We start from the raw sequence: 143383 nt of genomic DNA on the forward strand, positions 1-143383 counted from the left end.
GATTCCATCAGCGCTGCCTCCGGAAAATCCTGCAAATGTCTTGGGAAGACAAGCAGACAAATGTCAGCGTACTGGAAGAAGCAAAGACCACCAGCACTGAAGCGATGGTCCTTTGCCATCAACTCCGCTGGGCCAGCCACGTTGTCCGGATGCCTGACCACCGTCTCCCAAAGCAGTTGCTCTACTCTGAAGTTAAAAACGGAAAACGGGATATTGGTGGACAGGAAAAGAAATTTAAAGATGGCCTCAAAGCCAACCTTAAAATCTCTGGCATAGACACTGAGAACTGGGAAGCCCTGGCCCTTGAGCGCTCCAGCTGGAGGTCAGCTGTGACCAGCAGTGCTAAAGAATTCAAGGAGGCACGAGTGGAGGGCGAAAGAGAGAAATGTGCCAGGAGGAAGGTGCGTCAAGCCAACCCCGACCGGGACCGCCTTCCACCTGGAAACCAATGCCCTCACTGTGGGAGAAGATGCGGGTCAAGAATAGGGCTCCACAGCCACCTACGAACCCACAAGGAAACGCATAATGGAAGACCATCTTACTCGTCCAACGAGGAATTGCCTAAGTAAGTAAGGCAAAAATCCATTTTTCTTCTTTTTAATAATCAGGTTGTTCTGTTCTTTTTAAGTCCTTTCAAGTCCTTGTTCTTCCCAAAGTTCAGGACATTCACATTCCAGGCCTCATGACTTATGGGGTACCTCCTGCACACTCCTTACTTGCTTGACCGCACACCTTATTGTTCATTGTCACTCAGTTATGCCTTGCTGCCTCCTCGCTTCGACTGCCAAGGCCCTCCCATAGCATGCCTTGCGAGAACTCCATGTTAGTTTTCTTCAGGCCTGTTTCTTCTGTTCCTCTGCATGCATTCAAACATTCATTCTTTACACTCTGCTATGTCTTCAACTGACTGAATGGCATGCATTTTTAAAAAAAGAAGTTATGCTGCCTCACCCTTTAGAATCTGTAACTTGGAGTTATTTAAAAAGTAGGTTGCAAGGTCTTTGGGGACTTTGGTTTTTGGACTGCACTTCCCATAATCCCTGTCCTCTAGGCCATTCCTCAGTGTGCATCTCCACTTTCTCAGTAGCAATATGGCAAATGATTTTCCCTTTGGAGAAATTATATGTAGACACAGGTCGCCTAACAAGATCCAAAGCAACATTTGTTCAGGAACCTTTGGAGAACCTCTTTTCCCATCTATGTAATTGGCACGTTTGACTGTCATGGATTTCTTTATGCACAGGTTTGGCTACAATGCTTCCCCTAGGAATCTTTTGATCCCCCAGTGCAACTTTACATCATCTTACATTGGAACAGTGTTTCTCAACCTGGGGGCTGGGGTCATGAAGGGGTGTCAGAGGGGTTGCCAAAGATCAGAAAACTGTTTTCTGTTGGTCATGGGAATTTTGTGTGGGAAGTTTGGCCCAATTCTATTGTTGGTGGGATTCAGAATGCTCTTCAGAATGTTGGTGAACTATACATCCCAGCAACTACAACCTCAGAATGATTCTATTTTCCCCCAAATTCCACCAGTGTTCACATTTGGGCATAGTGAGTATTCGTGCCAAGTTTGATCCAGATCCTTCATTGTTTTGAGTCCAAGGTGCTCTCTGGATGTAGGTGAACTATAACTCCAAAACTCAAGGTCAATGCCCACCAAACCCTTCCAGCATTTTCCGTTGGTCATGGGAGTTCTGTGTGCCAAGTTTGGTTCAGTTCCATCATAGGTGGAGTTCAGAATGCTCTTTATTTGTAGGTTAACTATAAATCCCAGCAACTACAACTCCCAAATTACAAAATCAATTCCCCCAACCTCACTAGTATTTAAATTGGGGCATATTGGGTTTCTGTGCCAAATTTGGTCCAGTGAATGAAAATCCATCCTGCATATCAGATAGAATCATAGAGTTGGAAGAGACCTCATGGGCCATCCAACCCCCTGCCAAGAAGCAGGAATATTGCAGGAATATTACATTACAATTCTTAACAGTAACAAAATTACTGTTATGAAGTAGAAATGAAAATAATTTCATGGTTGGGAGTCACCACAACATGAGGAACTGTATTATGGGGCTGCGGCATTAAGGAAGGTTGAGAAACATTGCATTAGAACTTCATCAAAGAGTCATGCTGGAGGACTTAGGCCTCATCCACACTGCCATATAATACATCTTGAACTGGATTATATGGTCAGTGTAGACTGAACTGCTTCTGAATCATCGATCTACACTGCCATATGATCCAGTTCAATGCAGTTAATCTGCATTCTGAAACCGGATGATATGGCAGTGTAGATGGGGACTTTCCATTGAATGTAGAGGACTGACTAGATCCATTCCCCAAATAAAAACACAGTTAGGCTATATTTGCTACCAAAACATTAGTTTATTTCAATCTTAAAAATTAGCTATTAATTACAAAAAAATAATCAAAGGTTGACATTTGTTGAAGTTAGACCGACGCCTTTAGAAAAAGTTTTATTATGATCATAACCAACACGGCATAAAAAGTATGTTTTTCAGAGTAGAACACAATTAGGGAGGATTTTGCAGTCACTGAGGTGCTGCATGACTAAGAACTTGAGAAATGGTGTCAGCCATAGGAGGAAGTGGGACTGAAACCAGACAGGCCTGACAACATAAATAGGAAATTTTAACAAACAGTAGAATGACAGAAACATTTAAAGAGTTATGTTACACATTACAATTACACTGCAACCCTACTATGTACATATCAAAGGAAGCAAAAGTTACAGAGCTGTAGGGGTTCATAATAAGAGTTTGGAGTAGATTTAAAAACAAAAGGCGAATCATTTGGTACCTTAAATCCAAACACAAAATGGTTTCTGAGTGCCCTAAGATCATCTGGGCAGGATGCCCAGATAAGTGTGGCTTATGTATGTGGTCACAGGGGGATCTTTTTTCATTCTTTGCACTGGCTAAGTATCAAGCCTTTGAGATTTAGGCTGATGCTGTTTACTAGTGGAGATGGGACAAAGCGGGGTAGATGGAGATGCAACTACTCTTTGGTTTGAGGGGAAGCCAATGAGTGCATCCTTGTTTCTTTCCCCCTCTGAGCCAAGGCCAGCTGGTGCACCCTCATCTAAATTGCCTTGGAAGGTGATGGAACTATGGAAGTAATGTTACATGGCTTCGATTTTTGATAACAAGAGTTTATTAGTAGTATTTATTATCGTGTCATGTGTTTGGAAAGGGAAAACTATAAAAAAATAAAACTTGAGAGTCCATTAGTGGGAGAAAGCAGAAAGGTGGCAGTTTTGTTAAAGTGCCTGACAACAGTATCCAGTGTATTGGTAAAGTGTTTGCCAGAGACAGTGACAATTTGGTTCAAATAACTGAAGGCATAAGTAAAGCCAGGTGGTATTCCGTAGCCCCTTGGCAACGAGTATGCCGAAAGGTGTAACAGAAATGCCTCAGAGCAACATTGGCCAAGACTCAAGCTCCAAAAGATCTTGAGCAGGATTTCCTGCCCAAATGTACAATTTCCTGCCATCTCTTTACGTACAGTACTTGGGGGAAAAAGTTATTTTAAGGAATGCTGTGCAAGGGCCAAGGGAAACCTTGCTTCTGTAATGTTTACAGGAAAATAAGCACAAAGTCACATTCGATCATTCAGTTTTTCAGAAAGGAACTAGTTCTGCATCTCAATACATATTTTAAGGCCGTTTCTAGGAAAATTTCCTCTCATTCTTTCCATAAAACTCAGCCTATTGGAATGTATGTTCGTGAAGAACAACCAAAAAGGTAAACACTAGTGCATTTCATATGCTTTAAATTCTATTTATTCAAGAAAAAAAATGTACACACTATAAAATGAACAAAAGACGGGGCCTGCCTTGACTATGGGATGGAGCCAACTCTAGGATGAAGGGTCCTCTCTCTTCCTTCGGCTCAGAAGCCCTCCTTGATCGGGGTGCAGCCGGAGAACCACCGGCTGGTGTTGCTCAGAGCCCGCGTTCGCCTCTTCTTTACCAACGGCACTGGGTTCCCACCAGCATTTAAGTCACTTGGGTAGCGGAAGACGGAGCTGTCATTCGTCTCGGGCTCTATGGGTTCTCCCTCAGGGGCTTTCTCCAAAGCCTGGGTTGCAGAAAGGAGGAGGGATTCGTCAGATACCGTATTTATTTATTTGGAACATTTATATCCTGTCCTTCTTACCTCCGAAGAGGGACTCAGGATGGCTACCAGCAGGCACCATTCAATGCCGACACCATATAAAACATAACATACAATTAGCAAAATGAAAACAGTTATAAAAATACATTAAAAACAGTTCACCAGATCAAATCATCATCCTAATCAGTTCATTGCAGTGCACTAAAACATTATCTTCCCCAGCCAATCAGTCTATTCTGCAAACACTTGATCCCACAGCCAAGATTTGAGTTTCTTCCAGGAGGGAGGGGGCAGATCTGATCTCATTAGGGAGGGAGTTCCACAGCGAGGCCACCACGGAGAAGGCCCTGTCTCTCGTCCCCACCAAATGCAATGGCGGTGGGTTAAAGAGCAAGGCCTCCCCGGAAGATCTTAAAGTTCTTGATGGTTCACAAAGGGAGATACATTCGTACAGGTAAACTGAGCCGGAACCATTTAGGGCTTTATAGGCTAAAGCCAGCACTCTGAATTGTACTTGGAAACTAGCATTTCACCACATACCATATTTACTAGTCTTGTGCCTTTCTTTAGAATCACTATCCGTTTCTGTTTCTTTCATTCGTAAGCCCTGTTTCCGTTTTCAAGTGCCTCTCCTGAAAACGGGCGCCTTTCCGAATGAGCTTTTTTCATCCCAGGTTAAAAAAAACAAAACAAGTATTTTTGTCCCATTGGCGGCAATAGGTGGGTTTCCCACGCTCCACTTCCCCTCAGTTTTAGGCCCTGATAGGCGTGGGTGCTTTCTGGGCCTGCATGCCACACCTCTTTCTCGGTACTCGACTGCAGGCTCTGGCACTTTGAGTCTGCAAGCCACACACACACTCTCCTTTGAAAGAGTATGTGTGTGTGGCTTGCAAGCCCAAAGTGCCCACACCTGCCAGGGCCTGCAGCTGAGCGCCGAAAATCAGGCAACCAAATGGTTACTATTCCCACTTTCCTTTCGTTTCACTAATATTTTCGTACCAGAGGAGGGTATACTGTTTCGTGCCACCTGAATGAAACAAACTGTACAAAACACAAATTAAACAGCCGAAACAGTTACTAGGCCCATGGCTAGTATTTACTCAAGTCTAAGGCACCATTGAAACTCATGTGCAACTCAATTTTCAAAATCTTGAAACCAAAAAAAAAAAAATTGCTGCTGAATGTAATGCGCATTAATTGGGCATTAAAGGTTGTGCTTTATTTACACTTGCTATGTGTTTAGAATTCCTTCTTTTAAAAGAAAAGTATTAGAACACTAAAGCTTCCAAAGCAACGAAAAAGAAGACCTTGGGATGCATCTATGCTATAGAATGAATTCATTTTAATTGTCCTGGCTGAATGCTATGGAAGTTTTACAAGGTCACACATAGAATAGGATGCCTTGCTAAACTACACATCTCCAAAACATTGAGCCACTCTATTTCCTTGATGGCAAGCCATCATATGCTTGGCATTACAGCATATTTCGAATTAAGAAATATTTACAAATTTCCTAGAATAAAACTAAGGCTTCTATAGTTTTCAACTCAATGCCACAGGTCTGCTTCACACAATTTACATTTTAGGAATGCCAAAATTTAGGAATGGTCTGCTTCACACAATTTACATTTTAGGAATGAACCAGTTCTTATTGCCAAAGCATACCCTGGACTACAGCTCCCACAAGTAGTGCCTGAGGATAATGGAAGGTGGTTCAAAAGAAACTTCAAATGGATAGAAAATTTAATTTGGATGCACTTGTTAATCACAATGACTGAGACCTGAAAAGTTTTGGATTTCAGATTTTTTCAGATTTTGGAATTCTAATGTACATATGTACAGAATGAGGTATCTTGGAGATGGAACTGAAATTAATGTATGTTTAATGTGTACCTTATACATACAACCGGAAGATTATTTTAAACAATAGTTTTAATAATGTTGCATCTAAAAGTTTCTGTACCGTGAACTATCAGAAAATAAAGTTGCCACTATCTCAGCTATCAATGGAGATGATTTTGGAGTATTTCCGTTTTTGGATAAGGGATGCTCAACCTGTATATTTCTCCCCAAATTCCCCCACCAAAACCAAAAAGAAACCACCAGACATGTCTTCCTGCTGCATGGCTTCAACATGATCGGAATCCTTCCACTTCTCTCCCCAATGAGACCTCAAAGAATAATCAGAATCTTCTTGTTGATGTCATTTATGGCTCTGGATCTGCCTACCTTTGTGATGGGAGTGATTGCTGGGGGTGCAAAGAAAGTGTCCCCTGCTGCCACCAGTGTGGGGTCTTCCACATTGAAGTCCAGGTCCTTGGTGTCTCCCATTGGCCCCTCCATAAGTGTCCCTTCCTGAATAGGAAAAGAGAAAGACGTATGGGAATCTGGAGTGTGCTCTTTCCACTCATTACCTCTTCAAATGAAGAAGTCTATCCTTTTTCTTTGAAAAAAAGCCCATGCAGAAATGTAAAGCATCAGTAACAACAGTAGCAACAGTTTAGCAGCTTATAGTGTCAGTAGTAAAGCAAATGAATTTAAGCAATTCAGGAGCACAGTCAAGCTTAAAAAGTTATGAAAGGGTTGTTGTGAGTTTTCCGGGTTTTATGGACATGTTTCCAGAAGCATTCTCTCTTGACCTCACAACCTCTGAGGATGCCTGCCATAGATGCAGGCAAAACGTCAGGAGAGAACGCTCCTGAAACATGGCCACACCATTTGGAAAACTCATAACAACCCAGGATTCCAGCCATGTAGGCCTTTGACAATACATAGTTATGAAAGGCTTTATTTAAAAAACAACATATCCAGATAAGGAAGTTAGCAGGGCATAGTTAGGTAATGAACAGCAGACATCTTGTCTCTCCATGCTCACAGAAGAACCAAATGGAGGACTCAGGGCTTGCTACATGCTCAGAAAAAGAACTATCCGTCTAACCGCAAGGTGATAACAGGAGAGAATAGAGTGACAGGCAGACAGGCAAATGGGGGAAGGGCTTATCCCTGCCAACCAACTCAACTGCCAATCTAATTACATGATGAGGACTACAAGCTTGTGCAAGATGTGGTTGAGTTCCAACCCTCTGAAGAAAAATTAATACTTATCTAGAGAATAACTAGGAACACTCTGATATCTTTGGAGTCGCTCTGTGGTTTCCATGGCTGAGCAAGGATTAAAAGCAAGCACTCAAATCATTATACCATGCTGGCTCTAACCCTTTCTTTGCCACATTTAATGATAATTCTGATAAGGACTGAGAAATGTCTGCCCATTGGCTGAGGCTAAATTTGCAACATTCTAAACAAGGCAGAAACCTCACCCTGAGCTGCAGAGCTTCCAGGTAGAGCACCTGGTTGGAAGCTTTTTTAAAAAAATCGTGTCAGAAGTGACTTGAAAATATACTGCAAGTTGCTCCTGGCATGAGAGAATTGGCTGTATGAAAGGACGTTGCCCAGGGGACACTTGGATGTGTTACCATCCTGTGGGAGGCTTCTCTCATGTCCCCACATGGGAAACTGGGGCTGACAAGACGGGAGCTCACCCCGTCTCGCGGATTTGAACCACCGACCTTCAGGTCAGCAGTTCAGCTGGCATAAGGGTTTAACCCATTGCGCCACTGTGGCTCCTTGTTGGAAGTGAAGAAACATCAATACTTATCTAGAGAATAATTAGGGACAGAAGGAACCCTGTAGTGCAGGCCTGCTCTCTAAGAAGAGGTCTGTATGGTCACTTCCCCCTTCTTTTCAAAAGCCTTTAGTGTGCTTTATGACCCATTTGTTTGAGAAGGGAGCCTCGTGAGGTGTCTCTCTTACAAATATGAGAGTATTAGAGACTCCTAGCAAAGTTAGCGAACTATCTTTGCAATAATAAAAGTAAATTTTTACTCTCCTTTTGAAACTTACAAGAGCATCCCATCCTATTTTCTCTATTGTTTCCTTCAATAAAATCACATACACTGTTTCCCTGAAAATAAGGCATCCCCTGAAAATAAGACCTAGTAGGGATTTTGCTGAATTGCCAAATATAAGGCCTCCCCCGAAAGTAAGACCTAGCAAAGTTTTGTGATGAGCTCCCCCTGTGGTCGGAAGCTGCAATACAGTCCGTGCTGTACAAGTGGTCCAGGAACTCCTGTGGCAAATTGTTATTACAGTCTCCAGACAGTGTGTGGGAGCCAGGTACTTTACAGCCCTTATTTTTTGTGGCCCTGTGTGTGAGTCAGGCAACCAGTTTAATAAATATTCTTCTTTTTTTGTTCAACAGCAAATGTGAATTCTTCTTCATGGAAAAATAAGATATCCCCTGAAAATAAGACCTAGCACATCTCTGGGGGAAAAAAATAAGACACTGCCTTATTTTCAGCGGAAAAGGGTAGAGAATTGGCTATACTGCACTCCAGTCCATTTCTTCTTAAAAGTCTGGATCCTGACCTCCAATGGGTCCCCTTTAGCTCAATGCAGAGATCCCAAAACATTTTTCTGAACGCCACTTTGTTCTGTTTTAGATATTTACATGAATTTGTTGTGCAGTGTTTAGAGTGGGCTCTGCAGAAGATGCTTAAGTTGGACTTCGTGAAAAGGAAACCCAGCCTCTTTAGCAAACCTCGCAAATGTTGATAAGATATCTCCTGAAAAGAAGCCCTGATACGGCTTTTGGGGCAAAAATAAGACTCAGTTTTATTTTCTGGGAAATGCAATCTATATCTGGGGTCACATAAAAATGTCTCAGGCCGAAAGGGGTCCAGAGTAGAAAAGTTTAAGTCTGCGATAGATCTCAAATATTCCTGCAAGCAGGACAGGTGAAGCAATCAGGAAATATGTGGAGGAAAATTGGGAGGGTAGGTTGGAGAATAAAGATAAAGAACTACTGGAACAACCTATTAAGAAGACAGAAGTAGAGGAAGTTATTAAGAATTTAAGTTGGGAAAGCTCCAGGCTTGGATGGAATAGGAACAGAATATTATAAAAGCTTTAGAGAAGTTTTGACGCCAAAATTATTAGAATTGTATAATGGAATAATGAAGGAAGATAAAATGCCACAATCATGGAGGAAGTCACTAATAATATTAATACCAAACAGACCAAAAGGGTAGGCTACAATAGCGGGCGACTCACCAAGACACAGCTGTCTCGGTTCCGGCATTCCTCGGCCTCACAGCGACAGTCCTCAGAGCAGGTCACTTTTTGCTTCCGGCAGCCACACTTCTTGTTTCTGCAACGGCCTTTGCAGTTGCACTAAGAGAGGAGAGTGGCATTAGAGGCCTTTTCTCCACTTACACAACAGAACACGCATCCTCTCCTTCCCTGGCCTGAACACTCAACAGATCAGTTATGAAGTGGTCTCTTGGCGCCTTCCAGCTGCCACTGGACATCCGGGGGGAAAGAAGCAGCCTTTGCACTTCTGGACCACAGTGTAAATAAATACACAGTGGACTATTGTCTACGTTTCCCATCTCAATCGGCAAAAGAATGGATTGTGCCACAGAATGATGTAAATCCAGCTAATTGGCACAGAATGCCGTGAGACACAGAAACCCAAGAGATGGGCAATGAAATAAAAGCAACAATGCTCACATCTAAATAAGGAATAGTGCTTCTAAAGGGACACATTCTATAGTAAAGGTCCCCTAGTCTGAGTTTTAGGCAAACTGCAGAACCTCCTTGCTCATTCCACCGGGAAATGAACCCAAGTCCCTTCTTCACTCTCTGCAAAAGTTTAGTTACTGTGCCATGTAATCCAGATAATTTGGAATTTTACAACAAGAAAGGGGAGAGGAATAACTAGTGGAAGTGGTTTCGACAAAGGTGGGTGAGTAGCATTCAAGGCACAGACATGTTTGCAAAATTGAACACAGGGCATTCAGGAGGGCTTTAAAGATAACAGAGGATTAGGGAAACTTTCAGAAGACATCAGCTAATTGGAATCCCTGGGCCTTGATGGTCTACCTTTGAGAAGGATTCTTTTTTCCAACTGCAGCTCCCAGAATCCCCAGCTAGCAAAGGGGAATCTGGGAATGGCTTCTGACCTAATTTCAGGTGTGGGGCAAAGCTTACAAAATGCCATCAGAGTCATACCCCCAAAACAGTCTTCTTGGCAAGTTTGGCTGGGACCCACTCAGCATCTTCAGTGTCTCCTCCCAAATCCTCCGAATCGGATGACGACTCTTTCTCAGGCATCCCGAATGCAGACTTTGCGGTAGTTTGTCTGCGGGTCTTGGGCTGATCCAACCAAAACACATGAAAAAAATAAATCTTCATGCAAAATACATAACGCTTTAAAAGTCCAAGAAACTTAGCAAGATGATTGCGTTCCAAGACTATTAGCTTGGTCCAGGAAATGGGGATGTTTAAGGAGAGAACCTAGCCAAAAAATGTTTGCAGTAAGAATCAAGCTGAATTCTCAAAAAGTGCAAAACTTTCCTAAATAGGTCCAGTAATTTGTGATCAGAGATGGCCACATTTTAAAATAGGGATGGGGATGTGTAGTCCTCCTGACGTAGTACTGCAAGTCCCATCAACCCTTAGTGGCGTAATTATTGCTACAGTCATTTATCCGTATCTTGTCCTTTGTATGCCCTATGAGGAGAAGCTTAAAGAGCTGGGTATGTTTAGCTTGCAGAAGGGAAAGTTGAAAAGGGACATGATAGCCATTGATAACATTTCGAAAAGCTTTCATAAGGCAGAGGGAGCAGGCCTTGTTTTCCGCTGCTGTGGAGACTAGGATGAAGAACAATGGGTTCAAATTACAGGAAAGGAAATTCTACATTCGCGAAGTCTGAAGTCCAAGGGAAGGAGAAACTTGCCGTAGTAAAAAAACAAGCCGCTGTCGAAACGAGAGGTTCAATATTTAAGCTAGTGAACTGACGCAAGACTAGAGAGGTTCCTAAACTGCTGAGCGCGGAAAAAGGAACTAAGGCGCAGTCCCTGCCTGGGGTATTTATACTATTGGGGAGAGTGGGCGGGGCCTCTGCCGAAATGTTTCTTTATAGGAGTCTTTCACAGACTCCACAAAGAGGAAATTAGGAAGAATTTCCTGATTGTAAAAGCTGTTGAACAGTGGAACTCTCTGCCTCAAAGTGTAGTGGAGGCTCCTTCTTTGGGGGCTTTTAAACAGAGGCTGGATGGCCATCTGTTGGGGGGTGCTTTGATTATGCCTTTCCTGCATGGCAGAAGGGGGTTGGACTGGATGGCCCATGTGGTCTCTTCCAACTCTATGATGCTTTCTCCAACATTGGAACCAAGTAACACACACAAAAGCCTGTGCGGTTTAATGGTTGGGGTTCTGGACTTGGATTCTGGAGGTCTGAGTTTGAATCCACGCTCAGCCATGAAAGCACAGCAGGTGACTTTGGGCAAGAAGTCACACTCTCACAGCCTCAGAGGAAGGCAAAGGCAAACCTCCTCTGAACAAACCTGGCCAAGGAAACCCTGGGTCAGTTCTTCCTCCTATAAGTCAGAAACGCCTTGAAGGTACACAACAGCAAATACACATACATATGTAACATACATTCTCATATACTTATACGTATATGTATATATATGTGTGTGTGTGTGTGTGTGTGTGTGTATGAACAAGTTAAATGACACACTGAATTAGCAAAGAGGGGCAGCCTCACTATGTGCTTCAGCCCACACTTTACACTCACCTTGGGTGGGATGTAGTCGAAGGGGGAGTCCGGTTCTTCTGTTCGCGAAGGATGCATGTTCCGGATCTTCTGGCCACTGGCCACTTGAAGAAGCAGCAGTTTCTATTGGGAAGGCAGATGCGGGAATGAGCCTCGGCGGCCAGGAAGGACCAACGCTACTTCCCTTGTCCGCAAGAGCACCACCCTCTGACCATACCTGTTTGGCAGTTTCAAGCTCTTCAGAGAGCGCTTGGTTCTTCTCAAAGACTTCTTTCATCTTTGACAGTTCTTCATCCTATACATAGAAATGGGTTCTAACATTTATCAATGCCCCTTTTTTTAGAAGAAAATGCCCAACAATGTCAGATTACACATCACTATGAAAGATTGTGTTGGAAACAGCAACTTTCCAAGCCTTCACTATTTGCAAATAATGTATATTTGCTCATTTGTATTGTATGTATATTGATTAGCCAGTTTGACTGACCTCTTTGGTGTGAGAGGGGCTACAGACATGTGATTTTATTGAGCATGTTCGGACTCAAGACTCCATCTTGTCATCAATATGTTTTTGGACTTCAATGTTAGCGATATGCTTTAGACCTCAGTGGAGGTGGATAGATACAGTATGGTTCTGAACTTCAATTGAAGTTCAATTGACAAGCTGGAATGTGTCCAGAAAAGGGCAACAGAGAAGAACAATGTTGATTACATGGATCTTTTAAGTCATTTTATTTTTAACAGATGTTGTTTTATCCAATTTTTATACCTGGTTTATGTAACGTATTATTGTTTTCATACTGATGTGTTTTATTTTATGAATTGTGCATTTTATGTATGGCATCTTTGTGTGTTATTTGTAAGCTGCCCTGAGTCTCTATGGGAGATGGTGGAGGGGTATAAATAAAGTATTGTTATTATTATGGGTAGTGTAGATTATTATTATTATTATTATTATTATTATTATTATTATTTCATTGTTGTTGGTTTTGCAGTCCCCCGGCTGTTACTTACTGGCCAGAATTTGGGACTTTTCTTCTTCTTCTTCTTCTATTATTATTATTATTATTATTATTATTTGAAACACAAGATGAGTCCACAGAAGACACTCTGCTTGCTGTTGAATTGGCTCACACGTCAGACACTTCCCAAGTGTTTAGGACTGTGTGATGTATCGGCGAATAATGTGTGCAGATCCCAGTAAGGTGGCCTTTTGCAGCTGGCAGATGGTAATTTTGTCAGCGCTGATTGTGTGTAAGTGCAGGCCAAGGTCTTTAGGCACTGCACCCAGTGTGCCGATCACCACTGGGACCACCTTTACTGGTTTGTGCCAGAGTCTTTGAAGTTCGATCTTTAAATCCTCATATCATGTCATCTTTCCCAGTTGTTTCTCTGCAGTCCTGCTGTTACCTGGGATTGCAACATTGACGATCCATACTTTGTTTTTAACACAATTGTGAGGTCAGGAGTATTATGCTCCAAAACTGTCTGTCTGAATACGGAAGTCCCAGAGGAGTTTAGCGTGTTCATTCTCTGTAACTTTTTCCGGCTTGTGATCCCACCAGTTCTATTATTATTATTATTATTATTATTATTATTATTATTATTATTATTCAGTTATTATAATTACTACTACTACGACAGCTTCCCACCATGTAGAACTAGGAATAATGTATTTTTTTATTCTGCTAATTCTGGTTCCCTCTCCCCACTTGTTCTGGAGAGGATCTTTCTGTTTGTTTTGGATGCCCATAAAAAACGAACAAACGGCACAATGTTCCATGTAATTCTGATGTTCTTTACCATTCATTCAGGACTATGCAATTCCCATCGTAACAAAAAAATTAAAATGCTATACAGTACAATCAATTCAATTGGCACAACGAACCTCCACTCCTCAGCATGTGCCCTCCTCAGGTCTAAATGGCAAATAGGGCCACTTCCCACTGGAATATGGCCCCATCGTAGGGAGGGCAGGAGGTGCCATTCTTTGGACACTGAGCTTTTACCTGGAATCGAAGCCGTTCGAGGAGCTGCTGCTCCGGTTCTGAAATGGAAATCTCTAACCGCTTCTCTGTTTCTTCTTTATGGTTGATTTGGCTGAGCAGGTACAGCACCTGGAGAATGGACAGACAAGTGGTGATGGTGGGGGGGGGGGAGAGAAAACAGGGCAGAGTTAGCAAACTTTGAATATAGGAAGTTCTATTTGTCAGCAACACTGTAGACTTTTCACCCACAACACTGCATTTCTCTTCATCCTGGCTGGCTTCTTTTTAGCAACATCAAAAAAGGGAAGGAGAAGGAAGCTATGAATAGGAGTTTCACTGTCAGAGGCTTTGATAAATACTGAACCATGCCATATATTTTCCTACCCCCAAAGCAAATGAATTAATGTGAGAAGTGCCCCTTCCTCCCTCCAGCTGAATTTCCATCAGTAAAGTCCGTTCCAAAAAGGAGAAGCCTTACAAACAGTTCTAGAAGCTACAGTATGTTTCAACGGTTCAATTTATGGAGTTAGATGTTCTGCTTGTCAGAAATATTAAAAATTAACTAGGTATTTGTAATTACAAAAATGTGAGTCAAGCACTGAAAGGGTTAAATGGATGCAACGACTCAGCAAAAACTGCAGTTCAATATAAGCAGGTGTGCCTGTAGCTTAGGTCTCAGTCTGAGAGATTCCTCAGTGTGAGAAGGCCTCAGTGTGAGGTAGGCCTCAGTCTTAGTAAGCCTCTGTGTAAGGGAGGCCTCAGTGTGTTAGTAGGGCTCAAAATTCACAATAGAATATTGGCAATTCCAAAGATCACCTATACTACACCCATACAAACGATTCGGCCTGAAAATAATAGGAATATATTGGCAACTCCAAAAAATACTCCCGACAAGATACAACTGAGATGTCAGGATGGTGGCCCCTCTGGGTTGAGGATGGTGCTGTTCAATGCCAGGTCGGCAAATGGAAAAACCTCCATTATTCGAGATCTAATCCAGGAGGAACAAGCCGACCTGGCGTGTATAACAGAGACCTGGTTGGACGAGGGGGGAGGGGTGAATCTCTCCCAACTATGCCCACCAGGTTACTCTGTCCAGCACCAGCCAAGACCCGGAGGGCGGGGAGGAGGAGTAGCAGTAGTCTATAAGGTTTGTATTCCCCTGATCAGGTGCCCCATCCCACAATCATCATCATTCGAGTGTGCCGGCTTTAGGTTAGGTGACCGGGACAGGATAGGGATTCTGTTAGCGTACCGACCACCCCGCTGCACGACAGTCTCCCTACCTGAGCTAGCAGGAGTGGTCTCGGACATGGCGTTGAGCTCCCAGCGGCTTTTGGTCCTGGGGGATTTCAATGTCCATGCCGAGACCTCTCTTTCAGGAGCGGCTCAGGACTTTATGGCCGCCATGACAACCATGGGCCTGTCCCAATTAGTATCTGGTCCCACCCATACTGCCGGACACACACTAGATTTGGTCTTCACCCAGGGATGGGGTGATAGGGTCGGGGCGGAGGAGCTGACCATCGCTCCATTGTCATGGACCGATCACTACCTGATTAGGTTTAGACTTACTGTACCTCCTAACCTCCGCAGGGGTGGTGGACCCATTAGAATGGTCCGCCCCAAGAGGCTTATGGATCCAAATGGTTTCCTGACGGCTCTTGGGGAATTTCCCACCTCCTTGACTGGCGACTCTGTCGATGCCTTGGTCTCTCACTGGAACATCGAGATGACTAGGGCAATTGACACAATCGCTCCGGAACGCCCCCTTTCGAGTAACCGAGCTAACCCAGCCTCTTGGTTCACTGAGGAGCTGGCAGCAATGAAGCGAAAGAAAAGGTGGCTAGAGCGCGTGTGGCGCAGGAATCCGACTAAATCAGCCCAAACACATCTGAATGCCTTTCTAAGGTCCTACGATGTGGCAATAGCGGCAGCACAAAAAACATCCTTTGCTGCCAACATTGCATCTGCGAAAAATCGTCCAGCCGAGCTCTTTCGAGTTGTCAGGGGTCTGTTAAACCCGCCGAAAAGCGAGATCCCTGACAGCTCTGGAGCTCGCTGTGAAGCGTTTGCTCGATTCTTCGCGGATAAAATTGTGCGGATTCGGTCGGATTTCGACGCCACTTTACCTGCAGTCTCTGAGAATGTGACGAAATCATCTGCTTGTCAGGTTTTGTTGGATTCATTTCAATTGGTTCAGCTTGAGGATGTGGACAGGATCCTTGGAGAGGTGCGACCCACCACATGCATCCTAGACCCCTGTCCATCCTGGCTGATAAAGGAAGCCAGAGGGGGTTTGGCGGAGTGGGTGAAGGTGGTGGTTAACGCCTCCTTACAGGAGGGCATAATTCCAGCGAGCTTAAAGCAAGCTATTATCAAACCGCTGTTGAAGAAACCATCACTGGACCCCACTCAATTAGACAACTATCGGCCAGTTTCCAATCTCCCCTATTTGGGCAAAGTCCTGGAACGTGTGGTGGCAACTCAACTCCAGGGATTCCTGGTAGACACTGATTATCTTGATCCGGCACAGTCTGGCTTTAGGCCGGGACATGGGACGGAAACAGCCTTGGTCGCCTTGGTAGATGATCTGCGCAGGGAACTGGACAGGGGGAGTGTGTCCCTGTTAGTTCTGCTGGACCTCTCAGCGGCCTTCGATACCGTCGATCACGGTATCCTTCTGGGACGCCTCATGGACATGGGTCTTGGGGGTACTGCCTTGCAGTGGCTCCAGTCATTTCTTGAGGGACGGTCCCAGAAGGTGTTACTGGGTGACACCTGTTCGGCCCCACAACCGTTGTCGTGTGGAGTCCCACAGGGTTCGATTCTGTCCCCAATGTTGTTTAACATCTACATGAAGCCGCTGGGAGAGATCATTCGGAGTTTCGGACTGAGATGTTATCTCTACGCAGATGATGTCCAGATCTGTCACTCCTTCTCACCTGTCACCAAGGAGGCTGTCCAGACCTTGAACCGGTGTCTAGCTGCTGTGTCGGACTGGATGAGAGCTAACAAATTGAAATTGAATCCAGACAAGACAGAGGTCCTACTGGTCAGTCGGAAGGCCGAACAGGGTATAGGGTTACAGCCTGTGTTGGATGGGGTTACACTCCCCCTGAAGTCACAGGTTCGCAGCTTGGGAGTGATCCTGGACTCACCGCTGAGCCTGGAACCCCAGGTCTCGGCGGTGGCCGGGAGAGCTTTTGCGCAATTAAAACTTGTGCACCAGTTGCGCCCGTACCTTGGGAAGTCTGATCTGGCCACAGTGGTCCACGCTCTTGTCACATCCCGAATAGACTACTGCAACGCGCTCTACGTGGGGTTGCCCTTGAAGACGGTTCGGAAACTTCAACTAGTCCAGCGAGCGGCAGCCAGATTGCTCACCGGAGCGACATACAGGGAGCACACCACCCCCCTGCTGTGCCAGCTCCACTGGCTGCCGGTGCAGTTCCGAGCACAATTCAAGGTGCTGGTTTTGACCTATAAAACCCTGTACGGTTCCGGTCCAGTGTATCTGTCCGAACGTATCTCCCTTTACGTCCCACCCCGGAGTTTGAGATCAGCTGGGGAGGCACTGCTCTCGACCCCACCACTGTCACAAGTGAGGCTGGTGGGGACGAGGAGCAGGGCTTTCTCAGTGGTGGCCCCTCACCTGTGGAACTCACTCCCGGGGGAAATCAGGACATCATCATCCCTCCTCTCCTTCAGGAGGAGGGTGAAGACGTGGCTTTGGGACCAGGCCTTCGGGCAATCTGGCAATTAAATCAGATGAATACGACCAGCAGGATATAAGAAGTGGAATTGAGAATGAGAGCTATGAGTTAGTGAACGCTGACCATGTGGGGGGATGAATTGGGTTTGTATGGGGGTTTTTTATTGATTTTATTGATTTTATTGGTATTATGTATGAACTGTTAACTATGAATTTGTAATAATTTTGTATTGATTGTTTGTGACGCGGACATCAAATGGTGCCTCGCTTTTGTAAGCCGCCCTGAGTCCCCCCCGGGGTGAGAAGGGCGGGGTATAAGAACCTGTAATAAATAATAAATAAATAAATATGAGAAGGCCTCTGTGTTAGTAGCCCTCAGTATGAGGAAGTATTAATAGGAGCATAGTGTCTAGATCTAGGGAAGTCATGCTACCCCACTATTCTGCTCTGGTTAGACCGCACCTGGAATATTGTGTCCAATTCTGGGCACCACAATTCAAGAGAGAGATTGACAAGCTGGAATGTGTCCAGAGGAGGGCGACTAAAATGATCAAGGGTCTGGAGAACAAGCCCTATGAGGAGCGGCTTAAGGAGCTGGGCATGTTTAGCCTGAAGAAGAGAAGGCTGAGAGGAGATATGATAGCCATGTATAAATATTGAAAGGAAGCCACAGGGAGGAGGGAGCAAGCTAGTTTTCTGCTTCCTTGCAGACTAGGACGCAGAACAATGGCTTCAAACTACAAGAGAGGAGATTCCATCTGAACATGAGGAAGAACTTCCTGACTGTGAGAGCCATTCAGCAGTGGAACTCTCTGCCCCGGAGTGTGGTGGAGGCTCCTTCTTTGGAAGCTTTTAAACAGAGGCTGGATGGCCATCTGTCAGGGGTGATTTGAATGCAATATTCCTGCTTCTTGGCAGGAGGTTGGACTGGATGGCCCATGAGGTCTCTTTCAACTCTTTGATTCTATGATTCTAAGACCTGGTGTGCGAAGCTTTGGTGAGAGGAAGCCCCAGTTTGAAGGCCCTGTGTAAACCTCGTGTATAAAGCTTCAGTGTGTGAAGGCTGCTGTGTGTTAAAAGGTGTGTGAAGTGAACACGCGGGTGTTCAGTGTGAGAAAAGGCGAAGCTATTTATTTGGATGAGAAAGAAATCCAAAGGACTTTATCTGTGTTATGGAAACCTCGTTCTTGTAAATAGTGCAACCATATTATTTTACTACAAAGAAAAGCCTCCTATGAAAGAGATAACATTGGTTTGTGTGTTTTTGTTCTTTTTATCAATTTGGGCTACTGGTGCTGGGACATGCTGCTGATAATAAGTTACTCTGCTGCCCTTTTATGAGGAGGGTCTTTTATTAATAAGCCAACTCGCCAAACACTGCTTGCCTTTAATAGGATGGCAACTTTGCCCATATGCTTCACCCACTTTCCTTTCACCTCTTCTTCCTTCCCTGTGTTGAATTATAAAGTTTCTTTTGGGTATAGAACAAATTACTCAGCAAGCACCAGGAACACTCGTGAAGCTATTAAACAATTCCTGGTTAGACCAATTGAAGATATGGGGGATGTAAGGCTCTCCCAAGGCTTGGGAATAATATCCAGCACAAAACAAAGGAAATGATTCTTCGGAAACTTACTACGAAGGTCCATTCTTGCAAGGAAGGAGACACCCAGGAATGGGTTTTGCTACCCAGGCAGGTTTCACTTCAGTGTTTTTATTGGATCCCTAGCTTCTCCTTTCAGTTCCATACAAAATCCAGAAATAGAACAAAAATAATACCGCCAGAACAATAATGATAACATGCCACTAAGACAGTGGGGCTGAATGTTTCCTTCTCGTCGGCAAGAATGGACCTTCATGGCTCAACCTCCAGAAAACAAACTCAGTCTATGTGATTATGTGTCTCCGTGTCACCTATCAATTAGTACAGTTGGTTAATCACTAGAAGCAAGAGATCACAACAATCGAAAGGTTGGCAACTCAAAGCCTGGGTCAAGGTGAGCATCTGACCTTCAGCCCAACTCACTGTCCACCTAAGCAGTTCGCAAAAAGGTGTGAGTTGTGAGGAGAGAAATTAGGTACTGCTTAAACAGGGAGGTATTTTACGGCACAGTAAAAAGGAAATACCAGAAAATGCTGCCGATCTAAGGAAGGAGTAAGTCTGTAATCAAGGGCTCTTTGTCATAGAGGATGGAGTGACAGCACCCCCTGTGGTTGGAACCGAGCACAACCTCCAGGATGCCAAAGTTGGGAAAATGCTGACATAAAACCACTATCTGTTGTTTGTCCTGTGTGTTTAATGGCATTGAATGTTTGCTATGTATGTGTTCTGTGATCCGCTCTGAGTCCCCTTTGGGGTGAGAAGGGCGGCATAGAAATGATGTAAATAATAATAAATAATAATATAGTAACCCCATGCATTTCAGAAGCTTTCCATGGTCAGGGAATACTCAGAAGTGGATGAAAGAAAATAAAGTAAAATATTAATTTAAAATAAATAATAATATAAAATTTAACACGTAAAAAGACCACGGCTAGAAAGTAAAAGACTCGAATGAAGAAGAATGAAGAGTACAACAGGAAGCTAAACCCATTCTTAAGAGGAACAAAGAAACAGACCCCCCCCCGCCCCATTTTTTTCTTTCCTCCTCTCCATCCCCTTCTTTCCCTGTAAAATCCCTCCCCGCCCACCACTCTTACATTTTCACCTTTCCCACAACCCCCCCATCCAAGTCCCCCCTCTCCCTCCCCTCTTTATATAAAGCAGGGGTCCTCAAACTAAGGTCCAGGGGCCAGATGCGGCCCTCCAAGGTCATTTACCTGGCCCTCGCTCAGGGTCAACTAAGTCTGAAACAACTTGAAAGCACACAAAACAACAACAATCCTATCTCATCAGCCAAAAGCAGATCCACACTTCCCATTGAAATACTAATAAGTTTATATTTGTTAAAATTGTTCCTTCATTTTAATTATTGTATTGTTTTTAAATTATTTTTTCACTACAAATAAGATATCTGCAGTGTCCATCGGAATTCATTTTTTTTTCTTCAAATTATAACCCGGCCCTCCAACAGTTTGAGAGACTGTGACCTGGCCCTCTGTTTAAAAAGTTTGTGGACCCCTGATGTAAAGCATAAAAATTTTCAATAATTTTTTTTAAAAAAGAAGTGGTTTTGCAAGTTATTTATTCTGAAATAATGCCTACAGGACCTGGGATTCATTGCCTTCTATACAAGTATTAACCAGAGCAGACCCTGTTATCTTTCAAGATCCAGCAAAATCTGTGGTCTTTAAGGCATTTAAATGACTAAGCATGCAATGGGCAGAACTCAGCCAAGGATCTAACTCAATCCCTTGCTCTCTTCAATGATGACATCTTTCCTATATCCCTCCATGACAGGGGTTTCCACCATTAATGATGGGAAAAGCTAAACAGTTTTAAAAACTGCCTCCATTTATGATAGCAGTCGATACCTTCTCTTGGTGCTCCTGCTCCATCTTGACTAGCTGGCTTTCGTACTCTGCTTCCATTTCGGCGGCTGATTTCTGTTTCTCTGCCAGCATTTTGTGCAGGCCGGCGCATGAGACTTTGCTCTGCTGGAGGCGGTTCTCCAGTTTGCTGTACTCTACTTTGGAGGAGGTAAGCTTTGGAAACAGGAGAAAAGGTGGTATATTAAAACAACTTTCACTGAATAATTTGTATCCAGCATAAGGTTTCCAATGAAAGGGATTGGACTGGGGAGTCCAATCTCTTTCATTGGGTTTCCACAACTCTTCTGAATATGCCTGTTCTGTCCTCCCTCCCAATGGACAACTTAACACAATATCTCTATTATACATGCAATACTTTTTTTATCTTTTTCACTATTATAGAAATGTCATAACCTCTGTCCAAGTTCAGATCATCACGTGTTCCTCCTCATCTTCACCCTAACCTTCCTCTCTGTTCCTAAGTTAATCCTACCTCACCAATCAGGTACTTGATCGCGCAATTGGCTTCCGGGAGGGTGTTGATGCTCCCCCAGCGATGCTTGGTGCGGTCTCCTGCATCAGCATCCAGCAGTTTCTGTTGGAGATCAGCAATCTGGGCGCTCCTTTGGAGGAAGTGAGGAATGTGTCAAGTGTCAGAAATATTAAAAAGTAACTGGGTATTTTTGATTACAAAAGTATGAGTCAAGCACTAAAGAGAGTGAGTAGGCCGAAGCCTGTTAAGAGTCAGTGGGCCAAAGCTACTGTCATCCAGAGGAGAGCGAGTAGGCCGAAGCCTGTTAGAGTCAGTGGGCCAAAGCTAGTGTTGTCCTGAGGAGAGTAAGCAGACCGGAAGAGAGCGAGTAGGCCGAAGCCTGTTAGTCAGTGAGCCAAAGCTAGTGTCGTCCTGAAGAGAGTGAGTAGGCCCAAAGCCTGTCTGAGTCAGTGGGCCAAAGCTAGTGTCGTTCTGAGGAGAGTGAATAGACTGAAGCCTGTTAAGAGTCAGTGGGCCAAAGCTAGTGTCATCCAGAGGAGAGCGATTAGGCCAAAGCCTGTTAGAGTCAGTGAGCCAAAGCTAGTGTCGTCCTGAGGAGAGTGAATAGGCCGAAGCCTGTTAGTGGGCCAAAGCAGGTGCTTCCTGAAGAGAGTGAATAGGCCGAAGCCTGTTAGAGTCAGTGGGCCAAAGCGAGTGTCATCCTGAGGAGATTGAGTAGGCCGAAGCCTGTTAGAGTCAGTGGGCCAAAGCTAGTATCGTCCTGAGGAGAGTGAGTAGGCCGAAGCCTGTTAAGAGTCAGTGGGCCATAGCTAGTGTCGTCCTGAGGAGAGTGAGGTAGACCTCTGTGTGAGTAAAGCCTCGCGTGAGAAAGCTCCAGTGTGAAGGCTGCTATGTGTAAAGCTACTATGTATTTGTTTATTTGTGTTATAGAAACCTTATTTTTGTAACTAGTGCAACCATATTATTTTACTACAAAGGAAAGCCTCCTATGGAAGAGATAACATTGGTCTGTGTTGTCCTTTTATCACTTTTGGGATCCTGGTGCTGGGTCACACTGCTGCTGCTAAGTTACTCTGCTATGCATTTATGAGGAGGGTCTTTTGTTAATAAACCCACTCGTGAAACACCAAGAACCCAGGCCATCAGTCCAGCTAAAACCAAACTTGTTTATTGAGCTGCAGCCCAAATGTGCTAGCATTCCTCTTCTTTGGGGAGTTTGGATTCACTAGGAAAGGAAATAAGGACCTCTGCCCCAACCAAGAGAAGCTAAAAGCTTTAATTCCCCAGCCCATTTAAGCTGTCTGCTGCATGGTTTCAACCTGGCATTGGCAAACTTCGATCCTCCAGGTGTTTTGGACTTCAATACTCACAATTCCTAACAGCCGATAGGCTGTTAGGAATTGTGAGTATTGAAGTCCAAAACACCTGGAGAACTGAGGTTTATCCATGCCTGCCTTATGGTATCTCATCCTGTTGTATCTGCACATCTGAAAATTCAAACAACCCTGTACCTGAGCTCCATCTCTGTTTCCAGGCTCTGAATTTGGTTGGTGAGGGAATAGTTCATATCTGCATCATTACACGAAAAGGTGCGTCTCTGGGAAGAAAGGGGTGAGAAAAGATCCCAGGTTAAAAGTGACCTCTTAAATCCAGCAGTAAGGGCAATGTTGGATGAATTGCACATGCACATCAACCCCCTTTTTGTGACACTTTGTGGCACCCCCATTTTAAAAAGAGGAGTAAGGTCATTCTTGGCACTCAAATCATGAAATAGACTATAGTGCACTTGATCTCTCCAAACAGGTAAATTGTATTTTGTTCTTCCCTTATCGACTTGGCACTGACAAAAAAGAAGAAAAAGAAAAAATAAGAATGAAAATGAAAACTTCCAGTTTTGATTCAACCCACTGGGATAGATGGGGTCCAAGCAGCTTTTATTTCTTTTTTTATAGTATTTATACCCCGCCCTTCTCACCCCAAAGGGGATTCAGAGTGGCTTACAGAACACACATACGGCAAACATTCAATGCCGGTTATACAATTAACAAGGACAGACAACACAACAGAAGTAAAGGTAGTTTTCCCCCTCCTATTTCCAGTATCTTGGAGGCTGTGCTCGACTCTGGCTATGGGGAGGTGCTGTCGCTCCATCTTCCATTCCAAGGAGCTTTGTTATTATTAAACTTTATTTGTACCCCGCTAGCATCTCCCGAAGGACTCGATGCGGCTTACAAAGGCCAAGGCCTCAACACAACAACAACAGACAATAACAATACAATGCAAGCAAATTAAAAACATAAGCAATAACAGAAACAAAACATTACACTATTATGCAATAAAACCAGGGCCGGGCCAATGAAGGGTACAGGTTAAAAAGTGCTGGGTGTGAGAGGTGATATGTTGGGATTCTGGGCAAGTGCAATGTGCAGAGAGTCTTAAACTCAATAAAGTGCTTCTGGGACATAGTGCTGGAGGTTATCCTATCCTGGAAAGGCACATCGGAATATCCAGGTCTTCAAGTTCTTCCTAAATACTGCCAACGTGGGTGCTAGTCTAATGTCTTTGGGGAGGGTGTTCCAGAGTCGGGGGGCAACCACAGAGAAGGCCCTGTCCCTCGTCCCCACCAAACAAGCCTGCGACGCAGGTGGAATCGTGAGCAGGGCCTCTCTGGATGAACGGAGGGAGCGCGTGGGTTCATACACGGAGATGCGGTCACGCAGGTAGGCAGGTCCCAAACCGTTTAGGGCTTTGTAGGTAAGCACCTGCACCTTGAATTGGGCTCGGTAGGTAAACGGCAGCCAATGGAGCTCCTTAAACAGGAGGGTTGACCTCTCTCTGTAAGGAGCGCCAGTTAACATCCTGGCCGCTGCCCGTTGAACCAGTTGGAATTTCCGAGCAGTTTTCAAGGGCAGCCCCACGTAGAGCACATTACAGTAATCCAATCCATAGACTGCCAGCATGTCCTTATGGGTGCCTTTTATTACCTCCCTGCTTAAAGCGGTGAGCAGAAGCTGGGCTGATGGCTGGGAGATCACCCTAACCCGGGCTTGAACTGGCACCCCTTCAAACAGCAAGATTTTCTGCAGCTAGCAGTTTATCCCACTGTCCTAAAGCCCGGCCCTTATAGTGTTCATATACATATGCCTGACATATAGTTTTAGCACTCTTCTTATATCAGCTTGTGCCATTATTTCCCAAAGAATGTGTTGCGCAAGAATAAAACAAAGGACGCACTATGGCAGGGGTCCTCAAACTAAGGCCCGGGGCCCAAATACAGCCTTCCAAGGTCATTTACCCGGCCCTCGTGCAGGATCAATCTAAGTCTGAAACGACTTGAAAGCACACAATAACAACAACAATCTTATCTCATCAGCCAAAAGCAGGCGCACACTTCCCATTGAAATACTAATAAGTTTATATTTGTTAAAATTGTTCATTTTAGTTATTATATTGTTTTTAAGTTTTTTTTTGCACTACAAATAAGATATTTACAGTGTGCATAGGAATTCATTCTTTTTTTTCCTTCAAATTATAATCCGGCCCTCCAACAGTTTGAGGGACTCTGATGTGGCCCTTTGTTTACAAAGTTTGAGGGTCCCTGCACTGTGGGATGAATAAAATGAAATGCAGCATCAAATTCACATGATACCGCCTTTTAAATGTAGATTTGCATACCTGAAAATCATAATAAAAACCATTATTAAAAAATCAAAATGAGATATGGGACCAAGCACTGAAACAGGGCTTTGAACACTTTGTGAAAGGCCCAAGACGGCAGTCCTTCTGAGAAATCTAATGTAAGAGTAAGATGAAAGTGAATGTGTGTTGAAAGAGGATAAAATCGTCCCGGCCTGCAACAGGAGTTAACCCATTCCTGGATGGCTCCTTCTCTGCCAGCTGAAAAAGCGACACCAATTTCAGTAAGCCCTGACTTCAGGAAAGAGAAGGAGGAATCACCCATCATAGGATATCCTTCACAAAGCATAGGAAGTCCAGTCCTGGAAAAAAAACAAGACCCTCGTTCTCCTCATGTTTCATTACTGTGTAAACTAGCAACAAATCCTCACCTTGTATTTTGAAGGAAGGTTCTCCCCTGCGTCCCGTTTTTCTTTAAGTGATGCGATTTCCTTGGCCAAATTTTTACGGTCTTCTAGGAGGTCGTTGAGGTGGCGCTGAGCCTCTTCAATACTAATGAGGACCTCAATTTCATTCGCAAGATCATTCTGGATAAGAAAGAAATCAGGTTACAACCAAGGGTTACAGTAAGGTAAGGCCACATACCTCCCTTTGTCTTCTAATGCAGAGTAAAGAAAGCATCTCACAAAGGTCTGCACCCTGGGCTGCCCAATCCTCCAGAGCCACCCACCTGGCCTCATTTTACAGCCCAAAAGCTCTTAAAATGAACTTGGAACCATTTGTGATGTGATGTTCACAGAGGTACAAACTAGGGTATATCATCAAGGTAGGTAAAGGTTTCCCCTTGACATTGTCTAGTTGTGTCCGATTCTGGGAGTCGGTACTCATGTCCATTTCTAAGCCGAAAAGCTGGCGTTGTCCTTAGACACCTGCAAGCTCATGTGGCCAACATGACTGCATGGAGCGCCATTACCTTCCAGCCGAAGCAGTACCTACTGATCCACTCACATTTTCATGTTTTCAAACTGCTAGGTTGGCAGAAGCTGGGGCTAACAGTGGAAGCTCATCCCACTCCCCGGATTTGAACCCCCCTTTCAGTCAGCAAGTTCAGCAGCTCAGCGGTTTGACCCACTGCACCGCCAGAGGGCCCTATCATCAAGATAGGATATATCATTTTAGGCCTGTTTTTTTAATGAACATGCAAGTTCTGTTAAACTGTATTTTGAAAGAACCAGCTAAGCCTCATCTATTTCCTTCTGCTTTTGCTCCCCTGTCAGAACAGGCCAGGTATATAAGAATCTATTTTATCAAAGGGAGAAACTGAGTTGTCCGGCCTAACCTTCACACGGGCAGCAAGTCCCTCGACTCCACGGTTAGAGTTCTCTTTCCGTTTGCTGGCAGCGTCTTGCTGTTTCTGCAGAGCAATCTTCAAGCGTTTGTTAGCAGCGGCCGCCTGAAGAGAGGAACAGGGGCAAGAATCAGAATCAGTCATGGGTTGAAATCCCTCCCTAAGACATGCAGCTCAGTGGATTATGTTGGGACCACTCACTTTGTCTTGCCTCAAAAGGTTTTGAAGACGATTGAAAAGAGGGAAATAAAAGACACAACCCTCAGATCCTTGGGAGGAAGGGTGAGAACAGTTTAAGACAAAATGCTCCAAGAATTGAGATTTTACCCATTCTCAAACACAGGAGAAATGCAGCAAGAAATATTCCAAACCAAGGTTTAAAGCCAGCAGAGAAGGATAAATAATGTTTAAACGGTAACATTTAAAAATGTTAAGAAGCCTCTAGCAACATATCCTGCCTTTATTCCAATATGGAACCGCACACAGCTTTTAAGAGAAATCCATTCCATGTTTTAGGAGATTGAGAGAAATAAGAATAAGTAGCCTTAATATACTTGTTACCTGGGAACCTAAACTTAGCTTATGACAGCTGCTGCTACCACCTTCAGACTCTCAATCTCTCAAGCTGGCATGGGCAAACTTTCTAACTTGGAGGACGCATGGAGGGCTGGAGCAGGGTGGGTGGGTGAGGAGGGGAGGGGGTTCTCCCCAAGCCCCCTTCCTGCCCTTTCCTCCCTTTCCTCTTCTCTTTCAGAGGCAGAAAGTGAAGGAAAGACAGGAAACATTTGGATCCCACATGGGGTGGTCTTCATCAGGATGAGATGGTGTACAGGAGAGAAAAGGTGTATCAATGAGACCCTGTATTAACCTACTCCTGAAATACAATCCTAGCATTGGAAGAGACCCCCAAGGGCCATCCAGTTTGACCCCCGCCATGCAAGATGGCACAAAGTACTCCTGATAGACAGCCTCTGCGGAAAAGCCTCCGGAGAAGGAGACTCCACCACACTCATAGGCAACCTATGCCACTCTCCAACAGCTCTTACTCTCAGGAAGTGCTTTCTAATCTTTTCAGTCAAATCTCTTTCCCTGTCATTTGAAACAATTGCTCCCTTGTGCCATGGTCTCTAGAGCAGCAGAAAGCCAGTTTCCCTCCTCCTCAATGGGACACGCTTTCAAATCTTAAAATATGGCTCTCAGGTTCCCTCTCTACCTTCTCCTCTTCCAGCTAAACATCCTCCAGGAGGAAAGAAGGAAGGGTGGAAGAGAACAGAGGGAGGGAAGGAGCAAGGAAAGAGGGAAGGAAGGAAAGACAAGAAGGAAGGAAGGAAGGGAACGAGAGGGGGAGGAAAGTGGGAAGGCAGGAAGGACGGAAGGGAAGGAAGGAGGGAGGAAAAAAGAAAGATGGAGGGAAGGGAAGGAGGAAGGAAAGAGGGAAGGATAGGATGGTGAGAGAGAGGAGAGCCTGAGAAAAGAGCCCAAGGTGCTGCACCTGGCCCTCAGGCCTGAGTGTGCCCATACCTGCTCTAAAGTGCAGTGATATCCTTTTAGAGACTAGTATTCCAGATGAATGCAGCAGAGATAGGAACTATGTAAATTTCCAGGTCTTGTACCACTGCAACTGTCAGTAGCCCCAACCAGTATATCCAAAGGGAGGATCCAACATGATCGGGAAGGCTATCTTTTGCAACCTTAAGTAGTCCTGATTTTGTAATCTACCTCCCACCTCAGCCTGTGAACACCTTATAGATCATTTTTAGGTAATGAGAGTGTGAGAGGGGAAGAGAAGAGAAAGGTGTTTCTGGCTTCCTTCACCTCTTCCGCCTTTCGCCTGAGGACATTAGCTTGCTTCTGGAAGTCTTGCTCCAATTTGACCAGTTCATACTGCCGCTTGCGATCCTGTAAATAGACAGCCTCTGCGGAAAAGCCTCCAGTGAAGGAGACTTCACCACAATCATAGGCAACCTATGTCACTCTCCAACAGCTCTTACTCTCAGGAAGTGCTTTCTAATCTTTTCAGTCAAATCTCTTTCCCTGTCATTTGAAACCATTGCCCCCATTGTACCCTGGTCTCTAGAGCAGCAGAAAGCCAGTTTCTCTCCTCCTCAATGGGACGCCCTTTCAAATCTTGAAACATAGCTCTCAGGTTCCCTCTCTACCTTCTCCTCTTCCAGATAAACATCCTCCAGGAGGAAAGAAGGAAGGAAAAAGAGAAGGGAGGGTGGAAGAGAATGGAGGGAGGGAAGGAGCAAGGAAAGAAAGAAGAAAGGAAAAACAAATGGGAAGGAAGGAAGGGAACAAGAGGGGGAAGGAGGGAGGAAAGAAAGAGAGAAGGCAGGAAGGACGAAAGGGTGGAAGGGAAGGAAGGAGGTGGGGAAGGAGGAAGGAAACAGGGAAGGAAGGATAGGATGGTGAGAGGAGGGCCTGAGAAAAGAGCCCAAGGGGCTGCACCTGGCCCTCAGGCCTGAGTTTGTCCATACCTGCTCTAAAGTGTAATGATATCCTTTTAGAGACTGGTATTCCAGATGAATGCAGCAGAGATGGAGACTATGCAGATTTCCAGGTCTTGTACCACTGCAACTGTCAGTAGCCCTAACCAGTATATCCAAAGTGAGGATCCAACATGATCAGGAAGGCTCTCTTTTGCATCATTAAGTAGTCCTGATTTTGTAATCTACCTCCCACCTCAGCCTGTGAACACCTTATAGATAATTTTTAGGTAATGAGAGTTTGGGAGGAGAAGAGAAGAGAAGGGTGTTTCTGGCTCCTTCACCTCTTCCGCCTTTCGCCTGAGGACATTAGCTTGCTTCTGGAAGTCTTGTTCCAATTTGACCAGTTCATACTGCCGCTTGCGATCCTGTAAATGAGACAAGTGTGACACATAAGAATTCGTCCCTTCCAACTTTGGCTGTCAACAAGCAAGTCATAACATGGAGCTTCTATATGCAATGCAATTTTATAAATAAATAAATTCATATTAGTACAACTCTGATGAGCAAATAGGGAATTCTTGCAAATCAAAGCCCTCTGAAATCTCACATTCAAGTAGTAACAAAGATGACAATTCATGTTCAAACCAAACTGAAACCCAGTGTTGCTCTACTGTATCATTTCTTATGCATTTAGAGAGAGAGAGAGAGAGAGAGAGAGGAGCAGCGGCAAAACAATGCTCCATTCCCTGTGAGACAGTTTCCCCAAGCTCAACTGAGAACATTTCTTGTGCAAAACATTTCTTTTCAGGTAGTAGGCTATGTGAAGAACAGTCATTGATGAGCATGGATTGGAGTATAGGCCACTTCCCTTCCAAGGACAATGCTTTTAGGAGCGACAACTCACCCGCTCCTTCAGCTGGTTAACTTCCTTATCCTTCTGCTGCTTCCACTGTCTGAATTTTTCACCGTCTTCTTTCATCTGCCGGATGAGCTGAACACGTTGGGTTTTCATTGCCTAGAAGAGGAGTAAAAGCTGGGGGTCATTGCACATAAAATAATGGGAACAAACACTGAAATGCTTCATCTCTTCAAGGGTCTACTGATGCAGAGGCAACCCTTGTGGCAAGGTAACAACACTCCTCTTAACAGCTAACCCAGTCAAAAAAGCCTTCAAAGCTACCTGGACAGCAAAGGATGTCCTACTGCTAGTTTTCCTGCACATCACCTTGCCCTAGAAATAGTTTTCTAAGATCTACAGAGACACTCACTGGAACACCTCAGCAAGCGAGAGTCCAAAAGTGGCAGGCTCAAACCCAGAACCTCAATCAATACCAAATGAGAGACTCCCTCCTGGGCACACAGAGGACTGGCCGACTTGGAAGGCGCTGAACAGACTGCACTCTGGCACCACGAGATGCAGAGCCAACCTTCAGAAATGGGGCTACAAAGTGGAATTCCCAACATGCAAGTGCGGAGAAGAGCAAACTACTGACCACCTGCTGCGATGCAACCTGAGCCTTGCCACATGCACAATGGAGGACCTTCTTGCAGCAACACCAGAAGCACTCAAAGTGGCCAGATACTGGTCAAAGGGCATCTAATCAACTACCAAACTCACAAATTTTGTATTCTGTATTTTGTCTGTTTGTTTGTTTGCTTTGTTCTGTTAGAAATGTAATATAATTGACTGGTTGCTGATGACTCGATAAATAAATAACCTTACCCTGTTTCAAAGAGCAGGACTTCTTAAACTGTGAGTCCTGACACCAAATGGGGTCTCCTTGGCTTAATGTTGTGTCACAAAAAATGGTCACAATAAAATCATTATTATTAGTAGTTAACCCACCTTTTCTCTCTCGGAAGAGACTCAAATGGGCTTACAATAAAACCAATACAATACAATTTAAAACCTAAAAATATACAAACATTAAAATTGTTGGGTTTTATCCCTGGACTGCACAAATCTCTTATGTCATCAGGTTTCCAGACCTCAGTGAGTAGCTAGAGTAGTAATAGGATTAGACTGAGGGATTTGTCTTTACTCTTTACTCTTGCCACTGTCTCCTCCCTTTGATGATGTAGCAATGGAATTCTGTGAGGGAACTTTCTTTTAAAGGTATTTAATTGCCCTGGGCTGGCCATGTGGCCGTTCTCCATTTTCCAGTCTCTTCTACTTTTCTTTCTACCTATGAAGATTTTGCTTTTCTCCAGGCAAAATGTAGCTGCATGGACGTTTTACCTCTTTACCTCCCCTCGATAGCATACATAGCCCGTGGGCGGGCTAACAGCCTCCAGTTCTCTTCTGCCGCATATAGCTGCAGAAGGAGGAGGCATGACAGGTGATTTGAGTATCTTCTTAGCTAGAGCGGGAGTTTTGCCCTCCACACCTTCTAAATTAATATTAGTATGTTTAGTTACTCAGTTTAAGGTATGATTTTGGGGCAGCTCAAGTCTAGTTGTAGACAGAAGATTCTTGAGCTGCTGTTAATGGCGGATGAAGAGAACTGGAGGCAGTTAGCCCATGGGCGGGCTATATATGCTCTCGAGGGGAGACTGAGCAGGGCCAACCGCCAAAGTTTTTAAATGTATCAGAAGATTCTAAAGCTGTTCTGCGCAGGCGCAGAAGTACCATTTGTGCGTATTCACAGATGACCACGCAAGGAAACTGGGCCTAACACTGAGCAGAAAGTGGGTTCCAAGTTTATTTCAGTATTGGCCCTGCTTTCTAGCTGTTAGGTAATTTCAAAGGGAAAAGCATTTAAAAATGGTAAAACAGAAGCAGCTTTAGCAGATCTTGAGCAAGAAGAGTGGATGAGCTTCATACAGGAACAGAGCCAAGCTTTAAAACTTCATTTAAAGAACTACACTTCTATACAGGAAAGTTAGGGCATAGCTATCTAGCTATCTCTCTGTGGAGACATCTTGTCTCTCTCCATGCTCATAGAACAACAAAACCGAAGACTCAGAATGCTTGCCACAGAATGCTCACAGAATCATAGAGTTGGAAGAGACCTCATGGGCCATCCAGTCCAACCCCCTTCCAAGAAGCAGGAATATTGCATTCAAATCACCCTGACAGATGGCCATCCAGCCTCTGTTTAGAAGCTTCCAAAGAAGGAGCCTCCACCACACTCTGGGGCAGAGAGTTCCACTGCTGAACAGCTCTCACAGTCAGGAAATTCTTCCTAATGTGTCCCTGAGAAGCATCAGCCTAACAAAGAGGAGAGAAAGAGAGAGACAAAGAGGGCAAAGGAGAGGATGGGCTTCCCCTGCCAGCTAACTCAGCTGTCTATCTCCTTGTTGGGGATTTGTGCAGAAGTTATGCCCCAGGTTGTTGCTTAAGATGTTTGTATTATTGTTATAATGTTGTTTATGTTATTGTTATATTTTATATGCTATGTTTTAACTCTGTATGACTGGGCTTGGCCCCATGTAAGTTGCCCCAAGGCCCCTTGGGGAGATGGGTATAAAAATAAAGTTGTGGTTGTTATTATTATTGTACTTGACAATCTACACTGGCCCCCATAGCAGACTATCCTCCTTAATTGCAAGGGGAAAAAACCCAAATCTATTTTGTAAAGCTCTGCACAATCCCCTTGATATTTTTCACATTGATACTCTGGATCATTACATACCCGGATCTCTTGGTTTAGTTTGCGCACTGTCTGCTCGCTGGATTCTTTCATCTTCAGGAGCTTTGACTGCTCTTTCAGTTTTTTCTTCAGATCTGTCATTTCGCCTTCCAGGTCCTGAAGCCGCTTTCGACGCCGCTCGCTCAGCCTGGAAGGGCAGCATAGTTTTGTGAGAAGCCTCAGAGGGGTTCCCAGCCAAGCCTCTTTTTCTCTTCCTGCCAATCCCCCCCCCCCACCACCACCACCACCACTCCACAGAACGTATGCCTCTTACTTTGCTTGGTTGGCATCCTTTTTGGACATGTGAAGTGCCAGGATCAGTTCTTCTTTCTCCTTCTGCAGTTTGGAAACCTCTTCTTCCAAATTCTTGATATTGCTCTTGATAAAACAATTTCAAAACATAAATATTGAAATAATTTGAAGAAGTCATACGAATGCAAGCATTTCCAAAGCGTGTGTGTGAATGTATGTATATATACACACGCTCGCACACACGCACTATACTCAGAACTCTACAGCTGGCTTTGGCCATGAATCACAGGTCACCAAAACAATGCCTGTGTTGGCACCAAAAAGGTCTCCAGAAAGAAGTCAACAGACTAGGGCCGCTTCCATGCAGCTGAATAAAATCCTAAATTATCTGCTTTGAACTGGAATATATGGCAGTGTGAACTCGGATAACCCCATTCAAAGCAGATATTGTGGAATTTTCCGCCTTGATATTCTGGGTTATATGGCTGTGTGGAAGGGCCCTAGGAATCACAACAAAGAAAGATTCATTTTCATTATAAAGAGTTGCTCCTGCTGGCAAGACACAGAAAATTGCCTCTCTAGCTATGTATACTTATAAATCCTCTTATGATAAACCCTCTTTGTGATGACAGCTCTTACCTGGTATTGGCATTGTATGGGTTCCAGCTGGCTGTCGTTCTGAGAGATCTTCCTCGCCAGGGCCTCTTTCATAGCCAGGGCTTTATTGAGCTCCAGCAGCTCTTTCGACATCTGAGCCTGGTGAAGAGCATGCTGGGCTGCGTATTCATCAGAGGATCGTTGTGCTTCCAGATCAGCTTCTGAAACCTGGAAAAGGAGAGGAAACGGCTTAGTCCATCCAGGCCAGAAGTGGACAGAGGTATCACACTGGCCCATATAAAAGTTGACCCAATTGGGGGGGGGGTGCGCAATTTTTGGGCATATACTCAAATATAACCTGAACCGAATATAAGCCAAGGCACCTAATGTTACCACAAAAAAAAACTGGGAAAACGTATTGCCTTGAGTATAAGCTGAAGGTGAGAATGCAGAAGCTACTGGTCAATTTCAAAATAAAATAGATAACAATAAAATTACATTAATTGAGGCACCCATTGATTAAATGCTTTTGAATATTTACATAAAACTTTAAGATAAGACTGATTAAACCATTATTATAATCTTAACGTAAATGTGTATACATATCCTTCCAATAATAAAGAGAGTAAAATAATAAATGTAATAATAATAATAATAGAGTAAAATAATTGAAATGTAATAACAACAGTAATATTAGAGGACAATAATAAATATAATAATAAAATAGACTAAAATAATAAACATAATAAAATAATGGAAATGCAGTAATAATAATAGAGTAAAATAATAAATGTAATAATAATAATAATAATAACAATAACAATAACAGAGTAAAATACTGTAATTAATAACTTTGACTCGAGTATAAGCCAAGGGGGGGTTTTCAGCCTAAAAAAGGGTTAAAAATCTAGGCATATACTCAAGTATATCAGTACATTTTTCAACTTTTAAATGAAAATATATATACACATTGGACTTGAAGTCAAATTCTTTGACATCCAGTGGCTTACTTACAGCACTAGAATCCTGGTCAGATGTATCCATGTCGGCATCACCATTCGTGTTTTCATTCTGTGGAAGCAAGCAAGACGTAGCCAGGTATGATACAAAGCTTACAGGCCCCTCTGTTTTGGACCAGCTCTTGCTGGGGTTGGGAGTATCTGAGACCTCGCACATTTCTAACACTGGCAAGATCTAGTCTCAAACAAAACACAGCTATTTTCCCATTTTGAATCTCTCCAGAAGACAAGTTTTGCAATCTTAGGGCTTGCAAAGTTTTGTGATCTTAACACAATGAAACTGCGGTATTTTGTCAAGTCTATAAAATATCCTGACTGAGGACTCTTACCGGGAAGCGAGTAATCAGTTCCTGCAGCTGACAAAATAATTCCACATGCTGTTTTAGTTCTTGGTCCTCCAGAGTCTCAAGTAACTTCTGCAAGTTGAGTTTTACCCTGAAATTCAATTTCACAAAGTGAGAATTAGAACATCCGTATCTTTTTTTTTTCTTTCGTTTTTTTATTGATTTATCACAATTATTACATACTGTTGCATTTTATACATCAACATCTTTAACATGTTGTTTTGTTGTTTTGCTTTGACATTTCCTCCCCTTTTCTCTTTTTTTCCCCTTTTTTCACCTCTGTGCTCCCCTCCACCCGTCTCAAGCCACATTTTTTACATTTCATCTGTCCAAAATTTCATTTCTTCTTGTGACGGTAATTTTCCTTCCTTATTTTTTAATCCATTTACCACAAATTTACCCCATATAGCATCAAAATCACTTTGCTTCCATATACCTTTTTTAACCTTTAATATACATGTCAGTTTATCATTTAATGCCATTTTCCATGCTTCCTTGTACCACTCCTCTATTCGTATATTCATTTCTTTTTTCCAATTCCTTGCTATGAGCAGTCTTGCTATAGTTAGTAAGTTTGTTATCGCTTCTTTATCCTCCTTTTTCAGTTGCTTATTGGTATATAATGATAATAAGGCTATACTAGGACTTTTGTCTATTTTCATATTCATTATGCTTTCTATTTCTCTAAATACTTTCTCCCAAAAATTATTTACATATTTACATTGCCACCACATATGTATATATGTTCCTGGTTCTTTACATCCTCTCCAACAATTTGTTGAATTGTTTTTATTCATATATGCTATTCTTACCGGTGTTAAGTACCACTTCCATATTAACTTGTAATAATTTTCTTTAACACGTATCGATAGGTTTTTTAAATGTCTTTGTCCCCATAACTGTTGCCACTCTATTTCACTTATTTTTATCCCTAAATCCTCTTCCCAAATCTCCTTAAGGGTACTCTTTTTCGTTTTCCCATCCTTCATTTCAATTAGTATCTTATAGATTTTGCTAATTATACCTCTCAAGTTTTCGTGCTCTTCTACTGCCCTTCCCTTCTGTATTATTTGTTCAAATTGATTGAGTTGGTTTCCGTTTCTATTATTTTTTTTCCAGTTTATTAACCATTGTTCTAGTTGTATACAATGAAACCATGATAATTTTATTTCTTTAAACTCTTCCAACATCCTTTCCCTCTTCATTTCCGCCTTCATCCAATCCCCTATTCTATCTAAATTTATTTCCCTTACCTTTTTATCCATTGCTTTTTTTAAATTTTTTGGGAATTTCTTTTCCATCACTATTGGGGTTATAATTGATCCTTCCTTTATTAACCTCCCCTTGTATTTATTCCATACTTTCAGTATGTTGCTCAGCATTGGGTTTCTAATTTCCCTCAGTTCTTTTCTAGTAAGTTGTTTAAAAAATATATTCCAAGTTTCATCTTCCACTTTTCCTGATTCATTACTAAGCCAATCTATTCCCTCTTTTTTAACCATTCCTTCTATAACCAAATTTAATCTACTTGCTTCATAATATTTTTTTATATTAGGTAATGCTAGTCCACCCTCCTTTTGCGATCTATACCATAACTGTTTATTTAGCCTATTTCTTTTACTTCCATTGCAGTACTTATTAATCATTTGTTGCCATCTAATTAGCTCTTTTTCTGTAATTTGAAGTGGTAACATTCTAAATATAAAATTTATCTTTGGAAGTATTTTCATTTTTACTAATGCTATTCTTCCAAACCAGGATAAATGTATACCTTCGTACTCTATTAACTTTTTCTGAACTTCTTTTCTTAAAGTTACTACATTTACTTCCTCTATCTCTTTTAAATCCTTAGTTATTATTACTCCCAGGTATTTTAATTTATTCTTAATTCTTATTCCCATTTTTCTCTGCTCTATAATTTTTTTTCTTCTTCTCTTGTATAGTTGAGTAGCATCATTTCTGACTTATTCCAATTAACTTGTAATCCCGTTGCTTTCCCAAATATCTCCAAATGTTCTTTTATTCTATCTATTTTCTCCGCTATATTTTCTATAAATAACAATGTATCGTCAGCAAATAAGCTCACCTTCTGTTTCTCCTTTTTTCCTAATCCTTCTAAATTTTTATCGTTCCTTATATTATTAGCAAAAAGTTCTATCACCATAGCAAATAATATCGGGGACAAAGGGCACCCTTGTCTAGTTCCTCTAGTCACTTTTATTTCGTTTGTCACTCCATCATTTATAGTTATCACTGCTGAATTCTTTGAATAAAATTGTTTTAGTACTCCTTTTATTTTATTTCCCATTCCAAATTTATTCACTATTTCCCCTAGTGTCTCCCATTCCACACAATCGAACGCTTTAAAAATGTCTAATGATAGTATCCCTGCTTTTCCCTTCCCCTCTTTAACCCAATGAATTTTATTTAGTGCTCTCCCTATCAAATTTGACATTTGTCTTCCTTTTATAAACCCACACTGATCTTCTTTTATGTACTTATACATACATTTATTCATTCTGTTAGCTAATATCGCGGACAATATCTTTGCATCCTGGTTTATTAATGATATGGGCCTGTATGACCCTGGGTCTGTTAAGTCTTTGTCAGGTTTGGGTATTAATATTATTAATGATCTCCTCCATGAATCGGGTATTTTATCTCCCTTCATTATTCCATTATATAATTCCAATAATTTTGGGGTTAAAACTTCTCTAAAGCTTTTATAATATTCTGTCCCTAGACCATCCAGGCCTGGGGCTTTCCCTACTTTTAATTTATTAATGACTTCCTCTATTTCTTTTTTCTTAATAGGTTGGTCCAATAGCTCTTTATCTTTCTCCTCCAGCTTACTCTCCCAATTTTCTTCCACGTATTTCCTGATTGCCTCTATGGGACATGCTTTAGTTTGATATAGATTTTTATAAAATTCCTCAAATATTTTCAATTTTTCTTTCATAGCTCTACATAATTTACCTGTTTTATCTTTTATCGTGTTTATCATTCCTTCCATTTTCTTTTTCTGTGTTGATTTGGCTAGGATCTTTGAATTCCTATCACTAAACTCAAAATATTCCCTCCTTAAATAAATTAAATTTTCTTGTACTTCGTCTATTTCCATTTTATCCAATTCCTCTTTTTTTGCTCTTAACCTAGCATAAATTCGTATATCTCTCTTTATTACATATGCTTTTTCAATCTCTTCTATTTCTCTTTCTAGATTCCTTTTCCTTTCTTCTTGCCTTCTTTTTAAGTTAATTGTCTCTTTTATACATAACCCTCTGGTCACTGCTTTCATAGTATCCCATAGGACTCCTTTTGTCACCCCCTTTTCGTTGAAGCCCCATATTTCTTGCCATTCTGCTTGCACTTTATCTACTATCTCTTTATGATTTAGTATTCTTGTGTTTAACCTCCACCTTTTCATTTTATCATAATCACATTTCAACGCAATCTCAATTGAAACCAAAGCGTGATCCGAAATCTTAATCATACCTATATCAGCATTTAGCACTTTACTTGTCATGTTCTTGGAGACAAAAATATAATCAATTCTTGTATACACCTTGTGTACCGATGAATAATATGTATATCTACTTTCATTCCCTTTTACCAATCTCCACACATCCTTTAATTGCCATTTATTCATTACTCTGCTTAAATCCGTTGTTTCAATATTTCTAGCTTTTGATGCTATCGTAGTTTTATCCTTCTTCAAGTCCATACAGCAATTACAATCTCCTCCAAATATTACATTTTGTTGATGATAATTCTCTATTTGCTCTAACACTTTTTCATAAAATTCTTGCTGTTTCACATTTGGTGCGTATACATTTACTAATACATATTTTTCCTCCCCTATTTCCCCATATATTATTATATATCTTCCCTCTTCATCTTTCAATACCTTGTTTATGACAAAATTGCATTTCTTTGCTATTATTATTGCTACTCCTCTTGACTTTGATGACCCAAAAGATGTTTCATAGTTCCTTATCCAGCTCGACTTTAGCTCACTCGAGCCCCGTTTATTTTGATGTGTTTCCTGTAGGAAGATGGCGTCCGCCGCGTCCTTCTTCAGTAGAGATTCAATCCGCCTTCTCTTAATTACCGTCCCCAGTCCCCTCGTGTTCAGCGTTGAAATTCTTAATTTATGGGACATCATTTCCCTTTCCCTTTAAAAGCTTTTTTGTGGCTTGAAACAACGTGAACCCTTGACCCTTTCCCTCCCCTACCCTTAGTCCCCATTTCCCCCTCCCCCCCAATCCCCCCGCTTCCCTCTTTCCCCCCTTCCTCCCCTTCCGTATCTAATATATGGCATGTAAATAATCAACAGAACACTCTCATCCTGACCTGGCTGGCCCTTAGGTATTTCCCCATCTCTGTTCTGGATCAAAGGTGGACAACATGTGGTGCTCTACCTGGACTGCAATTCCCATTGTCCCTCAATGATTGCTTTGCTGGCTATGCCGAATTTGTCAGCCCTGGTCTCCATGGGGTGAGTCCCATAGCAACTGCTCTATGGATTCAAACACCTAAGCATGTATAGGGGTAACACTTACACAGGATGCTGCTGCAGCTGTTCAAGTTTGGTGTTCAACTTTTCATTCTGCTGCTCCGCCTACCAAAAACAGAAAATGAATTACGAACAATGATATTATTACAGCTGTGCACAGTCATATGAGACAAACCACTCTGAGTGCATCTTGGGCCTTACCGCAATGTAGCTCTCCAACACCTGAGCAATCTGAGTTGCTGCTTCACTCAGGCTCCGGCTCAGTTTTGCATTTTCCTCTGCGAGGAAGTGGTTCTTCTCCATCAGAGACTGCAAGTTTTCTGAGGGCTCTCCACTGACACTAAGAAGGAAAGACGTGTTAGCAAGGATCTTCTGCTAGAAAACCACTTTTTTTCTAACCAAAATCTAAGCAAAGCAGTGCAGGATGTACTGCAATTAATTTTATGGGAGGAAAAGATGGAAGACCTCCCTATGAACCACCAGCCTTTAATTTCATGGGGCAACTGCTTCCTGGGCAAAGAATTACAATTATGGATAGACATTCCTGTCAGAAATGTCAAAAATTAACTGGGTAAATTTGATTACAAAAGTGTGAGTCAAGCACTGAAAGTGTTAGTAGGCCGAAGCCTGTTAAGAGTCAGTGGGCCAAAGCTAGTCCCGTCCTGAGGAGAGTGAGTAGGCCGAAGCCTGTTAGTCAGTGGGCCAAAGCTAGTCCCGTCCTAAGGAGTGAGTAGGCCGAAGCCTGTTAGCATCAGTGGGCCAAAGCTAGTCCCGTCCTAAGGAGAGTGAGTAGGCCGAAGCCTGTTAGTCAGTGGGCCAAAGCTAGTCCCGTCCTAAGGAGAGTGAGTAGGCCGAAGCCTGTTAGAGTCAGTGGGCCAAAGCTAGTCCCATCCTGAGGAGAGTGAGTAAGCCAAAGCCTGTTAGAGTCAGTGGGCCAAAGCTAGGTCATCCTGAAGAGAGTGAGGTAAACCTCTGTATGAGAGAAGCCTCGTGTGATAAAGCTCTAGTGTAATACTACTACTACTAATAATAATATTATTAACTTTATTTTTGTACCCCGCCTCCATTTCCCTGGAAGGACTTGGGGCGGCTTACATGGGGACAAGCCCAATCAACAATTAAAAAAAATATAAGACATTAAAATACAAAATACAGAATATGAAATACATAAACAACAGCATAAAACAAAATAAAACAACATTATCAGAATATGAAAGCAACCATAATTTTTTTTTCATGAGGATCTGTAAGTGATGCTGTCAATGTTATCATCCTCAGTGTGGCTTTGTGATTGTCTGTGTGAATAAGTACTATGTATTTGTTTACTTGTCTTATGAAAACCTAGTTCTTGTAAATTGTGCAACCATATTATTTTGCTACAAAGAAAAGCCTCCTATGAAAGAGATCACATTGACCTGTGTGTTTTTGTTCTTTTCATCACTTTGGATTACTGGTGCTGGGTCACGTTGCTGCTAATAAGTTACTCTGCTGCACTTTTATGAGGAGGGTCCATTGTTATTAAGCCCACTTGCTCAACAATTCCTTACCCAATAGAAACCGGGAGTGTCCCTCCATGGGCCTGTAGCAGTAAGACCTGCAACTCTTGAACCTAGAAGAAAGAATGTGATTATGTTTAACGTTGTGTCCTGACATTTTTACCTAAGAATATATAGTTTGTGATTCTGTGGCAGCAATTCCAAAAAAAACAACAAGAGCAGCAATGAAACCTTATTTCCACAGCAACTCTCCGCTTCCTAATTCTGGAAAATACCTGCTGTCTTAACTGGTTGATCTGTGCAGCCTGTGGGTCAGTATTCACTATTGGCTTGTTCTTTATTTTTCTGGCCCTGTCAGCATAGCGAAGGGTATTCAAAGTTTCCTCCATGTTAGAATCAGCTGGACTCACGCAGGCAATCATCAGAGTGTGGCTATTGCCTCCCAAGGAATCTGGAGAATAAGAAAGCAACAAGACAGCAACTAAATCTATGTTTTGCTTTACTATTTTTCACAGAATCAAAGAGTTAGAAGGGAAACAAAGGTCCATTTCACAACCTCCTGTCAATGCAGCAATTCAAAGTTATAGCATCCTTGGCGAGGGGCCACCCGACCTCTGTTTCAAAAGTTTCTCTAAAGGGCCCACCAACCCTAACCCCAATCCTTTGGCAATGGGAAGAACAGGTTTTCAGAGCCCCAAGATGATTCCTAGTAGGTCTTGTGTTCCAGCCTTACCTTGCAAAAGGCGGGTTAGTTTGGAATCCCTATAAGGGACAAAACTGCCCTTCTTGGTCTCATCCCCAAGAGCGCTGATGACATTCCCCAGGCAGAGAAGCCCTTTATTAATATTGATTCCTATATAGAAAAAAAACCAAGATGGAGAAATCTCAAGTAAATGCTTTTTCATAAAGAAGATAGAGTAAAACATGGAAACGGCAAAACAGAAAAATAATTTAAAAATTACTTCTGTATCTGCAAAATCATCAGTCCTAAACTATGTATTTCAATTGACAAAGAGATGAAAACCAGGAACAAAAACAAATTTTTAAACGTGAGGACATTGATGGTGGAATTCCTAAACACAAACCCACTTTGTTGTCAGAATCCTATCCTACTAACCTTCCCGGAGTCGATCACCTTCTGCTTTGGTCTTTTTCTGCCGTTCAGAACCTGCCAGGTCTACCAGATGCAGTTTGCAGTGAAAACTGGTGTTCCTAAGCCAGAAATAAGGTGGTTCAGTCAAAAGACAATGTATGGGAGATGGATGACAATAGTTACTCAACAGAAAGTATTTATAATAGTTTCTCAATTAGGAGCCCCCAGAGGTACAGCAAGTTAAACCACTGAGCTGCTGAACTTGCTGGCCAAAAGATCAACGGTTCAAGTCCAAAGAGCAGGGTGAGCTCACGCTGTCAGCCCCATCCTCTGCCAACCTAGCAGTTTGAAAGCATGCAAATGTGAGTAGATTAATAGGTACCACTCCAGCGGGAAGATAACAGTGCTCCAGGTAGTCATGCCGGCCACATGACCTTGAAGGCGTCCACAGACAACGGCAGCTCTTTGGCTTAGAAATAGAGATAAGCACCATCCCCCAGAGTCGGGCACAACTAGACTTAATTTTAAAGGGAAACCTGTACCTTTACTAGCGCTGCAAAGGTGCAAAGAGACCTTCTGACAACAGAACATTCATTTTCAAGGTTCTTTGTTGTTTTTTGACCCAGACATCAAGTCCAGATAGCCTTCTCCCAACATTCCTCTTCCCCCAAGAATAAAGGTGTTTTGTATGAGTGCATACACACACGGCACAAGTCCAAATTTACTTGCAACAGGCCAAATTACAAATGAGTAAGTTTCTGGATGCTTTTGCTTACATGTCCGTCTTGCTTTTCTGCTCAATGCACATGGTGAAGATGGCATGAGAGCGCGACGACTGAGTGTTCATAGCTGTGGCAGCCACCGTTCGGGAGTTATTTCCTTGCTCCAGGCAAGAGATTGTCTCTTGGGCATTAGTCACCTCATATGCTGTCAGTCCCACGATCTGGATCAAAACACAAGATGAGGAAGAAGCTATTATTCTGCCTTTGGAGATCCCTTCGTTTATGAGTCTTACATTGTTGCCTTGGTGCGATCTTACTGCAAGATATAGAACTGAAACTGAAAGACTTCAGGTGAAATCAGTTGTTCAGATGAGTTCTGAATGAGAAGGAACATTGATTAGCTATAATTATATTCCTTTCAATTTTTGCAAGACCAGAAAATTGGCTCAGTGCTCAAACTACCGTATCCATTTCCCCAAATTTAGAGGCTTTAGAAGATATAAAGGGAGCAATGTTTATAAAACAGCAGGTGCTTATTTTATTCTCTCATCTTCATTAGAGAATAGAGCTCACATATATCTACCACACTTAGAGAAGTCAGCTTGCCTGCGTGTATTGAAGAACAAGTTGAAATCCATTTTGACAACACCAGCCATATTTATGTGACATTTCACATGCCATTCGCTGAAAGAAAACCCAACAAACAATGGCAGATCAAGTCTACCTTGATGCCTTCCTTGGGGTCTTCGCGGATGCTGATTTGAGATGTCCTGTCTTTGGCTGGAGACAAGAGATCCAAGATGTCTTCATTGTAGATCTGAAAAGTAGAAAGTAGCAGGCAAAAAAATAATCAACACAAAACAGTTGCAACTTCAAGTCCACTTTTTTGTAAGCAAACGCTACAAACAAAGGAATTTATTTTCAAGCTAACAAGTGCAGGATCGATGGATACAGTGTCATGGTGAAATATGATGTGTAGTTTGAATGGAATTGTATGAAAGGTGCATGAATGAGAGCCAATAATTTTGGAGACACCATTTTAAAAGATTGGAGGCTTGGAAAACTACAAGAAAGAGATGAAGAATTCATGGACTGTAATTAAAAGTTGCTGGACTGCTGACATTGATAAGATAAATGTTGGCATCTGTTTATATCTGTCAACATTTGCTGACTTACCACAAAAAAACTGGGAAAATATACTGACTTGAGTTTAAGCTGACAGTGGGAAATGCAGCAGCTACTGGTAAATTTCAAAATAAAAATAGATATCAATAAAATTATATTAATTGAGGCATCCACAGGTTAAATGTTTATAAATATTTACATAAATATTTAATTTATGTAATTTAAGATAAGTCTGTCCAACTCTGATTAAACCCTTATTCTAACCTTCTTCAATGTAAATCTGCTAATGTATACTTCGAATAACAATATGGAGAGTAAAATAATAAATGTAATAAGCATAATAATAGAGTAAAATAATAAATGTAATAATAATGAGAGTAAAAATAAATGTAATAATAACAACAATAAATATTAATAATGATGATAATAATAATAATAATAATAATAGAGTAAAATAATAAATAACCTTGATTCGAGTATAAGCTGAGGAGGGCTTTTTCAGCCTAAAAACAGGGCTGAAAAACCTTATTACAATCCAAAAAGTGTGACAGACAGCGGCACTGTTCACCCTCCATGCTCTATGGAAAGAGACTGTGTACCTTGGAGTGTCAGATCTGCAACGGAAAGCAGGATTCTGGACACTTGGCCTCCTTTTCTCAAGGGAATGTAATTTTGGAAGTATTGTCATGATACATTTCCAAGGAGTCCTTTCTGATCCTAGCCTTGATCTTAGGGAAAGAGAATTCATTTTGGCGTTTTTGGCATTTTAGAAGTTTTGGTGCATTGGCAAATTTGCAAGGAAGCAGTCTGGCCTAAGAAGGTGCTTCTCCAAGGATGGAGAAAAGGATATGGTAATATTTGGATGCATGAGGATGAATGAATGTGTATGTGAATGGTGAATAAAAATGTAACCTCCCTTTGTTTGTTTGTTAGCCAATGTAACTAGGTTGTTTGTGAATCCATTGTAGTTACATAGAATCTGTATGTCTGTACGTCCAATGTCATTATTTGTGCAAAAGTATAAAAGTTCTGATATACCCTCTCACATTGAAAATTGCAATAAAAAGAATCTTTAAAATGTATTCATGACAGCAGAACCTCCAGTGACTGTGGATCCTAGTGTTTCTCCTCTACCACATTTGGAATTTTTGCTGAAAGTCTGAGAGGGAGATTGAGCTCTTCCTCGCCTCAGCATCGTATGAGAAGCATATGCTAAACACTTTTAAGTCCACAACCGACTTTGAACTGCTACCCAGATCAATAGACCAGGCAAACTTAGTTAATAATCTACTTGGCTTGTTGCCTACTTAAAACATTCAGCTTTAAAACTGACAAAAATGCTGTTGCAGTCCTTTGCTTCACATTGTTTTTCTATTTCAAAAACACAAGCTGTCCCTTTTCCATGCTAAAAGTTGCAAAGAATAATCATTCAATGCCTTGTTCTCATAAAGAGATCTCTTACATGATATTCTTAAAAGGTATACTAATTTTTCACATTTAATGATTTCAGAATAGCACTTATTTATTTCACCTGTACACTGCTTTTCTCACCCCAGGAGAGACTCAAAGTGGTTTCTAACATATTTATAGCAAAATTTAATGCCTTTCATACATATTAAACCTAACATTAAAACATGCAGCTAAAAACATATTAATATAAACGTTAAAATCACACAATCCAAAAATAATGGAAATCACTTGCTCTAAGAATAAGCATCAGACCTGTGAATCCTTTAAAAAGTACCTTAAAGACAAAACATTACAAGTTCAAATATGCCTGATGAGCCAATTTGCCAGGTTTTCTTATCGTGAGGCATCTTAACTCAGCCAATAATGATCTCCCCAAGGATTTCAAAACAAACTCACTAATTCATTACAGAATCACAGAGTTGGAAGAGACCCCATAGGCCATTCAGTCCAAACCCCAGCCATGCATGAAAAGCACAATCAAAGCACCCTGACAGATGCCCATCCAGCCTCTGTCTTAAGCTATTAGTTTAGGGAAAGTATAAATGGCTTCTACCTCTAAATAAGAGACTTTCAAGGAAAAATCCCAGTCCGTTTTCGCTTGTATTTCTTGGAATAGAAGTTTTATCACTCGGGGTATGACTCCGACGATGGGATCGTTCTCTTGGCTGGCTATATAGGCTCCTCCCATGGAATATGTTTTCCCAGACCCCGTCTGTCCGTAGGCCAAAACAGTGGCATTGTATCCTTGATAATTGAGACCAGAAAAGAAAGTTAATCATTATATATGAAGATGGCCACCTCCTTTTTTACTGTCTACATCAGGGGTCCTCAAACTATAGACCGGGGGCCGGATACAGTCCTCCAAGGTCATTTACCCAACCCTTACTCAGGGTCAACCTAAGTCTGAAACGAATGGAAAGCACACAACAACAATCCTATCTCATCAGCCAAAAGCAGGCCCCCACTTCCCATTGAAATACTAATAAGTTTATATTTGTTAAAATTGTTCTTCATTTTAATTATTGTATTGTTTTTAAGTGTTTTTGCATTACAAATACAATATGTGCAGTGTGCAAAGGAATTCATTCACGTTTTTCAAATTATAATCTGGTCCTCCAACAGTTTGAGGGACTGTGACCTGGCCCTCTGTTTAAAAAGTTTGAGGTTCTCTGGTCTAAATGATAAAAGAGAAGCACACTGGGAATACCTGCTCTTTCCCCAGATCCACATATTTTCAGTTGGGCAACCTACATGTTGCTCAAGCGTCATAACTTCGTACTGCTAAGGTTATTTAGGATTTTATAATCAGAGGCTACACCTTGTAGGAAAGAAACCAGCTTCTCTATTTGAACAGAATGCTTCTTTTGCTCTTATCTTCAGTCAGTGATCAAAAGTAAGAAACTCTTTTAAAGAAATTCAAATGTTCAGGTATCTAAATAATCTAAGATGTTAAGCTATGGCGATTACTTTGCTTTCAGGACACAATCCTCTTCATGAAGATGCACATCATAATTTTGTCTCTGTTGTTCTCACCTTTAAAAATTCCCTTTATGAGGGGAACGATGCAAGTGTTAAAGACCTCCTCTTGCTCAGTAGAAGGGTCAAAAACATAATCATATGTGAAAGGTTTGTCCTTCCCTAGGATTACCTGTGAGGAAGCAAAAAGTGAGATTATATTTACCCAAAAAATCCCTAACTCAACTCATAGTAATGCTAACCTTTTAAGATTGTACCTGACGTATTTTTATTTTGCTGAGGTATACCTGTAATACCTTCAGTTTCATTCATTTTCTGCACTACTTATCAATTCCATTTCCAGTTGTGAAACATCTGTTTCAGGGTAATGAATCAAATATTCTGATTAACCAAAGTATGGATGTGAATCAGTGATCATAGCAAATTATTATATTTCATTTTGACAATTTAACTTGTCACTGATTTAGAAGGAAGAGGTGTTGTGAAAGAGAAACAAATTTAGCAGTGCATTCTTTTGCTTTGAGCACTAGTGTTGTCAATGCAATAAATTATATATTTATTGCTTCGAATATGACTTGCTATACACCAGTCCAGATAACAATGGATAATCACAAACAGAAAGGTAAAAGTTTCCCCTGACATTAAGTATAATCCAGAAGCTGTTCCAATCATATTGTCATTTACTTTGTAGTTGTATATAATCCTGCGCTACTCTCCAAATGCTTATTTCCATAGCCAGGTTTTAATTTGTTTTCTAAAGGATAGGAGGGGGCTGATCTAATTTCACTGGGAAAGAAGTTCCACAGCTGAGGGGCCACCACTGAAAAGGCCCTGTCCCTCGCTCTCCTTAGCCACACCTGTGAAGAAGGTGATATTGAGAGTACCTCCCCCCAGAATGGTTCATAGTACACATATATATGATGAGAACAAATTTCCGTTGAAGAATATACTGCAGCACTGGAAACTTTCCACCTCATTTCTTTTTCAGTGGGTATGCTGGACCGTGATGATGAGAAATGCAGTTGAACAACCCCACATTAAAGCACACAGAGCAACCCAGATAGAAACTCTCCTCACCTGCTGTTCTCCAGGGACAAAAGATAAGCAAACGTGGCACCCCTCTGAGATCTCTTTAGGAACAAGTGGGCGGCACCTCAGGGCCACCTTCACGGGGATCCCTTTGTCCTCGTCCTTAGACATTTTATCTGGATAGCTTCCTAAGCAAGAGATCTGAAAGTGGCAGAATATTAGTCCCCTAGAAAAATAAGACCAGCTGTGTTTTGTGGATGCCAAGTACAATACAGGCAGATTTTAGTAATTGATACAACCAAGAGAACTTCCTTAGCCCAAAGTATACTAGCATCATGACAACAATCTCCAGCCCAAGCCTACCTGAAGGGATTAAAAGATCTAGTGGGGAAATGAACTTCACCTTCATAAAATTGCAATATAAAAACAACATTATTATTATTATTATTATTATTATTATTATTATTATTATTATCTTTTAAAAAATTTATCATGTCAGAAGAGACTTGAGTACAAATCGCAAGTTGCTTCTGGTGTGAGAGAACTGGCTGTCATGTCCCTGCAAGCTAGAGCTGACAGAGCTCACCCTGTCCAGTGGATTTGAACCAGCAACCTTCAGGTCAGCAACCCAACCTTCAGGTTAGCAGTCCAGCCAGCACATGGGTTTAACCCACTGCAAAACCACATCTCCTACATTATTAACAATAATATCGTTGTTATTATAATGTTTAGTTATTTATCTACCGTATTTATATACCGCTTTTTTCAACCCAGGTGGAACACAAAGCAGTTACAACAAATAATTATAAAATTAAATGCTTCACATACACACAAACTAAATCATAAATCTAGAAAACGCATATAACTAAGCATTAAAATCAATAAGATAAATATAAAACAACAATTAGACATAGACATAAAAATTAAAACCACCTAATAAAACATTAAAATCACACGATCCAAACTCGTATATCGAGGCCATTCCAACTGTCGACTGCACATACTCCATATATATTTATTGTATTACATTACTTTACTAGCCAAAAACTTAGTTCCCTAACCATGTCTTTATCTTCTTTCTGAAGGCCAGGAGGGAGGGCGCTGATCTAATCTCACTTGGGAGAGAGTTCCACAGCCGAGGAGCCACCACTGAGAAGGCCCTGTCTCTCATCCTCACTAATCGCACTTGCGAGGGAGGTGGGACCAAGAGCAGGGCCCTCCCAGAAGATCTTAACCTCAGTGATAGTTCATAGAGGGAGATACGTTCGGACAGGTAAGCTGGGCCGGAACCATTTAGGGCTTTATAGGCTAAAGTAGTGGTTTCCAACCTTTTTTTGGACAGGGACCAATCTGACAAGGGATCATTCTCCAACATTAGTACCAAAAGGGTTACGAATCAGTTTTTGATCAACTTTAGATTCAGTTTGGGGTGCTTATTGCATTGGATAGACCATATTAGCTCTAGTTTCCGATACAGAACCTATGTCATGGTCAGTGACAGGAAAGGAGTGGCAGGTAGCATGAAAGGAGCAGAAATAAAATAAAGAGAAAGGAGGCTCATGGACCAGATTTTCGTCCCCGTGGACCACAGTTTAAGAACCACTGGGCTGCTTGGAAGCAGACTGGCAGCCAGTGGAGCTGATGGAACAGGGGGCTTGTGTGCTCCCTGTATCCTGCTCCGGTGAGAAATCTGGCTCCCATCCACTGGACTATTTGAAGCTTCTGAACAGTCTTCAAGAGAAAACCCACATAGAGCATGTTGCAGTAATCTATTCTCAATGTAACAAGAGCATGGACGACCATGGCAATGTCTGGCTTTTCAAGGTATGGGCGCAACAGGCACACAAGCTTTAATTGTGCAAATGCTGCCCCGGGCAACGCCGAAACCTGGGGTTCTAGGCTCAGCGATGAGTCGAGGAGAACTCCCAAACTGCAAACATGCACCTTTAGAGGAATGTAACCCCATCCAGCACAGGCTGTAACCTTTTACCCTTTTCGGCCTTCTGGCTGACCAGGAGTACCTCTGCCTTGTCTGGATTCAATTTCAATTGCGATTTTATGAAAGTAAAGTCCATTAATTATTAATCTATATAAATAAAAATGTAATGTCCATTTGTGGGATTAACACAAGTCAAAAACCACAGGACGAATTGACCCAAATTTGGACACAATAACACCTATCAGGCCAACGAGTGACCATCACTCATAAAAACACTGGGGGAGGGGGGGGGGAAGCAGAAAAAACGTAAATAGCCAAAAAAACCCCAAAAATTACATTACAACGCATGTACAAAACCACACATATATATGCAAGCACACATATCCAGAAATATATACACACGCAAAAGACATATACACAGACTGGGTCACAGCAACGTGTGGCAGGGGATGGCTAGTCTATAAATAAAAATGTAATGTTTGTTTGTTTGTGGAATTAACATAACTCAAAAACCACTGGGCGAATTGACACAAAATTTGGACGCAATACACCTATCAGGCCAACGAGTGACCACCACTCATAAAAACACTGAAAAACAGAGCGGAAGGGACTTAAAAAGCAAAAAAATAAAACAAATACATTACAACGCATGCACAAAACCACATATATATATACGCAAACACACGTATATATACGAATATATACACACATATATACACACAAAACACATACACACAAACTGGGCCACAGCAAAGCGTGGCAGGGGACGGCTAGTCTATATAAATAAAAATGTAATGTTTGTTGAATTATCATAACTCAAAAACCACTGGGCAAATTGACACCAAATTTGGACACAATACAAGTATCAGGCCAACGAGTGACCATCACTCATTGAAACACTAAAAAACACAGCGGAAGGGACTTAAAAAGCCAAAAAACACATTACAATGCATGCACAAAACCCCATATATACACAAACACAAAATTACATTGCAACGCATGCGCAAAACCACATATGCAAACACACATATACACAAATTTATACACAAATATATACACACAAAACACACATATACACAGACTGCGCCACAGCAACATGTGGAAGGGGGCGGATAGTAATAATAATAATAAAAAATATACCTGGCTTTTTTGATGTGCCTTTGGAGAGTGACCATTTATCCCATTCCTGTTTGCTCCACCTTTAGTGTCGTCTTTAAGATGCACTCCCCCCCCCCCCCCCCCCGGTCCTAAATTGAAAGCCTTGTCCCAGTTTTTATCATTCTTGGGCTCCCCTCACCTAGGTAGGAATATTTTTATTCCTACCTCACCCATTATTTTATCATTTTATCTGCCCCCAGTGGGTTAAACCCCTGTGCCGGCAGGACTGAAGACCGACAGGTCGCAGGTTCGAATCAGGGGAAAGTGCGGATGAGCTCCCTCTATCAGATTCAGCTCCTCATGCGGGGACATGAGTGAAGCCTCCCACAAGGATGGTAAAACATCAAAACATCTGGGCGTCCCCTGGGCAACGTCCTTGCAGATGGCCAATTCTCTCACACCAGAAGCGACTTGCAGTTTCTGACACGACAAAAAAAATTATCTTGTCCATTTGGCCTGCCCATCCTGTTTGATTTTATTTTGTGTGAATTTGCTTTATTATTTTATTTTGCCATTGTGATTATTTTCTGATGTAACTTTTGTTTTTTCTGTATTCTGTACTTTATTGTGTTGTATTGTATTTTAGGGCTTGGCCTCATGTTAGCTGCCTCGAGTCCCCATTGGGTGGTGGGGTATAAATAAAGTTAATAATAATAATAATAGTAATTTGCTCAAGGCTTGATAGAACTTGGTTAAAATTAAAATACAATATTAAAATGAATATATTAAAACACACAGAACAAAGGCAGGAGTATATTAAGAAACGTTATTATTATTATTATTACCTGTCTCATTGAGAAAAAAGACAACACAGCACAGAATAATGAATACTTCAACTACTGCTACTTATTTCTAATATTAACTTTGTCCCATGTATCAATGGCTTAATAATAATAATAACAATACTAATAATAATAATATATTATGATTATTATCACCTGTCCCATTGAGAAAAAAAGACAATACAGCACAGAATAATGAATACTTCAACTACTGCTACTTATTACTAATATTAACTTTGTCCCATGTATCAATAGCTTAATAATAATAATATATTATTATTATTATTACCTGTCTCATTGAGAAAAAAAGACAACACAGCACAGAATAATGAATACTTCAACTACTGCTACTTATTACTAATATTAACTTTGTCCCATGTATCAATAGCTTAATAATAATAATATATTATTATTATTATTACCTGTCTCATTGAGAAAAAAGACAACACAGCACAGAATAATGAATACTTCAACTACTGCTACTTATTACTAATATTAACTTTGTCCCATGTATCAATAGCTTAATAATAATATATTATTATTATTATTACCTGTCTCATTGAGAAAAAAAGACAATACAGCACAGGATAATGAATACTTCAACTACTGCTACTTATTACTAATATTAACTTTGTCCCATGTATCAATAGCTTAATAATAATATATTATTATTATTATTACCTGTCTCATTGAGAAAAAAAGACAACACAGCACAGAATAATGAATACTTCAACTACTGCTACTTATTACTAATATTAACTTTGTCCCATGTATCAATAGCTTAATAATAATAATATATTATTATTATTATTACCTGTCTCATTGAGAAAAAAAGACAATACAGCACAGAATAATGAATACTTCAACTACTGCTACTTATTACTAATATTAACTTTGTCCCATGTATCAATAGCTTAATAATAATAATAATATATTATTATTATTATTACCTGTCTCATTGAGAAAAAAAGACAACACAGCACAGAATAATGAATACTTCAACTACTGCTACTTATTACTAATATTAACTTTGTCCCATGTATCAATGGCTTAATAATAATAATAATAATATATTATTATTATTATTATTACCTGTCCCATTGAGAAAAAAAGACAACACAGCACAGAATAATGAATACTTCAACTACTGCTACTTATTACTAATATTAACTTTGTCCCATGTATCAATGGCTTAATAATAATAATAATATATTATTATTATTATTATTACCTGTCCCATTGAGAAAAAAAGACAACACAGGACAGAATAATGAATACTTCAACTACTGCTACTTATTACTAATATTAACTTTGTCCCATGTATCAATGGCTTAATAATAATAATAATATATTATTATTATTATTATTACCTGTCCCATTGAGAAAAAAAGACAACACAGGACAGAATAATGAATACTTCAACTACTGCTACTTATTACTAATATTAACTTTGTCCCATGTATCAATGGCTTAATAATAATAATAATAATATATTATTATTATTATTATTACCTGTCCCATTGAGAAAAAAAGACAACACAGGACAGAATAATGAATACTTCAACTACTGCTACTTATTACTAATATTAACTTTGTCCCATGTATCAATGGCTTAATAATAATAATAATAATATATTATTATTATTATTACCTGTCCCATTGAGAAAAAAAGACAACACAGGACAGAATAATGAATACTTCAACTACTGCTACTTATTACTAATATTAACTTTGTCCCATGTATCAATGGCTTAATAATAATAATAATATATTATTATTATTATTATTATTACCTGTCCCATTGAGAAAAAAAGACAACACAGGACAGAATAATGAATACTTCAACTACTGCTACTTATTACTAATATTAACTTTGTCCCATGTATCAATGGCTTAATAATAATAATAATATATTATTATTATTATTATTACCTGTCCCATTGAGAAAAAAAGACAACACAGGACAGAATAATGAATACTTCAACTACTGCTACTTATTACTAATATTAACTTTGTCCCATGTATCAATAGCTTAATAATAATAATAATATATTATTATTATTACCTGTCTCATTGAGAAAAAAAGACAATACAGCACAGAATAATGAATACTTCAACTACTGCTACTTATTACTAATATTAACTTTGTCCCATGTATCAATAGCTTAATAATAATAATAATATATTATTATTATTATTACCTGTCTCATTGAGAAAAAAAGACAACACAGCACAGAATAATGAATACTTCAACTACTGCTACTTATTACTAATATTAACTTTGTCCCATGTATCAATGGCTTAATAATAATAATAATAATATATTATTATTATTATTACCTGTCCCATTGAGAAAAAAAGACAACACAGGACAGAATAATGAATACTTCAACTACTGCTACTTATTACTAATATTACCTTTGTCCCATGTATCAATGACTATGTCTACCATTGCCTTTGTGGGCACCTATCCCTTCCACCAAAGAAAAACAGCCTTTATTTAGAATTAAATGTTGAGGCCTCACCTCCCAGAAGAGTGAGCAATACAATTCACAATGGCAGGATGGGGAAGGAAGGGCCTACAAACGTTATTCGCCCATCAATGGCGCGCGGCCTTCTCCTCTCTTCCTCCTCCTCCAGGCACCTCGCGCTGTGTCAACTCCCAACATTCAAATGCAACGCGCCCATCCGGGCATTTGCGGAACAGAGTGGGAGGAGCCAAGAGGGAGAGTGACGCAAGACGGAGAGAAGGGGAAAAGTGGATGGGCCGCGTGACGTCACGACGCTCTCCGTCGCCATGGAGGCACGCCGACGGGAGACAGGGAAGCGCGTCTCCAGCCCTTTACTGTGCCCCACCCAGTAAGGACAGCATTTCCTTCTCCTATTCCCCGCCTTCTTCCCCTCTTACCAACCAATCGAGACGCTTTCTGTATCTAACTGACGCAACGTTAGACCAATAGAAGGAGAAGTCGATGTTCTCGCTTTCGATTGGGCATCTCTCTGGGGAAGCGCCTTTCCGGATTGGTTGGAGCATCGAAAGTGGGCGGGGCTTGGTCCAGCTGAGCCTCAGCGCCCATCCCAGCTGTTCGGTCGAAGGCGAAAGGTCGGTTTTCTGGCCATGTAAGTAAAAGAGTTCCAATGGTTAGATCCGGGAGATCCAGGGCGTTTTCAAATGTGGTTTGATGACACTTTAATCGACATGGCTCTTTGCTAAGGAATCCTGGGAGTTGTAGTTTTGGTGAGGCCCCAACACACTCTGGCAGGGAAGTCTATAGATCAATGGTTCTCAACCTGTGGGTCCCCAGATGTTTTGGCCTTCCCAGAAATCCTAATAGCTCGTAAACTGGCTGGGATTTCTGGAAGTTGTAGGCCAAAAAATCTGGGGACCCCAGGTTGAGAACCACTGCTATAGATCTTGCAGAACTACAGCTTCCAGGATCCCATCAAAGTGACATCAAACTGCATTTACGCTACCGTGTAGATGCTAAATTATACAGCATATATTAAATGTAATATTACTAATAATAAATATATTATATTAAATATATTAAATGTAATATTATTACTGCTGTTGTTGTTCATTCGTGCAGTCGTCTCCGACTCTTCGTGACCTCATGGACCAGCCCACACCAGAGCTCCCTGTCGGCCGTCACCACCCCCAGCTCCTTCAAGGTCAGTCCAGTCACTTCAAGGATGCCATCCACCCATCTTGCCCTTGGTCGGCCCCTCTTCCTTTTGCCTTCCACTTTCCCCAGCATCATTGTCTTCTCTAGGCTTTGCTGTCTCCTCATGATGTGGCCAAAGGACTTCAACTTTGTCTCTAGTATCCTTCCCTCCAATGAGCAGTTGGGCTTTAATTCCAGAAGTATGGACTGGTTGGATCTTCTCGCAGTCCAAGGCACTCGCAGCACTTTCCTCCAACACCACAGCTCAAAAGCATCGATCTTCCTTCGCTCAGCCTTCCCTAAGATCCAGCTCTCACATCCGTAGGTGACTACAGGGAATACCATGGCTTTGACTAGGCAATGGATCTTTGTTGCCAGTCTGATGTCTCTACTCTTGACTATTTTATCGAGACTGGACATTGCTCTCCTTCCAAGAAGGAAGCGTCTTCTGATTTCCTGGCCACAGTCTGCATCCGCAGTCATCTATGCACCTAGAAATACAAAGTCTGTCATGGCCTCCACATTTTCTCCCTCTATTTTCCAGTTGGCAATTACTACTGCTACTAATAATAATAATAATATTGCAGTATAGTGGTATAGTACAATATCATAATATATAATGCTAATATAATATATAATATATGCATATAATAATATAATTTATCAGATATGCATATAATATTATTAATAATATAATGTAATACAATATAATGCTCATAAAATACCATATAATAATATATAATTACAATATTCTAATATAATAATGCTAATATGTTAAATATATATATTTAACAATATGCAATGATATATAAGAGCCCCCGGTGGCGCAGTGGGTTAAAGCACTGAGCTGCTGAGCTTGTTGGTCGAAAGGTCGCAGGTTCGATTCCGGGGAGCGGCGTGAGCTTCCGCTGTCAGCCCTAGCTTCTGCCAACCTAGCAGTTCGAAAACATGCAAATGTGAGTAGATCAATAGGTACCGCTCCGGCGGGAAGGTAACGGCGCTCCATGCAGTCATGCCGGCCACATGACCTTGGAGGTGTCTACGGACAATGCTGGCTCTTCGGCTTAGAAATGGAGATGAGCACCACACCCCAGAGTCAGACATGACTGGACTTAATGTCAGGGGACTACCTTTACCTTAATGATATATAATATACTAGCCGTCCCCTGCCACGCATTGCTGTGGCCCAGTCTGGTGATCTGGAAAAGTAATATGAAAGTGTTGGTTTCTAATATATGTATTTCTTTATGCTTGTGGGTAAACAGTATTTGTTGTTGTTTCTTTGTCAGTGTTGATGTGGAGATTGTTTTGGTTTGCCTACTCTGGAACATGGAACATATAATTGTCCCTTTTTATGGGTCCCTTTCAAATCTAGGATACTATATCTCTCTGTGTGAATCATATATCACCTGTTTTATTTCTCCAGATTTCTCTTCCACTGCCTCCAAAATGGACATGGGCGGTGGAGGCCGCATCCCGTATGATGACTATCCCGTTGTGTTCTTGCCTCCCTATGAGAGTCCTCCTGCCTGGATCCCTCCCCATGAGGCAAGTAACCACAAATCCTCCTCTGGTCATGGAGACAACCTGATGGCTTAAGTATTTTAGGATTGGCATTTTTGGTTCAGAACAGAACAGACACTTGGGGTGCATCCACACTGTTGAATTAATGCAGTTTAACACTTCTTTAACTGCCATGGCTCAATGCTATGGAATCCCGGGAGGTGCAGTTTGGTTGGGCACTGGCACTATATGGCAGAGAAGGCTAAAGACCTTATAAAACTACATTATCCATGAGCCATGACACTTAATGTGATGTCAAACTGCATTAATTCTACAGTGTAGATGCTCCCCAGGTCATAAAGTTTGGGGGAAAGTGACCCTACATCCTATTTATTATTATTAGTAGTAGTAGTAATATTTTGTTGTCCGATTCACCTCGTGTCTAGAGGTGGAGCACAACACATATAAAACACCCAGATAAAACACAAATGTCATTACAATATATATATGAACATGCATAGTACAAAGATTCAGACAGGACACTCATAAAATGTAAATTCAAATTTCAGAATTTAAAATTGACTGGGTAGGTCTGCCATTGTGTCTTGAATACATTTATTATTATTATTATTATTGTTTATGTTTATGTTTATTTATATCCTGCTTTTTCTCTCTATAAGGAGATTCAAAGTGGCTAACACAGTGGTTCTCAACTTTGGGTCCCCAGATGTTTTTGGCCTACAACTCCCAGAAATCCTGACAGCTGGTAAACTGGCTGGGATTTCTGGGAGTTGTAGACCAAAAACATCTGGGGACCCAGAGGTTGAGAACCACGCTAACACCAAAAGCATTCCAATACAATTTCAAAGATACAAATATTAAAATAGTATTAAATATCATCAATATTTTAAAAAATCATTCAGATTAGATCCATAAAAACATTATTTCAGCAATTCCTTTTGTGCTTTTTCTCCATTTAGTGGAGTTGAAGTAGAGGAGGCACTGTTCAGTGAATCTGAGAAAAGGTTTAAAATCTCCTATAATGACATTCACTCCATGTCATTTCTCTCTGTGTGTATTTCATTTTAGAGAATTTACCATTCTGATTACAACAATGAGCTCACGCAGTTCCTGCCTCGGACGATTGTGCTGAAAAAGCCTCCGGGGGCTCAGGTGAGATTTTGAATTTTGCCATTTTATATAAGGTGAGCCATTTTACCCAGCCATGGTATAGAACAGGAATTGGGTATCCACAGATTTTGGTATCGACACCTGTCCTGGAACCAAATCCCAGCAGATACTGAAGGCGTATGCATATCCATTATTAGAAAAACAGAAAGCTTATAATTTCTGTGGCTGGAAGATGTCTCTTTTTATCAAGAATGCCTTTTACTTAAGGGTCAGAAATCTTTTATTTTATTTGGATGGACCTCGTTGCCAAAGAATCCAGTATTCTGCAACTGGTTTGGGGGTATTTCTGTTTCTAATGCCAGATTTGTGTCCTTTTATCCTCTTCCGGTAGTGGAATAAAAGGTTTCAGGGAAAATATTATGTTCAATAACAAATTCTGTGTTGAATAATCACACTTCTTTCCCTCCCCTCATTAATGTTTTCTCTTTTCTAGCTGGGATTTAACATCCGAGGGGGAAAGGCATCCCAGCTGGGAATCTTCATTTCTAAGGTACAGTTATCTCTTACTTCCAACTTGTGTTTTATTGCTTTCATTTTGGCAAGCAAGTTATGTTTTTTGAGATCACATTCATTTGAATCCAGGAGGGTTGCCTTACCTTGTTGTTTTTATATGTTGACTCTGATTTTTTTTGTTTTTGTTATTGTTTCCTCTTCTAAAGCTAAACTGTCAGTATTTAAAACAGAATTAAAGACTCTCTCTTCCAGCAGGTCTGCCCAGTCAATTCTGAATCATGAGTTTTGAAATTACATTTTGTTCTTGCTAAATGTTGATGGGTACTCTGTGCTTGGTGTATGTTTTTATAGTTATGTTTTTTTTATCTTTGTATTTTTGTACACATTTCATGTTTATATATTTTGACTCTGTTGTACCCCGCCTTGCACTAGGAGAGGCAGGTAGCAAACAACAACAACAACGATGATGATGATGATGATGATGATTGGGTTGCTGTGAGTTTTCTGGGCTGTATGGTTATGTTCCTTAAGCTTTTTCTCCTAATTATGATTATGATGTTTCTAGGTAATCCCAGACTCAGATGCTCATCGAGCGGGGCTGCAAGAGGGAGACCAGGTTCTAGCAGTCAATGATGTGGATTTCCAGGATATTGAACATGGCAAGGTGAGGCACCTTCCCCATTCCTTGCTTTGTTGTTCTTATATGCCTTCAAGTTGAACCTGACTTATAACAATCTTTTACTGTTGTTGTTGTTGTTGTTGTTGTTGTATGCCTACGATCAATTCAGAGTTATGGCAGCCTTCCATGCCATATCATTATTTATTTATTTACTGCATTTATATACCACCTTTCTCAGCCCTTAGGCGACTCAAAGCGGTTAACAACAGCAAAAATCCAATGCTAAACATCATAAAAACAATTAAGGGACAGTTAAAACAGTAGTATAATAAACAATTAAGCATCAGTATAACAAATCATTAGCGTCTCATCAGTAGAATCAGAATCCAATCTCATCATCTGTTATTCCATGTTCCTATATTCATTACACTGCTTATCATGGGATTTTCTTTGCAAGATTTGTTCAGAGGAGGGATTGCCTTCCTCTGAGGCTGAGAGAGTGTGACTTTCCAATGTTCACCCAGAGCATTTTCATGGCTGAGTCAGGATTCGAACCCCAGTCTCCAGAATTGTAATCCAATGTTCAAACTGATATGCCTTGACCTTATCCCGGATTTATGTAGAGGAGTTTTGCCATTGCCTTCTTTGGCTTGCCCAAGGCTGGAGATGCTGGCTGGGGAATTCTGGAAGTCACAACCCATCATGGTAGTCCAAAAGAGCTATGTGGGGCCATGGTTAAAATTTTGGGCTTTGGAGACTGGGATTTGGATCCTCAATCAGCCATCGAAACCTTTTGGGTGACTTTGAGCAAGTCACTCTCTCTCAGTGTCAGAGAAAATTAATAGCAAATCTCCTTTGAGCAATTCTTTCTGAGAAAAAATGTAATAAAGTCTCCTTAATGTTGTGATAAGTTGAAAATAACATGAAGATATATAACAAGAGGTCCAAAATGCTTGCTGCTTTCATGAAATAGAGACAGCTCTCCATATTGGTGGGTTTACCTTTAGCCCAGGCATAGGCAAACTTCACCTCTCAAGGAGTTTGGGACTTCAATTCCCACCATTCCTAACGACCTACCAACTGTTAGGAATGGTGGGAGTTGAAGCCCAAAACACCTGGAGGCCCGAAGTTTGCCCATGCCTACCTAGGCTAGGTCCAAAAAGGATCAGAGACTTGGATGAGGCCCATGTCTGCTTTAGCCCATTTGATTAATATGTTCTCTCTAATACTCTCTAGCTCTTCTGCCAGAATTTGATAGTAAAGTCATGCTGGAGGACCTAGAGATTCCTAGAGAGATGTTCTCTCAGTTTAAGTGGGACTCACTGCCCAACAGCAAGATCTAGAAGGCTACATGATTGTCACCCTTGTCTTATGGGATAAAAACACATAACATAGGATAAGGAACTGAGAACTTAATGTGGGCCCTACTGAATGTACTCTTGTGATTGTTGCTTGCTCCCTGCAGGCTGTGGAGATCTTGAAAACTGCTCGGGAGATCATTATGAGAGTCCGTTTCTTCCCATACAGTAAGTGGTTGCTGTTGCACTGTGCTCCTTTTGAAAGCCAAATGCAGTTCTCCTTCTTCTCATACCAAAATGCCAGTTGTACCAGTTGATTTGATTCATAGTTTTTAGACATAAGGATAACTCAGCCTTCAAGAGACCGTGCCATAAAACAGAATGTGGGCAACTGGGGAAGGCTAGGAGGAGGCCAAATAAGCCTCCCAGAAGATCTTGGAGGACCACATCCCACACTTTGTCCATGTCTGTCATAAAATTATGAATTATTTATTTATCATGTCAGAGGCAGACCAAACAGTTGCATTGCATTTTTTAAACAAACAAAACAAAACACAAAGTTTGCAAGCTTGGTAGTTGATTAGATGTCCTTTGACCAGTATCTGACCACTTGGAGTGCCTCTGGTGTTGCTGCAAGAAGGTCCTCCATTGTGCATGTGGCAGGGCTCAGGTTGCATTGCAGCAGGTGGTCTGTAGTTTGCTCTTCTCCACACTCACATGTCGTGGATTCCACTTTGTGGCCCCATTTCTTGAGGTTGGCTCTACATCTTGTGGTTCCATAGCGCAGCCTGTTCAGCGCCTTCCAAGTCACCCAGTCTTCTGTGTGCCCAGGGGGGAGTCTCTCATTTGGTATCAGCCATTGATTGAGGTTCTGGGTTTGAGCCTGCCACTTTTGTACTCTCGCTTACTGAGGTGTTCCAGCGAGTGTCTCTGTAAATCTTAGAAAAATATTTCTTGATTTAAGTCGTTGACGTGCTGGCTGATACCCAAACAAGGGATGAGCTGGAGATGTCACTGCCTTGGTCCTTTACTATTGGCTGCTACTTCCCAGCGGATGTCAGGTGGTGCAATACCGGCTAAACAGTGTAATTTCTCCAGTGGTGTAGGGCGCAGACACCCCGTAATAATGCAGCATGTCTAATTAAGAGCCGCAAAATTATGAATGAGGATGCAGCAAGACAGCACAGTTGGTAAAGCTTCATGTACAGAAACAATTTACAGTATCCCAGTCTTATCTGCTGTGGTACTGGAACAGAAGAAAGCTGAAAGCAATGCCTGTCTTTTGTAATAAGACCATATAGTGCAGGCAGAAAAATACATTCCAGACCATTGCTGAATGGTTTGTTGTGAAGCACATAAATATGTAACCCAATCCATCTTTGGAAATCAAGAATAGTCTGGGCAGTATTTCTTGCTTCTTCCTACCAATTCCCTTAAGGAGATGAAGTTATCTATTAGGCTAAAGCACTGCTCCTTCCTGCTACTAGACATCACCTGCAGCATCCATTTTCCTTCTGTATATTTAACCTTACAGCTGGGGTGGATGGGCCTCAGGTTTTGCTATCGAACAAAGTCTTGGTGCTGGAATTCCAGCCAGTTCCAAGTTTCAGAACAAGATCTACATGTTGACTTTGTTAGGCCATGTAAAAAAATCAGTTGGTGAGTGTGTTAATTGAAAAATGTAAGGCATGAAGCTGATTGGTTGGGTCACACCCAGGAGGCTAGCCGAGCCTGGGAATTTTGGCAACAGTTACATTTTTAGGCTGTGCAGGAGCTTTCACAGAAAGAAAAGTTTTCACTCCTGACACGACAAAAAAAAACAAAAAACAAAAACAAAACCTGTTCTCATGACACCATTGTTTGAGTCAATGGTGGCACAGTGGGTTAAACCCCTGAGCCGGCAGGACTGAAAACCAACAGATCACAGGTTCGAATCCAGGGAGAGGTGGATGAGCTCCCTCTGTCAGCTCCAGCTCCTCATGTGGGGACACGAGAGAAGCCTCCCACAAGGATGATAAAAACATCAAATCATCCAGGCGTCCCCTGGGCAACGTCCTTGCAGACGACCAATTCTCTCACACCAGAAGTGACTTGCAGTTTCTCAAGTTGCTCCTGACACGACCAAAAAACAAAACAAAACCTGTTCTCATGACTGTATATATGTTGCTCTGCATTTTAAAGAGTAAACTTTCTGTTCTTTACTGTTCATCTGCTTAGGCATATCTTTTCTCTTGCAAGACAATTTTTGGACTGGTAAAAAGTATGAACTATCCATGATTTTCATTCCGCCACAGACTTTCCTTCTCATTTTTCCTTCCTTTTGCTTCTAGATTACCAGCGGCAGAAGGAGAGAACCGTCCACTAGAAATCCCTTCTGGTTTACATCCACCTTTTTGCAGAGAGCTCACCAACTGTGGTTTTCAATGCAGAGAAGGACCCTTTGAAAAATCACATTATTTCCTCTGTTTTGTGTTGTCAATTTCGAGACACAAAGGGACTGAACTTGGGGACTTCCCTGATCAGGAAATGGATATAGACTCAATATCCAATGCTTCTCCAGACCCAAGAAAATCTATATAATCCAACATATTTCTTCTTCCTCTGCTGTGGTTTGCTTTTACTTTTTGAGTGTTGGGGTTCGAAGAAGAAAACGGAAGCTTCCTGTTGGCATTGCAGTGGGATTGTTGTTTACTTTTAAAGGGTACGATCTCCTGCAAAGCCTTATGTTAGGCCACATTGAAATGTATGGGATTTGCTTCTGTTTGTTGCTTTGAATGTTTCTGGGCTGGTGAGGAAACAATCTGCCACGCATCATGTGCTTTCTGCTTCATTTTGTAAAGCCTTAAATACTTAGGCCTCTGCTTGGTTATGTGTCATGTAATATGGTGCAGGGAGCAAGATTAGTAGCTCTTGCTGAATCCAGGGAGAAGGTTATCTTTGTTCGGTGGCCCAAGTTACTAGTCCTCATGTTTAGTTTTCATCGCACACAGGGATAGGAATTCTACGTCTTCCAGGAGTGGGTGGACTTCAAATCCCAGCAGTACTAGTCTGATTAGCAGCATTTGAACAATCATTTGTTCAATAGGATCCACTGATAACCACAGTTTTCTGTATCCACATAAAGCCCTGTGTATATAAGGGTGGTAGAGGTAAAGGTGAAGGTTTCCCCTGACATTAAGTCTAGTCATGTCCAACTCTGGGTGATGGTGCTCATCTCCAATTCTAAGTCAAAGAGCCAGCGTTGTCCATAGACACCTCCAAGGTCATATGGCCTGCATGACTACATGGAGCCCCATGATCTTTCCGCCAAGGTGGTACATATTGATTTACTCACATTTGCATGTTTTCGAACTGCTAGGTTGGCAGAAGCTGGGTCTAACAGCAGGAGCTCACCCCACTTCCCAAATCCAAACCGCCAACCTTTCAGTCAGTAAATTCAGCAGCTCAGCGGTTTAACACACCGCACTACCATGGGGCACATAAAGAATGGCTAGATCTTTGGCCCTCCAGGTGTTTTGGATTTCAACTCCCACAATCCCTAACAGCCAGTAGGCCATTGGGGATTGTGGGACTTGAAGTCCAAAACACCTGGAGTGCCAAAGTTTGCCCATGCCTGCATTAGATCCTAAAAGAATCAGAGACTGGGATGAGGCCTGGGAGATTATATACCAAGCCTAGAAGTATTTCCTTCTGTGTTACCTAAAGGGACCTTTCATGCCATGCAGTTATAGCACTAGTTTTTCATTTTTCCATATCTACATACTATGGCATTCTGGGATATGTAGTCTATTTCAGCACTAAAGCTCCCTGGCTAAGAATTCTAAGGCCCCTTCTACACTGCCATATAATCCAGATTGTCAGAGCAGATAATCCAAATTATCTGCTTTGAATTGGATTTTATGAGTCTACACTACCATATAATCCAGTTCAAAGCAGATGATCTGGATTTTATATGGCAGTGTAGAAGGGGACTTAATCTCCCTCAACTCCTATGTCCCAGGATGAAAATAATAGCAGCTAAAACTGAATGAATGTGGTATACAATAAGTATATAGTATAAAACAGATCCTATATAATTTTTTTTGACTAATGTCACCCACAGATAGACGTAAAAGACTGACTCGGCTACTGATTCTGTATGTACCGAAATGTGTGTGGACATACACACCTAGCTCTTCAAGTATAAATTCTATGAACAAATGGACATGGCTCTGTGTATTCTTTGCTCCTTGGTACAGTTGATGATGATGATGATATTATTATTATTATTGTATTGGTTTATAACAAGCATGGGCAAACTTGGACCCTCCAGGAGTTTTGGACTTCAAGTCCCACCATTCCTAACAGCCTCAGGCCCTTTCCTTTTCCCTCTCAGCCGCTAAAGCTGAATTTTAAAAAATTAACTAGATATTTTGAATTACAAAAATGTGAGTCAAGCATTGAAAGGGTTAAATGGGTTCAATGACTCAGCAAAAGCTGCAATTCAATATAAGAAGGTATGCCTATAGCGTAGTAGGCCTCAGTGTGAGGTATGCCTCAGTGTAAGGAGGCTTCAGAGTGCGTAGGCCTCAGAATGAGAAGGCCTGGTGTGAGAAGCTTCAGTGAGAGAAGCCCCAGGTTGAAGGTCTTGTATGTAACGCTACTTTGTGAAGCTCTTGTATAAGTTCAGTGTGAGAGGAGGCTCTGTGAGAGCGAAGAAAGCAGCTGTTTATCTGCATGAGAAAGAAGCCCAGCATGGAAGCAAAGAAGGAAGCATGAAGAACTTTATTTGTGTTATGGAAACCTTGTTCTTATAAATAGTGAAACCATATTATTTCACTACAAAGAAAATCCTCCTAAGAAAGATACGAGGGTTGAATGAAAAGTAATGCCTCCACCTTCGTTACTTGGGTTTGGATGGGGATATTTTAATAAATCAAGCACAGAAATAACACTTAGTATGTGCTCTTTAACTACCACTATTAATTTTCCCACACAATCACCAGACAATTGGATACATTTCTGCCAATGATGAACAAGTTTTCTGAAGCTGTCATGGAAGAAGTCGACACTGTTTCCGCCACCAGCGCCTCACAGTTCTCTCAACGTCTTCATCAAAAACATAATGATGTCCCTGCAGATCTTGTTTCATTATCGGGAACAGATGGAAGTCAGACGGTGGCTAAATCTGCACTGTATGGAGGATTCCGTACGGTGGTGAGATCCAGTCTCTGTAGTTTCAAGTCTGTGCACATCCTGGGTACCCATTGTGCACAGATCTTCCAATAGCAATAATGTGACCCACACATTCTTGTGAAATGCCGATTATGCTTGACATTTCTCTCTGAGTGATACAACAATCATCTTGAATCAATCTGTCAACCTTTTGCTTGTGAAACTTGGTGGTTGCTGTCACAGGACGTCCAACTCTTTGGTTGTCACACAAGTCAAATTTCCCACCTCAACATCTTTAAACTTACTCGTCCAATGACACACCGTACTCACATCAACACAATGACCATAAACAGCTTGCATTCTCTGATGAATCTCCTTCGGGGTGAGACTTTCTGCTGTCAAGAATTCAATGACTGCACGTTGCTTAAGTCGCATTGACTGACCGTCTGCGCAGGGTTCCATCTTCACACTTTAACAACACAACCATTCAATGCTAAGGCTTGCCGCCAAAATGGAACTGTAGAGGAGAGTCTACTGAACAAGCCAGTACCTGCCGCATACCAGTACTGCCATCTGTTGAGTTACAGAGGTGGAGGCATTACTGTTCATTCAACCCTCGTAACAGTGGTCTGTGTGTTTTTATAACTTTTGGCTACTGGTGCTGGGTTACGCAGCTGCTAATAAATTACTCTGCTATATATTTATGGGGAGGGTCTTTTGTTAATAAGCCCACTCACCCAACAATACAATTAAAACCTAAAGCGTGTAAATACTGAAACAGAATTAAATCTAGAGCTATATAAAATAAAACAATTGGAACTTATTTAAAAATATAAAAAAGACCCCGTGACACCCTCATGGGAAGACTATGAGCCGTAGAGAGGGGTAATAAATTCATTATTATTATTTACTAGCTGTCCCCTGCCACGTGTTGCTGTGGCCCAGTCTGTTGATCTGAAAAATAAAGTAATGAGAAAGTGCTGGTTTCCTAATATATGTAATGTCTTTCTGCTTGTGGGTAAACAGTATTTCTTGCTGTTTCTTTGTCAGTGTTGATATGGAGAGTGTCTGGTTTGCCCACCCTGGAACATGCAAAATATCATTGTCCTTCTATAAGGATCCTTTTCAAATCAATGATACTATATCTCTCTGTGTGTGAATCATATCTATCTATCTATCTATCTATCTATCTGTCTGTCTGTCTGTCTGTCTGTCTGTCTGTCTGTCTATATCAGGGGTCCTCAAACTAAGGCCTGGGGGCCAGATATGGCCCTCCAAGGTCATTTACCCAGCCCTTGCTCAGGGTCAAGCTAAGTCTCAAACTACTTGAAAGCACACAACAACAATCCTATCTCATCAACCAAAAGCAGGCCCAAACTTCCCACTGAAATACTAATAAGTTTATATTTGCTAAAATTGTTCTTCATTTTCATTATTATATTGTTTTTAAGTGTTTTTTGCACTACAAATAAGATATGTGCAGTATGCATAGGAATTCATGTTTGTTTGTTTTTTCAAATTATAATCCGGCCCTCCAACAGTTTGAGGGACTGTGACCTGGCCCTCTGTTTAACAAGTGTGAGGACCCCTGATCTATATCTATGGCTGGGTGGCTCTTTGTCAGGAGGACTTTGATTACGTTTTGTTGCCCTGATGAAGGGAGTTGGATAAGTATTTTCTGTTGGTCATGGGGGTTCTGTGTGGGAAGTTTGCCCCCATTCTGTCATTTGTGGGGTTCCGAATACTCTTTGATTGTAGGTGAACTGTGAATCCCAGTGACTACAACTCCCAAATGTCAAGGTCTATTTCTCCCAAACTCCATCTGTGTTCATATTTGGGTATATTGAATATTCGTGCCAAGTTTGGTCCAGATCCATCATTGTTTGAGTCCACAGTGCTCTCTGGATGTAGGTGAACTACAACTCCCAAACTCAAGGTCAATGCCCACCAAACCCTTCTAGTGTTTTCTGTTGTTCATGGGAGTTCTGTGTGCTATGTTTGGTTCATTTCCATCATTGGTGGAGTTCAGAATGCTCTTTAATTGTTGATGAACTATAAATCCCAGCAACTACAACTCCCAAATGACAAAATCAATTTATTTTGAGTGATGGTCACTCCTTGGGTGAGTAGGTGTCTTGCGGCCAAATTTGGTGTCAATTCGTCCAGTGGTTTTTGAGTTCTGTTCATCTCACAAATAACCATTGCATTTTTATTTATATAGATTTGCATGTGCTCCATGATTCAAAGAACAAGGGAGAAACATACAACTAGGATCGTTCTGTCCTGCAGTGTCAAAGGTGAGGCTGAACTGCTAATCCCAGAATAACAAATACTGAGGAATGCTGGGATGTGCAGTCCAAGTACATTGAGAAACCTATGATTTCCACCTTTGGCTTTGATTGAGCTGAAACCTCCTTTTTATTTATTTATTTATTAATTATTTATTTACTGTATTTGTATACCGCCTTTCTCAGCCAATTGGCGACTCAAGGCGGTTTCCAACAAATCAGTATACATAAAAACATTAAACAGTATAAGACGTCAAAAGCAATAAAAGCAACATCATCAGCCTCTCATTATTCTCAAGCATTGTCCAATTCCATTGTCAGGTCATTCAATTTCCTATATTAGCTACTCTGTATTTGTAAACGCTTGCTCGAATAGCCACGTTTTAACTTGCCTCCGAAATGTCAAGAGGGAGGGAGCAGATCTGATTTCCCCAAGGGGAGGCGTTCCATAGCCGAGGGGCCACCACTGAGAAGGCCCTGTCTCTCGTCCCCGCCAAATTTATTTATTTATTTATTTACTTTGCTTCTATACCGCTGTTCTCAGCCCGAAGGCGACTCACAGCGGTTCACAAACACAGAACACAGCAAAATTCAAACACCAGTATAAACAGTTAATAACCTAATCTAATACACAATTAATACACCATTACTATGAAACCATTCATTAGCGTCTCGTCACTAAAAACATGATCCAGGTTCGTTGTCCATTGTTCCATTCCTATGTCATTACCAGTCTTGCACTAATTATTCGAACGCCTGCACAAATGTACTTGTGACGAAGGCGGGACTGAGAGCAGGGCCTCCCCGATTGATCTTAAAGTCCTCAGTGGTTCATAAGGGGAGATGCGTTCGGACAGGTAAGTTGGGCCAGAACCATTTAGGGCTTTATAGGCCAAAGCCAGCACTTTGAATTGGGCCCGGTAGCAAACTGGCAGCCAGTGGAACTAGCGCAACAAAAGGGTTGTATGCTCCCTGAGGGTTGATAACAACCTGGCTGCCGTTTGTTGGACTAGTTGAAGCTTCTGGACCGTCTTCAAAGGCAACCCCACGTAGAGAGCATTGCAGTAGTCTATACGGATGTAACTAGAGAGTGGACTACCGTGGCCAAATCATTCAATTTCCTATATTAGCTACTCTGTATTTGTAAACGCTTGCTCGAATAGCCACGTTTTAACTTGCCTCCAAAATGTCAAGAGGGAGGGAGCAGATCTGATTTCCTCAAGGGAAGGCATTCCATAGCCAAGGGGCCACCACTGAGAAGGCCCTGTCTCTCGTCCCCACCAAATGTGTTTGTGACAAAGGCGGGACCGAGAGCAGGGCCTCTCCAGATGATCTTAAGTCTTAAGTGGTTCGTAAGGGGAGATACGTTTGGACAGGTAAGTTAGGCCAGAACCCTTTAGGGCTTTATAGGCCAAAGCCAGCACTTTGAATTGGGCCTGGTAGCAAACTAGCAGCCAGTGGAGCTAGCGCAACAAGGGTGGTTAAAACCAACTAGAGTTCCTGCTGATGCTAGCAGAATTATTTCCCCAATTCCAGATGTTCTTGTTCTTCCTCAGGGCGAGTGCTCATTTTTTAGGGAGGCGGATTAACTGGAAAGTCAGCTTTTATGTAGGTGGTAGCAAGGCCTTGTTGGCCTGCAGCCCTGCAGCCCATTTTGGAGTGTTGACATATTCACAAATGAAATAGGAATTTTCCCAACACACATGAGTGATATATCAATGGGAAAATAAGTTTGTCAATGGGAAGGAGTGTGGGTTCAAATAAACACAAGAGATTTTTTATTTGTCGTGTCAGGATAACCAGTCAAATTATATTACATTTCTAACAGAACAAAGCAAACAAACAGACAAAATACAAAATTTGTGAGTTTGGTAGTTAATTAAATGTCCTTTGACCAGTATCTGGCCACTTGGAGTGCTTCTGGTGTTGCCGCAAGAAGGTCCTCCATTGTGCATGTGGCAGGGCTCAGGTTGCATTGCAGCAGGTGGTCAGTGGTTTGCTCTTCTCCACACTCGCATGTCGTGGATTCCACTTTGTAGCCCCATTTCTTGAGGTTGGCTCTGCATCTCGTGGTGCCAGAGCGCAGTCTGTTCAGTGCCTTCCAAGTCGCCCAGTCTTCTGTGTGCCCAGGAGGGAGTCTCTCATCTGGTATCACCCACAGATTGAGGTGCTGGGTTTGAGCCTGCCACTTTTGGACTCTTGCTTGCTGGGGTGTTGCAGCGAGTGTCTCTGTAGATCTTAGAAAGCTATTTCTTGATTTAGGTCGTTGACGTGCTGGCTGATACCCAAACAAGGGATGAGCTGGAGATGTCACTGCCTTGGTCCTTTCACTATTAGCTGCTACTTCCCGGTGAATGTCAGGTGGTGCAATACCGGCTAAACAGTGTAATTTTAAATATAGTATTAAATATATGGCACCAACGGCCACTCTGGGGCCAGAATAAAGAAGGGGAGCCGGGAGGACATTGCCATCTTGTCCCCTGTGACATCAGCGCCCCTCCCCTAGCAATAATGTAATATTATGTAGTACTAGTGTTATGAATGATGTAATAGTACTATGCTAGTTATGTATTATGTACTATGTTGTATGTACTTATGACTTGTAAGCCGCTCTGAGTCCCCTTCAGGGCATATAAATGTCGTAAATAAATAAATAATAAATAAATATAGTTGTTATTTTAAATGTGTTATTGTAATTATGAACTATGATATTTTGCTGATTGTATGTTTTTATGGTTGCAAACCGGGCTGAGTCCCTCTAAGAGGTGAGAAGCTCGGTATAGAAAACTTTGAAATAAATAAATAAATAATTTCTCCAGTGGTGTAGGGCGCAGGCACCCCGTGATAATGCGGCATGTCTCATTAAGAGCCACATCCACTATTTTAGTGTGGTGTGATGTGCTCCACACTGGGCATGCATACTCAGCAGCAGAGTAGCAAAGCGCAAGGGCAGATGTCTTCACTGTATCTGGTTGTGATCCCCAGGCTGTGCCAGTCAGCTTTCGTATGATACAGGTCCTTGTTGGCCTGCAGCATCAGCTGCCCTGATTTCATTCATTCTGGAGTGTTGACATATTCACAAATGGAATATAAAGAGTCTGGGAGTCCCTTTGGACCGTCTGCTGACAATGGAGGCCCAGGTCTCCGCCGTGAGCAGAACCGCCTTCTTTCACCTGCGGCAGGCCAGACGGCTGGCCCCCTACCTGTCCAGGGATGACCTAGCTACGGTGATCCAGGCCACGGTCATCTCAAGACTGGACTACTGTAACACCCTCTCCATTGGCCTTCCTCTGTCGGTGATCCGGAAGTTCAAGTTGGTACAAAACGCAAGTGCTCGGCTTCTTGCAAGAGCTCCAATGAGATGCCACATAACCCCAATCTTACTACAGCTGCATTGGTTACCAATTGAGCACCGGATCACTTGCAAAGTGATGGTACTCACCTTTAAGGCCTTGCATGGTCTGGGGCCAATGTATCTGAGGGATCGTCTCACCCCCTACCAACCCCAGAGATCCCTCCGTTCTGAGGACCAAGATCTGTTGGAAGTCCCCAGTGTCAAGACCTTGCGTCTAACGGCAACCAGACGCAGAGCCTTCACAGCAGTGGCGCCATCACTCTGGAATGCTCTGCCACCTGAAGTCTGTGCCTTGCGGGACTTACCAGCTTTCCGCAGGGCATGTAAGACATACCTGTTCCGACAGGCTTTTAATGTTTGATACTGTTGTTTTTAAATTGTTTTAAATTGCTTTTAAACTTTGTTAGATTTTAGCTATTCTTGTAAGCCGCTCCGAGCCCCAGGGGAGTGGCAGCATATAAGTTCAAATAATAAATAAATAAATAAATAAATAAATATGAATTTTCCCAACACACAAGAGCGGATATATCAATGGGAAAATAAGTTTGTCAATGGGAAGGTGTGTGTGTTCAAATAAACATAATAGATTAGGTATGGGCAAACTTGGGGTCTCTTTAGATGTTTTGGACTCCAAGTCCCAGCATTCCTAACAGCCTCAGGCCCTTTCCTTTTCCCCCTCAGCCGCTTAAGCGGCTGAGGGGGAAAAGGAAAGGGCCTGAGGCTGTTAGGAATGCTGGGACTTGAAGTCCAAAACATCTAAAGAGCCCCCAAGTTTGCTCAAACTTGGCCTAAACCTCCTGATGGTAAGAGCTATAAGTATACAGCAATTGCTTTAGAACAAAGGGAAGCGAGGAGGAGCGGCCCACGTGGCCGGTTCCATGGTGTAATGGTTAGCACTCTGGACTTTGAATCCAGCGATCCGAGTTCAAATCTCGGTGGAACCTCACTTTTTCTAAAAAAAATAATATTTTAAAAATCTATTTTTTTATTTCCTCTTAATATAAGCTAGGAACTACATTTCCAAAGCTGAGTTTCCACCAGGGAAAAGCTACCCAGTTTGCCTTTCTCTCTTATTTCCAAATTCTATTATTATTATTTACCTTTCTCTCTTATTTCCAATTATATACCAAACAGAGCTAGAAAGCAAACCCAGCACCTTTAGGCATGTGTAGAGTGCCATGAGAATGGGTCCTAACCCAGCAGAGGTATCTCTCCTTTTTTTTTTCAAATTAAAAGTGAGAAATCTTATAGATTATTACTATATTAAAAAGTTTTAAATAGTTTGGTAAAAGTCAGCAATATTATAGAGTATTACTATACAAAAAGTTACCCAAAAAATAGTTTGACTTTTGGAAATCTTATAGATTATTACTATATGAAAAGTTTTAAATAGTTTGGTAAAAGTCAGCAATTTTATATATTATTACTATATAAAAAGTTGCAAAAAATTAGTTTGGCCTTTGATTCCATAAAGCCAGTCAATGAAATGCAAAGAAAAACCCCAAAACTCTTAGCATAAGAATTAATAAACAATTCAAGGAAATGTTTACAACTTGCCAAGCTGTTCATCTATATAGAATCCAAGGATGAGAGTCTCCCAGTCAAGGCATTGGTGGTTCAGTGGTAGAATTCTCGCCTGCCACGCGGGAGGCCCGGGTTCGATTCCCGGCCAATGCAAAGACAATTTTTTTTTTGTGAATTTCAATTATATCTAGCGTAATTTATTCGTTTTAAACATATGATTCGAATAAATTTGGTCAAAGTATTACAGTTTTGCATTATTTTTTAAAAAATGCAGGAAACTACCATAGAAAATAATAGACTACCAGAGAAAATAATCAGGGCATTGGTTACTTTTTTTAGACACTGCATCAAAGCCTTGGCCACCAGCAGCCGAAATAGCTCAGTTGGGAGAGCGTTAGACTGAAGATCTAAAGGTCCCTGGTTCGATCCCGGGTTTCGGCAGGGGCTAGTCGCTTTTTTGGCTTACTCTAGTATTTAATATATGCAAAAGCTATACAGAAACCAAAGCTGTGTTTTGCATTATCCACTATATAAGTAAGTAAAATGGACAGGATCATTTTTCTCTGTTGCATACTGTCTTTGGAATTTTTTTGCTCAAGGTTGACAGTCTATGTAAATAAAAATGTAATGTTAGTTTGTGGGATTAACATAACTCAAAAACCACTGGATGAACTGACACCAAATTCAGACACAACACACCTATCAGGCCAACAAGTGACTATCACTCATAAAAACACTGACTTAAGGGACTTAAAAAGCAAAAAAAAATAAAATATATATATTACAACGCATGCACAAAACCATATATATATACACATATACACAAATATATGTACACATATAGAATCATAGAATCAAAGAGTTGGAAGAGACCTCATGGGCCATCCAGTCCAACCCCATTCTGCCAAGAAGCAGGAATATTGCATTCAAATCACCCCTGACAGATGGCCATCCAGCCTCTGTTTAAAAGCTTCCAAAGAAGGAGCCTCCATCCACCACACTCCAGGGCAGAGAGTTCCACTGCTGAACGGCTCTCACAGTCAGGAAGTTCTTCCTCATGTTCAGATGGAATCTCCTCTCTTGTAGTTTGAAGCCATTGTTCCATTGCGTCCTAGTCTCCAAGGAAGCAGAAAACAAGCTTGCTCCCTCCTCCCTGTGGCTTCCTCTCACATATTTACACATGGCTATCATATCTCCTCTCAGCCTTCTCTAAAACGCACATACACAAATCAGGCCACAGTAATGCGTGGCGGGGGACAGCTAGTCTATATAAATAAAAATGTAATGTTCATTTGTGGGTTTAACATAACTCAAAAACCACTGGATGAATTAACACTAAATTTGGACACCATACACCTATCAGGCCAACAAGTGACCATCACTCATAAAAACACTGAAAGACACAGTGGAAGGGATGTAAAAAGCCAAAAAACAAAAAATAAATAACAATGCATGTACAAAACCATATATATATACACACATACACAAATATATATACACATAAAACACATATATACAGACTGGGCCACAGCAATGCGTGGCAGGGGACGGCTAGTCTATATAAATAAAAATGTAATGTTAGTTTGTGGGATTAACATAACTCAAAAACCACTGGACAAATTGACACCAAATTTGGACACAAGACACCTATCAGGCCAATGAGTGACCATCACTCATAAAAACACTGAAAAACACATCAGAAGGGATTTTAAAAGCCCCAAAATTATATATATGTGTGTATATATATATATATATAGACTGTGTATTTCTAGGTGCAAAGATTACTGCAGATGCAGACTGTGGCCAGGAAATCAGAAGACGCTTCCTTCTTGGGAGGAGAGCAATGTCCAGTCTCGATAAAATCGTAAAGAGTAGAGACATCAGACTGGCAACAAAGATCCATTGCCTAGTCAAAGCCATGGTCTTCCCTGTAGTAACCTACAGATGTGAGAGCTGGACCTTAGGGAAGGCTGAGCGAAGGAAGATCGATGCTTTTGAACTGTGGTGTTGGAGGAAAGTGATGAGAGTGCCTTGGACTGCGAGAAGATCCAACCAGTCCATCCTCCAGGAAATAAAGCCCGACTGCTCACTGGAGGGAAGGTGACTAGAGACAAAGTTGAAGTCCTTTGGCCACATCATGAGGAGACAGCAAAGCCTAGAGAAGACAATGATGCTGGGGAAAGTGGAAGGCAAAAGGAAGAGGGGCCGACCAAGGGCAAGATGGATGGACGGCATCCTTGAAGTGACTGGACTGACCTTGAAGGAGCTGGGGGTGGTGACGGCCGACAGGGAGCTCTGGCATGGGCTGGTCCATGAGGTCACGAAGAGTCGGAGACGAGTGAACGAATGAACAACAACATATATATACACACACACACACACACACACACACACAAATACACAAATATATACACACATATATACACACAAAACACATATACAGAAATCGGGCCGCAGCAATGCGTGGCAGGGGACGGCTAGTCTATATAAATAAAAATGTAATGTTTGTTTGTGGGATTAACATAACTCAAAAACCAGTTGATGAATTGACACCAAATTTGGACACAAGACACCTATCAGGCCAACGAGTGACCATCACTCATAAAAACACTGAAAAACACAGTGGAAGGGACTTTAAAAGCCAAAAAATAAAACAAATACATTACAACGCATGCGCAAAACCACATATATATACGCAAACACACGTATATATACATACTAGCTGTCCCCTGCCACACATTGCTGTGGCCCAGTCTGTTGATCTAGGAAATAAAGTAATGAGAAAGTGTTGGTTTCTAATATATATAATTATGCTTGTGAGTAAACAGTATTTCTTGCTGTGTCTTTGTCAGTGTCAATGTGGAGAGTGTCTGCTTTGCCTACTCTGCAACATGCAACATATTGTTGTCCTTCTTTAGAGGTCCCTTTGAAATCTATGATACTGCATCTGTCATATCCATATCTATATGTGTGTGTGAATCATATATATCAATCTATCTCTATGGCTGGATGGTTCTTTGTCAGGAGGGCTTTGATTATGTTTTCTTGCCTCCGTGAAGGGAGTTGGGAGTGGATGGCCTTAACTATTTTCTGTTGGTCATGGGGGTTCTGTGTGAGAAGTTTGCCCCAGTTCTGTCGTTGGTGGGTTTCAGCATGCTCTTTGAGTGTAGGTGAACTATAAATCCCAGTAACTACAACTCCCAAAGGTCAAGGTCTATTTCCACCAAACTTCATCTGTGTTCATATTTGGGCATGTGGAATATTCATGCCAAGTTTGGTCCAGATCCATCATTGTTTGAGTCCACAGTGCTCTCTGAATGTAGGTGAACTACAACTCCCAAACTCAAGGTCAATGCCCACCCAACCCTTCTAGTGTTTTCTGTTGGTCATGGGAGTCCTGTGTGCCACGTTTGGTTCAATTCCATCATTGGTGGAGTTGAGAATGCTCTTTGTTTGTAAGCAAACTATAAATCCTAGCAACTACAACTCCCAAATGACAAAATCATTTTTTTGAGCAATAGTCACTCCTTGGGTTAGTAGGTGTCTTGTGGCCAAATTTGGTGGCAATTTGCCCAGTGGTTTTTGAGTTACGTTAATCCCACAAATGAACATTACATTTTTATTTATATAGACTAGCTGTACCCGTCACACGTTGTTGTGGCCAACCTTCTCCTCTTGTTTCTCTCCTTCTTTCCCTCCTTCCTTTGCTCCTCCTTTCCTTTATTCGTTCTGTTTTCTTTTTTCCTTCTCTCCTTCCTTCCTTCTCTACTTCTTTCCTTCCTTCCTTCGCTTTTTGCTTCCACCCTTCCTTCTCTCTTTCCTTCTTCCCTTCCCTCCCTCTTTCTCTCCCTCTTTCCCTCCTTCCTTCACTCCATCTCTCTTTCCTTCCCCTTTTCTTTCTTTCTCTCCTTCCTTTTCTACCTCATTTCTTCCTTCCCCCCTTTTTTCCTACTACTTTCTCTCCTTCCTTCCCTACCTCTTTCTTTCCTTCCTTTGCTTTGTTTCCATGCTTCTTTCTTTCTTTCCTTCCTTTTCTACCTCATTCCTTCCTCCCCCCCCCTTTCTTTTCCTACTACTTTCTCTCCTTCCTTCCTTCCTTCTCTACCTCTTTCCTTCCTTCCTTTGCTCTTTATTTCCATGCTTCTTTCTTTCTTTCTCTCCTTCCCTCTCTACCTCATTCCTTCCTTCCTTCCTTCCTTCCTTTGCTCTGTTTCCATGCTTCTTTCTTTCTTTCTTTCTTTCTCTCCTTCCCTCTCTCTCATTCCTTCCTTCCTTCCTTCGCTGTTTCCATGCTTCTTTCTTTCCTTCCTTCCTTTTCTATCTCATTCCTTCCTTTCCCCACCCTTTCTTTTCCTACTAATTTCTCTCCTTCCTTCCTTCTCTGCCTCTTTCCTTCCTTCCTTTGCTCTTTGTTTCCATGCTTCTTTCTTTCTCTCCTTCCTTTTCTACCTCATTCCTTCCTTTCCCCACCCTTTCTTTTCCTACTAATTTCTCTCCTTCCTTCCTTCTCTGCCTCTTTCCTTCCTTCCTTTGCTCTTTGTTTCCATGCTTCTTTCTTTCTCTCCTTCCTTTTCTACCTCATTCCTTCCTTTCCCCACCTTTTCTTTTCCTACTAATTTCTCTCCTTCCTTCCCTCTCTACCTCATTCCTTCCTTCCTTTGCTCTTTGTTTCCATGCTTCTTTCTTTCTTTCTCTCCTTTCTTTTCTACCTCATTCCTTCCTTTCCCTCTTTGTTTCCATGCTTCTTTCTTTCTTTCTCTCTCTCTCTTTCTCCCCTTCCTTCCCTCCCTCTTCTTTCCATTTTTTCTGTATGTCATTTAGCTTTTTGGGTTTTTAAGTCCTTTCTGCTGTTTTGAGGTTTTTTTTTTTAATGAGTGATGGTCACTTGTTGGTCTGTTAGGGGTCTTGTGTCCAAATTTGGTGTCAATTCGTCCAGTGGTTTTGGAGTTCTGTTAACCCCACAAACGAACATTACATTTTTATTTATATAGATAGATGTTTATTAGGTCTTCCTCTTTTGTGTGATTATTTCTTTCCTCCAATATTGATCCTATGCTTCTAACTGCCGCATTAAGAGAATGGGGCAGAATATTATTGTTTTACTTGATGCATTAGTAGAAATGAGAAATGGTGCTTTGCAAAAGAGAGAGAAGCTGCAGCATCACATTCATGCTTGCTTTGCACTTTTTCACACTCTAAGAGTAAATGGTCCAAAGTTACTGATACCAGTGTGGGTATCCATGTCTTAGCTCATCTCTATTCAGAACATATTGTCTTCTGCTGCTGTAAAAGGAACTAGGAAAAAAAGGTGAGATTGGACCGGAACACCTGACGAGGTGGCCGAGTGGTTAAGGCGATGGACTGCTAATCCATTGTGCTCTGCACGCGTGGGTTCGAATCCCATCCTCGTCGGTCCACATTATTTTTAAGTGCTCAGAATGGAAGGGGAAGGGAAGGGACCCAATCAATGTCACATGAATGAATGTGGAACCTTTTAAAACAGCATCTCCTCCCGCCCCATATCATATATTTCAATATATTTACCTTTCCCAGAAATGACTTCCCACATTTTGCTCCCATAGTGGGATTTTAACTGTAGGAATGGGGTATTTTATTAATATAGTTACAAAAAATTCAATTTCTGCAAATCCTGAGAATCCCAATTTGTTGGGACTCAGGAAGGTAATTTCTAGATACCATGAAGCATCCCAGCTTTTAAAAGTGTAGTCTAAGAGCATTGGGTTGCTGTGACTTTTCCAGGCTGTATGGCCATGTTCCAGAAGCATTCTCTCCTGACGTTCCACCCAGATCTATGGCAGGCATCCTCAGAGGCTGAGGTCTGTTGGAAACTAGGCAAGTGGGGTTTATATCCCTGTGGAATAATGTCCAGGGTGGGAGAAAGAACCCGTCTGCTTGAGGAAAGTGTGAATGTTGCAATTGGCAACCTTGATTAGCATTGAATACATAGCCTTGCAGAAGACTAAACTCAGAAAACAGGAGAATCAGAAAGAAAACAATCAGGGCCAGTCAGTTCTTGTGGGTTTTTTCGGGCTATATGGCCATGTTCTAGAGGCATTTCTCCTGATGTTTCGGCTGCATCTATGGCAAGCATCCTCTGAGGATGCTTGCCATAGATTCAGGCGAAACATCAGGAGAAATGCCTCTAGAACATGGCCATATAGCCCGAAAAAACCCACGAGAACTGAGCGATTCCAGACATGAAAGCCTTCGACAATCAGGGCCAGCTTTGTGTGTGTCAGGAGCGACTTGAGAAACTGCAAGTCGCTTCTGGTGTGAGAGAATTGGCCGTCTGCAAGGACGTTGCCCAGAGGACATTACCCTGATGCTTCAACATCCTTGTGGGAGGCTTCTCTCGTGTCCCAGCATGGGGAGCTGGAGCTGACAGAGGGAGCTCATCCACGCTCTCCCTGGATTCGAACCTCTAACCTGTCGGTCTTCAGCCCTGCCGGCACAAGGGTTTAACCCAGTGTCACCGGGGGCTCCTAAATCCTCCCAACAAAGGATTCACCTAGCTAACACCTCCCAACAAAGGATTCCCCCCAGGCAGGAAGCAGCTATTCCTTGAATCTACAAGGCCATTCAGTGCTAATCAAGGTGGCCCATTGCTTCATTCCCACTTGCCTCAAACAGGCAAGTTTTCCCCTACCTTGGACATTCAAATATTTAAACCCCACTTGCCTAGTTTTCAAGACCTCTCAGCCCGAGGCTGAAACGTCAGGAGAGAATGCTTCTGGAACATGTCCAGACAGCCCGAAAACTCACAACCTTGTGCATATCCAGACAGCCTGGAAAACTCAACCTTGTGATTCCGGCCATGAAAGCCCTCAGCACTTTGGCCTCAGTAGAAATGGGCAAGAAAACCGACATCAACCCAGTGATCCCTGCCAACATAATCTAGCAGCTAGTCCCCAGTAAGGAACATCAAAGTGATTTCATCCCTTTCAGGGAATATTTAGGTGGCTCTTAAAAGAGCCGTTGTGGTAAAAAGGTGAACCCTTATGCAAAGAGTATGGAGTTCACTTCTTTTTGGGAGCGACTTTAGGTTTGGTGGTCTTGGGCTTGGCCTTCGCCTTGGGCTTCAGAGCCTTGGCGGGACTCTTGATGGTCTTCTTAGGCTTGGTCACCTTGGACTTTTTGGGACTCTTGGCAGCTGCTTTCTTGGCAGCAGAGGCGGGCTTCTTGGCGACTTTCTTGGCAGCGGGCTTCTTAGCTGCGACGGCCTTCTTCACCACTTTCTTGGCCGCCGGCTTCTTGGCTTTGGCAGCGGCGGAAGCGGGCTTCTTCTTGGGGGCAGCCTTCTTCTCTTTGCCCTCAGAGCCCTGCTTCTTGTTGAGCTTGAAAGAGCCTGAAGCGCCGGTGCCTTTGGTCTGGAGCAGAGTGCCCTTCGTCACCAGGCTCTTGAGACCCAGCTTGATGCGGCTGTTGTTCTTCTCCACATCGTAACCGGCAGCCGCTAAAGATTTCTTCAGAGCGGCCAGGGAAATCCCACCGCGCTCCTTGGAAGCCGTCACCGCTTGGGTCAGCAGCTCAGTCACGCTGGGACCCGATGGCTTCTTCGCCTTAGCGGCTCCTCCTGCCTTCTTCGCCGCCGTTTTGGGAGCGGGAGCCGCCGAAGTCTCCGCCGCTGCTGGTGCTACTTCTGCCATCCTGATACCTGTCTGTTCTCTTCGAAGGAAACGTCGAACTGAAAACAAAAGCAGAGCGGGGGCCTGGTATTTATAGGCGAGATGCTGCGCTCCGATTGGTTCTTTTCCAGCCGCGCTCTGATTGGTTCTCCATTTCCATCCGCGCTCTGATTGGTCCGTTTCTGTCAAGGCTTGCAGACCGGCTCCAGAACCAAGCTCCTTGGGTCCAGGCAACTTTTTTTGTGTTTCTTCATCAGCACAAAAATGCTAATTATTAAAAATTCTTTTTACGGATTCTCCCAAATCTTGGAGGGATCAATAAGGGGAAAGTGAGCTTGGCTGGGATCCAGTTTGCAAGCCGAAGGGTGATAAAATGAGCCAGGGAAAGAAGAAGAAACACAGCCTCTCATTATTCTTTCCAGCTAAAAATGTGCAAACTTTTGGCTTTCGGTGCAAATAGCAAATTCGGCTTTAAACCCAGGGCTATGGCAGGTAGTGAGGAATGTACCCAGGAGGGTTGACTTCTAGTCAGTGAAGAAAGGGAGGGTTTTCACCTGATCGTTTTGCAGCAATCCCTTGCTGAATTGAGTCAAGTAGCACACCTGTTTATGAGATTCTTTTTTCCCTTGGAGACAATCAATAAAGATACTTTGCTTCCTTTCCTGTATCAAATGTTGGATTTCCCTCAAAGGAAACAGTTACTGGGATAGGAGAAGGATCTGACAGAAGGATCTGGAATTCAACTCTTGTTTCGGGGATGCATCCACACTGTAGAGTTACTGCAGTTCGACTCCACATTCCTTTCAATGGCTCAATGTTATGGAATCCTGTGAGTTGTAGTTTGGTGAAGCCCTAGCACTCTTTGGCAGAAAGGTCTAATGGTCTCCTGGGATTCAGTAGCATTGAGCCATTGAAATGAAAGTGGGATCGAACTGCAGTAATTCTACAGTACGGATACACCAGGAATGGGCAAACTTGGGCCCTGCAGATGTTTTGGACTGCAACTCCCACCATTCCTAACAGCCTCAGGCCCCTTCCTTTTCCCCCTCAGCCGCTTAAGCGGCTGAGGGGGAAAAGGAAAGGGCCTGAGGCTGTTAGGAATGGTGGGAGTTGCAGTCCAAAGCACCTGCAGGGCCCAAGTTTGCCCATTCCTTGTCTAATGCATTGGTCATCATTTTTCCCATATTCATTCTATTGCAATATACTAAGATGCAGGGTAGGTACCAGGTGAATTTTTTGAAGGTGACCTTTACAAAGGAGAGCTTTCCATAGATAAGGTGCATCCACTGTAAAGACCCCACCTCTCAAATAGTCCTTTGTCTCCCTTCATTCAGTAGTGATGGTTCTTGCTGTTATGGGCCTATGACCTATGCAGACCCTAGGGTGGATTTACCACACAGGTTTCGTGGCATGGTTTAATTCAGAAAAAGTTTCCCATTCTGTTGTCGAAGGCTTTTATGACTGGAATCACTGGTTTGCTGTGAGTTTTCTGGGCTGTATGTCCATGTACCAGAAGCATTCTCTCCTGGCGTTTCACCCACATCTATGGGAGGCATTCTCAGAGATTGTGAGTTCTGTTGGAAACTAGGCAAGTGGAGTTTATATATCTGTGGAACAATGTCCAGGTTGGGAGAGAGAACTCTCGTCTGTTTGAAGCAAGTGTGACTGTTGCCATTGGCCAGCTTGATTATTTACTTATTTATTTACAATATTTATATACTGTTTTTTCTCACCCCTGGGGAGATTCAAAGTGTTTTATACAAAAATAACAGCAAAATTCAATGCCTTACATACCTAAACAAAAACACAAACCAATAACATATAACTAGGCATAAAAGGCATTGAATGGCCTTGCAGCTTCAAAGCCTGGCCTGCTTCTTGTCAGGGGAAATCCTTTGTGGGGAGGTGTTGGCTGGCCCTGATTGTTTCTTGTCTGGAATTCCCTTCTCTTCCGATTGTTGCTCTTTATTTACTATCCTGATTTGAGTTTTTTAAATACTGGTAACCAGATTTTGTGTGTGTGTGTGTGTTTTTTTTTTCATGGTTTCCTCCTTTCTGTTGAAATTGTCCACATGCTTCTTATGTATTTCAATGTCTTCTTTGTGTAGTCTGACCTGGTGATTGTGAAAGTGATCCAGCATTTCTGTGTTCTCAAATAGTATGTTGTGTCCAGGTTGGTCCATCAGGTGCTCTGCTATGGCTGGCTTCTCTGGTTGAAGTAATCAACAGTGCCTTTCATGTTCCTTGATTCATGTTTGGGTGCTGCGCCCCAACAAAGGATTCCCCCAGGCAGCAACCAGCCAGGCTTTGAAGCCACAAGGCTATTCACTGCTAATCTAGGTGGCCATTTGCAACATTCACACTTGCCTCAAACAAACAAAGGTTCTTTCTCTTACCCTGGACATTATTCCACAGATATATAAATACCACTTGTCTAGTTTCCGACAGATCTCACAACCTCTGAGGATGTCTGTCATTGTTGTTGTTCATTCGTTCAGTCGTCTCCGACTCTTCATGACCTCATGGACCAGCCCACGCCAGAGCTCCCTGTCGGCCGTCACCACCCCCAGCTCCTTCAAGGTCAGTCCAGTCACTTCAAGGATGCCATCCATCCGTTTTGCCCTTGGTCGGCCCCTCTTCCTTTTTCCTTCTACTTTCCCCAGCATAATTGTCTTCTCTAGGCTTTCCTGTCTCCTCATGATGTGGCCAAAGTACTTCAACTTTGTCTCTAGTATCCTTCCCTCCAGTGAGCAGTCGGGCTTTATTTCCTGGAGGATGGACTGGTTGGATCTTCTCGCAGTCCAAGGCACTCTCAGCACTTTCCTCCAACACCACAGCTCAAAAGCATCGATCTTCCTTCGCTCAGCCTTCCCTAAGGTCCAGCTCTCACATCCGTAGGTGACTACAGGAACTACCATGGCTTTGACTAGGCAATGGATCTTTGTTGCCAGTCTGATGTCTCTACTCTTTACTATTTTATCTAGACTGGACATTGCTCTCCTCCCAAGAAGTAAGCGTCTGTCTGTCATAGATGTAGGCAAAACATCAGGAGATAATGCTTCTGGAACATGGCCATAGAGCCTGAAACTCACAGCAGCCCAAGTTTCCCATTTTTTTCTTTGAGGCTAAGAGAGTGCGATTTTCCCAGTGAGCTTTCATGTCAAAGCAGGGATTTGATTTTAGCCCTAATCTTCATTGTCCACCATTCTAATCAACATGGCTCAGTATTATTTATTGGCATTTATTAAACTGAATTTAAAACTCTTTTATGCATTGTGATATTGTTGCATGTTTATTAATATATGGCCCCATCTACACTACCATTACATGGCACTGTAGGTGGGACCATACATTCAAAAGCAACATCACAACCATCAGTTTTAAACTGTATTATATGGCAGAGTAGATGGGCCAAAGTAGATAATTGAAAAGGAAGAAAATTGTTTGTATTTATGTTCATCCATGAAGACATATGCTCCAACTGTGTTGGATTTCACAGGTTTCCCGATAAATTATTATCCTGCTTTTTCAGCTACTTTTGAAATGGCACAGGGTGTGTCTACAATGTTGAATTAAGGCAGTTTGATACCAGTTTAATTTTCATGTCTCGGTACTATGGAATCCTGGGAGCTGTAGTCTGTACTCTTTGGCAGAGAAAGCCAAAGACCTTGAAAAACTCCGCCTCACAGCATTCCATTCCATTGAGCCATAAGAATTAAAAGGGTATCAAACTGCATTAATTCCAGTGTCATTTTTCTACCTACGGGAGAGCCTATCATTTGGAAGGTTTGTATACTCTGCCTATAACATGCTTCAGCAAGATCAGGTGAATAAGTGACAATCACTGCGCTGATTGGATGAAAATAAAGCGGGATCAGGAACTGACCAATCAAGTTACAGCGCGGGAAATTCGAAAGGATTCTGGTTTGCCTGCAAGCACTGCAACGGTTAAGGATAAATTAATGTCTTCATAAAGCCACTGAAATGTATCTTATGAGTTTTATCCTGAGGTAAACATCAAAAAGTATATCAGAAATGCCGTGTTGTATTTGTCATGAAATTAAACCTGCAATTTTCAGCACTTTTTGAGAGCATGTGGTGGCTCTTAAAAGAGCCTTTTGGAATGTTTCTTTCAGACGAGGACTGGATTCAAAGGCCTGAAACTTAAGCCCTCTCCCCGCGGATGCGTCGGGCGAGCTGGATGTCCTTGGGCATGATGGTGACGCGCTTGGCGTGGATGGCGCAGAGGTTGGTGTCCTCGAAGAGCCCCACCAGGTAAGCCTCGCTGGCCTCCTGCAGCGCCATGACGGCCGAGCTCTGGAAGCGCAGATCCGTCTTGAAGTCCTGCGCGATCTCCCTGACGAGGCGCTGGAAGGGCAGCTTCCGGATGAGCAACTCCGTGGACTTCTGGTAGCGGCGGATCTCCCTCAGGGCCACCGTGCCCGGGCGGTAGCGGTGAGGCTTCTTCACTCCCCCGGTGGCTGGAGCGCTCTTCCGGGCGGCTTTGGTGGCCAACTGCTTGCGGGGCGCCTTCCCACCGGTGGACTTACGAGCTGTCTGCTTGGTACGAGCCATGACCTTCTAGAGGAGCAGGAGAGACAAAAAGAACTGCTTTCTCGAAGAATCACCAACGATTAACCTCAGCCGCTGCTGCCCGCTGTATTTATACACTATTTCCTCCTGTTTGATTGGTTAGAAAAAACCAGCCAATCACAAGGTTTGAAATTCCCGCCCTGTGCGGTGATTGGTCGCAGTTCACAAAACCGGCTTTTCCATGTTTCCCTCAGAATTCTCTTATGTCTTCACTACGCTAGAAAAAAACAGCCAATCACAATGTTTGAAATTTCCACCCTGTGCGGTGATTGGTCGCAGTTCACAAAACCGGCACCTCCATGTTTCCCTCAGAGCTCTCTTATTGTATTGCCGAAGGCTTTCATGGCTGGAATCACTAGATTCTTGTGGGGTTTTTCGGGCTATATGGCCATGTTCTAGAGGCATTTTTCTCCTGACGTTTCGCCTGCATCTATGGCAAGCATCCTCGGAGGTAGTGAGGTTTGTTGGGGTTTGGAAAATGGGTTTATATATCTGTGGAATGACTGGAGTGGGGCAAAGAGCTCTTCTCTGCTGGAGCTAGGTGTGAATCATAGAATCAAAGAGTTGGAAGAGACCTCATGGGCCATCCAGTCCAACCCCCTGCCAAGAAGCAGGAATATTGCATTCAAATCACCCCTGACAGATGGCCATCCAGCCTCTGTTTAAAAGCTTCCAAAGAAGGAGCCTCCACCACACTCCGGGGCAGAGAGTTCCACTGCTGAACGGCTCTCACAGTCAGGAAGTTCTTCCTCATGTTCAGAATGTTTCAACTGACCACCTTCATTAGTATTTGAAGGCCTGGCTGAGCCTGGGGGAATCTTTTGTTGAGAGGTGTATTAAAAAACTCTAAAATTACAACAGCGAAACAGCAGAGAGGAAACAACCAGGCACACCTTAACACCTCTCAACAAAAGATTACCCCAGGCTCAGCCAGGCCTTCAAATGCTAATGAAGGTGGTCAGTTGAAACATTCACACCTAGCTCCAGCAGAGAAGAGCTCTTTGCCCCACCCCAGTCATTCCACAGATATATTAACCCATTTTCCAAACTCCAACAGACCTCACTGCCTCTAAGGATGCTTGCTATAGATGCAGGCGAAACGTCAGGAGAAAATGCCTCTAGAACATGGCCATATAGCCCCAAAAAACCCACAAGAACCTAGCTCTCTTATTTCTTCACTACACATACGAGAGCATCGAAATATTTCAATCGCATTAGAGTACTTAAATAGTAAATAACTTAGTATTTAAACACTATTATGAATTATTATTAGACTAATCGTACAGAGTTATGTTAAGCGGTAGAAAAACAAAGATTTCTTAAAAATATCTCTCGCTGTACCCCGATTGGCCAATTTCCAATCCCGGTTTTCTTTCATCCAATCAGAACGCAGCAATTGATATAACGCTATCTCAGAGCTCTTTTATTTCTTCATTGCTCATACGAGAAAATTTAAAGCATTTATATAGTAAATAACTTAGTATTTAAACACTATTATGAATTATGAGAATTAATTTATCCTGAATCACAGTTTTGATTCGTGCAGAATTATGTTAACGGTAGAAAAAAATGATAGAATTTTTTAAATGTCCCTCGCTGTACCCTGATTGGCCAGTTTCCCATCCCGCTTTTCTTTCATCCAATCGGAGCGCAGCAATTGATGTCAACGTTATCTATCAACCTAACCCTTCGGAAGCACTGGAAGTTAACGGTCTCCGTTGTGAAAAGGACATTAAAGATCGCAAGTATTAAAAATGTTAAAGGACATTGTCTGAAAAAGAGGTAGAAGGTAAAATGTCGGAGTCAGAAGTCAACGCCTCTGGAGTTGTCGGTTCGAATCCTTCCTCTGCCAAAGTCCATTTTCTTCTAGAGACAGTATGAGTATCAGTAAAACTATCTATTGGCAGATTATAGGAAAGCAACCATACTAAAACATCTTAGTTGGACTGTAAGGGAAAACACTGGCTGACCTTGGGCTCTGATTGCTAATGGGTCAATAGAATTGCATAAATATGCCTGATTTATGTTTAGAAAATATTGCTATCATTTTTGCTGGGAGATCTTGCTGAGTTGTAGGGATAGAGAGAATCAGGGAGTTGGAAGAAGCCCTAAGGGTAATCTAGGCCAACCCCATTCTGTTGTCTTCTGAAAACATGAAGACAACAGGCCTTCCAAACAGATAATAATAATAATAATAATAATAATAATAATAATAATAATCTTTATTTATACCCCGCCACCATCTCCCCAATGGGGACTAGGGGTGGCTAACATGAGGCTGAGCCCAAAAATAATACAACATAATAATAATAATAATAATAATAAGAAGAAGAAGAACTTTATTTATACCCCATCACCATCTCCCCAAACCTGAACATCAAGCAAAAAGTGGGTGCCAGAAACAAAATCATACGAAAGCTGACTGGCACAACCTGGGGATCACAACCAGACACAGTGAAGACATCTGCCCTTGCGCTATGCTACTCTGCTGCTGAGTATGCATGCCCAGTGTGGAACACATCTCACCACACTAAAACAGTAGATGTGGCTCTTAATGAGACATGTCGCATTATCACAGGGTGTCTGCGCCCCACACCACTGGAGAAATTACACTGCTTAGCCAGTATTGCACCACCTGACATCCGCCGGGAAGTAGCAGCCAATAGTGAAAGGACCAAGGCAGAGACATCTCAAGCTCACCCCTTGTTTGGGTATCAGCCAGCACGTCAACGACTTAAATCAAGACATAGTTTTCTTAGATCTACAGAGACACTCGCTGGAACACCTCAGCAAGCGAGAGTCCAAAAGTGGCAGGCTCAAACCCAGAACCTCAATCCGTGGGTGATACCAGATGAGAGACTCCCCGCTGGGCACATAGAAGACTGGGCGACTTGGAAGACGCTGAACAGACTGCGCTCTGGCACCACGAGATGCAGAGCTAACCTTAAGAAATGGGGCTACAGGGTGGAATCCACGACATGCGAATGTGGAGAAGAGCAAACCACTGACCACCTGCTGCAATGCACCCTGAGCCCTGCCACATGCACAATGGAGGACCTCCTTGCGGCAACACCAGAAGCATTCCAAGTGGACAGATACTGTGCCTTGGACCGCGAGAAGATCCAACCAGTCCATCCTCCAGGAAATAAAGCCCGACTGCTCACTGGAGGGAAGGATACTAGAGACAAAGTTGAAGTACTTTGGCCACATCATGAGAAGAAAGGAAAGCTTAGAGAAGACAATGATGATGGGGAAAATGGAAGGAAAAAGGAAGAGGGGCCGACCAAGGGCAAGATGGATGGAGGGCATCCTTGAAGTGACTGGACTGACCTTGAAGGAGCTGGGGGTGGTGACGGCCAACAGGAAGCTCTGGCGTGGGCTGGTCCATGAGGTCACGAAGAGTCGGAGACGACTGAACGAATGAACAACAACATTGTATTGTCGAAGGCTTTCATGGCCGGAATCACTGGGTTGTTGTAGGTTTTTCCGGGCTATATAGCCATGTTCTGTAGGCAATTTTTCTCCTGACGTTTGGCCTGCATCTATGGCAAGCATCCTCAGAGGTAGTGAGGACTGTTGGAAGTAGGAAAATGGGTTTGTATGTCCGTGGAATGACCGGGGTGGGACAAAGGACTCTTGTCTGCTGGAGCTAGGTGTGAATGTTTCAACTGACCACCTTGATTAGCATTTAGTGGCTTGGAAGAGCCTGGGGGGAATCTTTTTTTGAGAGTGATTTGATGTGTCTGTTGTTTTGCAGTTGTAATTTTTGAGTTTTTTAATACTGGTAGCCAGATTTTGTTCATTTTCATGGTTTCTTCCTTTCTGTTGAAATTGTCCACATGTTTGTGGATTTCAATGGCTTCTTTGTGTAGTCTGACATGGTGGTAATATTACATGTAATAGCCTTGCAGCTATAGGTTATTTTCTTTTGTCTGTTGTCACTCCAGTTTCTTTGAGGAGAAGGGGAGTATAAATACAGATAATAAAGATGAGGATGGGTTACTATTACTATTGTTATTGCTAAAAAAAGTGCAATTAAAAATTGCAACTTCTCCCCGTCGGGGAATCGAACCCCGGTCTCCCGCGTGACAGGCGGGGATACTTACCACTATACTAACGAGGAAATTGCTGAATGCGGCCCTTCGTCAGGGCCATTTGTTGCTAGGCGAATGCAAATGACTCAACTCTGACTCGTTCTGATTGGCTGTCCCATTTCCGGTCTCAGACTGAGGTCCTCAACTATCAGAAGACAGCAATCTGAGCCCAGAAAAAAAAAGTATGTCTTTCCAAACCTGAGAATTAAGAGGCTTGGAAAATAACCATTGTAAACCATATTGGGAAATAATTTGAATCGAGTTATGTGTTTTTGAACCAGTCTTGTATGTGGACTTTCAATGGAGTGCAAATGGGTGCCTGGCCACACAAAAGATATGCAGTGGAACTATGGGAGTTGTAGGTTTACAAGATCTTTGTGTATATATTAGAAATATATGACTATATCATATTATTATTAGTATTATATTGCATTACATTATAAATATTATATGTATAAATATTATGTTTACATATGATTATATCATATTATTATTATTAGTATTATATTGCATTACATTACAAATAATATATGTATAAATATTACGTTTACAAGGTCTTTATGCATATAAGTATCTTACCCAACATAAATAATGTTATTCAATTGGGGGGGGGGGGCAAAGTACTACAACTCCCATAATCCCATGGTAATTATGTTTACAAGTATCCTATGCATAGAAGTATCCTAACTGCATGATGTCATTTCCTAATTGATTCTATCACTAAAAAAATAAGGAAAATATTTATTAATTTGCAAGAGTTGTAGTCCTGCAAGGCCTTTTGCTGTCTTTGCCAAGGCATCCCATCTACCCAATATAAATAATGCTATTCAATTTGGGGTGGGGTGGGGGCAAAGTACTACAACTCCCATAATCCTATGGCAATTGTGTTTACAACTTACAAGATCTTTATGCATGCAAGTATCCTAACTGCATGATGTCATTTCCTAATTGATTCTATCATAAAAACAAGGAAAATGTTTATTATTTTGCAAGGATTGTAGTCTGGCAAGGCCTTTTGCTGTCTTTGCCAAGGCCTCATCTACCCCAAAATATAAATAACACTATTCTATTGGGGGGGGGGGGGATACTACAACTCCCACAATCCCATGGCAATTGTTTACAAGTATCCTATGTATATAAGTATCCTAACTGCACGATGTCATTTCCTAATCGATTCTATCATTTAAAAAAAAGGAAAATATTTATTAATTTGCAAGAGTTGTAGTCCTGCAAGTCCTTTTGCTGTCTTTGCCAAGGCCCCATCTACCCCAAAATATAAATAACGCTATTCAATTGGGGGTGGGGTGGGTACTACAACTCCCATCATCCCATGGCAATTGTGTTTACAAGTATCCTATGCATATGAGTATCCTAACTGTATGTTATTTCCTAATTGATTCTATCATTAAAAAAACAAGGAAACTTTATTAATTTGCAAAAGAGTTGTAGTCCTGCAAGGCCTTTGTCTTTGCCAAGGCCACATCTACCCCACAATATAAATAACGCTATTCAATTGGGAGGGAGGGAGGGAGGGGGAAGTACTACAACTCCCATAATCCTATGGCAATTGAAGTGCAGTCCCAATTATTTATTTATGACATTTATATGCCGCTCTTTTCACCCCGAAGGGGACTCAGAGCGGCTTACAAATATGTAAACACAATATATTATATTATTAGCATAGCACAATATTAGAAAAATACATTCCCATATTGTACTACATCAATATACTGTAATATTACTAGTAATATTACATGTAATATGAAATATATGGTATTATTATATTGTATTACATTATATTATCAATAATATGTGTATACAATATATATTACTAGCTTTGCCCTGCCACGTGTTGCTGTGGCCTGTAGTAAGACTTTTCGAAATAGAGGTAGATATCTGGACTATTATGAAAGAGAGGTACCTACTATTCCTTCCCCTTTCTCTCATTTCTTCCTTCTCTACTTCCTTCTTTCATTCCTTCTTTAGCTCTTTGGTTTCATCCTTCCTTCTCTCTTTCCTTCATTCCCTCCCCCTTTCTCTACTTCTTCCTTTGTCTTCTTTCTTCCCTCCCTTTTTCCTTCCTTCTTTCACTTTTTATTTCCTTTTCTCCTTCCTTCCTTGCCTCTTTCCTGCCTTTCCTTCCCTTTTTCTTTCCTTTCTACTTTCTCCTCTTCCTTCGGTACTTTCCTTCCCTCCTTCTCTTTCCTTCCTTTTTCCTCCCTCTTTTCTTCTCTCCTTCCTTCCTGTTTGCTCTCCCCCAATACCATGGTAGAGTCCCTTCTAACTCTATTCTGAGTCTATTTAATATAGTTTTATATATATTCTGAGTGTATATCTATTGAGAGTTTTATATATATATATATATATTAAATAGACTCAGAATAGTCTAACTCTATTCTGAGTCTATTTAATATAGTGTTTATATATATATATAAAACTATATTAAATAGACTCAGAATAGATATAGACTCAGAATATATATATAAAACTATATTAAATAGACTCAGAATAGAGTTAGAAGGGACTCTACCATGGTATTGGGGGAGAGCAAACAGGAAGGAAGGAGAGAAGAAAAGAGGGAGGAAAAAGGAAGGAAGGAAGGAAAGAGAAGGAGGGAAGGAAAGTACCGAAGGAAGAGGAGAAAGTAGAAAGGAAAGAAAAAGGGAAGGAAATATATATGTACTAGCCATCCCCTGCTACACGTTGCTGTAGCCCAGTCTGGTGATATGGAAAATAAAGTAATGAGAAAGTGTTGGTTTCTAATATGTGTAATTTCCTTGCGTTTGTGGGTAAACTATTTGATCACATTTTCTTGCCCTGGTGAAGGGAGTTGGACTGGGTGGCCTTAAGTATTTTCTATTGCTCATAGGGGTTCTGTGTGAGAAGTTTCCTCCAATTCTATTGTTTGTGGGGTTCAGAATGCTTTTTTGATTGTAGGTGAACTATAAATCCCAGTAAGTACAACTCCCAAATGTCAAGGTCTATTTCCCTCGAGTTCCATCTGTGTTCCTAGTTGGGCATGTTGTTGTTCATTCATTCAGTCATCTCCGATCTTCGTGACCTCATGGACCAGCCCACGCCAGAGCTCCCTGTCGGCCGTTACCACCCCCAGCTCCTTCAAGATCATTCCAGTCACTTCAAGGATGCCATCCATCCATCTTGCCCTTGGTCGGCCCCTCTTCCTTTTGCCTTCCACTTTCCTCAGCATCATTGTCTTCTCTAGGCTTTGCTGTCTCCTCATGATGTGGCCAAAGGACTTCAGCTTTGTTAGGCATATGGAATTATTTATACAAGATATATGTGTATACAATATACTATATTATTACCTCAGCACATCATTAATATATTAATACCATATTATGAGTCTTCAAGTGCCAGTTTGGATAACAGTACCCATAGACCCCAATGTACTTTAGGTCCTATTCACCAAAAGGTAATCAGTGTTGTTTACATTGAGAAGCAAGTGTCCAGCTCTTTTCTGGAGGAAGTGGGCGGCTCTTAAAAGAGCCTTTGGGTTGTCTGTTGGGTTTCCAACTCCAGCCAAGGGAGGCTGCTGGGAGTTGTAGTCCTACTTGGAGCTGGTGTACTTGGTGACGGCCTTGGTGCCCTCGGAGACGGCGTGCTTGGCCAGCTCCCCGGGAAGCAGGAGGCGGACGGCGGTCTGGATCTCGCGAGAAGTGATGGTGGAGCGCTTGTTGTAGTGCGCCAGGCGGGAGGCCTCACCGGCGATGCGCTCGAAGATGTCGTTGACGAAGGAGTTCATGATGCTCATGGCCTTGGAGGAGATGCCAGTGTCCGGGTGGACCTGCTTGAGCACCTTGTAGACGTAGATGGAGTAGCTCTCCTTGCGGCTCTTCCTGCGCTTCTTGTCGCCCTTCTTCTGGGTCTTGGTGATCGCCTTCTTCGACCCCTTCTTGGCCGCTGGCGCTGACTTCGCTGGTTCCGGCATGATTCAATGAGTACTTCCTCTCACTACAGTTCGGAAACAACTGTGATGTCGAGCTCCCTGCCGCCCGGCTTATTTATAGGAGTGCTATGCAAATGAGAGGCTCCAAATATCCATTTCCTATTGGTCAGCGAGATGGCTTTTCGAACGTTCAGCGTCTATTGGCTAGGGAAGTAGCTCCTCATTGGTTTACGCATCAGCGCTCCGATTGGTTGTTTGAGAAATTCACCTTGCTTGCTATTGGTCGACGGTTTTAAGTGTTATCCTATCGAAAGCGCACATTTTGAAGCCACAAGCTAATCCGTTCTAGTGGTGTCAAGCTCTATTAATTCTGTAGTGTAGAATGTATTCTCAATAATACCTTTGGATAAAGCATAGGCAATTATATCAGTTATTAATTATCGAGGGAGATAAAACTACCCAGATTTTTTTTAAGAAAGAAAGAAATAGAACATATAGAATTTTTCACTTTCATACAGTGAAGGTTCTTTGTGTTTTCAAAAAGAGGGGAAATGCGGATTAAGGTTATTTTTATTATAATATTATAATATTATATTTTATTATTATATTATATTATTATTTTATTATTATATTATTATATTATATTTTATTATATTTTATTATATTTTTATAATAATAATTTTATTATATAAGGTTATTTTTATTATTATTAATAATAATAATAATAATAATAATAAATAAAAAATTTCCTTCCCTTTTGTTTCTGGTACTGATCTGGCTTAATTTTATATTTCTAATACCTACTTCTTAAGCCTCAGGCGTTACTATTTGCCCAATACTAACTAAATTCGAAGAAATTTAAACCTTAGTGACTGCAAATGAATTTTAAAGGGGAAACATAGGTTTCAAGGATTTTGTTTACTGAATGCAGCCCTTCTTTCAGATTTACAAAGAGTACCCGGATGAGATGGGCGGGGGGGGGGGAAGAGAGAGATAGGAAAGATTTCTTCTAATGCTGCAGATTTTTCACTGCCATAAATCTTTTATTTACATTGGGATTTTTAAAAAATATATTTTATCCCGTGGAGGAGAGAGAGGAGGAAAAAAAAACTTGTGGAGATGCCGGGGATCGAACCCGGGGCCTCATACATGCAAAGCATGCGCTCTACCACTGAGCTACATCCCCGACCTGCTGAAACAGGCGCCATTGTTCAATGAAAAGGAATTGCATTCATATCTCTGGCGGGAAAAGCAAGCTACATATTAATTATTAGCTTGGGTACCTGGCGTTGCCCAGGTTATTTTTTTAAATCTATTTTAATTGCACACAATGCATAAGGTTGTGGATGAACTACAACTCACACCATGCCAGGTTAACCCCCTGAAAAACTCCATCAGTAATTAAAATTGGTTAAGTTGGGCAGGTTTGCTGTAGAAGCATCATTGTTTTGGGGGTGGGGAGGGTCTAGTGTGCTCTCTGGCTGCAGGGTGAACTACAACTCCCACTATAGTGGGCCAGTCCCCCTCAGACCCCTCCAAGTAAGTTAAGTTATTCATGGGGGTTCTGTATGCCAAGGTTGGTTCGGGTCCATCATCGATGGAAGTCGCAGTTTCTCTGGTGTGGGTGAACTACAACTCCCAGAAAAGAAGGTCAGTTCTCCCCAAACCCCTCCAGTAATCATATCAGGTATGTGTACCAAGTTGGGTCCAGCTCCAATAGTGTTTGGGATTGTGGTGCTCTCTGGATGTAGGTGAACTACAACTCCCCCAAATCAAGGTGAATGCCCCCAAAAGACCTCCAGTATTTCTTTGCTGGCAATGAAGGCTCTGTGTCAGGTTCATCATCGATGGAGGTCACAGTTTCTCTGGTTGTGGGTGAACTACAACTCCCAGAAAAGAAGGTCAGTTCTCCTCAAACCCCTCCAGTAATCATATCAGGTATGTGTGCCAAGTTAGGTCCAGCTCCAATAGTGTTTGGGATCGTGGTGCTCTCTGGATGTAGGTGAACTACAACTCCCCCAAATCAAGGTGAATGCCCCCAAAAGACCTCCAGTATTTTTATTTTTATTTTGCTGGCAATGAGGGCTCTGTGTGCCAAGTTTGGTCCAATTCCCTCTTTGTTGGAGTTGAGAGTGCTCCTTGATTGCAGGCGAACTATAAATCCCAGTACTTACAAGTCCAAAATGTCCAGGCCAATTTCCCTCAAAACCCATCAGTATTCAAATTTGGGCATATCTGGTATGCATGCCAAGTTGGGTCCAGATCCTTCATTGTTTGGGTTCATAGTGAGCTCTGGATGTAGGTGAACTACAACTCCTACAAATCCTTCCAAAGACCTCCAGTATTTCTTGTTTGTCATGGGGCTTCTGTGTGCCAAGTTAGTTCCAGGTCCATCATTGGTGGAGTTCAGGGTGCTCTTAGATTGCAGGTGAACTATACATCCTAGTACCTACAACTCCAATAAGTCATGGTAAATGCTCCCCAAACCTCTCTAGTATGTTCAGTTGCTGATCAATTCCTCTGTTTGCTGTGTGCCATAGAAAATAATAGGAAAGGGTTAAGGGAGAGGCAGTGGGCGGATTCACGCAATTTCCACACCAATGGAGATGTCTGTGGTGGAAGAAACACATAAAATCTAGGAGGAAATTGTCCCCATATGAAAGCCTTCACTTGAGTGGTGGGCAGTCTGGTGTTTGTGGAGGGCATTGGCAGGGCTCTTGGACATGTCCATGGCACTATAACCTGCAATGTCACTGTCTAGCTGGTATTGCACCACCTGACATCTGCTGGGAAGTGGCAGCCAATAGTGAAAGGACCAAGGCAGAGATATCTCCAGCTCATCCCTTGTTTGGGTATCAGCCAGCACGTCAACGACTTAAATCAAGAAATAGTTTTCTAAGATCTACAGAGACACTCGCTGGAACACCTCGGCAAGCGAGAGTCCAAAAGTGGCAGGCTCAAACCCAGCACCTCAACCAATGGCTTAGCCTGATACCAAATGAGAGACTCCCCCCTGGGCACACAGAGGACTGGGTGACTTGGAAGGCGCTGAACAGACTGCGTTCTGGCACCACAAGATGCAGAGCCAGCCTTCAGAAATGGGGCCACAAAGTGGAATCCTCGACATGCGAGTGTGGAGAAGAGCAAACCACTGACCACCTGCTGCAATGCACCCTGAGCCCTGCCACGTGCACCATGGAGGACCTTCTTGCAGCAACACCAGAGGCACTCCAAGTGACCAGATACTGGTCAAAGGACATTTAATCAACTACCAAGCTTGCAAACTCTGTGTTTTTTCTGTTTGTTTGTTTGCTTTGTTAAAAATGTAATACAAATTTCTGGTTGCTCCTGACACGATAAATAAATAAATAAATAAAATATTGGAGGGAGGGCCTTTGGTGTCTCCTGAGTAGTGGGAGCTAGAGCAATTTGTGGAGGCAGGAGCTTGTCTGTGCCAGTGGGCACCCCAGCCACACACACATACATATTTTCACTTTTATTATGTGTAGAGAAGATTTATTTATTTTTTGTATTAGGAGCGAACTAAGGGTACAGGTGTAATGTATTTAAAAACAAAGTTTAATAACTTAGCATTCTATTAAATGTCCTTTGACCAGTGTCTGGCCACTTGGAGTGCCTCTGGTGTTGCCGCAAGAAGGTCCTCCATTGTGCATGTGGCAGGGCTCAGGCTGCATTGTAGACAGTGGTCAGTGGTTTGCTCTTCTCCACACTCGCATGTCGAGGATTCCACTTTGTAGCCCCATTTCTTAAGATTGTCTCTGCATCTCGTGGTGCCAGAGCAGTCTGTTCAGCGCCTTCCAAGTCGCCCAGTCCTCTGTGTGCCCAGGAGGGAGTCTCTCATTTGGTATCAGCCATGGAGTGGGTTAATCCCCTGTGCAGGCAGGACTGAAGACCAACAGGTCGCAGGTTCGAATCCAAGGAGAGGCGGATGAGCTCCCTCTATCAGCTCCAGCTTTTCATGCGGGAACATGAGAGAAGCCTCCCACAAGGATGGTAAAACATCAAATCATCTGGGCATCCCCTGGGCAACGTCCTTGCAGACGGCCAATTCTCTCACACCAGAAGCAACTTGCAGTTTCTCAAGTTGCTCCTGACTCACAAAAAAAGCCATGGATTGAGGTTCTGGGTTTTAGCCTGCCATTTTTGGACTCTCGCTTGCTGAGGTGTTCCTTTTGAGTATCTCTGTAGATCTTAGAAAAGTTTTTCTTGATAAATGTGTATTTGCGTTTTCACTGCAATAATAATAATAATAATAATAATAATAATTATTATTATTATTATTGTGGCAAGTTCTTGGTGGGATGGGCATCCCAAGCCACCTTGTCTCTCTCCTGAGGAATCTGTACCAGGACCAAGTAGCAACAGTAAGAACTGACCACAGAACAACAGACTGGTTCAAGATTGGGAAAGGCGTCCGGCAAGGCTGCATCCTCTCACCCAACCTTTTTAACTTGTATGCAGAACACATCATGCGATGTGCGGGGCTGGATGAATGCAAAGCTGGGGTGAAAATTGCTGGAAGAAACATTAACAACCTCAGATATGCAGATGACACCACTCTGATGGCCGAAAGCGAGGAGGAGCTGAGGAGCCTTCTAATCAAGGTGAAAGAAGAAAGCGCAAGAGCCGGGTTGCAGCTAAACGTCAAAAAAACCAAGATTATGGCAACAAGAATGATTGACAACTGGGAAATAGAGGGAGAAAACGTGGAGGCCGTGACAGACTTTGTATTTCTAGGTGCAAAGATGACTGCAGACGCAGACTGTGGCCAGGAAATCAGAAGACGCTTCCTTCTTGGGAGGAGAGCAATGTCCAGTCTCGATAAAATAGTGAAGAGTAGAGACATCAGACTGGCAACAAAGATCCATTGCCTAGTCAAAGCCATGGTATTCCCTGTAGTCACCTACGGATGTGAGAGCTGGACCTGAGGGAAGGCTGAGCGAAGGAAGAGAGATGCTTTTCAACTGTGGTGCTGGAGGAAAGTGCTGAGAGTGCCTTGGACTGCGAGAAGATCCAACCAGTCCATCCTTCAGGAAAGAAAGCCCAACTGCTCATTGGAGGGAAGGAGAGACCAAGTTGAAGTCCTTTGGCCACATCATGAAGAGACAGCAAAGCCTAGAGAAGACAACTATGCTGGGGAAAGTGGAAGGCAAAAGGAAGAGGGGCCGACCAAGGGCAAGATGGATGGATGGCATCCTTGAAGTGACTGGACTGACCTTGAGGGAGCTGGGGGTGGTGACGGCCAACAGGGAGCTCTGGCGTGGACTGGTCCATGAGGTCACAAAGAGTCGGAGACGACTGAACGAATGAACAACAAAGGTTAATTTAAACGAGTCTCATGGACATTTTGAAAATATAATAAAATTTCTATCCATGCTCAGAGGTAAAAAAAACTCCAGAAAGAAAAAAATATGGAGGGGATTTTTCTTAATGTAGTGGTTCTCTATGCTTTGGAAATAAAAGGTTTCCTTTACACCTGAGAATAACAGCAATACAGCCTTTTTTAGAGAAAGTGGGCGGTCCTTAAAAGGACCTTTTTGTTTTGCTTTTAGGAAGTTGTATCAGAAACTTAGCCTCCGAAGCCGTAAAGAGTGCGGCCTTGTCGTTTCAGGGCATAGACCACATCCATGGCGGTGACGGTCTTCCTCTTGGCGTGCTCGGTGTAAGTCACGGCATCGCGGATCACGTTCTCCAGGAAGACCTTCAGGACGCCCCGGGTTTCCTCATAGATGAGCCCCGAAATACGCTTGACTCCCCCGCGGCGAGCGAGGCGGCGAATGGCGGGCTTGGTGATGCCCTGGATGTTATCACGGAGCACCTTCCTGTGCCTCTTGGCGCCTCCTTTGCCCAAGCCTTTGCCTCCCTTTCCACGTCCAGACATCTTCACTCACTGACTGTAGAAACAAACTGTGCCGTAGCGTAGAGCAGCTGCCCTTTTTATAGCGCCATGTCCGACCAGAGGGAAAACTGCGCCCTAGAGATTTTTCGCGCCTTTTCTTTACCCGCTGCTACTTCACTACAGCCACAACTAAGCTCCGCCCCCAACTCGTTTTAACCAATGAGAAGCGGAGAATTGTTCAACCCTTGAATTCAATGCCCCCAAGTAGATAAAACCTTTTTGTTCACTGAAAAAGTTTTTATTTTAATGCAGAAAGTTTTTAAGGACTCGGCAGGCGGTGCTGTATAGTGTTTTTTAAATTATTTAAACAGTTTTTAACTGTTTTATAGGATTCTAATTAATTAATTAACTTTGTTTTTATTCCATCTTTCTCTGAAAATAGGGACTTTGTCAAAATTCTAGGTTTAATTCTATTATATATGCATTAGATTTTAAATTGCTTTCTTTTTCATGTTGTGGGCTGCATTAGGTCTCATTTAAAAGAGGAAAGCAGGGTATAAATAGAATAATATTTCTTGCAGATCTCAAAGTGAACTAAAGTGAATTTTGATTCTATGATTCTATGATTCTATGATTCTAAAACAGAAGAGCTACATTGCAGAAAGACCTTTAACAGGCCAATTAATAGGCCCAAAATACAGTCTGCAGGCTTTTGAATCTCACAAGTGAATGTCAAGCAGGGATGTTAGCAGTTATTTTAGGAGAACATATGTGTCGATGTGGGTGTGTTCCTTTTCCTAAAATATAACTTACAGTTCCTGAGATTCATTGAGCAGCAGGCTCCCACCCAACTACTAACCAAGCCTGACCCAGCTTCACTTCCTTTAGGGAATCACAACATTGGATCTTTGGGATATTGAAAGTTGGGTTTGAGATGGTAGTGAAGGGAAGTTTGATTGCTCCTTGCTGGATATGAGGCATTTTGGAAACAAAGCAAGGCAGTAAACTATATATATATATTCTAGCAGTCCCCTGCCACGCGTTGCTGTGGCTCAGTCTGGTGGCCTGGAAAATAAAGTAATTAGAAAATGTTGGTTTCTAATATAAGTAATTTCTTTATGGTTGTGGGTAAACAGTATTTCTTGTTGTTTCTATGTCAGTGTTAACGTGGAGAGTGTCTGGTTTGCCTACTCTGGAATATGCAACATATCACTGTCCTTCTTTAGGGGTCCCTTTCAAGTCTAGGATACTATATCTGTCATATACATATGTGTGTGTGTGTGTGTGCGCGTGTGTGTGTGTGAATCATATCTACCTGTCTGTATCTATGGCTGGATGGCTCTTTGTCAGGAGGGCTCTGATTACATTTTCTTGCCTGGTGAAGGGAGTTGGACTGGGTGGCCTTAAATATTTTCTGTTGCTCATGGGGTTTTGTGTGGGAAATTTGCCCCAATTCTGTCATTTGTGGGATTCAGCATGCTCTTTGATTGTAGGTGAACTATAATTCCCAGTAACTACAAATCCCAAATGTCAAGGTCTATTTTCCCCAAACTCCACCTGTGTTCTTATTTGGGCATATGGAATATTTGTGCCAAGTTTGGTCCAGATCCATCATTGTTTGAGTCCACAGTGCTCTCTGGATGTAGGTGAACTACAACTCCAAAAGCAAAGGACACTGCCCACCAAACCCTTCCAGTATTTTCTGTTGGTCATGGGAGAACTGTGTGCCAAGTTTGGTTTAATTCCATTTTGGTGGGGTTCAGAATGCTTTGATTGTAGGTGAACAATAAATCCCAGCAACTACAACTCCCAAATGACAAAAGCAAATTTTTTGAGTGAAGGACATACATTGGGTTGTTAGGTGTCTTGTGTCCAAATTTGGTGTCAATTCGTCCAGTGGTTTTTGAGTTGTGTTCATCCCACAAACGAACATTACATTTTTATTTATATAGATTACTATATTGTATTAAAATATTATGGTCAATATATGTACATACAATAATTAGCACAGCACAATATAAGTATTGTGCAATATAAGAGAAGACAATGATGCTGGGGAAAGTGGAAGGCAAAAGGAAGAGGGGCCGACCAAGGGCAAGATGGATGGATGGCATCCCTGAAGTGACTGGACTGACCTTGAAGGAGCTGGGGGTGGTGACGGCCGACAGGGAGCTCTGGCGTGGGCTGGTCCATGAGGTCACAGAGTTGGAGACGACTGAACGAATGAACATTACTATATTGTACTATACTCCAAAATTATTACATGTATTATGAGATTACATTTATTTATATTTATCGTGTCATCAGCAACCATACCATTACATTATTGGTATTATATGGCATATATTATGCATGAGATGGGACCCATAGATCCCAATTACCAAAATATCATCCCAAAGTGTTGTTTACATTCAGGGTCACAAGTGTCCAGCTCTTTTCTAGAGGAAGTGGGCGGCTCTTAAAAGAGCCTTTGGGTTGTCTGTTGGGTTTCCAACTCCAGCCAAGAGAGGCTGCTGGGAGTTGTAGTCCTACTTGGAGCTGGTGTACTTGGTGACGGCCTTGGTGCCCTCGGAGACGGCGTGCTTGGCCAGCTCCCCGGGAAGCAGGAGGCGGACGGCGGTCTGGATCTCGCGAGAAGTGATGGTGGAGCGCTTGTTGTAGTGCGCCAGGCGGGAGGCCTCGCCGGCGATGCGCTCGAAGATGTCGTTGACGAAGGAGTTCATGATGCTCATGGCCTTGGAGGAGATGCCCGTGTCCGGGTGGACCTGCTTCAGCACCTTGTAGACGTAGATGGAGTAGCTCTCCTTGCGGCTCTTTCGGCGCTTCTTGTCGCCCTTCTTCTGGGTCTTGGTGATCGCCTTCTTCGACCCCTTCTTGGCCGCTGGCGCTGACTTCGCTGGCTCCGGCATCTTCAACTGTCTCTTCTCAGCTCTCTGAGAGAATGAGCCGCTGTTCGCCTGCCTCGCCTATTTATAAGAACCGTATGCTAATGAACCACCGAAATCCAACTTCCTATTGGCTCACAAAGCCAGCTCTTATTGGTCAGCAGCGTCAAATCCGCGCGTTCTTATTGGTCAGCGTGGAACCGTTGGTTAATAAGCCTAACCTTCTTGGCGCGCGCTGGGAAGTTTGATTCTATTGGTCAGAACGAGGGTGCGCTCTCATTGGTCGGATTTTTACAGCCGCCCAATCAAAAGAGCGCATTTCAATCGCAGGGTTTTGAATTCAGAAATGTGGGAAAGCCTTCCTATTTCTTATTGATAGGAAGGAAATGTTGCTCTCCCAAGATTGTTTTCTTCTTGTTCTTTCAGATTCCTCTTAAAATGTCCCGTTTGAATCTGAATGATTGCATTCGCCAAAAAAAGGCATTACTTGTTAGATTTCACACTTCACTGTCATTGGCTGACACCACTATAGAATTAATGCAGTTTGACACCACTTTACTATTGCTCAATACTATGGAGTCACAGAATTTATAGTTTGGTGAGGGACCAGCACTCTTGGGCAGAAAAGGCTAAAAGCCTTGTAAAGCAGTATTGAACCAGGACAGTTAAAGTGGGATTAAGCTGCATTAATTCTACAGTACAGATGCACTCAGAGAGAATCTGTATTGGGTTGTTGTAGGTTTTTTTCGGGCTATATGGCGATGGTCTAGAGGCATTCTCTCCTGACGTTTGGCCTGCATCTATGGCAAGCATCCTCAGAGGTAGTGAGGTCTGTTGGAAATAGGACAATGGGTTTATATATCTGTGGAATGACCAGGGTGGGACAAAGGACTCTTGTCTGCTGGAGCTAGGTGTGGATGTTTCAACTGACCACCTTGATTAGCATTTGATGGCCTGACAGTGCCTGGGGCAATCTTTTGTTGAGAGGTGATTAGATGCCCCAGGCACTGCCAGGTCATCAAATGCTAATCAAGGTGGTCAGTTGAAACATCCACACCTAGCTCCAGCAGACAAGAGTCCTTTGTCCCACCCTGGTCATTCCACAGATATATAAACCCATTGTCCTAATTCCAACAGACCTCACTACCTCTGAGGATGCTTGCCATAGATGCAGGTGAAACGTCAGGAGAGAATGCTTCTAGAACATGGCCATATAGCCCGAAAAAAACCTACAACAACCCAGTGATTCCGGTCATGAAAGCCTTCGACAATAAAATCTGTATTTATACAATATACCTTTAGATTTGAAGCTGATCAGTGTGGAGCAATGCTAGATCCAAGCATTTTTTATGTAACCCAACAAATTATTTTTCCTTACTCTGTTACAAACAAAAGTAAATTCATTTAATATATTTGAAAATCCCCTAGCACAACTGGAAAGTAATCAATGACAAGCAATGTAACTATTGTAACTTTCCAACAAACCTCACAACCTTTGAGGATGCCTGCCATAGATGTGGGCGAAACATCAGGAGAGAATACTTCTAAAACATGTCTAGAAAGCCCACAAAATGCACAGCAACCCAGTGATTCTGGCCATGAAAGCTTTCGACAGCACAATATAACTAATTATCTTTGAGGGAACGAATATAATATAATACAATATATTGTGTATACATATAATATTTATAATATTATAATGTAATACAATATAATAATAATAATGCAATATTATAATTACATATTTTATATTACATGTAATCTTACTAATAATATTACAATATAATGGTACAGTATAATATAGTAATATATAATACTGATATTGTACTATGCTAATAATATAATATATTGTATGTAGTCATGCCGGCCACATGACCTTGGAGGTGTCTCTTTGAGGGAACGAATATAATATAATGCAATATATTGTATATACATATAATATTTATAATATTATAATGTAATACAATACAATAATAATAATGCAATATTATAATTATATATTTTATATTGCATGTCATATTACTAATAATATTGCAATATAATGGTATAGTACAATATAGTAATATATAATACTGATATTGTACTATGCTAATAATATAATATAATAATATATATAATATATATAATAATATATGTAGTCATGCCGGCCACATGACCTTGGAGGTGTCTATGGACAACGCCGGCTCTTCAGCTTAGAAATAGAGATGAGCACCAACCAGAGTCCCAGAGTCAGACATAACTGGACTTAATGTCAGGGGACAACCTTTACCTTTTTATGTGTGTGTGTGTGTGTGTGTGCACGCGCACACACACACACACACACACACACACACACACACATATATATATATATATATATATATATATCTTGGAAGCCGCTCGGAGTCCCCTTCAGGGTGAGAAGGGTGGCATATAAATGTTGTAAATAAATAAATAAAGGTGCTCCAAAGTTAATTTTCCAATGTACAACACTTTATTGGTGCAGCACTTTTCAACCAGTCTATCAAAAGTCACTTTTAAAGATACCTGGAGACATTTTGAATGGTTCCCCGCCCCCCGCCCCCCAGCCCTAAGCTTTATGACATTGATGATGTCAATAGTAAACCTCCCTGCTGCAGCAAAAACAGGAAAGCCATATGAAGTGCAACAGGTCACACAAGAAGATATTTGTTGTTGGGACTGGCAGATAGAAAAGATTGCTATGAACGTTGAGAACAAACTACATTTCAAAAGTGTCTTTCCAAGCTCTACCTTGAAATTATGTGCAAGTGCATCTACAGCAGGCATGGGCCAGCTTGGGCCTTCCAGGTGTTTGGACTTCAACTCCCACAATTCCTAACAGCCGGTAGGCTGTTAGGAATTGTGGGAGTTGAAGTCCAAAACACCTGGAGGGCCCAAGTTGGCCCATGCCTTCTGTAGATGCTCCTTCCACTTTTCAATATCTAGTGTTGCGCTCTGCTTTTGACTTGGCGTGGGATGTTCTTGTACAGTTCCTCTTCTTTTTCCTCGCCTCCCAGTGCCTTGGATCCATTCTCCACCATTGACGTTGGCTTCGGTTGTGCCAGAACAAGGGGTGCGAAGCTTGTCAGGTGTGATGGCTGAGAACTGGAGAAGAAGAGAGAAATCAAAGGTGAATTTAAACCAAAGTGCAATTGTGTGTGGCCCCTAAGGCTATTTTTGTAGCCCTCAAACTATCCCAAACTCCTGAATTTTTCCTGAATTTCCTTCAAAGAGGCAACTCACTTTTTGAGATAGTAATGGGGCATTTCTGTATTGTCTAAGATTGAAAAAGCAACACTCATTCAAAACTAGAAGTGAATAAATTGCATTTAACTATATGTGCAGAAAGGCATTCAAATTGCAAGAAATTGAGGATATCATCAAAACATTAGGAAGAACTTCCTGGTGGATAGAATCATAGAATCCTAGAGTTGGAAGAGACCTCGTGGGCCATCCAGTCCAACCCCATTCTGCCAAGAAGCAGGAAAATCACATTCAAAGCACTCCTGACAGATGGCCATCCAGCCTCTGTTTAAAAGCTTCCAAAGAAGAAGCCTTCACCACACTCCAGGGCAGAGAGTTCCACTGCTGAACACCTCTCACAGTTAGGAAGTTCTTCCTCATGTTCAGGTGGAATCTCCTTTCTTTCCTGTCATTTGAAGCTATTGTTCAATTGTGTCCTAGTCTCCAGGGCAGCAGAAAACAAGCTTGCTCCTTCCTCCCTATGACTTCCCCTCAAGATGTTTGGCAATGGAAAGTATTGACTGTGAAGATGGTGGAGTCTCCTTCTTTGGGTGTCTTTAAACATGTTGGATGGCTGCCCTGTGTATTCATAGTTTGACTAGATGGGATCCTTTACCATTCATAGAATCATAGAATCAAAGAGTGGGAAGAGACCTCATGGGTCATCCAGTCCAACCCCATTCTGCCAAGAAGCAGGAATATTGCATTCAAATCATCCCTGACAGATGGCCATCCAGCCTCTGTTTAAAGGTTTCCAAAGAAGGAGCCTCCACCACACTTCGGGGCAGAGAGTTCCACTGCTGAACGGCTCTCACAGTCAGGAAGTTCTTCCTCATGTTCAGATGGAATCTCCTCTCTTGTACTTTGAAGCCATTGTTCCGCGTCCTAGTCTCCAAGGAAGCAGAAAACAATCTTGCTCCCTCCTCCCTGTGGCTTCCTCTCACATATTTATACATGGCTATCATATCTCCTCTCAGCCTTCTCTTTTTTTCTACTTTTACCTGTATAATGGGCAATTAAGGCGTCTCATTTCAACATATTCGAAATAATTTTCTTTCTTGTTTTCCTCTGGCTGAACTTTTTCCTGGCATTTTGGTGCTTAAACAAAAAAGAAAGACAAATGTGGAATTAAATTTTGTTATTGGATGTCTTTGTGACAATTATACTACAATCTATGGACAGAAATAACATCTGCTGTAAAAGGCTTCCGAACTCTAGGAAAAGCCCTGTTGCACTCTTGGAACACCTTTGCACCCAGCACCACACTGAGTCCAGTAGTTACTGACCACAGCAGTTTATTTACAAAGTCCATATAAAAGGAAAAAGGGAGCATTTCCCAAAAAAGAAGTAGAAAAGGTGCTATGAAGTAGCAGTAGTCCATACATACAAAATAATAATAATAATAATAAGACTTTATTTATACCCCGCTACCATCTCCCCAAGGGACTCAGTGTGGCTTACATGAGGCCGAGCCCAAAGTACATCAACAGTAAGACCAATAAGAAAACAATCAATGCAACAGTTGAAATATCAATAGTCCAAAATAGGAAGGCACATGAAATCCAGGAAGTCAAGAACATAGGCGTAACTCCATAAGCAGGAAAACAGGAACTTTTCCAAGGCAAAACTCAATCAGGAACAAAGGCAAACACAAGAGACTTGAAACAGGAGCATGAGAGCTGAAACAGGAACTTGATTCTATGGCAAAGTTGTCTGCTCTGAAGATCCCCAGTAAACATCACTTAATTTAAGCTCAGGCTCGACCAAGAAGCCATTTGGTCTTTGAGACCTGGGTCTGAAGGACTTCTCACTGTATTGTTGAAGGCTTTCATGGCCGGAATCACTGGGTTGTTGTAGGTTTTTTCGGGCTATATGGCCATGGTCTAGAGGCATTCTCTCCTGACGTTTCGCCTGCATCTATGGCAAGCATCCTCAGAGGTAGTGAGGTCTGTTGGAACTAGGAAAAAGGGTTTATATATCTGTGGAATGACCAGGGTGTGACAAAGGACACTTGTCTGCTGGAGCTAGGTGTGAATGTTTCAACTGACCACCTTGATTAGCATATAATGGCCTGACAGTGCCTGGAGCAAACTTTTGTTGAGAGGTGATTAGATGTCCTTGTTTGTTTCCTCTCTGTTGTTGTGCTGTTGTATATATAATGCACTGTTATATAATGCAGTTTGAACTGCATTGAGTTATATTACAAGCAGTCCCCAAGTTAGCAAAAAGATATATTTGATAGGTTTGTTCTGAAACTGAATATGTGTGTAAGTGTGATGAATGAAGTACTAATAAGAATGCAGTTTTACTGCCTTGAGCTGGATTCTATGGCAGTGTAAACTCATATAATCCAGTTCAATGCAGTTAATTTGCATTACATGGCAATGTAGATGGGGCCCAAGAGCACTTCTTCACACCATCACAGGAGGGAGTTGGTGCTAGTGCTCCCACCAACAGGACACAAAGAAGTAATCCTTCTGCATATCTAAGGGCAGGTCTTGTACTGGGCTAAGAAATGACACATCCACAATTCCCATCATGTACGTACTGCTCTTCTTACTCCCAAAATAGTAAGCCAGAGGAACCATTGGGAGCAGCATCACAAGCGGAATTGCCATCCACACATACAGCAGTGTTGATGGTTCACAAGGCTTTGGGGTCAAGGCTGTAAAAAAAGAAATAAAGGGTGTTTTAGTTTTTAGGATGGTGTTGTAATGCTCTCTGTTCATGTGGTTGGAGGAAAGTGCTAAGAACACTGGCTGCTAACTTTAGTAGTCACCCTTTAAAGCAAGCATTAATATTTATACCCTCCAAAACTGGGACACAGATGGCCAAGCAGAATCAGAGTGAGGTGGTTGAAAGTAGTTGTTATACTCCAGACACTTGGTTTTTGTGACTGCCACAAACTTACCGTATGTTGAATTGGTTGAAATGAGATATTCATTGAATATAGCAAAATGTACTATAGGATGTCCCACAAAAACAAAGTTTTTTTCCAATTTTTTATGATAGAACCAATTAGGAAATGACATTTATATCTCAGGAACAAAAATCATGTTATATAGTGTAATCAAACCTGATTTGGCCATGGTGGTCCATGCCTTAATTACATCCAGAATGGACTGCTGTAATGCTCTCTATGTGGGGCTGCCTTTGAAGACTGTTTGGAAACTGCAGGTAGTGCAAAGGTTGGCTGCCAGATTACTAACTGGGGCTAACTACAGAGAACATATCACAGGTGATTACCTATAAAGCCCTATACACTTCTAATCCAACCTATCTTCATGACTACATCTCTTTCTTTTTTTTCTTCTCTCGGTCCCACCACCATCTCAAGTGCGGTTGGTGGGGAAGAGAGAGAGGGCCTTCTCTGTAGTGGTCCCCAGGCTCTGGAATACACTCCCAAAAGAGATTAGATTAGCCCCCACCCTTCAATCCTTCCATTCCAACCTGAAAAAATGGATGCTCAGACAGGCTTTTGACCTTGAGTAGGCTGAATGGGCCCATATGAAGCTGACACTTGGGACTTTGTGAATTGACAGCAGTTAGTTTTATCTACTGTTGTTTTAAAATTGTATTGTTTTGATTTTATGCTACATGTGTTGATGGGGGTTGTTGTTATAATTTTATGTGACTTGTTTTATACTGTTGTACCGTTTTTACTTGTTGTATGTTATATGTGCACCTTGGAGTGCCTTGTAAGCCGCCACGAGTCCCTTCGAAGAAATGGTGATGAGATATAAATAAAGGTTGTTGTTGTTGTTGAGTGTCTTCAAGTGTTTCTGACTCATGGTGACCTTAAGGTAACCCTAATATAGGGTTTTCTAGGATTGGTTTCTAGAATCATAGTCCAGTACTCTAACCACTATAGCATTCTAGTTTAACAGCAGTTACTTTAGGTTGATGTAAAGGTAGTCCCCTGACATTAAGTCCAGTCATGTCTGACTGGTGTGGTGCTCATCTCCATTTCTAAGCTGAAGAGCCAGCGTTGTCCGTAGACACCTCCAAGGTCATGTGGCCGGCATGACTGCATGGAGCGCTGTTACCTTCCCGCCGGAGCGGTACCTATTGATCTACTCACATTTGCATGTTTTTGAACTGCTAGGTTGGCAGAAGCTAGGGCTGACAGCGGAAGCTCACGCTGCTCCCCAGAATCGAACCTGCGACCTTTCGATCAACAAGCTCAGCAGCTCAGTGCTTTAACCCACTGCGCCACCGGGGGCTCCTTTAAGTTATCACATTATTAAAGGAGATGATTATTATTTCTAGGTTCTTCCCATCACAAGACTAAATGACTCACCTGTGAGATACACCATTTGGCTCCAGGGAGAAATGGTCCATCCATTGCTCCCTCTTTCCTCATATCTGCAGGTGAATTTCCCAGTTTGTATGGATCCCACAGGTAGGACATATACAGAGGAAGCCTTTGGAGAAGTGTCTCCAAGTTCTCTGGACTTTGGAGATCCCTCGTGGCTGGAGGTCATCATCTCCACCTCATTCCTGTAGAAGTGGAACTTCCTCTTTCTGTTGGTTTGTTGAGTTGAGCAAGTCAAGAGTAAAGACTCTCCTTCGTTCATTGTTCTGGGCAGAGGATCCACTCTCAGGCTGGGAGGAGGAAGGGGATCTGGAGGAATCATCCACAAAGAAGTAGGGACCATGAAATGCATTGCTGCCTAAGACGTGCAGTGATGCACCATTAGATGTAGTGTTGCATTAAAAGCCAGTGCATCTATATCAGGAACGGGCAAACTTTGGCTCTCCAGGTGTTTTGGACTTCAACCCCCACAATTCCTAACAGCCGGTAGGCTGTTAGGAATTGTGGGAGTTGGAGTCCAAAACACCTGGAGAGCCGAAGTTTGCCCATGCCTGATCAACACTGTAAAATTAATGCAGTTTGGTACCATTTTAATCACTATTGCTCAATGCTTATGGAAACATGGGAGCTGTAGTTTTTACAAGGTCTTCGGCCTTGTCAGCCAAAGAGTGTTGGTGCCTTACCAAACTATATCTCCCAGGAATCCACAGAAGGCTAAAAACCCTGTAAAATTACAACTCCCAGGATTCCACATCATCAAGCCATGGCAATTAGGGTCCTTCCAGACAGGCCCTATATCCCAGGGTCTGATCCCATCCTAGGTTTTCTGTTTATCCCAGATTATCTGGCAGTGTGGACTCATATAATCCAGTTTAAAGCAGAAAACCTGGGATCAGGTCCCGGGATATAAGGCATGTCTGGAAGGGCCCTTAGAGTGATGTCAAACTGCATTAATTCTGTATAGTAGATGCACCCTGAAAACAAAACCTCATGGATCAATGTACTTCTGGATTTTCCTAGTATGTTCTGCCCCTGTTTTGAGTCAATGTGAAGCCTCTCCCCTGTGGAATCAAAGAGTAAACAAGATGTTGACCTCACCCAACACCAAGATCTTGATCGCCTTGCTTTCCAGGTATTGAGTCTCCTGCCCAGGCTCCTCAACGTAGTAAATGCAGAAGAACATCCCGCTGTCTTGTGGAGAGAGGTGCAGGACATGCGTGAAGTTCCCCGTCGATGATGGGAGATTGGGGAAATAGAACAACCACTTGCGGTTCGTAAATTGAACCCTTGACACGTGGTGGTTTGCTGCAGCAGAACATGTGAAGTTTATGGATTCTCCTGTACTATAGACTTCTTTTTTGGGGGAAACAGAGAACGAGGGAGGACCTGGGAGGCAAAATGTTGGGAAGCGAGAATGTTAAGGAAATAAATACTGTCTGAATTCAGCTATATTTGGTCTTCCATTTCCTCCAGAGTGGAAAGTGCAGCCTACACACCAACTCTCCTCGGCAGCAGCTACACCTCGCTTCTCCCTCCCACCAGCTGCCATTGGCTCCTCCAGAGTGGAAGGTGAAGCCTACACACCAACTCTCCTCGGCAGCAGCTACTCCTCGCTTCTCCCTCCCACCAGCAGCCATTGGCTCCTCCAGAGTGGAAAGTGCAGCCTACACACCAACTCTCCTCGGCAGCAGCTACACCTCGCTTCTCCCTCCCACCAGCAGCCATTGGCTCCTCCAGAGTGGAAAGTGCAGCCTACACACCAACTCTCCTCGGCAGCAGCTACACCTCGCTTCTCCCTCCCACCAGCTGCCATTGGCTCCTCCAGAGTGGAAAGTGCAGCCTACACACCAACTCTCCTCGGCAGCAGCTACACCTCGCTTCTCCCTCCCACCAGCAGCCATTGGCTCCTCCAGAGTGGAAAGTGCAGCCTACACACCAACTCTCCTCGGCAGCAGCTACTCCTCGCTTCTCCCTCCCACCAGCTGCCATTGGCTCCTCCAGAGTGGAAAGTGCAGCCTACACACCAACTCTCCTCGGCAGCAGCTACACCTCGCTTCTCCCTCCCACCAGCAGCCATTGGCTCCTCCAGAGTGGAAAGTGAAGCCTACACACCAACTCTCCTCGGCAGCAGCTACTCCTCGCTTCTCCCTCCCACCAGCTGCCATTAGCTCCTCCAGAGTGGAAGGTGAAGCCTACACACCAACTCTCCTCGGCAGCAGCTACACCTCGCTTCTTCCTCCCACCAGCTGCCATTGGCTCCTCCAGAGTGGAAGGTGAAGCCTACACACCAACTCTCCTCGGCAGCAGCTACACCTCGCTTCTCCCGCCAACCAGCTGCCATTGGCTCCTCCAGAGTGGAAGGTGAAGCCTACACACCAACTCTCCTCGGCAGCAGCTACACCTCGCTTCTCCCTCCCACCAGCTGCCATCAGCTCCTCCAGAGTGGAAGGTGAAGCCTACACACCAACTCTCCTCGGCAGCAGCTACACCTCGCTTCTCCCGCCAACCAGCTGCCATTGGCTCCTCCAGAGTGGAAGGTGAAGCCTACACACCAACTCTCCTTGGCAGCAGCTACACCTCGTTTCTCCCTCCCACCAGCTGGCATTGGCTCCTCCAGAGTGGAAGGTGAAGCCTACACACCAACTCTCCTCAGCAGCAGCTACACTTCGGTGTCCTTCCCCAACCTCAGTCTACTGGCAAGTGATAGTGACACCTGATTTATGACACCACAGCTGATAAAAATCTATGTTCCTCTGGACTTTTACCAAACTGGTCAGTAGCCTACTACCATCATCAGATAAGACTCTCCCTCCATCCACCCCAAGGACCTCATATCACATTTACCACCCCTCAAGAAGGACCAGGATGGGTTTTTTTACCCTCCCCATTTTGTATTCAATCTGTACCTAAATAACTTTGTGTCTGTTAGGATGGGGGGAGCAGGGAGGGTAAAAAAAGAAGGGCTGAAACACTATGGAGAGAGAGTTGGGGAGTGGGGGGGGGGAGAGAAGAGAAGGGGTCTACATTGTTAATTGCAGCAATAATATGTTTCATGCTTATGTCTATGTTTGATGTTTTTATAGTTTTAATGGTTTTTATCTACAGTTATATGTAATTGATTTAGATATGTGATATTTTTATATATATGTGAGGCATTGAATTTGCCATTTATTATGTTATAAACCACTTTGGGTCCCCCAGGGGTGAGAAAAGCGGTATAGAAATGCAGTTTATTATTATTATTATTATTATTATTATTATTATTATTATTATTATTTCCACAGGTTATACACTTACAGGTTCTATTACTACTACTACTATTTTGGTGGTAGCAGTAGTAGAATCATAGAATCAGATTCTTTGGGTCACCCCAGGGGTGAGGAAAGCGGTATAGAAATGCAGATAATAATAATAATAATAGTTATTATTATTATTATTATTATTATTATTATTATTATTATTTCCACAGGTTATACACCTACAGGTTCTATTACTACTACTACTATTTTGGTGGTAGTAGTAGTAGTAGAATCATAGAATCACAGAGTTGGAAGAGACCTTGTGGGCCATCCAGTCCAACCCCTTTCTGCCAAGAAGCAGGAAAATCACATTCAAAACACTCCCAACAGATGGCCATCCAGCCTCTGCTTAAAAGCTTCCAAAGAAGGAGCCTCCACCACACTCCGAGGCAGAGAGTTCCACTGCTGAACACAGCTCTCCCAGTTAGGAAGTTCTTCCTCATGTTCAGATGGAATCTCCTTTCCTGTAGTTTGAAGCCATTGTTCCACATCCTAGTCTCCAGGGCAGCAGAAAACAAGCTTACTCCTTCCTCCCTATGACTTCCCCTCATATCTTGATACATGGCTGTCATAATGTCTCCTCTCAGCCTTCTGCAGGCTCAACATGTCCAGCTCATTCAGCCACTCCTCATAGGGCTTGTTCTCCAGACCCTTGATCATTTTAGTCGCACTGCTCTGGACACATTCCATCTTAGAGTCCATATCTCCCTTCAATTGCGGTGGCCAGAATTAGACACAGTGTGATTCCAGGTCGGGAGTGCTTTGAATGCAAATGACACTTTCTTAACAACAAGCAAAGTCCATTTTACCTGCAGAAGCGGATTGCCAAAGGAGCTGGAAAAACAACGGAAGAAGAGAGAAGTATGAGACATTGAGGGAAAGAGAAAGACGGAGAGGGTGAATTCCCTTCTGATGGGGCTGAGCTGAGATATTTTGCTGGGTGATGTCTTGCGTCAATCGGTACTTCTTCCCCAAACAAAGATGTTTGATATCCAAGGACGGCTCAGTTAGAAAGTCCCACATCCACTTCTCTCCCATCGCTAGCAGTAAAACAAAAGAAAGTACATCAGTAACCATTTGTGACTATCTTATGGATTATTGGCTTGAGTTGGAGGACCATCTCAACCCTACCATCAATGGAGAAAGACTCACCACTAGTGCTTTCAGGATACCCAAATTTTTCCTCCTGAAGACTGTATTTTCTGTCCAATGAAAAGGCCGCCCCTGTTCTATGATCTAGATAGAGAGAAGTGGGGCAAAGAGGTCACCAACCTATCTCCAAGGCAATGATGGTCTTGATGGTCACAGTTGAATCCTCGGGTCTCCTTCCACCCAGTTCTATTTTAGCAGCTCTATTATCTTGCAATGCAGAGATCTAGCCAGGAAACATAACCTTTTTCTCTCACTTCCACCCACACGCAAAGAGAGTGAACCCACAACTCAAGCCAAGCCAACACACAACTCAGTTTGTGGGCATCGGTGAGCGGAAAGGTGTGCACTTCATGCTGCTGAAGGCAGCTTTCCACATCCGCTTTCCTGTGGTTCCTTCTGTCTTCTCTCACCATCAAAGCCTCTTTAGAAAACCAAAGGGCTGCTGCATGGAGGAAACAATGAAGAGGAACAAAAGAATGATTGGTGGCAAATGTGTCCTCTCAATGTGTATTGTGACTAATATTTTGTTAGAAAACATTAATCAGAGAGGTGGAAGACTCAGGGAGGTGAAAAGAAGCCAAGGCAGATATCGTCATTGGTTGCATCAGCGACACTCAGCAAATCTCCACTTCAGCAAATGCAACCATATTGACCATTTGTGGCCCTGCAACCTTCCCATCTTGACTCATTGACAGGTCTACATACATCCCCACATGTTGAACCTGACTTGACCACCATTAACCACAATTGGGTCTAATAAGATAACCTAATGCTGTGGATGTTGCATATCTTGATTTCAGTAAGGCTTTTGACTAAAGCCCCTTCTACACTACCATATAAAATCCAGATTATCTGCTTTGAACTGGATTATAGGGCAATGTAGACTCATATAATCCAGTTAAAAGCAGATAACATGGATTATTTACTTTGATAATCTGGATTATATGGCAATATAGAAGAGGCCAAAGTCCCCCATGATCTTCTCACAAACTAACTAGATAATACTACTGGATTTGTAATTGGTTAGGTGACTGAACCCAAAGGGTGCTCCTCAATAGTTCCTATTCATCCTGGAAAGAAGTGTCTAGTGCAGGCATGGGCAAACTTGGGCCCTCCAGGTGATTTGGACTTCAACTTCCACAATTCCTAATAGCCGGCATGGGTCAAAATCTGCCTAAACCTGGTCTAATGAGGTGCCATAAAGAGGGTTTGGTCCAGGGCCTTTGAGTACTTTGGATGAAGGTTTAGAGAACAGGCAGATCGATTTGGGAGGGATAGCAAATACTCCAAAAGACAGGATCAAAACAGGATCAAAATTCAAAATGACCATAATTCCTGTGTAATGTGTCCAAAGGAGGGTGACTAAGATGATCAAGGGTCTAGAGAGCAAGCTCTGTGAAGAGCAGCTTAAAGACCTGAGCATGTTTAGCCTTCAGAAGAAAAAGTTGACAGGGGACATGATGAGGGCCATGGATCAAGATGTGAAGGGAAGTCATAGGGAGAAGGGGGCAAGCTTGTTTTCTACTGTCCTGGAGACTAGGATGCAATGGAACAATAGCTTCAAATGACAGAAAAGAAAGGAGATTCCACCTGAACATGAGGAAGAACTTCCTAACTGGAACTCTCTGCCCCGGAGGCCCTTTCTTTGGAGGCTTTTGAGCAGAGGCTGGATGGCCATCTGTAGGGGGGAATTTGAATGCGATTTTCCTGCTTTTTGGCAGAAGGGGTTTGGACTGGATGGTCCATGAGGTCTCTTCCAACTCTAGGATCCTATGATTCCATGATCACAAATTAGTGTTGGGCCAAAACTAACAAAATGAATTTCAACAAGGAGAAATGTAGGGTACTTCATTTGAGGGAGGGGGGTGGGTGGGATGAAATTCACAGGTACAGGATGGATGGCTCCACAAAATAGATACATGTGAAAGGGATCTTGGAGTCTTTGTGGACAACAAGCTAAACATGAGCCAAGAGTTTGATGCAGCAGTTAAATCAGCCAATGGGATTTTGAGCTGCATCAAAAGGTGTCTACTGTCTAGATCAAGAGAAGGAATGTTGTCCCTCCCTTCTGCTTTGGTCAGACCTCACCTGGAATAATAACCCAATTCTGGACCACACAATTCAAGAGAGATATTGACTATCTTAAAGTTGTCCAAGGGAGGGCGACTAAAAGGATCAAAAGTATGTAAACAATGAATCCCTTTGAGGAGTGGCTTAAAGAGCTGGGTTTGTTTAGTCAGAAGAAGAGAAGTTTGAAGGATGCATGAGAGCCATGTTTAAATATTTGAAAGGATGCCATAAGGAAGAGGGATCGGGCTTGGTTTCTGCTGCTCTGGAGCCTAGAACTCATCAGAACAATGGGTTTAAATGATAGGAAGAACTTCCTGACTGTAAGAGCTGTTCATCAGTGGAACTCTCTGCCTCAAAGTCCTATGTAGGCTCCTTCTTTGGAGGCTTTTAAACAGAGGTTGGATGGCCATCTGTCAGGGGTGCTTTGATTTTGTTTTTCCTGCATGGCAGAAGGGGTTGGACTGGGTGACTCGCGGGTCTCTTCCACCTCTAGGATTCAACGTGTCTTATATTTTAGCTGACAGAATACATCTCTGGCATCCCTAGGACCTCCAATGGAATTCTGACTGGAAATGGTCAAAGAATCATCATGGAGTACCTAGAAGATGCCTATAGAAGACATGTTTTTTCAATTGCATATAGGGCAACAAGGAGGATTACAGACACGCATGGGACCAACAGAATTCTAGGTGTTTATGTTATTTTATTTAAATATTTCCATCCTGTCTTACATCATGGGATCTTAGGCTACAAGTAAAATCAATGGAAGCAATTTAAACCAATTTGACATTTATTTTGGGGGTTATTTAATATTTATTAAGTGTTTCTCTTTCCCACAAGGGCTCCCAATGCAATGAAGAAATAAAAGCTCATGAAAAAAGTACACAGAAAAAAAATTAAAAACCCTAAAAACCATATAAAAATAATCCTAGAATCCAGTTTTGAAACCACTAAAATAACAAGGCTAAATACTGAATGCTACGTGGAACAGCGTTCATTTGACTGCCCACCTAATTTCTTTCAGCAGGGAGTTTCAATGTTTTTTTTAATAGCAACATCCTTCATAAAACAGGAAGAGATAAAAGTATGATTTTAAAAAGCTGGGTGTGCAAGAGAAAGTGAAACTCAGTCCTGAAAATATTTTTTTAGGATGCATCTTCCAATAATTGTGAACTATGGCAGATAAGCACAACAAGGATGGACTCTTGGTTGACATGTTCTTTACTTCTCTTTTAGGCACCAATGGAATTCATTGGTGCCAAAACAATCTATCTTGTTGGTTTTCAACATCAAGACATCCTAGGTTTTAGACGCTTTCTGTCATTTTCTTTGTTTATTTTCTTGATGCAAATTTCACTATACATGACTCCTTTCTCTTGGGCATATGGGACTGCATTCTCCATCGCTGGTCCAGAACGAGGAGGAGCCGACAGGAAGGCAAGGTCGGCATAGGCCACTTCTGAATCCTATAGAGACAAAGAGAAGTTGAGGGAGAATTTGCTCAGACTAGAGGCAGCTGGAGTTCCCAAATCAGGGCTAAGTCCAATGAATAGGACTTTAAGGGAACTCTCCATGGAGCTGAACCTAATCAATGGGACTTTATGGAGCTATCTAATGTGCTGAATTATCAATGGACTTTCAAAGAGTTATCCAAGGTGCTAAACTTTATCAATGAATGCTGAACTCAAGCAACGGGGCTTTCATGAGCTATCTATGGTACTGACCTTAGTAAGTGGGACTTTATGTAGCTGTCCATGGTGCTGAACTTACCCAATGGGACTTTATGGAACTATCTAAGGTGCTGAACTTAATCAGAGGGCTTTAAAAGAGTTGTCCAAGGTGCTGAACTTTATCAATGAGTACCAAATGTAATCAATGGGACTTTAAGAGCCCTCCAAAGTACTAAACGTTACCAGTGGGACTCTGGTAGTTATCCGAAGTACTGGACTTTCAATAGTTATCCAAAGTACTGGACTTTTTCAATGAGCCACTATGGAGCTGTCCAAAGAATAAGACTTTCACAAGCTATCCAGAGCAATGTTTACAAACTGGGAGGATTTATTTCTATTTCTCAAGGGACTCTGGGAATGTTGGCTATTTCCATTAAGGGGCAAAGGAAAAAGTAAACATTGGATGAAGATATCTGGTAGGCAGTTTTTTAACTCAGCAGAAAAAGACAAGGGACAGTCCTTAGAAGTGCATATGTTAAAGTTAAACCATGATGGGAAGGTGATGACCTTTCATTTATCACCAACACGAAATATTCAAAGACAAACTGCTACTAAACATGGAAGGTCTTATGACTAGTACCTTCAGAAGAACAAATACATGAGAGAGGAGGGCAGAACACAGTTCTATTTTGTCTCCTGTGCTGTACTAACAATATAATATAATATATTGTATATAGATATAATATTTATAATATTATAATGTAATACAATATAATACTACTAAAATACAATATTATAATTATATATTTTATATTACAAGTAATATTCCTAATAATATTACAATATAATGATATAATACAATATAGTACTATATAATATTGATATTGTACTATGCTTATAAAATAATATATTGTATGTATACATATCTTGTAAGCCACTCTGAGTCCCTTTTGGAGTGAGAAGGGCGGCATATAAATGTCGTAAATAAATACATGTGTGTGAATGCACATATATTTCTTCTTAATAGCACTTGACCTAATGAATTCACTGCAGCAAGAACATCTCCATAAAATGCACACAAAATGCACACTTTATGGCTCCATAAAAGCATGGGTGACAGGGGGAAATGGCTCACAAAAATGTCACAGTTAGGAAAAAACATTGACCCTACAATTGTTAAAAGTGTTAAAAGCTCATGCAAAAATTATGTGAAATTTCAGATAGAGTATTAGGACTTAGAAATAATTAAAACTGTTGCAGAAATGGGAGGCTTATAGAAAATCAAACCTATCAATCTGTCCATTTCTACCTGTAAGTTTTGGTTTCTTGGTGCTCTGGATTTCATCTCTCGATGCTCCTTCTTATTCTTCTTGTTTTCTCCTGGATCACATTCTTCATGAGATGTTGATGCTTTCAGAGACAAAGAGAAGACAAATGGGTGGAAATGTCATCTGTATTGTCATTTTGATTATCAGTCAGGAGATTGATTTCAGAAATGTTAGGAACCATCTGGGAACTTATTGAAAACATACAAAGAGCTCTATCACATACCACAGATCTTTCTCCTGAAGCAGAAAGCGATAGGAATCATCAACAGGATTATACATGGAACTGCAAACAATGCATGCACTGGAAATTCAGACACAGGAATGGAAACTGATAAAAGAAAAGAATAGGTAAAATGTTTACTATTTCCCTGAGGTGGTTTTAATTAATGTCTAACCTTTTCATGAAAATTTGGAGTGGATGAGTAAAAGCCTTAAGGTTAACTGTTAAAATACCCATCAAAGCATCATGCTTCCAGTTCTTGTCCAAAACAAAGAACCTTCCTATATGCCTCCCAGAAGGTAATTTGGATCTGCTGATGGCTAAGAGTTCAATGGAACAATTGATCTGCTTTAAAAGAGGTGTTGAAACTACAGAGCATATAATCCAACAGTTTGGAAAGCTCTTTTAAAGTCTGGACTAAACCTGAAGTGGTTTCCCCATCTTATTCATGTAGGCATCACTGCTCATATGAAAGGCATTCTCAAGGTAAGAGGCAAGTGACCATAATAGAAAGAAAGAGAAGTATTAAAGACTGGAACTAGCAACCCATAGAACAAAGACCTAATCCAGATTGATGGAGCTCACAATCCAGATCAATGATATTCCCCAACCATTGCCATGTTTCCTTTGCAACACCTCATGTGTAGCAGTTGGGGTTCTCTGAAGGCACCCAGCTTTTTACCAGGTTCTTTGGCTTCAAGCAAAATACAATGACAAGAATCCCATTTCAGTGCAAAGCTCTCATCACTAGGAAGCAATGCAGCCACTCTCCCCAAAAGGACTCACCCGTGATGTTCACTTTCTGGCTCCAAGGAGACATGATCCATCTGCCACTCATGCTTTCTTCATACCTGCAGGTATATTCCCCTGTGAGGTTGGGCTGAGCCTGTAGGCAGATGCTCAGAGAGACCTTGGAAGAGGCACCTCCAGACCCTTTGAAGCAATTCTGAGGCCTTTGTTTGGTGTCTCCAATCTCGGCTCCATCCTTGTGGAAATGGAAACTCTTCTCCATGTTGTTTCCATTGGATGAACAAGTGATAAGTAAGGTGTCCCCCTGAAGTATCACTCCAGATGGAGGGTCCACCCTCAGCTCTGGAGTCAGAGGAGGATCTGGAGAACAATCATCAAGAGAAGATGAGTGGGGAGCACTAAAATGGCCATGTGACCGTCATTCTGTGACTTTGAACAGAAGCCCTGCCTGCACCAGATACTTTCAAGGGAAATCTGAGATCTGACACCAGGGTCCTTTTCAGTCAGTGTCTAGTTTGGGTGACCAGTTAGGGAGTCTCATGATTTCAGGGACCTGGGTCTTACACAATTAACGTTCTCACTCCATCTCAGCCATGCAAAATAATCCAACACCTGAGACTGCCACACTTATCCTTTCCTCTGAATTCATTTCCTTCCTTCACTAAAGATATCCAAGTGTTATAAAATAAATCCAGATCCTGAATTCACTTGTTTCCCCAGATATTGTAGTAGACAGATAACTCTTTTTTCTCTAGTTGGGAAAAACATTCTAGAGCCTATCCACTTCTATTAGGTAAAGTACTAATTAGAGATTAAATTTATTTATTTACTCTATTTGTATCCCGCCTTTCTCTGCCCCGAAGGGGACACAAGGCGGCTTTACATATGGCAACTATTCATTGCCTTTGGACAGCTAGAATACACTTAAGTTAAAAATTAAATGTACATTAAAACATATAAAACATTGCATTCACTATTAAAATCATGGCATCCTCAATCATAATATGTTCCAAAGATCAACTGCACATATTTCGAGGCTATTATGGCACTCCAGATTAATCTCCAAAGGCTTGACCCCAGAGCCAGGTTTTCACTTTCCTTCTTAAAAGTTATCTTAAATTAATGGATTTCTGGTTCAGATATCTTGCATCAATATATTCCTGATTCAGAACTTCAGCTGAAATACAGATGAGGAGACAATGATAAATTGTCCCAAAATTGCCTCTGTTGTTCTTTTCTTGGGGAAATAGATTTTAATGACTTTTATTTTCTTTCCATTTCACTTCTCCTATTTGTCTCTCTAATTGAAATACAGTTGCAAAGAAGAAATAATAGAAAGAGAACACTAAAATAAAAGAGGTCGATGGTGGGGATCTTGTGTCCCTCCCAGTGTCATCCAGACTTCCTTACCAGAGACTATGCTACCTGGGACAGATGGGAGTTGCAGTCCAAGAACATTTGAAGGGGACTACTACTTCCACCAGAAACAAACAGTGGAGTTGCTATACAGAGAGAGTTTTGGGGGGCAAATTGACAGGGACTCACTCACCTCTCACCACGATGGGGATAGTGTTGCTTTTCTGGGACTGAATCTGCCGCCCTTCCGGGGTCAGAATCCAGTACATGCAGGCATATGTCCAATTAGTGTTTTTGCCCACTTGAATAGCTTTGCAAGGTTCTTTCCCTTCTGAGAATATTTGCCTGCGTCGCTGGTTTTGTATCTCATCGAAAAATCTGTATCCTGCAACGTCTTGTCCCTCTGGAGCCGCGCAGTTCAGGCTGACTTCTTCTCCCAGGACGTAAAAGGGATGCTGAGGATCCAGGGAGAAAACTGGAGCTTGAGGACGCTCTGCAGCTCCCCACAAAACAAAGGAGAGAAACCATTTGGCCAGTTAGGATACAAAATTATCAAATGCTGATACTCCAGAGACTCGTAGAAACACACCAACAAAATGCTTTGAGAAGTAAATATATACATTTGGGCTGTACGTGTGTTACTGAAGGACACTTTTTCTTCCTACAGAACCAAACTAAGAAAATGGGGGTCCCTTCACTCTGCTCTCCCTCCTCCACCGGCTTCCTTCAGGTGCCAATAAAACACCCCAAAATTTGGAGCCCTCAGACCAGGTGAACATTGAGGACTCATTCACCACAAAACTAAAGACCTTACTTATAATGGAGATGGCTATGCTGTTACTCCTTGGAGACTGAAAAGTTCTTCCTGTGTTATCTCCAGATTTGTAAGAGCAAGAAAACGTTTCCTTTGATTTCAGTTCTGTTGTGGGGATATCAAAAGATTTTCTTGTCTGTTCCTTGTATGTAGTCCATTGATTTGGTCTGTCCATTCGGGAGAAGGAGAACAACAATCCCGTCCATCCTGCTGGGGGTTCACATTTCAAAGATATTATCTCTTCATTTAAAAACGTGCTGTATGGAGTGGACAAGGAGAGTGTAGGAGCTGGAAGAGATGCATCTCCCTGTGTACCTGAAAAAGAGGAAGAGATCTCCTTTGTCCCTCTCCTTCTGACCTTAACAAGAAAAGAAACACAAACCTGAGTAATGAGGAAAGTATATCTATTTGTAGCTTTCAAAACAGTGGTCTCACCCAGGGATTCCTCCCCCTCAATCAAATGCCCCAAGAAGTTCCCAAGACTCAGGGTCAGGTTCTCCTGAGGTCTCACAAACCTCCATCGGGGTCATGGCATTCATTCCGTATTCTTACCTGCAAAGGGCCCCATGAAATAAAGAACTGCAAATATCACTGAAAGAGGGGAAAAGAAACAAAGGTCAGCATCCACATTCCACTGGGTAATACAAACAAAGGGGACAGAAGGTGGGAGAGATCAAGGAGGACAAGCCAAGTGACAGAAATATCTTTGAAAAGATGGGAGAAAGCCAAGAAACACTATAGTCTCATGAAGTCCCCCAAAATTGACAGAAGATATGAAAGCAAAGGGTCCTCAGAAACAACAGAGAATGACAAAATATTATGTCTGGTTCTTCAAACTGGCTATTGTCAGAGTTAAGTAAACGCCACCATTTCCCCAAAATGCTGTTTTACTCCTGCTACTACAAAATAGGAAATAAAGCATCTCCTCTGTCTGTAAATTGGCTTGAATGCCCTAAAAGCACCAGATCCAGCCTGACCATGGAAGCCAAGCAGCCATATTCCTACTTTGTATTCTGATGGGACACTGCTGACAAATCACATATCATGTAGGGTTGATTTTTTGCCTAAGAAAACCCATTGAGTTGCCTTAGATCAACAGCAGATTGAAAGCTCATCAGTGGTGCAATATCCTCAGAATGAACAGAGAACAACAAAGCAATAGTAGTGGTTCCTCAAAGGAGGAGGACCATCAAAGTTTTCAAGTAGCCCTAGATGGACAGAAACAGCCATGGTCCATGTAAAGAAGCTAAGGGAAAGACATCAAAGATGAGCAGGATGGTTATAATGGGATGCAGGGTGGTGAGAAGCAAAAAGGAGGATATTCAAACCTGCCACCAAGGCTATGGACCCCATCTTCAGCCAAGATGCCCAAATGCATTCAGCGCTGCTCCTCCGAAACTCCACCACCTTGCTTTCCCTCCAGACAGAGTCAGGCTGTCCAGCTCATTTGCAAAGAGCTTCAACTGCAGTTCCTCCAAAAAAACTGCCATTGGGTTCTAGGAGGACCACCAAAGTTTTCAAGTAGGCCTAGATGGTCCTCCAAGTTACAGAAACAGCTATGCTCTATGTAAAGAAGCTAAGGGGAAGACATCAAAGATGAGTAGGAGGGCTATAATGGGATGCAGGGTGGTGAAAGCAAAAAGGGGGATATTCAAACCTCCAACCAAGGCAATGGTCCCCATCCTCGGCCAGGATGCCCAGCGCTGCTCCTCCGATCCTCCACCGCCTTGCTTTCCCTCCAGCAGAGCCAGGACTGTCCAGCTCATCTGCAAGGAGCTTCTGCAGCAGAGACCAAGCAGGAACTGCATCACCTCCTCTCCCTCTGCCCACCAGCCCCCCAGGTTCACACCTCCAGCCTATGGGCTCCTGGCCCTGCTTGGCCACACCAAAGAGGTGGTTTCCAGCTCCATGGCGCAGCTGACCGCATCCGGCTTTGTTCTACCCGCCTCCTGGCCTTTTGTGCAAAACAGGGCTTCAAAATAACCAGAGAGTTGCAGTGTGGGGCAGGAGGTGAGAAAACAAAGGAACAAATGAGTAATTGTTTTTCACCAGTCTGCAGGTTGGTTTGGGTTTTGACCTCCAGCCTCCTTCAGAGGCCTCAACAGCACCTGAATGGATTCAACTGAACCTCAGGATGACCCTTCCAAGCAGGGGACCCCAGGAATCACTCCTGCCCAAAGTCAAGACAGTATACATATGTGTTATAAGCCAAATGCTGGCCCATTAGTGATGATAATAATAGATCTCCTGTTCCTTTTAATATGAACCATCAGAAGGTTTTTTTTTCATCGAAGGAAGAAACTGTGGGACTGGGCTGTATTTAAGAGTGATGGCACCATATAGTCAGAAAGCAGTAGAGGAAATTGTACACACATATGAAGCCAACAGAATTCCAGTCCTGTTTATTTTATTGTATTAAATATTTCCATCCTGTCCTATACCATCAGATCTGCAAGTAAATACAAGTAAATATAATTAAACATTTATTTATTATATTGTTTAATATTTATTTATTTATTTATTTATTGGAATTATTTTATTAATTATTTGTGTGCAGGTACAACTGCACCAGGAGCTCCAATTTTGTTTGCTTTGCATTTAATGTTTGTTATAATCCTAAGTTTCAGGGACTCTGCAGATAGGTGGCTTCTTTTGGCTGCAATCATAGGGCAAGCCACCTGTCAATTTAGTTAGGTTCCCTGGTCCCGCCCCCTTTTTGGGTTTTTGGAGGGAATAGGAGCCTTTATGGGTTCAGTCCACTCAGAGAAGCTTTCCATGCAGGACATAATACCAAAAGCTTCGTCTTCTACAGCTTGGCCGGGGATATACAGCCCACAGCTTGGCTGAGGATCATACAGCCTTTCAGCTCCTTTGCTGAGGGACTTCAGTCAGCCATCACTGAAACCTGAACTCCTTTTTCCCTGGAAGTCTACAAAGCTCTGCTTGGTAAGGGTCACTCACGAAAGCCAGATGCAGTTGGTACCGGGTGTAGGGGCTCCACGCCAACAGAGGCAAAGACAGGCTGGCCAGATTAAAAGTTAAGGATTTCCCCATTATTTAAAATAGCAGTCATGAAGATAGTGCCTGTTCCCTGTGGACAAGATTGAAAGAGCCTATAGGCTGTTAAGAAAGATTTAAAGTACCTGTTCTTTGATTAATAAAGAACTTTGTTGAACCTTTAAGCATTCTAGAGACTATGTTTTAAGGAAATCCAAGGGCCTTTAATCTGAGGCAGCCCCGGCATCCCGTCTTATGCACAGGCCCAGCGTGCGACAGCACAATTTGACATAAACAATCTAATATAAAACCAGAAAATATACATTCAAAAATAATGAAACGTGTCTAGATCTATATTCAAATGGCAACTTGTGCAAAATAAGTATAACATACTTAACCATTCACTAAAATTCAAGACATTTTAAAGCAAAATCCATGCAAACTAAACATTTATTTATTAATTACTTCTGTTTCCATAAGGACAGTGAACAAATAAAAAATAATTAAAATAATACAAAGGTTTTAATAAAAATAAAAACATTAAAATACACAGTGGTTTTATCTTGACGATTGTTGTAATACAAAGATACAGATCCCCAAATAACTGTTCAGTATGGCAGGCACACACACAATGCGGATGGACTCTTGGTTGCCACATTTTTCTCTCTTGGGCACCAGCAGAATTCATTTGTGCTGAAGCAATAGTGCATCCTGGGTTCGAGATGTCTTGTGCTGTAGGTTCTTTGTGTTATAATCTTTCTTTATTTTGCTGCTCTGTTGGTGCGAATCTCACCATACATGACTCCCTTCTGTGGCACCAATGGATCCACATGCTCAAGTGTTGCTCCAGAAGGAAAGGAAGCCGATGGGAAGGTGAGATGGGCATAGGCCACCTCTGAACCCTGAAGAAGCAAAGAGACATGGAGACATTGAGGATGAGGATCCAGAGCAGCAGCTGGAAGTTTCCAGTTCAGTGCTGAATTAAATAAATAGGACTTTAGTGCACTATCCAATGAGCTAAATTTTATCAAAAGGACTTTTAAGAGCTATCCAAAGTGCTGAACATTATGAATAGATGATGACTGTCTTTCATAAGGTTCATCCCTTTGGATCTCTCATTTGAAGCCCTGCGGCAGATTGACTTGCAGCCCAGCCGTGGAACCCAAGGAGAACAAACTATGTTCCAATTTGGGGAGAAAAACACCCTACAGTTATGCATGTTAAAAACCTATGCAAAAATTATATCCAACTTCATACAGAGTGATTGGACTGAGAAATAACTGCAAATGTTGCAGCAATGGGAGGCTACATCTTACAGAAAATCCAACCATCCAGTCTGTCTGTCGCTACCTCTAAGTCTCCGTCTGTTGGTTCTTTGGATTCCAACCGATGAAGTTCCTTCCGATTCTTCTTGTTTTCTCCAGAATCATCTTCTTGATGAGATCTTGATACTTCTCAGAGAAAAGAGAAGACAAGTTGGTGGACATATTATCTATGATTATCTTTCATTGTCTTGTTGGGCAAATTCCCAACAAGTCCTGCATGAAGATGGATGCCAGGGATTTTACAGAGACCCTTTGTTACTTTATGAAAACTATGAAAGAGGCCCCCACCAGCTCTATCACATACCACAGTTCTTTCGCCTGATGCAGAAAGCCAAGGGAATTACCAACAGGATTAGAAATGGAACCGCAAACCATGCCACATGACTTTTGAACTGGGAATTCATGCAATGGACTGGAAACATAAAAGAAACGAATGAGCAAAATTTCTACTGTTCCTTGTGCATTCTTTGTCTCAAATTTTAGCATATTCCTGAAAATTCTGAGTGGATGAGTAACTGTGCTGGCACGGCTGTGCCAGGAGATTTGAATTTCTTTTTCTTGCACTGTTAGTTTGCATGAATCCATTTGGGCCATTGATTTTGCAATTGGGTAGCTTTCCCCAGGGTGCAGTCATAGGGCCAACAACCTATCAATCATCATTAGAATCTTTAGATCTACCCCTTTTCCCAGTTTTGGAGGGAAAAGGACTTTTAGTTCAGTCTCACAGTTTGGAGCCTTACAGCAGGACGTGTGGGCTTTCTGTGTCCCACCTGCAAAAAGCTTCACTTCTTACAGCTTTTGCTGGGGGAAAAGGAAAACCTCTACAGCCTTTGCTGGGGAAAAAGGAAAACCTCTACAGCTTTGCTGGGGAGTAAAGTTACAGTTCCACAGCTTTGCTGGAGGAATACAGCCATCTTTGCTGGAAAATAAAGGAATGGTTCCATGGCCTTCGTGGGGCAAATCTACAGGACACCAGCTTGGCAGATCTACAGCAACCGTTGCCTGGTAAGGGACCACTTGGACTATCCATAACACATCTTGGAGCCGGGAGTTAGGGCCTCACGCCAGCAGGGTAAAGAAAGATTGCCCAAGGAGAGATCGGAAGGTTTCCCTAAAGAAGATAGGAACAGTTTATCAAGCAGTTGCCTGTCCCTTGGTGGCAGATCGAGAAAGCTACCAGTTTTTCAAAATTATATAGCATTTAATTCATTTGTTCGAAGATTTAATTTATTTTTTTATTTTTTTATTTAGAGCTTTTATAACCCGGTCTTCTCGACCTCCGAGGAGGGACTCGGGTGGTCGAGCCTTAATAAAGAACTTTGTTGAACCTATTTTGAGCCTCTACAGAACTTTGTGTTGGGAAACCTATAAGAACCCTTTAGCTGAGGCACCCCGGGGTCCCAATGGGCATACAGAAAGCACATCCTGTAAACAGACATTGCCATAGGCCCAGCGCGCAACAGCACAGTAACAGTACTTTCAGTTTAGAAACCCTTAAGGTTAGCTGTTAAAATGCCCACCAAAACATCATGCCTCCAGTTCCCTCCCCAGGAAAAGGTTCTTCCTCTTTGACTTTCAGAAAGTAACTGGGATCAGGTTTTTATAGACAGATTCCAGGAAGTGAAAGTCAAAAGATTACAAAGGACTATGTCCATCTGGGTCACTTTCTTTCACAAACACATGAAGATGACCCATGAAGAAAATGGTAAACTGTCATGAGATCTTTCACACACATTAGGAGTGGTTTTTTTTGTAGAAATTCATTTGTGCCAAAATACATCTTGTGTTTGAAATAAACATTGGAGTTTTGTAAAAAAAAAAAATCATTGAAAGCTGCTGCAGTCTCATCTAGTTATCCATTTTTTGGTTGAAATAAATAGAATGAAATGCACAACACATTACACACTTTCTTCAATCACCCTCCCTCTTCTGGTAGAAGACTTAGTAGTAGCAGATGGCTAACAGATCAATGGAGTAATGCATATGCTTTAAAGGAGGCATTGAAACTACAGAGAAAAGAATCCAGCCCTTCGGGAAGCTTCTTTAAACTTTAGACTAAATTCTGGAGGGGTTCCCATCTTTGCTCACATGTAAACCATCATCACAGATGAGAGTTGAGGGACCCTAACGGGCTGAATAAGAAAATAAGCAGGATTTATGGCTGGAACTGGAATCCCACAGAACAAGGATGTAATCCAGATGAATGGAACCCTCAATCCAGATTAACGACATTCCCCAACCACGGCCCCATTTCCTTTGCAACACAGCATGGGACACCTGAAGGCCAGCCTTTCTCCTCCCTTCATCACTACAGAGTTCTTTGATTTCAAGCAAAACACAGTAACACAATTCTCTTTCAGAACAAAGATCTAATCACCAGGAAGCAACACAGCCATCCAGCTCAAAAGGACTAACCTGTAACATTGACCTTCTGGCTCCAGGGAGACATGATCCACCTGCTGTTCATGCTTTCTTCATATCTGCAGGTATATTCTCCCGTGTGGTTGGGGTGAGCTTGTAGGCAAATGCTCAGAGAGATGTTGGAAGAGGCACCACCAGAGCAATTCGAAGATGCCTGCTTGGGGTCCTCAATCTCAGCTCCATCCTTGTAGAAATGGAAACTCTTCTTTGTGTGGTTCCCATTAGAAGAACAAGTGATCAGCAAGGTGTCCCCTTCCACTATTACTCCAGATGGAGGATCTATCTTCAGCAATGGAGTCAGGGGAAGCTCTGGAGAAGAGCCATCCACAAAGGGATTAATAAAATAACTCTGGGATCTTAAATCTGTGGGTTTGAATAGAAGCCCAGCCTCCATCAGACAACTTCAGCGAACCATAGATCTATCATTGTTATCCAGTTTTCTGATTTAGATATACAATTATGGAGTACTGTGGTTTTAAGAATCTGGGCTTTGTAAGGTTAACAGCCTCTCTCCATCCCAGCCATGCAATACAATCCTGTATCTGACACCTTCCAATACTTAGAGGTGTTTCCACCACACAAGCTCTTTCTCTGAATCCCTGTCCTTTATTCACTCATGCTTAGATACCCAGTTTTACTGTGAATACTGTTTAACAAAATAACCTGGTCACCCAGATATTTTGCATACATAATTTCCAGTTCACCTACCATCACCAGAAACAATAGAGCTGCAATAAGGAAAGGCTTTTCTGGGGGCAATGTCCCCTCCCTCCCACAGTACCAATCTATAAAGACAAAAGATCATAAGAAGCAAATCAAAATGAAACCACACTCCAACTCAATGACAATCTTTATAGCACTCATTGAAAGCCATTTGAATTCTTTCCCCGTTCCAAGAAAGAGGGGATCTAAATCATGTACATAAATATAAAGCTATTGTTTACTTCACACCATTCCCAGACTGCCCCCTTTTCTTTGCTTCCCATGAAATCATCAAGAACATTGTAACTCCTCTGCATCACCATCAACTCACCTCTCACAACTATGAGGGTGGCGTTACTTCTCAGGGACTGAATTGGCCTCCTTTCCTGGGTCAGAATGTGATATGTGCAGGAATACCACCCAGCGGTATCTTCACCCACTTGGAAAGCTTTGCGGGGTCCTTTCATTTCATATAGTAGTAGACTCTGGTTTTGTTCTTCCTTGGAGAATCTGTATCCCGCCACGTCTTGTCCCTCAGGAGCCACGCAGTTCAGGCTGAGCTCTTCTCCCGGGGTGTAAACGGGGTGCAGAGGGTCCAGGGAGAGAACTGGAGCTTGAGGTTGCTCTGCAGATCCCCCCAGAAAAAGGAGAAGGGAAAACCATCCAGAAAGTTAGAGAATTTTCAGATGTCGCTGTCCACGAATCCCATAGAAGCACACCAACTAAATTCCTTAAGAAACCATGCTTTGTATATACCTCCATTTAAACTATAGTTATTGAAAGACATGTAGCAGTATTTGCTCCGGCAGTCTCCAGACTAGGTCAAGAACAATCTCCTCCTATGAACCGGCTAGGACACTAAGATCATCTGGGGAGGCCCTGCTCTCTGTCCCGTCTGTATCACAGGCATGCTTGGCGGGACGAGAGACAGGGCCTTCTCAGTGGTGGCCCCTCGGCTGTGGAACGCCCTGCCTGCAGATATCAGATCGGCCCCCTCCCTGCTGGCATTTCGGAGGAAAGTGAAGACCTGGCTGTTCGAACAAGCATTTGATTAAACATTGTAATTGAACATAGGAATATGGAATAATGGATGATGAGACTGTATTCTCATTTTACTGTTGAGGCGCTAATGATTGTTATACGGATGTTTAATGATTTATGTTACAATTATTTTTAATTGCCCTATACTTGTCTTGTGGTGTTTTGTATTGATGTTGTTCACCGCTTTTAGTCGCCTGAGGGCTGAGAAAAGCGGTATATAAATAAAGTAAATAAAATAAATAATAAAATAAAGAACAAGTGAATGCATTTCAAAAGCAAAGACTTACCTATGATGGAGAAGACTATGAGGTCACTCCTTGGAGATGTAAAACATTTTCCTGTGCTCTCTTCTGTTTTATAAAAACAAGCGAAAGATTCTTTTGACTGCAGCTCTCTTGTGAAGATAGTTAGCAAAGAATTTGTTTTCGGGCCCTCGTATATGGCACATTGACCTTGTCCATTCACTCGACAGAAGTAGGACCACAATCCTGTCTGTGTTGCTGGGACTTTGCATTCCAACCAGATCCACTCTCCTCTCACAAAAGAGCTGAACTGAGGAGACAAGGAGAGTGTAGGGGCCGGGAGAGAAGCACCTGAGAAAGGTAAACAAAAGGGTGCCCATTAGCCCTGTCACTCTGCAACACTTGGAAACAAACACAAAGCCTCAGCAATGAGAATAAAAACACTTTTTGTGTAATTCCAAGGGGCACTCCCACTCAGGGATTTTTCTCCCTCAACCAGATGCCTGAAATGGGATCCAAGTGCCAAGCCCAAGGGCCAAGCCCTCCTGAAATCTCACAACCCAACATTGGGGCATTGACCCTCTACATGAAATCCTGATTCTTACCTGCATGTGCCCCCATCTAGCAAAGAATTAAAAATGCCACTGGAAAAAGAAAAGAAGAAAGAAAGGTCATCTTCCTCTTCCATATTCCATTGGGTGCAGATAAAGGGGACAGAAGGAGGGAGGAAAATGAGTCAAGGTGCATAAAGCATGGTGTCAGGATCAAAGGAAGTAATAGTACCATTATGCTCTGTGTTCATTAGATTGCACTAGGAGTAATACTGTGTCCAGTTCTGAGAACCAGAGTTCAAGGAAGAAATGGACCCAATGGAAGGTGTCCAAAGAAGGTCCATGAAAATGGAGAATGTCTAGAAGCCAAGCCCTACGAGGAGCAGTTGAGGGAACTGGGTATGTTTAGCTTGGAGAAGAGAAGGCTAAGGGGGGACATGATAGCCATGTTTAAATACTTGAAAGGATGTTATATAGAGGAGGGGACAAGCTTCTTTTCTGCTGGTCTAGAGACTAGAACAAAAAGCAAAGGATTTGAATTTCAGAAAAAGAGATTCCATCTAAACATTACAAGAATTGCTGCCTGATGGTAAGAGCTATTTGGCCAAGGAATATGCTTCCTGGGAGTCCCGTGGTGGCTCCTTCTTTGGATGCTTGAAACAAAGGCTGGACAGCCTTTCCTTGGGAAGCTTTGGATTCTAGAATGGAGTTGGGTGTCCTTTGATGGTCATCTGAGTCTTGAAGTGGATCCAGATGGTCTTCCAAGCCCCAGAGAGAGACCACCCCTGAGAAACCTAAGGAAAAGACATGGGGGGGGGGGGGGGAGAGAGAGAGAACAACAAGAGAATAGGATAAAAGGAGAAGAAAAAGATGGTGAGAAGTTAAAAAAAGGGATGTCCAACCTGCCAGCAAAGCTATGGCCTCCATTCTCAGCCAAGACGCCTTGATGCCTCCAATGATGGTCCTCTGATGCTCCACTGCTTTGCTTTCTCTCCCAGGAGTGTCTGGTTCATCCACCAGAAGCTCAGACAGAAAAAATTTAGACAGGAACTGCGTCATTTGCTCCAACCAGCACCCCATCTTCACACCTCCAGCCAAGCATACTATTCAGGCTATAGGCTCCTTGCCCCACTTGGCCACACCAAAGGCATGGTTTCAAGCTCCAATGTGCAGCTGACCGCATCCGGCTTTGTTCTGCCTCCTTTTGGCCTTTTTTGTAAACCAGTGCTTAAAAATAGTCAAAGAGTTGCAATGTGGGGCCAGAGGTGAGAAGGCAAAGGAACAAATGAGCAATTGTTTTTCATCAGTTTGTATCTTTATTGGTTTTCAACTTCTAAGACTTTTCCAACCAGGGGACTCCATACCCCATCCCTGCACAATGATAGGGAGCTTTGCGCATGGGTTATGAGTCAAATCCCAGGCCATGATTACCAATAAGCACAATACAACAAACAGGTTTATCTCCAGCTCCTCTTAATACAAACATACAGAGGGATGTTTCTACACTGGCAAAAAAAACACAAAGGACTGCGCTGCATCTAAGAGAGCATGACACTACATAGCCACTGTGCTTGAATGCAACATGTATGTTGCCATTGGAGAAAGGAGATTCTGAGATTCTGAGAACTGCCTTCAAAAAGTGACCCTTTTCAACTTCTACTTGGACCTGCAATGTGGACACACAGGAAACCTATGCAAGGAATGACAAACCGGTTCTCCAGATAAAGATGAACTTCCCAAGGTCCCTGTAGTTGGAGATACATGTCAGCCTGCACAATGGAGGAGAGTGTGGTGCTTCCCTGAAAGACCAGGCCTGCAGCTGTGGAAGGGGAGATCCCTGGAGCCAGGAGGAGGAGAAGGGCAGGCCAACTCTCTTTCTGAAGGTGGATTTCTTTCTCCTTCTGTCATTTGAGGAGATGAATGGACCGAGTAAAGTAAAGACACAACTTTATTTAGGGAAAGAAAGAGATTTGTGGCTCTCTTGTTGACGAATCAGAGTGTGGAAAGAATAAAATCCATGAATCACAAGGCTGTATAGTGTGATATACTGTGCATCCACAGGAGTGGCTTCTGTTGGAAGTGCAACAACGCTTAGCACTGAAGAGCGAAGAGTGCCTCACAGTGGACAGCACGAATACAGTAAATAGTTCAAGTCACCTTCTCTTCCTCCCTATCCGGACACCCCTTTTTCAACCTTCCAAGATATAGCTAGGTTGGATTTGCATCCTGAGTAACTTTCCGATTTCAGAATAGAGTTCCTTCACTAAAGCTTACTGTATATACTCTAGTACAAGCCTAGTTTTCAGCCCTTTTTTAGGCTGAAAAAGCCCCCCTTGGCTTATACTCGAGTCAAGGTTATTTATTATTTCATTCTATGATGATGATGATGATGATGATGATGATGATGATGATTATTATTATTATTATTATTATTTCATGTGTTATTTTACTCTTAGTATTACATTTATAATGTAATTTTATTATCACTATTATTATTATATTTCCATTATTTTACTCTATTACTATTATTTTTATTATTGTTATTACATTTATTATTTTAGACTCTTTATTATTATTGGAAGGACACGGAAGCACATTTCCATTGAAGAAGGTTAGAATAATGTTTAATCAGAGTTGGGCAGTCTTATCGTAAATTACAGTTTTATGTCAATATTCAAAATCACTTAAGCTACTGATGCCTCAATTAATGTAATTGTATTGGGATCTATTTTTATTTTGAAATTGACTAGTAGCTGCTCCATTTCCCACCCTCGGCTTATACTCTAGTCTCGAGCCTCGGCTTATATTCGGGTCGGCTTATACTCGGGTATATACAGTAGTTTCTTTCTCTAAGTCATTGGCGTGTTTGCTTCTTAAACTAAGGTTTCTAACTATTGAGTGCAATCTAACAATATCAAGTGTGTGTTCTGGGAAAGGTCCATGAACCTGATTCATCTGATACTTCAGAATCAAAAACTATCCATACAGGTGGCGGAGACAGGGTGACACGTTTGCTTTCTGATCACTCAGTGTACACAAACGTTGTTTCACACTCAAAATATTGTGTATTTTATTATTTTATCTCTTTCCATTCTAGACACTCTTTAGCCAGGTTTCCCTGATGTACAAAGACATTGAAAACATTTAATAAACTACCAGCAAGTTGTAAAACACACTAAATTCTTGCGGAAGAGAGCAAAGCAGCACAACACCAAAAATGGAAATAAGACTCAGAGACTGAAAAAGGCACAGGCAAGAGAACAACTTGGAAATGCAAAAGTGTCACCTCTAATGATTTTCTATATGCCGACAGAAGCCTACCACAGAATGGCCTAGAAGGCATTAAAAATCCCGAGAAAAATGAAATGATGTCAAATGCAAGTAAGTGAAACCGTGGACACCAGTAAAAATTAAAAAGTCACTTTGGGGGAATCTCAAAACTTAGGACACGTGGCTTTGAAGTCCAGAAAGCAAGGAGAAAATCTGATCTAATTGCTCAATCCAAGTAGAGAAAGACAGATTGATTCGGTCCCCATCACAAATCTCTGGACCTCTGCATTTTCCTTGACTGTGAGACAAGGATGCTTTTGGGCTGGGCGCTGGGAGTATCATACGGTTGGTGCCAGAGTATGAAGACCTTGTTGAAATTCAATGCACTTCTGCTTTAAAAATGATATTTGAATCCTGGGTTGCTGTGAGTTTTCTGGGCTGCATGGCCATGTTCCAGAAGCATTCTCTCCTGAGGTTACACCCACATCTATGGCAGGCATCCTCAGAGGTTCTGAGGTCTGTTGGAAACTAGACAAGTGGGGTTTATTAGGGCTGGGCGGTTTCATTTCGTTAATTCGTAATTCATTAAAAATTCGTTATTTTTTTTGTTAACGAAGCGATAACGAACCATTCTGGAGCAACTTAAAAACGAAACGAATTTTTCAATTCGTTTCATAAATGTTTCGTATTTCGTTATGTATTCGTTTCGTTATTGGTTTGAGGTCGTTTCGTTATTATTTCCGCATGTCTGGGGCAAGTTTTATAGTTGTTTTTTGTTTAATTAGTGAAAAAAAAAATAATATCACACCAACAGTCAACAACAGAGGGAGAGGGAAGCTTCAGAAGTTTTTTTAGCGTATTGCGCGATCGCGGCCGCCATTAACGAATCGATTCGTTATTGTTTCGTTATTGTTTTGTAATTTTTTTTTACCATTTACGAAATTTTGTACATATCGAACTTTTTTAAAGGAAAATTTCGGAATTCTTTTAAATATCGAAACGCAAAAAACCTCAAAAAACGAATCGATTTTAGAAACAAATTTTTCCGTTGTTACCCAGGCCTAGGGTTTATATATCTGTGGAGAAGGGTGGGAGAAAGAACCCTTGTCTGTTGGAGGCAAGTGTGAATGTTGCAATGAATCACCTTGATTAGCATTGCAAAGCCTTGTAACCTCAAGGTCTGTCTGCTTCCTGCTGGGAGAATCCTTTGTTGGGAGGTGTGCTGTCATGTGCTGGGCCTACAACAAATGGCTTTTGAACAGGGCATGCTCTTTGTGCCCAGTGGGAAGCCGGGGTGCCTCAGCTGAGAGGTCCTAAGGATTTTCCCATACAGTCTTTAGAACCTTGAAAAGTTTAACAAGGTCCTTTATTAATGCTTAGGTCTTCAACAAAACAATCAAATACTTCTCGGATCTTCAACAAGTTAAGCAAATGCTTCAAGGATTTGAATCAACTGGTGGCTTTCTTAATCTTGTCCACAAGGGACAGGCAACTGGCTTCGTGAACTGTTTCTTTTCTTTAAGAGGAAAACCCTTTTTAACCCCTCCTTGGGCAATCTACTTCCTAAACTTTGCTGGTGTGGACTCTACTCCTGGCTCCAAACTGCTTCTTGGGTCCCGAGTAGACCTACCAGTCAAGGCTTTGTAGATTCTCCAGCTGGAGTCCTTTAGAACTGTTTCCCCCCGGAATTTCCCCCGGATGCTATGAGGAACGAAGCTTCTCTACAGGTGGAGCTAATCCACGTCCTGTAGCTAAGCTTTCCAATGCAAGACTGACCTAAAATGCCTCCCTCTCCTCCCAGAGCCCTGGGGAAAGGGGCGGAACCAAAAATAATATGCTGTATCCAGGTTAATTCATCAAGGGCTCTGCTAGGGCTGACTTCTCTGGTTGAAGTAGTCCGAGTGCCTTTCATGTCCCTTGATTCGTGTCTGGGCAATGCTGCTGCGTTTGGAGGTCCCTATGGAGACTTGTCCACAGCTGCATGGTATAGAGTAGACTCCTGCAAAGGTCAGAGGATCCCTCTTGTCCTTTGTTGGATTTCTTAGTGGGTCTGTAGACAGTTTGTAGGTTGTGTTTCTTCATCGGCTTCTCTATGCGGTCAGTGGTTCCCTTGATGAACATTTTTTCTCTGGAATTTGAATCCCTGAATTTCCAAACTGGCATGATAGAAAACATAGAGGCAATGGCAGTACATGAAAGAAGGAAGAGCTTTGTAGCCTCACAATACTTAGGTCACAGTTAAGGTTCTCCAGGAAAATCAGGGACACGGTTAGGGTTCTGCAGGCCGGGGAGCGGAGGGAGTCTTCTGTAGGGTCCCATGATCCAAAACGTTTGGGAAGCAGAGCTCTAGAGTGGCGTCCTTTCCCTTTCTCCTGACTCCAGTTCTTCCTGGCGCTCTTTTGATGCTCCTAAATAGGAAAGAGAAAGGAAGGGGCTATCGGGAATGAAACCAACGAGTTGTTTTCCTTATTGTTTACTATAATAATAATAATAATAATACTTTATTTATACCCCACCACTATCTCCCCAAGGAGACTCGGGGTGGCTTACATCCGACCAAACCCAACAATACAGCAATGCAAATAAACAACACACAGCAACAATAAAATATAGAAATGAAATAAAATACAAGAAACAATATAAATAACCACATCAAACAATGTAAAATCACAATAGTTTAAACACAGAAAATAAATCACAATGGGCAGGGCCAGTTGCAAGGATTAAAAGTAATAATCCAGTCTCAAACACTGGATGCTGTATGGAAAACCCTTTTGGGCTGAGTGTTGGAAACTTAAAAGAGATGGATCTAGCCTCGCTTCCTTGCGCAAGGAGTTCCTCCATTGAGGGGCCGCTCCAGAGAAAGCCCTGTTCCAGGGATTCAACTCCCTAACTCCAGGAAATGTTAGGACACACAACAAGGACTCCTGTCAGATTTGGGGCAAAATTGGACACATAACAAAACCTCCTCTCAGATTTGGAACCGCCTCGTGTGTCAAGGAGGCAGTCTTTCAAATATCCATAAATAGTACCAACCCAGAAGCTTCTTCCTATCATCATCTTGATTTTGCTGCTCTGTTGATGGGTCAAAACACAATCTTCCTGGACATGACTCCTTTCTCTGGGAACATGATTAAAACCACGAAAAGAGGTATCCACAAACTCTTACCACATACCATTGACCTTTCTCAGGAAGCAGAAAGGGAAGGGAAGCATCAGCAAGATCAGGAACCGAACAGCCCACCATGGTATGGATGACATTGGCATCAAACTGGAAACTACTAAAAGCAAAGAACAAGCAGGACGTTTATTGTTTCCCAGGGTTGATTTTCTTATAACATAGCCTTTTTGTGAAAAGAAGCAGTATTTACACATGGAAGTGAAACAAGGGCCTAATCCAGATGTATGGAGCCCACAATCCAGATTGTTGGTGTTCCCCAGCCATTGTTCCTTCATTGGTAATGCTCCGTGTGTGACAGTTGGTGTCAACTGAGCACATCAAGCTTTTCTCCTCCCTTCTGCAGGTTCTTTGATCTCAAGCAAAACACAAAAACAGAAAATCCAATTCTTCTCCAGAATAAAGAACCTTCCTATGTGCCTCCCAGGAGGTATTTTGATGGCTAAGAGTTCAATGGAGCAATTGATCTGCTTTAAAGGACATGCTGAAACTACAGAGCATAGAATCCAGCAGTTTGGAAAGCTCCTTTGAAGTCTGGTTTCCCCATCTCACTCATGTTGGCATCACTGCTCTTGGAAAGGCATTCCCCATATGTGAGAGGAAGTCATAGGCAGGAGGGAGCAAACTTGTTTAATTGTTGTCTTGTTTTCTAGGATGCGGAAGAATGGCTTTAAACTACAAGGAAGGACGTTCTATCTGAACATTAGGAAGAACTTCCCAACTGTGAGAGTTGTTCAGCAGTGGAACTCTCTGCCCTGGAGTGTGGTAGAAGTTCCTTCTTTGGAAGCTCTTAAACAGAGGCTGGATGGCCATCTGTCAAGGATGCTTTGAATGCAATTTCCCTGCTTCTTGGCAGAATGGGATTGGACTGGATGGACTCTATGATTCGATGATTCTAAGGTAAGAGGCAAGGGATCATAATAGAAAGGAAGAGAAGTAGCATTGAAGACTGGAAGTAGCATCCTATAGAACAGTGGTTCTCAACCTGTGGGTCCCCAGATGTTTTGGCCTTCAACACCCAGAAAACCTAACAGCTGGTAAACTGGCTGAGATTTCTGGGAGTTGTAGGCCAAAACACCTGGGGACCCCCAGGTTGAGAACTACTGCGATAGAACAAGGGCCTAATTCAGATTTATGGAGCCCATAATCCTGATTGATGATATTCCCCAATCGTGGCCACGTTTACTTTGCAGCACTTCATGTGTAGCAGTCGGGGCTCCCTGAAGGCACCCAGCTTTTCTTCTCCCTTCTTCACCACCAGGTTCTTTGGTTTCAAGCAAAACACAAGAACAAGAATCCCCTTTCAGTACAAAGCTCTAATCACTAGGAAGCAATGCAGTTTTTATTACATGTTATGGTTTTAATTGTATTTATGACATTGTAAGCATTGAATTTTGCCCTGTTGACCGCCTTGAGTCACCTATGGGCTGAGAAAGGCGGTATACTAATACAGCAAATAAATAAATAAATTCCCCAGCCATTGCCCTGTTTCCTCTGCAACACCTCATGTGCAGCAGTCGGGGCTCCCTGAAAGCACCCAGCTTTTCTCCCCGCCTTAATCACTACCAGTTTCTGAGATTTCAAGCAAAACACAATGACAAAAATCCCCTTTCAGTACAAAGCTCTAATCACTAGGAAGCAATGTAGCCACCCTCCCCAAAAGGACTCACCTGTGATGTTGACCTTCTGGCTCCAAGGAGACAGGATCCATCTGCCACTCATGCTTTCTTCAAACCTGCAGGTATATTCCCCTGTGAAGTTGGGCTCAGCCTGTAGGCAGATGCTCAGAGAGACCTTGGAAGAGGCACCTCCAGACCCTTTGGAGCAATTCTGATCACTTTGGTTGGTGTCTCCAATCTCAGCTCCATCCTTGTAGAAATGGAAACTCTTCTCCATGTTGTTTCCATTGGATGAACAAGTGATAAGCAAGGTGTCCCCCTGAAGTATCACTCCAGATGGAGGGTCCACCCTCAGCTCTGGAGTCAGAGGAGGATCTGGAGAACCATCATCAAGAGAAGATGAGTGGGGAGCACTAAAATGGCCATGTGACCGTCATTCTGTGACTTTGAACAGAAGCCCTGCCTGCACCAGATACTTTTAAGGGAAATCTGAGATCTGACACCAGGGTCCATTTCAGTCAGTGTCTAGTTTGGGTGACCAGTTAGGGAGTCTCATGATTTCAGGGATCTGGGTCTTACACAATTAACGTTCTCACTCCATCTCAGCCATGCAAAATAATCCAACACCTGAGACTGCCACACGAACCCTTTCCTCTGAATTCATTTTCTTCCTTCACTAAAGATATCCAAATGTTATAAAATAAATCCAGATCCTATCTAGAGCCTATCCGTTTCTATTAGGTAAAGCACTAATTAGAGATTAAATTTATTTATTTACTCTATTTGTATCTCGCCTTTCTCTACCCCGAAGGGGACACAAGGCAGCTTTACATATGGCAACTATTCAATGCCTTTGGACCACAAACAGTTAGAATACACTTAAGTTAAACATTAAAATTACATGCACATTAAAACATATAAAACATTGCATTCACTATTAAATCATGCCATCCTCAGTCATAATTCGGAGCTGTTCCAAAGATCAATTGCACGTATTGCAAGGCTATTACTGCACTACAGATTAGTCTCCAAAGGCTTGACCCCAGAGACAGGTTTTCACTTTCCTTCTTAAAAGAAATCTTAAATTCATGCATTTCTGGTTCAGATATCTTGTATCAATATCAATATATTCAGATATTGGTTCAGATATCTTGTATCAGTATCAGTGTATTCCTGGTTTAGAACTTCTGCTGAAATACAGATGAGGAGACAATGGTAAATTGTCCCCAAATTGGCTCTGACTGTTGTTCTTTTCTGGGGGAAATAGATTTTAATGACTGATTTCTTTTCTTTTCTTTCTATTTCCCTTCTCCTAGCTATCTCTCTAAATGAAACAGAATGGCAAAGAAGAAATAATAGAGTACAGTAAAATAAAAAAGGTCTATGGTGGGGATCTTGTGTCCCTCCCAATGTCATCCAGAATTCCTTACCAGTGACTATGCTAGCTGGGACTGATGGGAGTTGCAGTCCAAGAACATTTGAAGGGGACTACTACTTCCACCAGAAATAAACAGTGGAGTTGTTATACAGAGAGGCGTTTCTGGGGGCAAATTGATTGGGACTCACTCACCTCTCACCACGATGGGGATAGTGTTGCTTTTCGGGGACTGGATCTTCTGCCTTCCCGGGATTAGAATCCAATACATGCAGGCGTATGTCCGATTAGTGTTTTTGCCCACTTGAATAGCTTTGCAAGGTTCTTTCACTTCTAAGAATATTTGCCTGCGTTGCTGGATTTCTATCTCATTGAAAAATCTGTATCCTACAACATTTTGTCCCTCTGGAGCCGCACAGTTCAGGCTGACTTCTTCTCCCAGGACATAAACGGGGTGCTGAGGATCCAGGGAGAAAACTGGAGCTCGAGGACGCTCTGCAGCTCCCCACAAAACAAAGGAGAGAAAACATTTGGCCAGTTAGGATACAAAATTATCAAACGCTGATACTCCAGAGTCTCATAGAAACACACCAACAAAATGCTTGGGAAATGAATATATACATTTGGGCTATATGTGTGTTACTGAAGGACACTTTTTGCTCCTACAGAACCAAACTAAGAAAATGGGGGTCCCTTCACTCTGCTCTCCCTCCTCCACCAGCTTCCTTCAGGTGCCAATAAAGCATCGCAAAAATGTGGAGCCTTCAAAACAGGCGAACATTGAGAACTCTTTCACCACGAAACCAAAGACCTTACTTATAATGGAGATGGCTATGCTGTTACTCCTTGGAGACTGAAAACTTCTTCCCGCGTTATCTTCGGTTTTGTAAGAGCAAGAAAAAGTTTCCTTTGATTTCAGATCTGTTGTGGGGATTTCCAAAGATTGTCTTGTCTGTTCCTTGTATGTAGTCCATTGATTTGGTCTATTCATTCGAGACAAGGAGAACAACAATCCCGTCCGTCCTGCTGGGGGTTCACATTTCAAAGGGATTATCCCGTCATTTAAAAACGTGCTGTATGGAGTGGACAAGGAGAGTGTAGGAGCTGGAAGAGATGCAGCTCCCTGTGAACCTGAAAAAAGAGAAAGAGGTGTCCTTTGTCCCTCTCCTTCTGACCTCAACAAGAAAAGAAACACAAACCTGGGTAACCTGGAAAGCATATCTATTTGTAGCTTTCAAAGCAGTGGTCTCACCCAGAGATTCCTCCCCCTCAATCAAAGGCCCCGAGAAGTCCCCAAGACTCAGGGCCAGGTTCTCCTGGGGTCTCACACCCCTCCATCGGGGTCATGGCATTCATTCCTTATTCTTACCTGCAAAGGGCCCCATGAAATAGAGAACTGCAAATGTCACTGAAAGAGGGGAAAGAAAGAAAGGTCAGCGTCCACATTCCACTGGGATAATGCAAACAAAGGGACAGAAGGTGGGAGAGATCAAGGAGGACAAGCCAAGTGAAAAAGATATCTTTGAAAAGATGGGAGAAAGCCAAGAAAGACTATATTCTCATGAAGTCTCCAAAATTTGACAGAAGATATGAAAGCAAAGGGTCCTCAGAAACAACAGAGAATGACAAAATATTACATCTGATTCTTCAAACTGGCTATTGTCAAAGTGCAGTAGAGGCCACCATTTTCCCAAAATGCTGGTTTACTCCTGCTACTACAAAATAGGAAATAAAGCATCTCCTCTGTCTGTAGATCGGCTCGAATGCCCTAAAAGCACAAGATCCAGCCTGACCATGGAAGCCAAGCAGCTGTATTCCTACTTTGTATTCTGATGGGACACTGCTGACAAATCACATATCATGTAGGGTTGATTTTTTGCCTAAGAAAACCCATTGAGTTGCCTTAGATCAACAGCAGATTGAAAGCTCATCAGTGGTGCAATATCCTCAGAATGAACAGAGAACAACAAAGCAATAGTAGTGGTTCCTCAAAAATGTTGCTACCAGGGTGTAGGAGGACCATCAAAGTTTTCAAGTAGCCCTAGATGGACAGAAACAGCCATGGTCCATGTAAAGAAGCTAAGGGGAAGACATCAAAGATGAGTAGGAGGGCTATAATGGGATGCAGGGTGGTGAGAAGCAAAAAGGGGGATGTTCAAACCTGCAACCAAGGCCATGGACCCCATCCTTGGCCAAGATGCCCAGATGCCTCCAGCGCTGCTCCTCCGATCCTCCACCACCTTGCTTTCCCTCCAGACAGAGCCAGGACTGTCCAGCTCATCTGCAAGGAGCTTCTGCAGCAGAGACCAAGCAGGAACTGCATCACCTCCTCTCCCTCTGCCCACCAGCCCCCCAGGTTCACACCTCCAGCCTATGGGCTCCTGGCCCTGCTTGGCCACACCAAAGAGGTGGTTTCCAGCTCCATGGCGCAGCTGACCGCATCCGGCTTTGTTCTACCCGCCTCCTGGCCTTTTGTGCAAAACAGGGCTTCAAAATAACCAGAGAGTTGCAGTGTGGGGCAGGAGGTGAGAAAACAAAGGAACAAATGAGTAATTGTTTTTCACCAGTCTGCAGGTTGGTTTGGGTTTTGACCTCCAGCCTCCTTCAGGGGCCTCAACAGCACCTGAATGGATTCAACTGAACCTCAGGATGACCCTTCCAAGCAGGGGACCCCAGGAACCACTCCTGCCCAAAATCAAGACAGTATACATATGTGTTTTGAGCCAAATGGTGGCCCATTAGTGACGATAATAAGAGATCTCCTGTTCCTTTTAATATGAACCATCAGAAAGGTTTTTTTCCCCTACGTCGAATGAAGAAACTGTGGGACTGGCCTGTATTTAAGAGTGATGGCACCATATTGTCAAAAAGCAGTAGAGAAAATTGTACACACATATGAGGCCAACAGAATTCCAGTCC

At 42.4% G+C, this 143383-nt stretch overlaps 7 protein-coding genes and 6 non-coding genes across 17 annotated transcripts; 5 read left to right on the plus strand and 8 right to left on the minus strand.

The window, feature by feature from the left end:
* Positions 1-2365: 2365 nt before the first annotated feature.
* Positions 2366-54200, minus strand: LOC132777589 (chromosome-associated kinesin KIF4-like). 4 transcript variants are annotated; one of them, XM_067469730.1, is made up of 32 exons: positions 54017-54198; positions 47661-47800; positions 46641-46755; positions 45661-45851; positions 43237-43329; positions 42567-42733; positions 41815-41909; positions 41431-41550; positions 40973-41148; positions 40749-40810; positions 39403-39541; positions 39248-39306; positions 34671-34776; positions 34337-34393; positions 33365-33550; positions 32748-32851; positions 32477-32621; positions 29746-29856; positions 29183-29266; positions 28225-28308; positions 26401-26514; positions 25493-25648; positions 22937-23022; positions 21426-21555; positions 20936-21106; positions 13768-13875; positions 11976-12053; positions 11780-11881; positions 10209-10352; positions 9249-9368; positions 6366-6491; positions 2366-4100 (listed from the first exon to the last, which is right to left on the minus strand). In XM_067469730.1, the coding sequence occupies exons 2-32, from the start codon at positions 47781-47783 to the stop codon at positions 3912-3914; spliced, it is 3741 nt and encodes a 1246-aa protein (XP_067325831.1). In that variant the 5' UTR covers positions 47784-47800; positions 54017-54198; the 3' UTR covers positions 2366-3911. The 4 variants fall into 4 exon arrangements, with proteins under 4 accessions (XP_067325831.1, XP_067325830.1, XP_067325832.1 ...); XM_067469729.1 differs by having other exon boundaries at positions 47661-47813; XM_067469731.1 differs by lacking the exon at positions 29183-29266 and having other exon boundaries at positions 47661-47813.
* A 326-nt stretch (positions 54201-54526) lies between these two features.
* PDZD11 (PDZ domain containing 11) lies at positions 54527-64420 on the plus strand. 2 transcript variants are annotated; one of them, XM_067469734.1, is made up of 7 exons: positions 54527-54611; positions 56583-56704; positions 57749-57832; positions 58284-58340; positions 58869-58967; positions 60388-60448; positions 62551-64420. In XM_067469734.1, exons 2-7 carry the CDS (start codon positions 56606-56608, stop codon positions 62583-62585), a joined length of 435 nt encoding a protein of 144 aa, XP_067325835.1. In that variant the 5' UTR covers positions 54527-54611; positions 56583-56605; the 3' UTR covers positions 62586-64420. The 2 variants fall into 2 exon arrangements, with proteins under 2 accessions (XP_067325835.1, XP_067325834.1); XM_067469733.1 differs by having other exon boundaries at positions 54548-54594.
* Positions 64421-71889: 7469 nt separating this feature from the next.
* TRNAQ-UUG (transfer RNA glutamine (anticodon UUG)) lies at positions 71890-71961 on the plus strand. Its single transcript has one exon. It is a non-coding gene; the product is annotated as a tRNA-Gln (tRNA).
* A 662-nt stretch (positions 71962-72623) lies between these two features.
* Positions 72624-72694, plus strand: TRNAG-GCC (transfer RNA glycine (anticodon GCC)). Its single transcript has one exon. It is a non-coding gene; the product is annotated as a tRNA-Gly (tRNA).
* Positions 72695-72909: 215 nt separating this feature from the next.
* Positions 72910-72982, plus strand: TRNAF-GAA (transfer RNA phenylalanine (anticodon GAA)). The gene has a single exon. It is a non-coding gene; the product is annotated as a tRNA-Phe (tRNA).
* A 4889-nt stretch (positions 72983-77871) lies between these two features.
* On the plus strand, positions 77872-77953 carry TRNAS-GCU (transfer RNA serine (anticodon GCU)). The gene has a single exon. It is a non-coding gene; the product is annotated as a tRNA-Ser (tRNA).
* Positions 77954-79453: 1500 nt separating this feature from the next.
* On the minus strand, positions 79454-80234 carry LOC132779300 (histone H1.01-like). The gene has a single exon (XM_060782987.2). The coding sequence runs from the start codon at positions 80206-80208 to the stop codon at positions 79579-79581; it is 630 nt and encodes a 209-aa protein (XP_060638970.2). The 5' UTR covers positions 80209-80234; the 3' UTR covers positions 79454-79578.
* A 4030-nt stretch (positions 80235-84264) lies between these two features.
* LOC132779187 (histone H3) lies at positions 84265-84805 on the minus strand. The gene has a single exon (XM_067469450.1). It carries the CDS (start codon positions 84760-84762, stop codon positions 84352-84354), a length of 411 nt encoding a protein of 136 aa, XP_067325551.1. The 5' UTR covers positions 84763-84805; the 3' UTR covers positions 84265-84351.
* A 4026-nt stretch (positions 84806-88831) lies between these two features.
* On the minus strand, positions 88832-88903 carry TRNAD-GUC (transfer RNA aspartic acid (anticodon GUC)). Its single transcript has one exon. It is a non-coding gene; the product is annotated as a tRNA-Asp (tRNA).
* Positions 88904-92361: 3458 nt separating this feature from the next.
* Positions 92362-92851, minus strand: LOC132777593 (histone H2B 5-like). Its single transcript, XM_060779959.2, has one exon. It carries the CDS (start codon positions 92821-92823, stop codon positions 92443-92445), a length of 381 nt encoding a protein of 126 aa, XP_060635942.1. The 5' UTR covers positions 92824-92851; the 3' UTR covers positions 92362-92442.
* Positions 92852-93895: 1044 nt separating this feature from the next.
* TRNAA-UGC (transfer RNA alanine (anticodon UGC)) lies at positions 93896-93967 on the minus strand. Its single transcript has one exon. It is a non-coding gene; the product is annotated as a tRNA-Ala (tRNA).
* A 4316-nt stretch (positions 93968-98283) lies between these two features.
* Positions 98284-98696, minus strand: LOC132777595 (histone H4). Its single transcript, XM_060779961.2, has one exon. It carries the CDS (start codon positions 98681-98683, stop codon positions 98372-98374), a length of 312 nt encoding a protein of 103 aa, XP_060635944.1. The 5' UTR covers positions 98684-98696; the 3' UTR covers positions 98284-98371.
* A 2276-nt stretch (positions 98697-100972) lies between these two features.
* LOC132777594 (histone H2B 5-like) lies at positions 100973-101566 on the minus strand. The gene has a single exon (XM_060779960.2). It carries the CDS (start codon positions 101548-101550, stop codon positions 101170-101172), a length of 381 nt encoding a protein of 126 aa, XP_060635943.1. The 5' UTR covers positions 101551-101566; the 3' UTR covers positions 100973-101169.
* Between the last annotated feature and the right edge of the window lie 41817 nt (positions 101567-143383).

Source organism: Anolis sagrei, chromosome 6 (assembly GCF_037176765.1).
Source record: "Anolis sagrei isolate rAnoSag1 chromosome 6, rAnoSag1.mat, whole genome shotgun sequence".
Classification (NCBI taxonomy): domain Eukaryota; kingdom Metazoa; phylum Chordata; class Lepidosauria; order Squamata; family Dactyloidae; genus Anolis; species Anolis sagrei.

Coding starts and splice junctions, on each gene's coding strand:
- PDZD11 (XM_067469734.1), top strand. CDS start 56,606: ATGGACATGGGCGGTGGAGGCCGCATCCCGTATGATGACTATCCCGTT. Junction 57,833..58,283: donor AAAAGCCTCCGGGGGCTCAG/GTGAGATTTTGA, acceptor TCTCTTTTCTAG/CTGGGATTTAACATCCGAGG. Junction 58,968..60,387: donor AGGATATTGAACATGGCAAG/GTGAGGCACCTT, acceptor TGCTCCCTGCAG/GCTGTGGAGATCTTGAAAAC.
- LOC132777595 (XM_060779961.2), bottom strand. CDS start 98,683: ATGTCTGGACGTGGAAAGGGAGGCAAAGGCTTGGGCAAAGGAGGCGCC.
- LOC132779300 (XM_060782987.2), bottom strand. CDS start 80,208: ATGGCAGAAGTAGCACCAGCAGCGGCGGAGACTTCGGCGGCTCCCGCT.
- LOC132777589 (XM_067469730.1), bottom strand. CDS start 47,783: ATGTCTAAGGACGAGGACAAAGGGATCCCCGTGAAGGTGGCCCTGAGG. Junction 43,330..45,660: donor TGAAAGTCTCTTATTTAGAG/GTAGAAGCCATT, acceptor TCTACTTTTCAG/ATCTACAATGAAGACATCTT. Junction 32,852..33,364: donor CCATACAATGCCAATACCAG/GTAAGAGCTGTC, acceptor TGTTTTATCAAG/AGCAATATCAAGAATTTGGA.
- LOC132777594 (XM_060779960.2), bottom strand. CDS start 101,550: ATGCCGGAGCCAGCGAAGTCAGCGCCAGCGGCCAAGAAGGGGTCGAAG.
- LOC132779187 (XM_067469450.1), bottom strand. CDS start 84,762: ATGGCTCGTACCAAGCAGACAGCTCGTAAGTCCACCGGTGGGAAGGCG.
- LOC132777593 (XM_060779959.2), bottom strand. CDS start 92,823: ATGCCGGAACCAGCGAAGTCAGCGCCAGCGGCCAAGAAGGGGTCGAAG.